The 113,120-nt window shown below is 33.9% G+C and overlaps 8 protein-coding genes and 2 long non-coding RNA genes across 21 annotated transcripts; 2 read left to right on the forward strand and 8 right to left on the reverse strand.

Moving 5' to 3' along the window:
- Positions 1-12,371: 12,371 nt before the first annotated feature.
- Positions 12,372-15,810, reverse strand: LOC122282672 (heavy metal-associated isoprenylated plant protein 39-like). Of its 3 annotated transcripts, none has more exons than XM_043094643.1 (3): positions 15,575-15,810; positions 13,250-13,325; positions 12,372-12,807 (listed from the first exon to the last, which is right to left on the reverse strand). In XM_043094643.1, the coding sequence occupies exons 1-3, from the start codon at positions 15,575-15,577 to the stop codon at positions 12,536-12,538; spliced, it is 351 nt and encodes a 116-aa protein (XP_042950577.1). In that variant the 5' UTR covers positions 15,578-15,810; the 3' UTR covers positions 12,372-12,535. The 3 variants fall into 3 exon arrangements, with proteins under 3 accessions (XP_042950577.1, XP_042950575.1, XP_042950574.1); XM_043094641.1 differs by lacking the exon at positions 15,575-15,810 and adding an exon at positions 13,645-13,866; XM_043094640.1 differs by lacking the exon at positions 15,575-15,810 and adding an exon at positions 13,514-13,540.
- LOC122282443 (monodehydroascorbate reductase, chloroplastic/mitochondrial-like) lies at positions 15,619-20,446 on the reverse strand. The gene is made up of 5 exons (XM_043094396.1): positions 20,339-20,446; positions 19,968-20,036; positions 19,619-19,701; positions 19,436-19,520; positions 15,619-15,771 (listed from the first exon to the last, which is right to left on the reverse strand). The coding sequence occupies exons 1-5, from the start codon at positions 20,444-20,446 to the stop codon at positions 15,619-15,621; spliced, it is 498 nt and encodes a 165-aa protein (XP_042950330.1).
- A 50-nt stretch (positions 20,447-20,496) lies between these two features.
- LOC122282673 lies at positions 20,497-21,021 on the reverse strand. Its single transcript, XR_006230440.1, has 3 exons — positions 20,904-21,021; positions 20,678-20,806; positions 20,497-20,586 (listed from the first exon to the last, which is right to left on the reverse strand). It is a non-coding gene; the product is annotated as an uncharacterized LOC122282673 (long non-coding RNA).
- A 4,623-nt stretch (positions 21,022-25,644) lies between these two features.
- On the reverse strand, positions 25,645-27,474 carry LOC122282908 (protein ROH1). The gene has a single exon (XM_043094972.1). It carries the CDS (start codon positions 27,290-27,292, stop codon positions 26,123-26,125), a length of 1,170 nt encoding a protein of 389 aa, XP_042950906.1. The 5' UTR covers positions 27,293-27,474; the 3' UTR covers positions 25,645-26,122.
- A 21,458-nt stretch (positions 27,475-48,932) lies between these two features.
- On the forward strand, positions 48,933-60,645 carry LOC122282444. Its single transcript, XM_043094397.1, has 7 exons — positions 48,933-49,128; positions 49,274-49,403; positions 50,123-50,819; positions 57,730-57,778; positions 57,875-58,154; positions 58,281-58,413; positions 60,342-60,645. The coding sequence occupies exons 1-7, from the start codon at positions 48,996-48,998 to the stop codon at positions 60,417-60,419; spliced, it is 1,500 nt and encodes a 499-aa protein (XP_042950331.1). The 5' UTR covers positions 48,933-48,995; the 3' UTR covers positions 60,420-60,645.
- Positions 60,646-62,234: 1,589 nt separating this feature from the next.
- Positions 62,235-65,229, reverse strand: LOC122281541 (heat shock protein 83-like). Its single transcript, XM_043093113.1, has 4 exons — positions 64,871-65,229; positions 64,600-64,741; positions 64,204-64,484; positions 62,235-63,895 (listed from the first exon to the last, which is right to left on the reverse strand). Exons 1-4 carry the CDS (start codon positions 65,006-65,008, stop codon positions 62,348-62,350), a joined length of 2,109 nt encoding a protein of 702 aa, XP_042949047.1. The 5' UTR covers positions 65,009-65,229; the 3' UTR covers positions 62,235-62,347.
- A 7,307-nt stretch (positions 65,230-72,536) lies between these two features.
- LOC122281544 (mitogen-activated protein kinase homolog MMK2-like) lies at positions 72,537-77,349 on the forward strand. The gene is made up of 6 exons (XM_043093119.1): positions 72,537-73,024; positions 73,899-74,028; positions 74,654-74,791; positions 74,925-75,257; positions 76,501-76,684; positions 76,796-77,349. The coding sequence occupies exons 1-6, from the start codon at positions 72,843-72,845 to the stop codon at positions 76,966-76,968; spliced, it is 1,140 nt and encodes a 379-aa protein (XP_042949053.1). The 5' UTR covers positions 72,537-72,842; the 3' UTR covers positions 76,969-77,349.
- A 208-nt stretch (positions 77,350-77,557) lies between these two features.
- Positions 77,558-81,496, reverse strand: LOC122281543 (probable polygalacturonase). 3 transcript variants are annotated; one of them, XM_043093117.1, is made up of 6 exons: positions 81,214-81,496; positions 80,273-80,608; positions 79,265-79,385; positions 78,962-79,136; positions 78,661-78,731; positions 77,558-78,396 (listed from the first exon to the last, which is right to left on the reverse strand). In XM_043093117.1, exons 2-6 carry the CDS (start codon positions 80,603-80,605, stop codon positions 77,687-77,689), a joined length of 1,410 nt encoding a protein of 469 aa, XP_042949051.1. In that variant the 5' UTR covers positions 80,606-80,608; positions 81,214-81,496; the 3' UTR covers positions 77,558-77,686. The 3 variants fall into 3 exon arrangements, with proteins under 3 accessions (XP_042949051.1, XP_042949052.1, XP_042949049.1); XM_043093118.1 differs by lacking the exon at positions 81,214-81,496 and adding an exon at positions 80,727-80,912; XM_043093115.1 differs by lacking the exon at positions 81,214-81,496 and having other exon boundaries at positions 80,273-80,719.
- Positions 81,497-90,087: 8,591 nt separating this feature from the next.
- Positions 90,088-90,924, reverse strand: LOC122280805 (protein SPIRAL1-like 5). Its single transcript, XM_043091839.1, has 2 exons — positions 90,617-90,924; positions 90,088-90,510 (listed from the first exon to the last, which is right to left on the reverse strand). Exons 1-2 carry the CDS (start codon positions 90,851-90,853, stop codon positions 90,436-90,438), a joined length of 312 nt encoding a protein of 103 aa, XP_042947773.1. The 5' UTR covers positions 90,854-90,924; the 3' UTR covers positions 90,088-90,435.
- A 9,551-nt stretch (positions 90,925-100,475) lies between these two features.
- On the reverse strand, positions 100,476-105,923 carry LOC122280435. 8 transcript variants are annotated; one of them, XR_006229909.1, is made up of 10 exons: positions 105,701-105,922; positions 105,482-105,594; positions 104,688-104,717; positions 103,563-103,792; positions 102,830-102,885; positions 102,503-102,589; positions 102,115-102,153; positions 101,841-101,926; positions 101,632-101,759; positions 100,476-100,905 (listed from the first exon to the last, which is right to left on the reverse strand). It is a non-coding gene; the product is annotated as an uncharacterized LOC122280435 (long non-coding RNA). The 8 variants fall into 8 exon arrangements; XR_006229908.1 differs by having other exon boundaries at positions 101,632-101,926; positions 102,503-102,644; positions 102,750-102,885; positions 105,701-105,923; XR_006229907.1 differs by having other exon boundaries at positions 101,632-101,926; positions 102,736-102,885; positions 105,701-105,923.
- Positions 105,924-113,120: the final 7,197 nt, after the last annotated feature.

Here is a 113,120-nt window from a genome sequence, read left to right on the forward strand (position 1 = left end):
ATAGTGTAATTTTTCAGTTTTTTAATCTTAAATATTAAAAAAATGCAGATTTGGTGCATTTCTTCGATAGATCTCGCAGTCTACCTTGTAATTTATTCAAGTAAATTACCGAAAATAGAAAAAGTAAACTAACGGGGGAAACCAATCCTAGAGATTGACTAAATATACATGTAGTTAAATAGTAAATATTACAAAATAAGTTAATAATTGTTTCCATATTTTTGTAGCCAAGAATCAATAAGAGACTTGTGGCTTAACAACAATGGATAGTGTTGACTTATCATTCCCCCGCAAGATTGATTGGCTATTTAGGATACCAATCTTGGTCTGATGTGTAAGAAAGTGAAGACAAGGTAGCGGCTTAGTAAGAGAATCGGCAAGTTAGTCAGAGGTATGAACATAAGAAACACGTAGGCGACTTGTTGCAACTTGATCCCGAACAAATTGGAAGTCGATAGCAATGTGCTTCATACGAGAATGAAAGACTGGGTTGGCATAAACATATGTAACACTCACGTTGTCACAATAGATGTCTAGAGCAGGGGAGATAGGCACACGCAACTCTTGAAGAAAATTCATTACCCAATTGACTTCATCTACAATAGAAGCAATGGTCCGGTATTTTGCCTCGGTGGAAGAGTGGGTGACGGTCTTTTACTTTTTAGAACTCCAAGAGATGGGATTTACACCAAGAAAAATGACATAGGCAAAGGTTGAAGTCTGATCATTAGGATCACATGCCCAATTGACATATGCAAATGCATGAAGGCTTTGAGGAGAGTTCTTGCGAAGCATTATGCCATAATCAAGAGTCCCAACGAGATAACAAAGCAATTGTTTAACACTGGACTAATGAAATGTGGAAGGACAATGCATGAACTGAGATAGCTTGTTGATGACAAAGGAAACATTAGAATAAGTCAAGGAGAGATATTGTAAGGACCCAAGAGTTTGGCGATAAAAGGTAGCATCAGTCGGTGGAGAACCATCAAACAATTTAAAAGCTTCAGTAGTAGCAAGAGGTGTAGAAATAGGCTTGGCATCAACCATGGGAACACGATCCAAGAGGTCTCTTATATATTTCATCTAAGATAAAAACAAACCATTATAGGTAAAGTGAGCCTTAACCCCAAGAAACTACGAAAAATTACCAAGATCCTTTAGAGAGAATCGTTGGGCAAGAATAGTGATAAAGGCAGTCACATGAGCAGTGGAGGATTTAGTGATGACGATGTCATCAACATAAACAATAGATAAAGAACTGAAGTGGGAGAGTGGAGCATAAACAATGAGGTATCCGAATGAGAGTTGGTGAAGCCTTCGGAGATAAGAAAATTACGAAGTTTATGGTACCAAGCACGAGGGGCTTGCCAAAGCCCATATATAGCCTTTCGTAATCTACAGACATGATTGGGAAGGTCGAGATGGGCAAAGCCAGGGGTTGGTCCATGAATACTTCATCAAATAAAGAGCCTTGCAAGAATGCATTATTCACGTCAAGTTGGCGGAGAGGCCAACTATTAGTCATAGCAAGAGCAAGTAATAACTGAAGAGTTGCATGTTTGACAATAGGGCTGTAGGTTTCAGAAAAATCAACCCCAGATCGTTGATGAAAACCTTTAATTGCTAAGTGAGCTTTATAACAAGCTATTGATCCATTAGGATTCCTCTTAATTCTATAAACCCACTTGCACCCAATAACATTTTGTGTAGGGGTTCGTGGAACGAGAGACCATGTTTGATTGGAAAGTAAGGCATTGTATTCATCACTCTTGGATTGATGCATGATGTTGTTGGGCCTGTTTAAAGGTTAAGGGTTCACTGTTTGGAGAGACGGTGGTGTTGTGAAGATCAAGTAGGCGTTTTGGCTTTGTAATGTTAGGCGTTTTGGCTTTGTAATGTTATTACGTAGCCTGAGGTTCAGCTATGATGGGAGAAGAGTGAGAGGATATAGGAGATGAGACACTTACCTATGAAGGATTGGATGCATTATGAGATGGAGGCGTGGAGGAGGAGCCTAAGGATGAGGTATCCTGGTTCAGAGAATTAGACCTGCTAGAAGAAGACTTACCATGCGAATTAGAATGATATCTATGAAGGGGAGAATACACATTCTTGGCTTGAAGAGTAGAAGAGAGAGGCAGATAGGAGATATTTTGAGTACCCAAAATTAAGAGTGAAGAATTAGGAGTGATATCAAAAGAAGATACAAGAGTAGAAAATTTGGAAGATTCATGAATTGGTTTGGATAACCAAGTGTCTAAGGAAGGCAAGATGAAGGGCGACTCAGTATGAGAAATTTTATTATGGAAAAGGAAGGTATTTTCCACAATAACCAAATGTCTAGAGGTGAAGAGTTTATTTGGGGAAGGATCAAGGCAGAGATAGGCATGATGTGGAATTGAGTAGCCAACAAATACACAGGGACATGATCGTGGTTCGAGTTTGTGAGAGGAGTAGGGTCTTAACCATAGGAAACAAAGACAACCAAATATTTTAAGGATAAATAATTGGATGTCTGCTTAAAGAGATGAAAGAAAGGAGATTTACTATGTGTGACCAGATATGACATTCGGTTGATGAGATAAACTACAACTTGAAATGCTAAGGACTAATATTTGAGCGAAATATAAGCATGATGAAGCAAAGTTAAAGCAGTTTCAACAACATGACGATGTTCACGCTCAGCTATGCCATCATGTTCAGGATTATGAGAAGGAGATTTGAGATGATGAATTCTAACCCAAAGAAAGGAAATGACCGACACTAGGCCACTTCCATATGTATAAACTGCTTGGATCATTGTAGAAAAATAATGCTCAACAAGAGATTTAAACTGTTCAAACACTGAAGTAACAGCAGATTTATTTTTGATTGGATAAAGTCATGTGTATTTTGTAAAGTAATCTGCAAAGATAACGTAATAGCGAAAATTATCAAAAGAAATGAGAGGAGTAGGTCTCCAAACATCCATAAAAAGAATTACTAGAGGTCTAGAACAAGTTAATGAAGCAATGCCAAATGGAAGTTTGTGGCTTTTATTACATAAACATGCATTGCAAGAATTAGAAAAAGAGCTAGACTTAGATAAAGGTAGTTTATGAGAAGTAATAACTTGATGGAGGATTTTTGAGGACTGGGTGACCAAGACGATTGTGCTAGAAGCTAATGGTTGGAGAGGGAGGATTTGACCTAGTTGTCATGAGCGCCGAGTATTGTGGTGAAGAAGATGGTCTAGTTATTGAAGTTGGCCACTTATACACGTTTCCTCTACTCCGACCTCGCACCAAGATGCCCCTATGTTTAGATCGTTCACAAGAAAGAAATCAGGAAAAAATTCAATAGAGGTGTTATTGTGAGAACAAAATTGAGAAACAGAAAGAAAATTCTTCTTGATATTAGGTTCACACAAAACATTATTAAGTTTGAAAGTGGAATCACAAGATTTAAGAGTAGTAAATCCTATATAAGTGATAGGGACATCATTACCATTTCCAACCACGATATCTTCATTACCACCATACTCAGAGTGAATAGAGAGGTTCTGCAAGTCCAAGGTGATGTGATGAGAGGCCTCAGAGTCAACTATCTGACTCGACTGATTATCCGCAGTCTTATGAATTGTGAAGTTGGCTTATGACCAAGTGGAAGGTGAGGGACGTGATCGGCATACTGATAAAGGGTTAGAATTGCATAATTAAGTTGTTTAAATGAGTAATTTATTTTATCAAATAAGGATTGAGCACTTAATTATGCATCGAATTCTAATATTGAATGTTAAATTTATTGGTGATAATATTTTGCACATCAAAGTCTCATATTTGCTCTTGAAATACTTAAACTATAATATCGTTTCATTTATATATTGTAGGGCATTTATGGAAGGAAAGAAAGAATGGGACCTATGAGGAAATAGAAGAATTAATTATGGTTTTGTGAAACCTCATCTAATAGGAATCAATTGCACATCACGCTGGAGGCAACACGTTGGAGAAGGGGGGCTTCATCATTTTTTTTTTTATAGCTTTGCTTTATTTCTTTCGGGGGCAGACAGATGGTGATTTGGGTAGCCTTTTAGCATTTTATTGTTTTGGGTTCCAGACCTAGAGGTCTTCTTACTGAAGGCGGCTGGTTTTTGTCTTTCACATTTTTATGTTTTTGCTTTTTCGTTGGAGACCTTCAGCAGGAGTAGAGTAGTCTTTATTATTATTATTTTTCTTCTCTTTTCGTTTGGACGCAGGGCAGCTGGTTTTGGCTTTTACTTTCACTTTCTTTTTCCTTTAGCTCTAGCAATAGAGTAGGTTGGAGCTTTATTTTCTTTCTTTTTTGTTTAGTAGGGGGCGGCTGGCTTTTGGGCACTTGACTTTCAACTTGTTTTTTGTTCGGGCGCAGCAGAGGAGGAGGAGTTCTCAGCTTTACTTTTTTTTTTTTTTTTTTTTTTTTTCGTTCCAGACAGTTTTTTTTTTTCTTTTGGGTAGCTGGTTATTTCGTTGCAGAACTGGGCAGCTTATTTTATTTTTTTTTCTTCTTCTTGTTGTTTCGTTTTCGTTCAGCCGATATTTATTTATTGTATTTTTTTTTTTTTGGCATTTGATTATTTGCTGCACAGTAGCTTCTTCTCTATTTTATTTCTTTTGGTTACCATTATTTTTCTTACATTTATTTTCATAGAGTAACTTGAAATGTTAGGATTTATCATTTTAGAGCATTTTACTAATTTAGAGATGATAGGCTAGATTTTGGACTTGGGATTCAATGAGTAACCTATGATTGATTTGGTGTGGATTTTCTTTAATGTTATGTAATTTCAATGATTAACTTGGTAGATGATATTTCAGTTTACATTTAGAAATGATCGAAATTTTTTGTTCTTGGTTTAGATTAGTTGTAGACGTAAAGGCACAATTAATACTTGAACAAGTAACAAGACTTTGATGGTTTTCTTTCACTTTTTTATAATTGTTATATAATCTGTCAAGTAGTTTTATTAGACCAAGAATTATTGTTCATTGTTATATTATCCGACCATGACTTCTAGGGATAAGATCATGGTTGAGAGAATGTGAAAAGAGAAGTAAATCCATCTCCAAATCAATGGGTGAAAATTGTATCCCAAGTGTTTGTTTTATTGTTTTTTACAAGTTTAATTCATTTGCTACACATTTTCTCTAAACTTCTTAGTTTTGGTAATTTTAGAAACATAAATTCACATTTATTTTCATCTTTCATAATCGATACATTTTTTTTTACACAAAGGAAATCTCACGAACGCTTTGATAACTCTTTGTTCTTGTGGAATACAATCCTGGACTTATCCTTGTATTACTTTGACAGCTTCTATGCTTGGAAGACAAAATTATAAACTGATCACATACTTTGGCAGCATGACCAGGCGTATCACATAATTGACAAACAACTCGAAGTTGATTCTCGTTGAAGGTAGGCTGCCAATTCTGATTTGATTGGTTGGATGAGAATCCTTGAGTGTATGAGTTGTTGGAAGAATTTTGGTTTCCACGGTTTCCATAAGAATTTTTTTGTAATTAATTATTGTTGTCCTCGTGGTAGCCATTGTTATTTCCTCTGTATTTTGACTTTTTTTTAGAGATATTGGAGTTTCAATTTCTGCCCTTCTTGTTGTTTTGCTTATGTGAATATTGAGCAATGATAGAGGAGTCTTCTTTCATCGAGTCTAAGTGCTTGAGACTAGTTTCATAGTCTAGAAGCCTTTCGACTAATTTTTCAAAGGAGATGAGTGACTCTCTTGCATGTAAGGCAGCTTTAAGCTCTTGGTAGTCATTGGTGAGACTATTAAGCATATGAACTACTATTTCCCCATCACTCAAATCATGCCCAATCATAGCAAGGTCATCAATAATAGTTTTACCGGATTGCATAAACTCATAAATGCATTTTACTTCTCAATTAACCTTAGTGAGAAAGTCGATGAGACCAACCATATGAGTATTGGATTTGTTGGCGTAGGTAGTTTTGAGTTTGTGCCAAGCATCCTCAGCATTTTTACACTAAGACAATTGGCCCTGTTGGTCCAATGACAGCCATTTGGATGGCAAGGAGCAGTAGTCGATCTTGACGAATCCAAGCTTTGTACTCTGGATCATCGGCTGGTGGGCATGGATGAGTCCCATCTAGGACTCCCATGAGATTATACCCAAGGAGAAGGTTTGACTTCTGCAAGCTCCACATTGAATAGTTTCCTCCTTTGGACAATTTTTTAGGAATAAGTGTGGTTCTGTTAATCGAGACAACGTGAGAAAGGGAAGGGGATGGAGAAAAATTTGCACTACTGAACATAACCATGACTTCACTTGGTTCAGTCATGGCCGAAGAACGAAACGAGATGAAGAAAGAGACTAGGGCTCTGATACCATAAAGAGACAGTATGAATGAATGTAATTATGATTCTTTTAGTCTGAATAGTACAAGGCTTTATACAAGTAAATTACTGACAACAGAAAAGGAAACTAATGGGGGAAACTAATCCTAGAGATTGACTAAATATACACATACTTGAATTGTGAATATTACACAGTAATTACAAGATAAATAAAGGATTGTTTCCATATATTTGTAGCCAAGAATCATTGAGAGAATTGTGGCTTAATGTAAGGAACAATGGATGGTGTTGACCCGTCATTCCCATGCAAGATTGACTTGTCGTTTAGTATACCAATCTTGGTCTGATGAGTAAGAAAGTGAAGACAAAGCAATGGCTTAGTAAGATACTCAACAAGTTGGTCAGAAGTATGAACATGAGAAACATGTAAGCGACCTGTAGCAACTTGATCTCAAACAAAATAGAAGTCAAAAGAGATGTGCTTTATACAAGAATGAAAGACTGGGAAGGCATAAACATACATAGCACTTGCTCGATCTCCCATCTTGCAAGATTTCACTGTTGTTCCATGGTTCACTACCTTTAATCAGTAGGATATAGTTCAAGGTAGGTGAATACCACTCCGAAGGTCTGGTCGTCTTGGTAGTCTGTGAGTAGCAGTTGTAGGTGTAGACATCCCTAGATCACCAGATGTTGTATCCTTGTTTGTCACGCCTTTGATTCGCATCGTGGTCTTAGGAACCTTCCTCAAGCTTACCGATTCTTGAGAAACTGCAAAACTGACTTCCTTTTGCTTCTTTATCCTAACATTCATGTGACCAAGCCTGTTTTACATCAAATTTTTATTTCCTTGTAGATCACTAAACCCTGATATCTAATACAAAGTATCTATTCTCTTACCACAAGTCAATACCATCGCACCCTTTGTGACCTTCCACACACCTCCTGAAAACACAACTAAATGCCCATTATCGTCAAGCAATCTCACAAAGATTAGGTTTTTCTTTAGCTTTGGAACATGTATTACTTGCTACAAAGTCCACATATTCCTGTTTGGGAGTTTAATGTGCATATCTTCCACTGCATCCAATGCTTCACCAGCAGCCATATACATGTTACCAAAATACCAGCAATGTAGTTTTGCATGATCTCTCGATATGAAGTGGTATGGAATAAAACCCCTGAATCCAACATCCAATCATCAACTGGACTATGTACTACCAGAGATAAAACATCCTTTATTTCTTCGGTCACCACGTTTGTAGCATTGTCCTCAGTTTTATGTAGATTCCAGTAGTTTATTGCCCAGATCTCGGCTTGCTGCTGCCCCTATTTCTGGACATTGACTTGCCATGTCCCCTACCTCAATTGTCAATGTTTAGGGCAGAACCCAAACCTGAGAACCCGTCAGAATCTCTTTTGTTCACCTCCTCAGTAAGGATCAGATCTTGAATGTCGTTGTACTTCACCTTCATCTTACATGCAGAATTACTCACAACCATTCTTATGGTCTCCCAACTATTCGACAATAATGCTAACAGGGTCAATACTCGAATCTCATCACCAAACTCAATCTCAACTAACGATAATTGATTTGTGATAATGTTGAAATCATTCAAGTGTTGGGCAACCGACGTACCTTCTGCCATCTTGAGGTTGAATAGTTTTTTCATCATATGCATATTGTTATTCATAGATGACTTTTTATATATACCAGACAAAGCCATCATGAGATTCGTTGTAGTGCTTTTTTTAATAATGTTGTGCACCACTAATCTTAATAGGGTCAGTCGAATAAATCTCAGGAACTGTCGATCTAACAAGTTCCAATTCGTATCGTTCATGCTATCTGGCTTCTTTCTTAACAAAGGAAGATGGAGCCTCTTCCCATAGAGCTAATCCTTGATCTGCATCCTCCAATACCGAAGTCCATGCTGTTGAACTTCATGATCCCAATCTTCACTTCGTCTCCATCCATAATTCTTCGTTGAACCCGAGCCTAAAACTTTGACACTAATTGTTGCGAAAAACACCCAAGAACACACTAACGATGCAACAAGTACCAAACAATGAGAAAATAAACAATAAACAATCACACGACACTGAATGTATTTGGTTTGACAACGTGCCTATGTCCACGGAGCTACAGAAGATTTATTCAGTGGGAAGATGAAATACAAAGTGAGTTATAAGAGTTCCTTTCTCCTCACAATCACTACTCTCTCTAGTAAACTTCTCGTCCGATGTTCGCTCGAGCCTCGAGCATCGTGAGCGAACTCTCTGTCCAATATTTGCTTAAGCTATTTGTCAACCAAACTCTCTGGATACAGTTCACTCAAGTGCTATATTGAGCACAAGTCAAACAACCTCTCGACTTGGCATTTCCTCATCTCACAAACCAGACTCCACAATCCAACATACTGAGGATTAATTCTTTTTATTTTATTTTATTGTAATGCAAGATAATTCATTGACTTAAAAGAGAAAAACTCTAGTTCCAAACATATTACAAACATAAGGGTGGGTCTTTCCCACTATAAAACTGTAAAAGACAAGGAGGCATTGAAATAAGGGGTATGGCCCCATAAACTGAGTCGTCATTCTTGTTTTGCTTTCTGCAATCTGTGGGTCATATTGTACGCCATCATAGGGTAAAATGGTGTAGGAAATGTGTGGTCTTCTCGTGTGTCCAATGATGCAGCTCCAGGAGCAGATAAACAAACCATGGCACTGAACATGACGATAGGCATGGCTTAACCAAGACTATGATGGATTTACTTGCTAGTGTTTCTGGTTTTCTTTTTTTTAAAGTAATGCAGGAGAGATTCATTTTTCTATAACATTTCATCTAAAGAAAGAAGGTACAGACACTCAGACAGTGAAGTTTCTAGGTCTTTGTATCTATTAATTCAGGCAATTAAAGTAGGCCTCATCTACGCTATTGTCTGCTTGTTCTAGATGTTGACAGACTTTGACTTGGGCTGAGGTTTTGGTGGGTATTAGGTTCTAATCTTGCCAATCAACAAAAACAAAATATAAAGAATTTAATTTCCTTTCAATTAGGGTTTTCTTCTTTTAAAAAAATATCAGGGTGTGCTGGGATGTAGAATTAAGAGGAAATGTGAAATCGATTGCTTTCAAAGCTTGGGCCTACCATCACCATATGTTATATGTTATTAGATGATATTTATCTAAGTATGATCCTGTCTTTCTATATATATATATATATATATTGTAATAATCATGCATAATATTAATAAAAAGATAAAAGATATGAAATGAGGAATGGATAATCCCAATGAACACTCCATTATTACAAATACCGTACATGTAAAGAAAAAAAATATGATGAGGATTTTGTTGTCACAGTTAGAAATCGCAACCAATTACAATGCATCTTTTTATTTATTTATATGATCATATATTTAAACCTTCTGTTCAAATGTTGACATGCATGACGATTTATCAAATAGACTTTGTCCAGTTTGAATATATATAAAAAGTATTTTATCTCATTTCATCAGTATAATTTTATTTTAATTTTTATATAAAATGTAATAAATAGTTTAAATTTTTTAAATTTTAAAATAATAATAATATTAAAATATAATATTTTATTTAATTTTCAACTCAATTATTATCTTCGTGCACAAACTAGACTTGATTTGGTGGGTTGACTCCAGGGTCAAGTTAATATGTCCCATGCTGTTATTTTCTGGGAAAGTTCTCTTTTTTCTTTTTTTTATTTTTTATTTTTTTCCCCGAAAAAATCCCCTCCAGAGATTTCCTTCCCATGTTGCCGGGAGAATTTCTGTTCCACATACCAATTTTCAAGTCATTGGATAACTGCTTTCATGGAGCGTCTTTCTATTTTGTTTTTATTTCTGCCTCCCAGAGAATTTCCATACCGCATAACATTTATTACAAGTTCCAACGGTCGGCCTATCGAAGTTCCGAAAAAATAAAAAGGCCAGTAATTTTAGAAGTACACAGAATATCTTGTCCATATAGCCAAAAAAAAAATAATAATAATTACAAGTATAATTATGTATTAATATGTGCACTAATTTATTATGATTGGATAAAAAGTAAATTTTATTGAAAACAATACTAATTTAAAATTTAAGTATGAAGGAATCAGTATTGATACGCAGATTAGTACGCGATTTTGCTTATATGTAGCAAAACTCATAAAAAAAAAAAAAAAACTCATTCTGTACATTAAAGCCTGTTTGGAATTGCAATAGAAATCTTAAAAAATGTTTAAACAGTTTAAAAATTCTTTAATAAAAAAAAATAGGTTGTTTAGGTATTATGTATTTAAACACTTTTAATCTCAAATAAGTTAAACAGTACTTTTGAAAAAAAAAACATTAAACGTACTTTTTCGAATAATGCGGAACATAATTTGAATTTTTAAAAAACTGTCATTGGACGAAAATACCTATACAATTTTAAGTTATATTTTCTACTATAATCCTAAACATGACTCTGGAATTAAGGTGAAAAATATAGTTTATAACTTTAGGGCTTATAACATATAATTGAAATAATAAATCCTACTATTAAAAAATTATTTACTATTTAGTAACTATATCTTTAGAACACTTTCAAACATATTACGTTTGTTTGAAAATAAATTTAAAAAAAAAAACTTTATGAGGTAGAAATTATGATTATTTAAATTTTTAAAAATTATGATCATATTTTTAAAATTTGCAATTATCTTAAAATTATATGAGCATTTACGTTTATTGATAATCTTTTTAAAATTCGAATTGTATTTCGTATTATCCGTAAAAGCACACTTGAAAAAAAACAATATGTACTTTTTAGTTTATTTAAGATTAAAAGTATTTTAATATGTAATGTTTAAACAATTTAATTTTTTCCATTAAAGAGTTTTTAAAAGCTTTTAAACATCTTTTAAGATACTTACGACAACTCCAAACAGCCCTAAGTCTATGATATATAATCATTCGCAACTTGCAAATATATATTACTACAGAGTATTGGTTGTTTGGTTCCTTTACGCCAATAACCACTTTACTAATCTCGTCATTTATTGGTTAATCAATCAATTAATAGTTTCTGTCAGGCTATCAGCATCATCATCCTGTCTATCAGGCTTGAAATACTTGCTTTCAGTTCCTTCAAAAGAGCCAATTTTTTTCTGACATTCTCCTGTACTGCTTTTAGTTCTTTGAAATATTGGGTTAATCAAGGTTCCTGAGTTGGGATCATAATAAAATCTATATATATATATATATATAATAAAAAATTAATAATTAAAAAAAAAATGGTGAAAAGGATCAAGTACTAACAAGAGATCTCTTTAAATCCAATTCCATTTATTCATTTTTCCCTGGAGTCTGTAGGTAACCCCACTATCCCACTTTCTCCTGTAGTCCTCAGCAAAGTTTTGAAATCCGTTCTGGAGATCATTCCGGTCGAGACACTGGAACAAAATATTTCGATACCGGTACGTTTCGGTATACCGTTTCGGGATTAATTATATATTATATATAAATATTTATATGTATATATAAACTAACAATTAATCAAATAAATACATATATATATATAAGTGTGTGATATGTATATGTGTATATATATAGAAGAATTAAAGATTTATAAAATGAATATATATTGAAAAAAATCATAAACTTGAGTTAAGACACAAAAATAAAGGAAAAAAAATTTAAGAATATACAGATTATTAAAAGTAACAATATTTCTAGTGCACGGAAAGAGGTATTTGAATTCTAAAAGTACAATTTTATTCATTATTTTTCAACTTATTTACAAGAGAGTTTTTTTTTTTTTTTTTTTGGGACCGGAATTACTATTCTGGCCGGAATACCGGAATTCCGGTCGGAATTGACCGGAACGGCCGGAATTTGACCGGAACGGCCGGAATATGACCCGGAATGGAATAGACACCTATCCGGTTCCGGCACGAAAAATTCCGGCCATTCCGACCGGAACGGAACGATTTTTAAAACCTTCGTCCTCAGCATTGAATTTCAATGACATTCCCCTCATAAATTTTGTACTGTTTGAGGAATGTTTTACAATTGAGAGCCTGCATAATACAATAAAACTCAAATCATACAGATTTCCGTTTCATCACCAAAGCATTCAAACTCTCACAGCCGTTTCCCTCAAACCTCACAATCAGCAGATGACACAGTTATTTGGATAGGGATCTGGCACGTAATAGTATTCGACCGTGTGATGAGGATTAGGTCCTTTATCATCCTTCTTATCATCTTTCTTCTTATCATCTTTCTTCCCATCATCTTTCTTCTCCTCTTTTGCAGGCCCAACTGTCAAAATTTCTGTGAGACGCCAAATTTTTCTCACTTTTTTAACAACACACACTGGGTCTACCTCCCCAATAACTGTCAGCTTTTTATCCTTCATGTTCATTTCAATCGAATCAATACCTGCAAATGTTGTTGAACAGAGCAGAAGGAGATGACCATTAGTAAAATAAATTGAGACATTCCTCCCCCACCCCTTTACCACCTGAGGTAAAACAAATCACCATATAAAATGGATAATCCAAAATAAATAAATTAGTAACTTGATACAGAACTAGAAGTCCTCATCATGTAGGAAATAGATATTCCTTACATCAAATTATTACAGAAAAATGCGATTGATTGCCCCAATGATAGTGGATATAGGCAGGAAAAAGAATAGAAATAAAATGAAATCATCTGAATCACATAAGTCCGATTATTCGATTCAACCTAATTCCAATGGTTCAGTCCACTCTGAACTTCAAAAAAAAAAAAGGAATTATGAAACGGAAATAACACAATCAATATGGTTCCTTGTCTTTTGCTAAAACAGAGGTAGTGGTAAAACGGTTTAAGTCAATACCTGTGAGGGTGGAAACTGCACTCATGGCCTTCTTTTTCTCCTTGTCATCGTGCAAGTCCAGCTTCAACACAACTTTCTGCAACCACAAAATATATATTATATTTCAGGGATTTGAGACAAAGAAAGAAGACCATGATCAAACAGAAACAGTTAAAATATCTGCATAAACAGAGAAGATCATCCCAAGTTTGCTAAGTTTCAAGAGCCATGACAAGAACAATGAAGGAAATGATGGAAGGAAACAATGAATTCTGGAATAACAACAGCAAACCACATCAAGAATTCTACTGTATAAGAACTGCCGTGCAAACTTATTTTATCAAAGTCTTGGAAACAGCCTAGATGTTAGCTAAGCCAATAGAATATCAGATTGGCATGGAATTAGGAAACCTCACCTTCATTTCCTGGGTCCAAAGTTCTGACAAGGACTTGATTTAACTAATCAGATATTAAATTTACGATACAAAGACAGGCAGAGATTATACAAGAAGAAGAAGAAGAAGAAGAAGGAGCAGAGAGAGAGAGAAAATCTCAAGACTTTCTTTTCGTTGAACAAGTATTGGAGGATGAAAGCACCTCAAATATTTTAACTAGGTAGGCCTGATACTGATGTAGCACCAAAACAATTCTAATAATTACAAGGTGAGATAGAGTAGCCAATGCCTTGTTCAATAAGGAACCAATCGGTCTTGGACACGAAGTCTTGGTCGTCGAAAGTTAACGTATAATGCCGTGTTGTACTCTCAAGAAACAAAGAGCAAGATGAATTTAATTTTACAGCCTTCTTTAAAAATAAAAAAAAAATACAGAGCAACCCTACCTCCCCTTCACTCTCCTCCGTAATGTGCGAATTGAGACTGTTTGCATATCTAAGCGTACGAAACATTCTTGAAGGGTGTAAAATATGAGCTAATTAAGAGTATACCCGATAAAAAGGGTCGTTTAATGTTCTTTTTTCCTCTGTTTCTTTTTTTCTTTTTTCTCGTCCATGCCTTGTTTAACAAGGCAAAGAAATGATTAATTGTGTTTCGTTCCGTATATATTACGCGTTTGGCCAGTAAGTCAATGAGTACCCAAGCATAGTGAATAAATTTCACACAACCAGCTTAGATGTGTAACTAGTAGCAATACATGCCAACCTTGAATTTGCATACATTTTCTAAGACCTTTTTTTTTTTTTTTTCTAAACTCAACAAGGAGTTGAAAACCCATACGTTAATAATGCCAACATTTTAATTTTCATTTAACTGAGGTGCTTTTGTGCCGGCAATTTATACATCAATCATTAACTCTATGATTTCATAACTGCATATATAATTGTGTGTATTTTGGGTGGTAAAGCAAAGTAAAGCAACCTGCTCCAACCATTTCCTTACAGTCTCCATCACTTGATAATTCAAAGACGGGGGGCGTTAATTAAGCTTGAAATAGATTGTCTTTATATCCTGTCCCATATGTGACAGAGAGTCCTCACTTATAACGCTTCTTTCTATCTGTGGGATCCTACCTTATTCAATATGCTGATAACGTCTTACACGTGGCTTGGGACACAAATACGATAGGCCTTTTTCTTCTTCTTCTTCTTTTTTAAGCAACATATGCTACGATAGGCCTTTTTCATGAGAAGTAACGTGGATGTCAGTTTTGTTTTATTTTAAAACTAAGTTAAAAAGACATCAAAAAGGAAACCCAAAGAGAAAAGACATTAGTTTTTTAAGGTGTAGCCTACAACAGCAGAGAGTTTTAAAAAATAATAAGAGCACTTTCATCTGATGGGCAAGTAGAAACTCCCATATTTGAACAACTTTTAATTAAGGTCAGCTACGTCTGTATATGGTTGGCGTCTGTTTCATATTTTATATGTTCATAAACTTGCACCGCCTCTGGTAGTGTCACTAATATAATGTCTTCTGAAAATGAAGTTTTTGGATTGGTGGCTTTGGACAATTTTTTCAATGCCGGCCTTGCTCAAAACCTAGACACATGAATTGAAAATGGCCACAAGTTTTCTAGTCATGACGATCTCAATTCTTAGAATTGCACGTCACTTTTTTTGTTTTTTAGCCTATGCATATGTCACTTTGTACTAGACTGACTGCTTAGCACTGCTGCCAAACAATAATTGACTCTCCGAGGCAATAAGAAATTTGGTGCCCCGGGCCGCAGGGGGCAGGGGGTGCGCCGGGGCAGGGGGCAGGGGGTGGTGAGTTTCATGTTCAATATCTCTCGATAGTTTTGGTCGTAATGTCTGGATTAACATGTTTTTCCTACTACTAATCTGTAATTATTTTAATATGAAAGCATACAATTACGATCCAATCTTACCATTTGTCCTGTTGAGCTTGGATCGCAGGGGACTATTAAGGCAGCTAACGCATCTCCTCAAAAGGAATCCCGCAATGAAATTCAGGAAGCATCTGGACGCTCTCTACACCAGCAGAATTGATACTAGTGGTCCCAAGTTTGTTTAGAAATTCACAATGGAATTCTGTGTAAATGAAATCCACTTTCATTTGAGTAGTCTGTATAAATAAGTCCAAGGTGACCGATATACTTGTAAAAATATTGTGGCATAGAAATATGTCTTTCAGATCTTTCCTCAAACATCTACTCTGCATATCCATTCTTTTCCTCATCAATAGAGAATGTTATTAAAAAAAATCCTATATAGAAACGTAACAAAGATAGATTCCTCGACTTTATATTTTAACTGAGTCAACTTAAGAGTTTTAAGTTAATGATTCGAGTGACTATAATTTCAATAATCCGGGAAACTGATATGGTCTACTAGAAGTCAGAAAGGCCTGTTAGGCTCAGGCATATTGCTTGTCTTAATAATCACCATATTCCTCCTGAGTATAATCAATAAAATTTACGAGATTGTTCACTTTAAAATATGTATTTTTTAAAATTTAAAATGTTTTCTATTTTGTTGTACTAGCTACTCTACCATCCACGGTATTTTAAATTTGGGGATTAGAAGTTTCCTCGGAACTGTTGCTTTCAAGAAGAACACCTTTCAGTTTACCTGTGAACTAAGAATATACCAATCGTCTTTTGTCAATAGCAGATAAATAAACACATATACGCATGCAGAGAAAGAGGCAGACAGTTAGACATTCGAACGAATTATAGTACCATAATCAATCCAGAAAGTAGCTATCTTGAGATCAAGATTTCCAATTTCAATTGCCTCTCCAACTGTTCAAGGAAAAAATATTAATTAATGCCTGGTATCAGAGAATACCTAACACTTGAGGTTACCGTTATCCCAATAAAATTGCAACCATATTTTTCTTGGGCTACCTTCATACTCCAATACCCTTGATTAAAAATATGGAGATAATCCTACCTGGAAATAATAAGCGACATGAATCAACAAATAAGATGATTTGGAAGGGAGAAAAGGACACTGATAACAAACAATGTTATGTCGTGGAAATTAAGTCCAAGAAAGGACACTGCGACATACATGTGAGTTTGGGCGCTTAATAGTAATGCTGTAATGCAATGCTGTGCTGATCAACGAGGATGATCCACACATTCAACTTGTGCTGTACGGTCATACATCTGTTCGTTAACCACATGTATTTTCAGATTTAAGTAAGATCCTTGCAGCATAATTTGAGGGGGAAAAAATATATATATCTTTAGTGGGAAAGCTACAACGTCTCCAAATGCAAAAATTGCAGGAATACTAGTCCAGAAATGGCCATCAACCTGAGATCTAATATGGCAAACATATCATGTCTAATGTAGTGTGCTTTATATATTTATTGACCTAAGCTTACTGACTGAGTTGCTGTTGTAGACGAACTTATTATCATGACCTGTGAAAAAAAAATAATAAGACTATTTTGATTGTGTAAGCTTGGAAACACATTATTAGAGTTCCAATTGTGCTGTATGGTCATACATCTGTTCGTTAACCACATGTATTTCAGATTTAAGTAAGATCCTTGCAGCATAATTTGAGGGGCAAAAATATATATATATATATCTGTAGTGGGAAAGCTACAACGTCTCCAAATGCAAAAATTGCAGGAATACTAGTCCAGAAATGGCCATCAACCTGAGATCTAATATGGCAAACATATCATGTCTAATGTAGTGTGCTTTTATATATTTATTGACCTAAGCTTACCGACTGAGTTGCTGTTGTAGACGAACTTATTATCGTGACCTGGGAAAAAAAAAAGAAGAAGAAGACTATTTTGATGATGTAAGCTTGGAAACACATTATTAGAGTTCCGATTGCCAAAAGTAGTTCAAGTCAAATCTTCATTGATTTTCACTGCTTAAGACTACTTTACAATTAGGCTCACCTGTATTCCACCCACAATGGTGTTTAAGCCCACCCTTCCAAAAGGACTGACAGCTGGTTTTGCACCAATGACAATAATTACCCACAAAAGGTGAAAAGCATTTTTTATTTCATCAACTTCTCAATCTTGCGCTCTTATGTTTCCAAAAAGCCAGAGCAAATTTCATTTTCATGAAATTATAAAATGTGGGGTGCATGATGGGAAAACTTGTGAAATGAGTAAAATATAATTCATAAGCATTACCGTGTCTTCTGCTTCTACGGTAGATCCGTCCTCCAGTTTGAAAGTAGCTACAAGTCCATCAGAACCAGCTTCTCTAAGTTCTTAATGGAGACACCTTGGTAAACAAGTAGACAAGACATAAAGTCTCTTTTTATGGCTATAATCAAAAGCAGCTACTCACTAGATAAACACATAATACCAATTTTACACAAATGATTTGTGTGTGTGTGTGTGTGTGAGAGAGAGAGAGAGAGAGAGAGAGAGAGAGAGCAAGAATTTGACACCATTCTCCTGATAGAGTTCATCATATCTCGAGGCTAGAGAAGGAGTAAATAGTCTTTGCAAGAGATAATTGTCTGGGAATATGATCTTTATATTTTAAAAGAAAAAGTAAGAGTTATCACCATGTTAAAAGAATAAATAGCCTTTGCTTTGTTCAACAACACATGAAGAATACAAGTAAAACCGAGATGGATGGGTGAAATAGAGGCTCTACTGAAATGTCATGTCATCAAGTTCTCCCATCATATAAAAGAAAACATTTCACAAGGTGCTCATCGGATGAAAGATACTTTACTATATACCACTGAGCGATCCAAACCAATACCGGCACAAAAATTGAGGATCTTCAGAACGAGAAAACAGAACTTTAGAAAGTGCATTTGAGAAAATAATCCAAAATGCTAGAGTTGCCAGGTGCTGTCTGAGCAGAGGCTTAGATACATCAAACAACAATTATGCCCAGCAAATATGAATATAAATGATAATAAGTGGTGAAAGTCCCCACGTTTTCCACCATCATCAACTAAGTCCATCCCTACCTATCATAGAATCAACAGATTGGACAGCATGCAAGTTTCCAACCAACAGCTGCAGCAGCAACCTTCATTCCCTTTCCTAAAAATTAAAATGGGAAGTTCATATAAAACAAGGAATAAGCAGATTCTAACAATAATGCAATCCTTAACAACTATGCAGTCCACAATATTAGGGATTAAGCCAGGATTTATGTAGAGGGGGAGGCTGAAGGATATATAAAAATTTGTAGGTAACCAAAATTCAAAGTTACTTAAAAGCATGCAAAAGTATATAGAAAGTTTCAAGCTCGAATATAGAATAAAAAATAAAAATATTTAGTATTCAAATTGATCTCAATGTTCTCTCTACGAAAAAGGTCAGTAATTATCACATTCCTTCCCAATAAGCATGTGTATGATTTATTCATATTTATGATTAAAAAATTCACATCTAATATTTTTTTTACAAAAATCTCTGATGAAATAATGAAAATGTCAGAATTTTGAATAAAATGTCTGAAAATTTATGAATTTTAGCCTGTGAAAGCTCGGTATGCTCCACATATCATTACAAGAGTTGACATCTGAAAATTCAACTATTTCTACAGCTGATTGATTCACTCCTCTGAGTAATTGTCGTAGAAGGCTTTTGAGATGATAAAAATTTGAAAGAAAATAAGTATGTTTCATTCTGGATTAAAAAAAAAGATGGCATCTCTGTGGTATCATTTATAGAAGTTTCTGAATTTTTAATTTTCAGACTTCCACGCAAATGTTTAAATATAATACCAAAACAAAACCAGAAGAAAGGTGATTAAAAAAAGGAATGAACAAGAATTTACCAATGATGGTACTGGTGAATCAGCAACTGCATCATCCCGGATATAGTTGACCCCAGTTAGGTTTCCTCCAAATTTCTCTGAAAATCTGGAAAAATTAGTCAAGAATGAAACTTGGTTTGAACCATTTACATGCATAAACTAAAAGCATTGTAATTAGTCGGTAATTCAAAATTTCAAAAGTACCTTGACTTTGAGGCCGTGGATCCTGTGGCTGCTATAATTGATCCATATTTAAGCAGCCTGCCTGAATTGGTCGTGAATGTTTGCTTCTCAATATCGACATTTGTTACAAGACCTTCATAAAACATCCAAGAGGAAAAGAGAAAAGCTTTGAAAATTACAGATAGCATGCCACAACATAAATTATGAATTTGCACCTCAAAATAAATTGGAAAAGCTCCTGTTTCTGCCTAAGCTCTATCTTCCAAATTTCCACGATTATGTGAAAGTTCATGCATGAGTTTTTTCCCTTAATTCTTAGAAAAGTTCAATAACATTATACATAGTTCAGTGTAACAGTTCTGAAGAATACCTCTATCCCTTTCTCTTTATACCAATCTGTTTGTCTTTCCCCACCAGGTACAACACAGGTATGGAATCCCTACATTTAACATTCAAAAGAAGAATATTTCCTAATCATTACCGACGTTAACAAAAAAATCATCTTTTTATTATATATGCTATTTCAAGCTCAATATATCAAAAGTGAACTACGCATGTACTAGGCTGAAGTATTTCCATGATATTGAGAATATGCGTGATGCATTGAGCTGTTCGAGTCCAAAAACAGTATGATTAACCCACCGGTTAAGCCTTAGAAGAATTAAACAAAAACTCCGAATAAGAATTTCGGAGCATTGGGCATATTAAGAAGTGCAATGAGAAGTAAATAATAATCCTCACAGCTAATCGCGGTGGCTTCTTATCTAGAGTAAACGAGTAAGCTTCCGTTAAAGTTGGCCGCTCATAAGGCGCCGATGGCTGCGAAACGGACAAGCCAAGAGCTTTCATATTATCATTTGCACTCAGTGGCCAAGCAAATAAATCTAAAATGGAGGCAGACTCGCCTCTTTAGACAAAATACAGAGTCGTCCATAGGCCATGCCGTGTTCGACGGAAAGTACGACTCGCGTATCAAGCCGCATTGCAACCTCCAACAATCACAATTCACAAATCTAGTAAAACCATATTTGATAAGACTCTATTTCTAACCTCAACTCAAATTAATAAATCACAACTCACTGATCAATCCGAACGAAGAAGGCCGGAGAGAAGGATTAAGAGCAACACATTGAGGGCATCATAGTGATATCCCGTGCTTCGGTGGCAACGAGTTGGATATGGACGCCATTAATCTACGAACTGAAGCTCCTTAAAAAAATTCGGAAACAAACCGTATAATTAAGAACTTAATAACCAAGAAGAATAATAAATGCATTAGAGCGGAGGCGTTGAGCTAAGTTTGAACCTGAAGACATAGGAGTCGGAGCTTTATCTGTTGCGTGAGATTGCTACCGTGCAAGAAATAGTCGCGGGGGGGGGGGGGGAAACAATGCTGAGATACGGGGATTCTGAATTTGTTCATTGCGTTTTGTTGTTCGAGCAGGTCGTTAGGGCCCACGGGCTCTTCGGAACTGACGCAACGTGTCGTCCATACCGGCAGCCCCTGAATACGACAACGTTTTACAATTTCCATGTCTCTTTCGGGTAAAACTGTAAATGTCTCAATCCTTATACGTCACACATTACACTTGCGTATTCATATGAATTCCGACAGCTTTTGTCCGGATTAGATCTGGGTATAAAGTTGCAGGTCTGTTTGGGTGATACGTGTTTCTACACAACAATTTGATTCTCGAAGATCTGACGTGCTTCGAATCAAATTGTTGTCTCCCATATTCATTCCCAACCTCATCTCAAGCTCTCCTGCAGTCCTCTACTGTGCATTAGTAGTATTGAAGCTTAGCTTGTAGTTGCGACAAAATATTGGAAATTGGTGATTGTGCAACGTTTTTTTATAGCTTCTCTTCTTCCCATGCCACCTTCTTTTTCATCAAAAGTTACATTTGAATAGTTAAAAAGACTTTTAAAAAAAAAAAAATCTTAAAAAAGTGTTTAAAATATGTTTTTAAAAAATTTAAGTATTAAATATGATATCCCAATTTTTTTTAAAAAGTTCTACAAAAATCTTTTTAAAAGTTTTAAAAAGACATTTAAATAAAAAACACAAAAAACAAAAAAATAATAAACCTGAATTTCCAAGTTTACATCCGGTTATTGTTTAGATTTTTTCAAATTTATCCGATTCGGTCCAGTTTTTAAAATCTAAATATGAATATGGTTATGATTGGGTATCTAGATCCGAATCTGTGTCCGGTTCTACATCCCTATTTCGTTAGACAAAAGATGTGATAATAGAAGCATTTGCTTTTTACCTTGTGCAGTGCATTAGGATGGAAAATTGAAGTTGTTAAGAATACGATTTGGACAGTGAATTGAGACGAAATAAAATAAAAATTAAAAATTAAATAAAATATTATTAGAATGTTAATTTTTAATTTTAATTTTATTTTTAAATTAAAAAATTAAATTATTTATTATATTTTATATAAGAGTTTAAAAAATTATAATAATTAAATAAGATAAAATAGATGAGTTGAAAGTCCCTTTCAATCTAGCCAGACATGGAATGAAAAACAATAGATGAATTGTTTCTATATTCTAAATTTGTTCATCCTCTATCGTATGCGATGATGTGTCATATTTCTATGTATTATTTTCTATCAACAACTTAAAATAACATCCATTTAAAATCTGTCTGCATCACTAAAAGTGATTGAAGATTACAAATATTAAGATAGGAAAAAATATTTCTCCAATTATTAACAAAATAATCAAATTTTTCTCGATAATCTTAATTCTTATTATCATCTCGCCTGCGATACAAATTCTTTTTTGTTCAATGTAACTTCTAGAAGAAGTACTCAATTCCGTCATTGAGTTTTTTACTTTTTGCCTATCAAAATAGTTAGTCTATTAATCCCTTGATAATAACCTTAATGATACATTATGAGTAATATTATGTATAATTATAGATTATGTAAATACTGTATATTCATTTTAAAAAATAATAAAATTTATTATTAAAAAACTAATTTTTTATGTGAATCCGAGATTTACATATTTAAAAAAAAAAAACGCAATACTTGCTCATATTTAAGGATCATTTATTAGAAGGAAAATTTTATACACTATATTACTATCTCACTTTCATTCTATTAAGTAAGATGTGTCATATTTATCATTATTAAATAATTATTTATTGCATACTTCTTTATCATTCAATAATAATGAATGTATCATATTTTATTTAGTGTAATAAAAATAAGATGAGGGTAATGAAAGTAGGTGATAAAAATAGGATGCTTCTTTATCAAAACGTTTGAATATTAAAGGTGCTGTACCCCATCTATTTATAAGGGATACTAACCATGGAACATCAAGGCCGAAGGAATAGCTATAAAACGTGCTTACACATACGCTCGTTTGAAATTAGATATAAGATGGGATGGTTTTATATAAAAGTTAAAAATAAATACAAATCACATCAAGGGTTAGAACTTAATTAAAACGATTCAACAGAGATTCTATGGTTTGAAATAAAGTTTGAAATATGCTATTAATGATGGTCACATTGATAATTCTTAAAAATAATATTGGAGATGATTACTTAATTTAAAAGGTCATAATCTTAAGCATGGTTATCCATTTGAAATTACTTTTACCATTTTATATAATTTTTTTTAATTGAGAGTTGAAAAAAACAATTTTACTGTTTACAATAGACATTGAATGAAAAGATGCAATTTTTTTTATGCATTAATCTACTTAAATGAAATAATATATATGATTGCTCTTAAAGATCATTAAATTTTCCTCCAAAAATTTGGTTAGTATCAAAATTTTGAATACTGTTTTGATGACTATTTTGGTTAAGATACTGGAATTAAATATTTTAATTTTGATACCGTTTTGGGATAGTTTATATATAGATAAATTAATTATATATGTATAAATTATATTTCAAAATAACATTAATATAAGTCTTGAAAAGTTAAAACACATATTTATAAAACTCAATAATATTTCGAAGTTCTCAATCCAAATATTTAAACAAATAATCACTCATCTTCATCATGAAAATGAGAGTAGGAATTTAATTTTCAATTCTCGAGAAAATAGGATTAAAAAAAGTTAAAAAAATAGTATTCAAATGTGAAATTTAAAAAACTACATTAATCTTAGCCGATACACCGAAACCGGCTGGTATTAACCGGAACGCTCGAATATAACCAATATTTAACCCAATACAAAATAAATACATTTCCTATACCGATTATTGTCCTGACACGGTAAAATATCATCCGTGATATAGTACAATATTCAAAACCTTGGTTTGTATGACAAATATACTACATTTTTTTGGTCATTCTAATTATGAGCCACATAAGTAGTTCTAACGATTTTAAGAAGGCAGCTGCTAATCTACCTCTCACTTTGTTTTCTGGTACAAATGTATGTGTTTTTTTAAACATTTAAAAAAAAAAAGAAACATATGCACTTTTATACCAGGGATAAAATCATAAAGTGAGAGGCAAACTAACATTTTTTTTTTCTAAAAAAAAAAAAAAATTATCCATCCTACAAAAAATATGCGATTAAAAATTGGATAATAGGTGCACACCAAATGTACATCCTAAATATCTACACTAGTATAAATAAATTTTTTTCTTTTTCTTTAAGCATTTTTAAATAGAAAAATATTAAATGTATTTAAAAAGGATAGAAAAAAAAAAACTTACTTATCTACGTGCCAGTTATTAATAAGCTACAAAATATAACAAAAAACTTACTTATCCACATGTCAGATATTAATAAGCTAAAAATTATGAAATTTGAATTTAAAAAGAAAACTATATAATTAATCTTGTAAGTAAAAGTATAAGTATATGAAACACTACTATTTTAAATATTCTTAACCATTAAGAAAAATTTATATATAACATTTAATATTATAAAATTTATATATTACATGTATCTCTCCTAATTATATCAGTATAAATAAAAAATATATATTTGTAACCCTGTTTATTAATACATTAAATCTACGTTAAAGCTTATTGACTAATACAAAAAGATATTTATATCCTACTTTTTAGAGTTTTTATATGCAGCAGCCCTATATTTTGAGAGGAAAAAATAAAAATAAAAAATAAAAAATAAAAGCATATGTGAAATGTAAAGCTCCTGATTATAATTTTTCATAATTATATGAAATTTAAATCCAATACCTTTATTTAACTATTTATTATTAGCCAAGCACGAGATAAACTCTTAAATTATTTAAGAGTGAATAGTTAATGGCATATCGATGGGTAAAGATAGAAGTGGCATGACACTGTATTATATAGCATTTTTTTTTTCTTAGTAAGATAACTCTCTAAACTATGATTTAATCATTATATTTTGAATAGGAAGTCAAACTAAACAGAAGAAATTGACTGAGAAATCTGAAACATCATTAAACATGTTCGATCCCTTCTTGAAGAAGCAAATAGCAGCTGGATATGGAGCCTTCAGAGTTCTGAAGCCCATGACCTGGCTGGCTCGGGGCTCCCTGTGCATGTAAAGCACCGCCCTGTTGCATTTCCTCCCCTGGAGGTAGATCTGTCATGGAAATACAAGAACACAGGTCCCCATAATTTTTGTAAGACATCTTGTTTCATTAATAAAGTTCTCTTCTTGAAAAAAAGTGTCACAAAAGTGGGAGAAGGATGGGCGAAATAAGAGGAGTAAAGAGCACTCAGATAATCAGAGTCCAAATAGTCAAAAAGGTCTTTAATCTGACATAATGATTCACGCACTTCAAGTTCAAACTGACAATAGGTCACTAATTCGATTACTATCGACATACTTTATTCTGGTCAGAAAGTTAATGGAATATGAAAACCCCTGAATTCACCTAGCAATTTGCATGTCCATTGCTCTTTGGTAAAATATGAACCAAACGTCCCCATTAAGTCTCAGAAACCATGACACTCAATTTCTTAGTTCTTACTTTCAATGGAAATGCAATTATGCAACAAAAACAGACCCCCAATTCCAAGTTAGGGATACTGCCAACCCTTGGCTTTGCAACAAAACAAAAATACCTTCAGAAACAAAACTAATTGTTACTTCCTTACGTATTAAAAAATTCTGGGCTATTAACATGCAAATAAGCCAACAATTCCCAACACAGAAGGAACCTATCATTCTGCTCTGCCCTTCGATTACAAAGTAAAATTAACTTTAATTGCCTATGTACAGTTCTCTTGAGCCAAATAAGCTTCTGTACCAAAGAAAAAACAAAACAGACTACCTGCATAAAACTAAAAAAAACAGGGTAGATTTCGCATTAAGCCATGCGCACTTCACCACAATTTTGGTAATTGGCTGAAGCTACACTCTTCCAAAAAGGACTCCTGTACTGATCACTGGTTCAAATTCCCCCCTGTTCATTGGCCAAGACCACACACGACAATCTGCCATGAATAAATTGAACCTGGGATCAACAAAACTACCTAAAAAGTTACGAACTTCAGGGGTTTCAGGGGCCTCGGTACCCCTCCCTGGTGTATGTCATTTTTACATTGTGGGCGCAGACACTTTCCCAACTTGGTCCAGCACATTGAGAACCTCTGTCCTGCTCCTCACAAGCCTATGAAATACCTCTCTGATTTGTTGCTGCAAAGGCACCAAACCCTCCTCCATCTTCTTGCAAGTATCGGCCAATTCAGACACCTGCGAAGCCATCTCGTCCAAGCGCGCCGCCTCCGCAGGGAAATGAAACGAGTCGGCGAATTCGATCAGCGACTGACCCAACCTCTCCAACTTCTGCGTCTCCTCCAGCAGCCCAGCCAAGCGGGTTTTCTCCTTCTTCTTTTTCCACTCCTCCGCAATCTTCTCTTGCAGAGCGACCATAGACTGGGCCCAACCCAGTTGCCGCGGCACCGGGAAATGGGTCGACAAGCCGTTCCTCTCCTGGCAAGGTATTGCCGCCACCAGAGCCCACATCACAAACAACGTGACCGTGCTCATTATGTAAACTGGGGAGGCCAGACCGGATGATTCCGCGCCACGCGGCGCCACCAGGTTGGCCGACATGGCCTGGATTTGCTTCGCGGCGGACCAGCCCTTCGCCATGTTCCACGACAAGGATCGGAATTGCCCGGCCGCGGCTCGGTCCTTGTTCGTAGCACCTCTGCGCCCGAAGGACCAGGCTCGCTCCGCTGACTTGTGGTTGCTTCCCTCCTTTTCCTCGAGCGTCAGCATCAGAGAATTCAGGGCCTTCTTGGCACGGCGAACCTGTCCATCACCGATCGGTCTCTGTTCGAAAGCCGAGACAGCGATCTCGGCAAGCTTCTGGTAGTGTCTGACCGATTCGACACCGTGCGAGACCGCATTGCAAACATCGAGTGCCTTCACCACGCGGTCGAGGAACTCCGGGACAAGGCGATCGAGTGGGGGCTTGGAAACCTGTGAAGGATCTCGACCCATTATAAGGACGGCTTTGAACTCGGCCTCGCAGCAAAGGAACACGTCGACGAGCTTGCGGAGCCAAGAGACTGATAGCAGGGAATCGGCGGCCTCGTCAGAGCTGGATGATAAAAGATCAGAGAAGCGGTCGGCCACGTATTTCTGAAAAAGCTCGAGGTCCTCGAGCTCCTGCTCGTGGTTTCCGTCCATCGATACCACCTGGTTCCGGCGGATACTGATTCGGTTCAGAAAAGAACCCTGATTGTCCGTTGCACGCATTGTCGATCGTGAAGATTTTAGTGTAGAACGGTCCCAAATACAACGATTTACTACATATATTGTTGAGCAAAACAGAGAGAAATAGGGGAGGCAGAAGAGCAGGAAAATTGGAGAAAGCGAAGAAGGAGGAGAAGTTAGAAAAAGGAGATGCTTTGAGGATAAAAGGTTCTGGTGTGTAATGAGTATATATAATATAAAATTATTGAGCGAAATAAATGGTCATGGCTTCTCGGGGACGAGACCGTTTCTTCTGCGGTTTTGTGGACGCTGACTCGGCACTTCTTCCCAAATTAACCTTCCTTTTAGCTCTTGCTATTTTTTTTTTTTGTTTTTTTTTTTTTGAGTAGCTCTAGTCGAAATAACAAAAATGATAAATAAAAAAAAAGTACAACAAAAATTAAATGCGCGAAAACCACCTACACACAAAAAAAATGAGAAAATTTATTTATTATTTTATAATATGATATTAGATGATGAATTCGTAAGTAAAATATAATAAATAATATATAATAAATAATTTTTAATCATCTAATATCATATCATGAGATAATAAGAATATAATAAGAATTAAGATGATAAATAACATTACTAAAAAATAAAACTGTTTTATTTTAAGATGCCATTAGATTGGAAAATACTCTTATTTTATCTCATTTTATTATTATAATTTTTTTAAATTCTTACACAAAATATAATAAACAACTCAAATTTTTTAAATTTTAAAATAATAATAATATTAAAAAATAATATTATAATAATATTTTATTTAACTTTCAATTTTCATCTAAATCTATCTCATTTTATTTCATTATTATTCATAAATTATCTAAAATCACTTCAGTATCAAAAAGTAACCTTAGTACTACTGTTATCCATTTCTTCTCACTAACTTTATGGTAATTGTTTAAATTCAAAGATGATATAAGAAGATTATAAACGAAAGATGAAAGTCGGATAGAATATTATTATAATATTATTTTAATATTATTATTATTTTAAAATTTAAAAAAATTAAATTGAGATTTAAAAAAATTGAATTATTTATTATATTTTATATGATAATTTGAAAAAATTATAATAATGAGATGAAATGAGATAAGATAAAACACTTTTCAAATCTAAACGAGAAATATGAAATAGTTTCAAATTCTCGACTTTATTCATATTCTACATTTTCATGTTTTTATTTTTTCAAAGCTTCATGTTATTTATTTATATTTTGTCGTATCTTGTTCATATACTTATGGAATAAAATTTAATTTTTTTTTCCAAAAATTTATTCAGCAAAAAAATTTACAAGTAAATTTAAAAATTAATACTTTTATTTTAAATTTTAAATTCCTTTAATAAATTTTGATTATAAAAAATTACATTATATGACATCCGAGACACGTGAAATTTCATGTAACGAATAGGCATGATGTTACCATAGATGAAGAAGATAATAATAATAATAATAATAATAATAATAATGCAATACTGATAAAATGGCATTTCTCTCAAATTTTAATATCAATCTCTTCCAAAAATAAGGAATGGCATTTACGTGGTTTGCGTAAAGGTGAGGGGGCTTTATTCAGCTCAGCAGAACGGAATAGTTGATCGAGGCGTTGGACGCGTAGTTCTGAGGAAGATAAAAAGAGGTCCCACAACCGGTCCGGTCCATTTCAGATTTTTTATTTATAAAGAAGAAGAAAAAAGAAAAGAAAAGTTAAAAAGGGCAGCGGAGGGACCCGTTTTGACGGGGTCATGGAGCGGGCCTCTTCTCGATTCGCTACGAGACCTACATTTCGGTTGCTCCTTCACTGCCCAGTGCCCTGCCCAGCCCATCCCATCCCATCCCAGCCCCACTACTACAAGTCTTAGCTCCCTACTTCGTCCACCTCACTCATCATGGGACCCTTCTGCTCTGTTGGCATTGGAAAATCCATATTTCTGAATATTATCATAGATTTTTTTTTAATAATTAAAAAAAGACTTCACAGTGTCAACCGATCTCATATACGCATGCACCCAAATACACATCAAAATCAGAGGAAATAATTCTTGTGGACAAGCATTTTCAGCATGAATTTTTAAAGTTCTTTTGCTGTCAAGAGCTCATGTACCCATTTTCCATCTACTTACCATCACAAACAATCAAATGAGATTTACTTTGCCGGCCTAACAGTATGGACGATGAGTATCTCTCTCTCTCTCTCTCTCTCTCTCTCTCTCTATATATATATATAAAGAAGATTAAAGAAGTAGTGTTTAATCCATATCAATGGAGCTTGCTATCTTTAATATTGGCATAAAATGGGAGCTAAGCAAACAAAAGAGAGGTGGTTAAATCAGTTGTCCACTTGACCCCTATTCTCAATAAATAATACTATATATAGTTGTAAGTGCGTAAGTATTGTATAATCGTTTTAAAAAAGATTGAAGTTTATTATTAAAAAATTAATTTTTTATACAAATTTCATATTTACACAACTCTACGATTAGAAATATCATTTCTTATTCTCAATACATCTTACAATTAGGTTTAATCCAACTTTAATTATTATCCATTTATAATCTTTGAAAGACAATTGGTCGATGGGTTTGATCCAGCTTTCTTTATTAGTCATATGGATCCAAAGTTAATTGTACTACTTTTTAAGCGTAATGGAGGACCCTGGACATGGATGGGCAGTTGCTTGATTAAAGTTCAAGCAAACTGTTCTGCCAAATGGTTAATGACGATTAATACCTCCGTACTGATTTCATCGACTATTAACTCGGGACCAACAACTTGTATCGCTCTGCAATTCTAACTATCCATTCAAGGACAAAATGGGATTAGTTGAGAAAAAACAAAACTTTCACTGTGTGATGTTTTGACACATTTCATGTGTCACATATATAAAGAGTACAAGTAGTTTAGTTGTTAACCTATGTTGGTAAAGTATGGAAAGACGATATATTATATTGGATAAGGAAAATGCTTAGGCCACCGAGAATGGTGCCGCAAAAACTGACCTACACTAGTTTTTTACTTAATAGTAAAGAAGGTATTTTTTAATGAGTTTATTAATTTTTTTTAAATGTTTAAAAGGAGTTAAAAAAATGTTTTAAAAAAGTACAATTTGTACTATCAATACAATATTGATGGGGTCAGCATTATGGACTGGTTGTTCATCCGGGCTGGATGGTCCGGAATCATACCGGATTCTGGATTCGGTTTTCGGCCCGGGTCAAATCCGAGCCGGCATCCGGATTTGAAAAACTGGATTAATCTGGTACGGGTACCGGATTTTAAATCCGGATCCGAGTTTAAAACCCGGTACCCGGGTTTTATAAACCAAAAACAAAAAACCCTACTTCTAGTTCTAGCGCCGCCCACACCCCCTTCTGATTTCCCTCTCTCTCGGCCTCGCTGAAACATGCCCAAGCAGTTCTCAACTTCGACCCTGAAACGGCTCAACCCTTTGGCGAACATGATGAAGACATGCAGCAACAAACTTTCGCTAACTCCTCGTCTTTCTCGATTCAGCTTCACCCACGAGACTTTCTACTCAAGACCTCATATAAAGACTACAAGAGCCTCGTTTTTTCTCGACTCGAGCGCGACTCGGCCCGAGTCAGATCGCTCACCACCAAGCTCCAGGTATCCCTTGACGGCGTGAGTGAGTCGGATCTTGAACCCATGAAGATGGAGCTTCGCCTTGAGGACCTGTCCACTCCGATCGTGTCCGGGACGAGCCAGGGTAGCGGCTTGTACTTCTCGCGCGTGGGTGTGGGAAGCCCGCCCAAGCCCTTCTACATGGTCCTCGACACCGATAGTGACATCAACTGGCTCCAATGCCAGCCCTGTTCGAACTACTACCAGCAATCCGATCCGATATTCAACCCGAGCTCATCTTCCTCCTACAAGACCCTCCCCTGCATCTCCCAGCAAGTATTGCTTGTTTATGCCAAGAAAGAAGTATTGCTTGTTAATTAAAATTTTATTTGATGAATGCAGTTTCAGTTTTTAACTTAACAAGGTAGTTTTTATTGCTGATATTTTTTCCTTCAAGAAGGGATTCTTATATTGGATTTTTGGTAAACATATTTTCAACAAAAAAAAAAATAATAACATAAAGGTTACAGTATTAAAAAAAAAAAAAGAAAACCCCGGTTTTGATCCGGAACCCAGATTTCCAGATTGTAAAAACTCGGATTAATTCGGGTTTTAGACCGGATCATAACCCGGATATGACTGGGCTGGAACTCGGTCCGGATTTTGAATCCGGATTCCGGCCCTGGTATACTCGGATACCCAGTCCGAAACCCAGTCGAACACCCCTAATTTATGGTGGCCCTAGCATTGTTCATTAGATAATGATTTATATAGTATTAGGGTGTGCAAAGTCCTTTTGAAGAAAATGGAGTGCACTTGATACCAACATTTAAAAAAAAAATAGCATTGATTCTAGAAAAGTTATAGAAGATTAATCTTAGTTATAATTTCCCTATGCATTTAGTAAAGTTATACATAATGTCTGTTTTTGGTCTGTAAAAGTAGACCCCACATAAAACGTGTAAAAGAAACTATTTTTTTATTAGTGGTACTTACTTTTTTATAAAGAGCTTGTATAAAACTTGTCTATTTAAAAATTGTATCTAGCATTACTCTTTCGTAAATATATGATCAGTATTTGATGATGGGTATGATCTTTAGGCTTTAATAACGAGTGAGTCTAATTTCTAGGGTTCATTTGCTTGAATTTTATGTAGTTACTAGTGATGAGTCATGTACCCATCTATATGCCAGACTATTCTATGCTAGCTTGTGAGTACTGGCCTGTGGGATATTTCATTTGCAGCCAATCGACAAGTACTATACATAAATCAACAAGCATGGCAGCTTCTTAATTGATCAGCACGATCTGAGACATGCCAAACACTACTTGACTAATTGTTCAAAACCATTCTTGCATCTGATCTGCCTGGAGTCAACTCTGCCTCAGCCAGTTAATTATATAACTATGAAGAAGTTTAAACAGACAGTACTACATCTGCAACCAGTTTTGTCATGCATTAAAAACATTTTTATTTGTAAGTAGGAGTGTGGCTATATTGGCGGATATCTTGACAACAATATTGGCATGTTGCAGATATGTACAAAAGCGGCAAATATTTTGGGAGTCAGACATCAAACCAGGTGGCATGTCATGGAGGTTCGATCTCCCCAGCCGTAACCTGCCGTCATGTTCTTGGAGTGCTTCACATGTCCTAGTCCTCCTCATTCCTAAAGCTTCAATCTACATGGGCTTGGCTTTCTTGGATAATAGTGTTTTGGGCCTTAATGGATCTAATACTAATTTATCATGGGCTTTCCCTCCTCCCAAACCCAAATAAGCAACCATCTCCAGCCTCTCTTGCACTCCCTCTCAATAAGCGGGGCTTTTAAACGCGCCGTAATCAATTCAATTGGCAATGTTATATAGGTTATCTAAGCGTCATGTACGGTTGGATTTATTATTAAGAAATTAATTAATTAATTTTTTTTTAATTTAGATCTTATATTTATTTATTTTTTAAAAAGATGTACATGGCATTTACGTATTTTATAACTACAAATATCATCTCTCCAATTCAATCGGTAGAAAAATGTCATTGATCTCTTATTTTCTCTTGTCCCAAGTAATAAAATTTAAATTCATGGCATCTATTTTAGAGTGGTTTATGCAACATGTAGAGGTCTCTGATCTTTATTTTAAAGAGAATTGGTGTAGTTCTACATAAACTCATTTTTATTATGTAACTAATTACGGCAATATAGCTGATGCCAATTTGGATTCTTGGATCAGCAAAATAAGCTTAATGCATTCATCACATCGAATTCATGAGAACTGTATATGAATTATATCATACCAAACCTATTTTGTATTACCATTTATGCTGACTGGCCTAAGTGGAATCGAGATTATAGACTTCCATTGAAGGAAAAGATGTAGATGGTCCCTATAAGAGTGACCAACAAAGAAGGAAAGATATAGTAAGTGTGAATGGTGGATGAATAATGTTTTTGTCCACTAATTTTTTTTTTCCAATTTTGCCCCAAGTTTTATGAGGAAATGTCATTTTGTTTTCTTGCGCCTTTTTCTATGCCGCCTATCTTCTAGATCTTTCTACATTCCATTCTCTATCACCTATCTTCCTTATCTCTTTTATACTTATTCTATTCTAACTTTGCACCCACTATCTCCTACATTTTCTGTCTCTTCATTTCCTACTCTCACCTTTCCACATAATCCTTTCGTCAGTTAGCAATTCATTATGTTTCCTTCATCTTCCGTTTTTTCATTTTCTACTCTCACCTTTCCATAGAATCCTTCCGTCATTTTGCAATTCATTCACCTCCTCAATCTCGGCATTTGCTGGGTATGCTTTCTTTCACCTCTCTATCATTGAAGGATGTGTTTGAATATGCATGTGCATTAGAGAAAATGCACTCTGACACAGATTACCTTTGAAATTGTTCAACTTTATCAAAAAACTTATACCCATATAGACAAAACCTACACAAATCCAAACAAACAAACCAACACAAATCATACCCATTTAGTAAATAAGCCCCTTCAAGTTTCTATAATTTGTGACATGTCTACAACTAAAGAAGATAAAAAAATTTCATCACATCATTACAAAAATGACCACTCAAATTTGTAAAAAAATAAACACAATCAAAAAGGAAATCAGAAAGGAAATCATAGAGGTGGGGGTTCTTCTTCGTGGACGACAGTTGACTTGTGTACATCACCAAACAATGCCGTTTAGGTAGGGGGCTGGGCTTTGTTTCTTTTCGGTAGGTTGCATGGGTTGGGCTTAGAGCATCTCCATCCTAGTCTGCATCCCTCTTCTATCCCCATAATTTAGGAAAATTTATGGGGTTTTTCACAAAAACCCATCCCCATCCCAATCCCCATTTTGCGGTTAGGGTTTACATTTGTACAGTGATTCCCAATTTTTACAAATTCACTGTACATCCCCATTGGTGCCAAATCTCATTTGGTTTTCCCTTCCTCCCGCGTCTTTTTTTCTCTTGCTAGGAATGGCTAGCCCTTCCCTCGCTATCATCACCATCGATTGCAGCTCTCCATCAGCAATTTTTGTAAGTGAAAATGTAAAATCGTATGTTTCTCTCTTCCCTCATTTTCTTCTTTTTTTCTTTTCCTTTCTATTTCCGTCTCTGTTTCTCTTTTCCCATTTTTCTTCCTCCCGACACCATGAGAGATCTCTTCCCATAGCCAACGAGATCAATCTTTGAGCAAATAAAAACAGAGGGTTGTGATTGTTTATTTTTGAGGATTTGGTGTGTTGGATTTTTGGTTTTGAGGAGAATTTGGTGGATTTGGTTCGTTGGATTTTTGGCCTTTACATGGATATTTCTCTCAATTACATTAAAGATTTTGGGCATTTTTTCAATTTATTGTTTTTGCTCAATCATTGCTCTGATATTCAGTTGGATGAGGAATTGTCGAATCAATTTTTTGGAAATTTTTGCGTCTCAATCCTTGCTCTGATATTCGGTTGTTGTTGGTATTTTTTTGTGCATTTTCGAATGGTACATCTCGTAGCTGCTTGTGGGATTTAGTTTTCTTGCAATTACAGTTGGTTTATGCCTTTTATTTGCTTCTGCTTATTGAGTGGCTGAAAGCACAAATTAGCTGATGAACTTGTGTAAATATTCACATTTCATTTGAGAGCCTCTTGAAAGATAAAGCAATTTTTCTTGTTAACAGTTTGGTTCTAGTGAGAATTTAATTATTTGAGAGAAAAATTGTATGTGTGCAAGTTTGTAGATGCTACTAGGAGATAATAAGGCTTCTTCTAGGTTAGTTGACGCACAGGAAAGGGAAATTTGCTTAGTGTGTGGAGCTTGAACTGAATTAGGCGTGTTATAGTTTTGAGGACGGAACCTATTTGGAGTTCTTTAGTGGAGCTCTATTAAGTAATTAACCACATACATTTGATCATGCTTAATGCATTTTGCATTTCACTAAACTGTTGTTTCTTATCTCTACTCCATACTATTTTTAAAGTTGTTTGAATGTTTGGAAATTGGGATTTATGGTTAAACTTCGTCAACACCTTGATGACAATGAGAGTTTTGGGACCTTAATCTTGGTATTTGTGTATCGTGTTGATCCTCATGCCTCACTAGCCCATTGTTTATGCTAAAGATGTTCTGCTCATACGATTGATTATGGTTTTTTTTAATTTTTTGTTGCATGCTGTGAGACCAAAATGCCACTTCTATAGTATTAGATTATCAACTTGACAACTTATATTTGGAAATGCTAATTCATCAATACTTTCTTCCGTTGGACAGCTTCAATAGACTTTAATGGGCTTAACTTTCATGATTGTGTTATATCTTTATCTCATTCTTGTGTTGTCATGAATTGTAAACTTTTCATGAATGCTGCTGAAAACCAGTCATTTTGCTGCTAATTTCCTTTAGATCTCAAGTTCATGTTTGGATTTTGACTGGGTTTGGTTTGGTTTGCATGTTTCATCTGGAACTACTACTTAAATCAATGTGAGCAATGTATATTTGTTACAGTGCATCAAATTTGATCATAGAATTGTTTTGTAACTTTCCATTCATTGTTATCTTCTGATTTTTTTTAGATTATTTTTAAAATGTTTAACTTTATGAATTACGTGGTTTAAACACCACCATTTTGAAAATGTAAGAAAATGCTTTGTTGTTTCAGACAATGTTAATTTTAGTAGTCACTAAAATGCCTTGAGTTTTTTTATAGCATTGTGGTTGGAACTATATGTTTTAGTTTGTATGAGGTAAAAATACTATGAAAGACTTGGATCTTTGTTTTCATATCTTCAGTAAAAAATTATTGTTGTTGGATTATTTAATTATTTGTTTATGTATGGTTAATATAATTCAGTGGCCTAGAATCAAATGAAGTAGTATGTTTTGCTTGAATTGGTATAATTAGATGAAATAATTTAATTATAAATTAAGATATGAACAGTAGAACTTCAAAATATGATAAAAATAAATAAATAAATTCAGTTAATTAATATTTGTTCAATTTTGTTGGGTTATTTGCAGTGTTTCTTATATTTTGAGGAATGAGAGCTGTTATTAGACTGTGATGATGGTGTTATAGTGTAGGTTAATTTACAAGTGTTAATGAGGACCCATCGATATGGTGGGGTAATCCTCATCTGGATGGCCATATTGCAGTTTGTAGGACTTTTCACAACAGGCAATCGGGATTCGGATGATGGTTTTGCAGTCATTCGATATTAGGCTCATTACTTACGCATGTTGTCAATATTTACACCATTTTGAACTCCATTTATTTATACATTCAATATAAAAGCACTGGATGGGAATGGTTTTATTAATATTATTGTGATTTGTATGATGTTTGGTTGTTGTTTTGTGTGAATATGTGAATTAGTTAGTTCTGTTACATTGCCAAGTGTTGTGTCATTGTTGAGAAGTAATTTGTAAATAAACCTCCTTGCCTTTGATGATGACAAAGCCTGTTTAGGGATGCAGGAAATTTATCGTCATTTCCTCAATGTGTAAGTAACTCGGACGGCCAACAAGTAGTAGTAACCAATTGTTGCAACCATGAGTAGGTGGTCAAATTTTAAATATTTCACCATTCGGTTCCTAAATCGGTGATGGATAAACCTCAAACATTATAGTTACGTGTCTAACATGTCAATGCTTTTTTAGAGATGGATTCACAAGACCCCAGACATATGTACTTTACCAACCTTTTAAGTTAAGATACTCAACTCGACCAAAATTAAGGTAGGCAAAATGGAAACTCTCCTATGACTGTTGAGGACTCTCTACCCCTACCACCTAACGATCCATTCAGCATTAGGAAATCAGTCAGGGGTGCGAACTTCACCCCCGAAAAAGGCGTTAGGAATTGTAGCATTAATGCTGTCCAAGAACAAACTAAAAACATTCCCAACTTTAGAAAAAAAATATTTGAGTACTTCCAGCAGTTTAAAAAACCTACAAATGAGCAGACAATAAAGTCTTTAATACATCGGTAGTCGGTTATTCAAAAGGCGACAAACAAATTTTGTGCGAAACTATCCCAAGTTGAAGGGTTGAATCAAAGTGACATGACCGAGCAAAGCAAGATAGAATATCCATACTCTTACTTGTTTTATGAATCATTAATTTTTGTTTACATTGGTTTAACATAAAGTTATTTGTTTAAATACAAGTTTGACAAGGCCAAGGTTATGTACCAATCGCTAGAGAAATCCTCCTTCCAGTTCGAGCATTGTTGACACCTGTTGAAGGACAAACCTAAATAGATTTGGCATTCCACAAAGGAGGATCCAAAGCAAAGGAAGACGATGTCCCTGTCCTCAACCCTGACTCGATGTTCGAGAGTTTCTTTAGATTCAGTCTTTGATCTCGAGGTGGATAATGTGGTAGATAATGTGATGGATAATGACGTGATCGAATTGGACCGACCAATGGGAAGGGAAGTTGATAAAAGAAAATGAAAGGCCCATGACAGGCAAGCAGAGAAAAATTTTGAGTTCAGGAAGATGAAATATACGCTTTTGGAGGAGTCACGTGCTTAAGAGAAAGAGTTTTATTGACTCAATGCAGAGAAGATGGAATATGACAAAGAAAAAAAGGACAAAAAATTATGTCTCGGGGACGAAAGACTAAGGTTGGAGGCCACAAAGATAGAAAATGACAAGGAAAAAGAGTTAAATAGAATCCGTCAAGAGGACGAAAGACTGAGGTTGGAGGTGGAGAAAGTAGAGCTTGCCAAGAAGGAAGCAGATTAGTGCATTATGATGATGGACGCGAGTGTCATGCCAGAAATGCAGCGATCATATTTCTAGCAACTGTAAAAGGAAATCATGGCGAGACGCAATGCTGCAGCAGATTTGGATTGATTAAATTTATTTTTGTAAAAAGTTTATTTCTTTATTTTATATTTTAGACAATGATGGATGAGTATATTATTGATACTAAACACTAGAATTTTTTGTTTGTGGTGTAAATTGATATTTTGAAACAATGAAATTGGCCATTACAATTTCAGCAACTATTACAAATTACGTCAAATATAGTCACTACTAACATGAAGGAAATACAAATGAAAATTATATTAACTCAAACATAATCACTACTAACATGAAGGAAATACCATACTATAATGCGACATGTTTATTGTTGGGAATATAATAGCCATTGATATTTAATTAGATCTATTTTGAGCTGATGATGTGCCGAATTGTGTCTAATATGATGATGACGCTGGATGAAATCCATAAACTCAGTCGTATGATTGCGCAATAGTTCCGAGACTTCATCATCAAGTTGATCATATTCAATATTCGGACCTTCACTATCATCACGCTCGTCTTCAATGATCATATTATGTAGAATAACATACGCTTTCATTATATTTGTTAATTCATTTACTTTGAACATTCGGGAAAGTCCATGAATGATTGCAAATCGTTATTGAAGTACTCCGAATGCACACTCGGCATCTTTTCTTACAAATTCTTGTACTTCTACAAAATTTTTCTTCTTATTCCTTTATGGTGATGGAATCGTCTTCACAAAAGTTTACAACTTGAGATAAATACTATCCGCAAGGTAATACCCTATAATGTAGTCGTTGCTATTGATTGTGTAATTGATTGGAGAAACATGCCCTTGGGCAAGTTCCGTAAAAATAAAAGATTCCTCTAACACATTAATGTCGTTATGTGAACCGATCATACCAAGAAATGCATGCCATATCCAGAGATCATATAAAGCAACTGCTTCTAAAATAATAGTCGGTTCACAAATGTGGCCTGATTACATATATTTCCAGGCTACAGGACAATTTTTTCACTTCCAATCCACACAATCAATGCTTCCCAACATTCCTAGGAATCCCCATTGTTCATCAACCGCAAACAATCGAGTAATATCATTGGCATTTGGAGACCGCAAATATTCATATGAAAAGACGCTTACTATTGTCTTAGTGAATTTTTTTAGGCTCTTCATTACTGTGCTTTCATCAATATGTATGTATTCATCCATAAAATCTCCAGTAACCTCATATGCCAACATTATAAATGCTGCAGTTATGTTTTACATAGAAGATAAATCGAGTATTTTGGCATTATCTCTTCTCTGGATGAAGTACGGCTCGTAAGACTCTACCTTATTTAGAATACGAAGAAATAGGGGATGGCTTATTTGAAATCTCTTTCGAAATAGATTCGAGAAATATACTGAAATTTCTGCGAAATAGGCACTCATGCCATTGAATATGATCACGCCGAATAAACTTACTGCATTGGCGATTGCCATGATGCCTCGATGACTGTCTATCCGCCTCGTCATTAAGAACTACATCTAACTCATCTTCAGAAGATAAGTATGTGAGTCATTTGCAAAAAAAGATACAAGCCATTTGATGAAGGGAGTGGAAGAACAGGAGAAACTGTTGAATTTCAATTCTTTAGATCAAATGAGACTTGAATTTGTAAAAATGTGAATTCTAGCAAAATGCGTATTTATAGAGAAAAAAATTACCGTTATATATAAGATAAACAAATTACTGTTTGAGAGAAGACAAAAAAAGTTACCGTTGAAGAAAATACAAAAAATATTACCGTTGGAGGTAGGAGTTCAAAATGTTACTGTTAGATAAAGTTTTCAATAGAATAGAGATAAGGGTGGGGAATGAGATGCATGAGGTTTTTAGAAAATGAATAAAATTTAGAAAAAAATTTTAAGAAATATAATTTTTAGTTAAATTATAGGAAATTTTATAGGAATCCGGATAAGATGCTCTTAAGTTTTTTACTTCTAGGTTTTGCATTTCAACAATAAACTACCTCAGATGTTAACCTGTCTAATACTTTTATCACAATTTTCATTATAAAAACAAATTGCAAAAATAAATTCTATTATAAATTTCATAAAAATTATTATAATATTTCCATATTTTAAATATATATATTATGTCCTTATATTGTAGTATTATAGGTATATCATGTTTAAATAAAAAGTTGTCTAATATTTTAGAATCATCATTAAATTCTACAAATTTGACAAAAAGAATTTAAAATATTGACATTTTTATATTTTCGATCATTGTACATGACTTTTACATGCCGATCACATGTAGATATATAAATAAATGTTGTCAGGAAGAAAAATCAGGATGAATGAATTTATTAGTTCTTATTAATTTTTTCTTACATTTTTTTTGTTTATTGTATAGTCCAGTTGGTTACCTAATTTCTACCTTCTTGCAGTCTATATTTTGTCAAAAAGAAAAATCAGATTTGATATTTTCACTCCATCTTCAAGTTTTATAAAAATATATTAGCTTTTGATATGTTAGATTATAGTTTACATTAAACATTTCATAAATAGATCCTAGGGTTTTAACCCCTACGGCCGAAACAATGCCATTTAGGCAGGGGCTAGGCTTTGTTTCTTTTAACTGGGCTTTCACACGGATTAGGCCTCAGTTTTTATTCTCATGACCTTAGTCACATATAAAATATTGTGACACAGGTTTCAGGAAAGGAATGGATTGTACATTTTGGTGTGGAAATAGGTCAATTTTAAAAATAGCAACATAAGAAATTTAAATTCCTATCTATCCATCCAGTGACTGAAACAACAACACGAGTTCTAGATGTATATATTTTCATCAAACTGCAAAAAGAACATTTGTTCACTTAAAAATATTTTGTACATCGAATGAGTCAATCCTTCTATGATTACAAGCTATCGAGAGTGGTGTTGTTCTTTGTAGACAATAAACAGAACACAGACCTGAGAGAAGAGACTGTATTTTAGTGACGGAGAGCGAGAGGGAGAGACTTTAGAGTTTTCTGAGACGGCTCCAGATGAAGTGCCTAAATACAGAGAGAAGAGAGAAGAGATTAGAACTATTTCAAATTAGATCTACATGAATAGATGGAAATGTTTTATAAAACCTAAAAATATACCAAAAAGTTTGAAAAAAATCTCACCTTTCCAAAGATTCATCATTGTTCTTGTTCAAATAATGAATTGATCAATTACTTGTGCACAGAAAGAAATCAACATGGACAACCACGCCAGAACAAGCTAAACGTGCTCTTCACCAATCCTATAAATTAAGCAACATAATAAACGTTCAAAGTTTCTTTTTGTTCAATTTTTCACAGTTGTAATTATATACCTAAATATAAAGTTGACTTATATGTATAGTCCATATTTTTTTCTTCACTTTTTATTATGTTTTGTTTAAATTTATTTTCTCACCTTCCCATTTATTATTTTTTATTATTTTTATTTTTTTTATCTTATTTTTATCAACTATGTGTACGTGCATCATACATTGCCCTTACTAGTATATATATATGGGTGGTGCTAGTGTGCTGCCCAATTTTGACTGCTAGACGTGTCCACTAGTATAAAATTTTTTTTGACATATTTAAATATTTAAAAAAAAATAAAAAACACACCAATACATTAAAGATTATAGATTTTTTTTAAAAAAAAATTTAAACACATAAACGATAAAAATGAAAAGAAACACTTAAACGGTTGTACTAACAATTTTCATAGATGCGAGAGGGCTAGCAGTAAAAACATATTCAATTGGGCAGTCCAGCTATTATCCGATAGTGGTGTCATCTTAGAGTAGTGCTATATCCCTCGAGGGATGTAGCTTGAGAACCCATCGAATCAGGCAAAATAAAAAATTTATTTATTTATTTATTTATATTCTTAAATATTTTTTAAAAAATAAAAAAATTTACAATATCATTAAAAAATATTTTCTTAATTACTAAGTAAAAAAAAAAAATCATTGATTCAAAATACAAATTCAGGACCCAAATCCAGATCCCAAAGCATTTCTGGTCATCTTATTAGACAAGACAACAAAAAAATAAAAATTTAAAAAAGAAGAAGAAATGTTTGTATTTTATCCGCATTATAATTCGTCAATTGTCTTTTTCCTTCGGCTCCTCGAGATTCTGGTTTGTCCAAGAAAAAGATGTCTGAGGCTACGTTTGGTTACCAAACTCATCTCATCTTTATAAAAATTCGTCATTGTTCTTGTTCAGATAATGAATTGATCAACTACTTGTGCACATAAAGAAATCAGCATGGACAACCATGCCATAACAAGCTAAACGTGCTCTTTGCCAATCCTATGAATCAAGCAATATCATAAACGTTCAAAATCTCTTTTTGTTAAATTTTTTACTGTTATAATTATACATCTAAATATAAAGTTGACTTATATGTAGAATCCATATTTTTTTTCTTCACTTTTTATTATGTTTTGTTTAAATTTATTTTCTCACCTTCCCATTTATTATTTATTATTTATTATCTTATTTTTATCAACTATGCACACGTGTAGCACGCTGCCCTTACTATATATGGGTGGTGCTAGTATGCTATCCAGTTTTGATCGCTAGGCGTGCCTACTAGTACAAATTTCTCTTTTTATTTATTATTATTTTTTATATTTTTTGACATATTTAAGTATTTTTAAAAAATAAAAAACACACCAATACATTAAAATTCACTTCCATAATTATTAATTAAAGAAGAAAATTTAAACGATCAAAATGAAAAGAAAACTTGAATGGGCATACTAACATTTTTTCGATGCGAGCGGGCCAGCGGCAAAAACATTCTCAATTGGGCAGTCCAGCTATTATCCGATAGTGGTGTCATCTTAGAGAAGTGCTACATCCCCCGAGGGATGTAGCTCGAGAACCCATCGGATAAGGCAAAAAAAAATATATATTTTTTTAAAATTTTTATTCATTTTTTATATTCTTAAATATTTTTAAAAAAATAAAAAAATTTCAGCACATCACTAAAAAAATACTTTCTTAATTATTAAGTAAAAAAAAGTATTTGAAAAACAAATTCGGGTCCCAAAGCATTTCTGGTCATCTTATTGGATGAGATAACAAAAATAAATAAAAATTAAAAAAAAAGGAAGAAATGTTTGTATTTTATCCATATTATAATTCTTTGATTGTCTTATTCCTCCGGCTCTTTGAGATTCCTGTCTGTACAAGAAAAGGATGTCCCATATTGCGTTTGGTTATCAAATTTATCTCATCTAATCATTATAATTTTCTCAATTTTTAATACAAAATATAATAAACAATTCAACTTTTTTAAATATTAAAATAATAATAATATTTTATTTAATTTTAATTTTTATCTAAACTCAATTCACTATCCAAATCGATCCTCGAATCTTTCCACTGTAAAATTCCACCACTTGTGATGTCATTCGTCCTCATCACGTGTCTTCTAGTATGTGTGATATATATATTTTATATTTCTTTTTTTGGGAGGGGGAATGGAAGTCCACTTGGAGGACCACAAAATTTAAGAGATTATGGTATGGTAGGGACATTTCATCCATGACTTAATAACTTAACCAACCATGCTTTTTAAATGGAAAGTCCCATCATTTTATTTTCACTAATTATACTTTAAAAAAAAAATTTCCCTAATGGTAGGCCCAAACTCCACTCCCATTGCTCCACCTTAAAGCTAACTATAAGAATATATCATCATTTCTCTCTTCTCTCTTCGTTTCATCCTAAAGGTCCCTTTTTCTTATTTTTTTATTTATTTTATTTATAAGTTTCAAAGTTTTAGAGCTTGCGATCCATCCAAGCAAAAATCACTTCCTATCCTCACATCCAATGTGGTATATGATTCACATCAATCAACAAGACCCCGTTGCTTTCACTTAATCGCGACATCTCTTTCTACTTCTTTTTTTCTTCCACACACATATACCTAAATATATTAATTAATCGATCCATCTACGTACGTATTCATACAAATTAATTAATTATTGAAAACTGATCTGTTGAGTTCTCTGCTACTTTAATTGACTAACCCCTTGATTAGATGGGGACTTTGCTTGTGTCTTTAACTTGCTTTGCGTAAATTAATTTATTCACGACAAACTTCAACTTCAACTTCAACTACTGCTCTTAATTCATACGTACGTACGTAGTCATGAGGTAATCAGTAATCATAGCACACTTTAATTCATTAGATCAAGCCGATGATTTCTAAGTGATTTTAATTTAATTATTAGTTTATTTAAAATGTAAGTAATTAATATATATATATATTTATAAATATATAATATCCATAGATATTATTTGTTGGGCTCATGACGTGGTGATGCAGCTGATCATCGGGATCAGTATATCAAACCTTGTGATGATGTTTGACACCAGAATATTTTAATTGGTATGCCGACAGTGGCCAGATGACACTGATGATACTAATCAATTAATTATAAGCTGATTATCAGTCGAAATGATACTTTTTCATCCAATTACTGGTGAAAGATAAATACAATTAATGGGTGATTAAACTCATTAAATTATTAATTTATTTATTTTGATGAGTGGCCCAAGTCATGATCAAGCAGATCGATCTAGACATGATCTGTACAGAGAGATGAACTGATGATCAAGTCATGATCTGTACAGAGAGATGAACTGATGATCATGATTGCCTCTGGTACTTTTAATTTAATTATATATATTTTATTATTATCTCTAATGATTATAATTAGATAACTAAAAAATAATAAATAGTTATTTGAAAAATGATTAAAGTAAAATTAAGGATGAATGATCATGATGAATAGATAACATGAATGCTCTAATCTAAATTATAATTAAGTAGTACTGCTGGCCAAAAAATTTAGTTCTCAATGCTCTAATCTTCTTTAGCTCTCTGAATGTGATCGTTTCTTTATGGATAGGAATAAATCTCAATGTAAAAGGCATGTGGAAAACGAGACGATCTATATGATTAATTTCTAAGTTATTACACGTTTGCATGTATGGTCTTTTCAGCATGAAACAAGAAGTAATTCGTTGGATCGCATGACATGCATGCATGCATCTATATAATATTAGCATGATATATCATGTCATGTCATGTAAACGTTATTTTTATATATACAGAAAATATAATATATATATATATATATATATGTACGACTCCTTGTAAATTAAGCGAACATATATGTAATAATTAATTATCTTAAAAACTTATAATTATTATAAGAGTATTTAAATTGTCATGTCGCAGCAGCACTAGCAAAAACAGTTTCTCAGTCATTCTCATGCACGTCTTGAGGCAGCCGATATATTCTTTTGGAAGCCATGATTTGGATTCATAATCATCTACGTGATACGATCGTCACCATTTCGATCTTCTAAATAATGATAAATCAATTGAATGAAGACACAAATATATATAAGTAAGTATCAAGAAAAATCGAAATTTAAGTAAGTTTCGTTTTCATGTCTGCAGGTGTCCCCTAACTAAATGAGACGACTATCTGATCTTGTGGTTATAATCAATCGGCCATTCCCAGCTAGCTAGTTAGCTTAAACGAACAGTAAACTTATCCCAACCACATATATTATACGCCTTTTAATTGGTGGAAATATTTAAGTTTCGGATTTTCAAGAAGCCTAAAAACTTGATTAATTTCTTTTGATAAATATATTTTTTTTCTAAAACAGGAATGTGTGTGGGTTTTGATCCCAAATTTATTATTTAAAAAATCAAGTTATATATCATCAGATTATTAGACTCTCGACTACTTTTATTAAATATTACATGCACATAGATAGATAAAATCGGGGAGATCTGGCAGCTTGTCATGTTAAAAGTTAAAACAAAAAGCCCATTAATGGAGCTCAAATAATATTATAAGTACCTGTTCATACTAATTAATTAAGAAAAGGTTGTGCAATTAATGAAGATTTTTGGCATATTGTTTGACAACATGAAAACATTGATGATCATGAGTTTGATAGATCAAGGTGATATATATAATTATATGAATAAAGAATACGGTCGGTCCCTGAAGAAGCCCCCGCCCAGCTAGAACACGTACGCGCGTACAGCTAGAACTAGTGATCGATCAGAAAGATCAACTTTTGGACCACAGTGCACGTACCCAAATTAATTCATATAAGTGCGATCCCAGTGCTACTACAAATTAAATCACGAATCAGTCCGATTATTACATGTAAACTGTAAAAGTGATTGATATCAGGCTATAAAGTAGTACTTGATCTACAACGCGTTTTAACAAGGGCCATTCATTCCTGATCATGATATCTCGAACTATATATATATATACGTATACTCTTGATTGATATGTGAAAGAGTAAACTTATACGTACGTACTCTTATACACTAAACCCAAGCAAAAATCAAAGGAAACACACAAAGCTGATCTAGTGCCTGAGTTTTACAATTGTAATTGGTAATCTTGCATGAGGTGCATGAGGTCATTAATTTTAGGGCTTGTTTATGATCATGTCTCTAAAGAAATATACCAAATTTGAGTTAACAATCCTTGTAAATGATAATAAAAAAAAAAAAAAAAAAAAATTGAAGACAAAGAAGCTGGCCTTATAAGTTAGGGTGCCAATGAATGCGTCATCTAGATTTCTGGGGAGTTGTCGTAGCGCCATGATCGGCTCTGCCCGTAGGACCTGATCAAAGGTATATTTTGATTATTTTCCCCATTTTTGAGGGACCACCCCGGCCCCCTCTCTCTAAGTAAAAAGTCCCTTGGTTTAGGCACCACGTACATAGAACAGTGATAAATGATCATAATCCTAATTCAGAGCATATATACATTTCATACACAATGAGGGGAACTGCTCACCAAATGATCCATTTCAATCACAACATATATAACTCTATGTCAATCATTCGCAATGATCTGCAACGCTAGCGCACTTTCATAGAAAATTCAGTATCTTTAATTGGCTAGGTTTTTGATCCTATATATATGTCTTTTCAATATCTTGCAAAAACAAATATGAATGGTTTGGTTGTATTAATTATCATATCTTCAACAGTTTTTTAGTGTTAGATTGAATATAACATCATGAGAAAGTCGACCAACACAAACATGTACCTTTCTTAATATATATAAATCTGCAAATTTAGAAAAACAAAGTGTGTGTCTGTGTATGTATATCTTAATTGTAAAAGAAGAAGAAGAAGAAGAAGAAGAAGGAAGAAGAAGAATAGTTTGGTTGTATTTCTCATATCTTCAACAGTACAAGTTGTATAGTGTTTGATTGAATATAACATCGGAAAGTCAGCCAACACACACACACCTTTGTTAATAATGTTAAGAATGATTCGGAAAAATACTAGAACATAAACACTTTGATTTTAATGGTGCTATATGAATTTTTCTATATAGTGTTATATGAATTTTTCACCTAGGCCGTGATATATATGTGTTTGCACATTAAAAGTGGAAATGAAAATCTTTTGGTACATTAATTGGTGATCATGATCATGCATCGAACACCGTCTAATTAATACAAGAAAATTATTTTGTTGTGGCCAGTTATTTCTTATAAAAATGATTATTTTATTTTAAAATAAGTCTGTTTTAATCACAAATAGTCATTTTCATCGCATATAATCTATCACAAATGATCATTTTTATTGTAGTGATATATGGTTCAAAGTCTTAGTACTATTTGATTAATCAAATTAGGATGATTATTTATTTCCTTTTTGTTTGTATAAATATGTCATCAGCACATTTATATTCATTTGTATAAATTAGGATGATTTAATGTGATATATTAAATTATAATTTTTTTTTTTTAATTTTAAAGTAGATTTAAGATACCATGTTAAGTCATGTTTATTAAATGTAATTTTTTTAAATAAATTTATCTCTCTTTTATTTTTTAACACAATCAAACGGTATTTAGGCATCATATATCCACAATCATCATTAATAATTCTTATCCTTAATTAAACTGCCATTTAATACAAAACCATTGTTTCATCCAATGCATGCATGTTTCCTAAGATCTCGTTTAGATAGTGAAAATAGTTCATCTTATCTTATCTCATATTATTATTACAATTTTTTTAAATTTCTACACAATATATAATAAATAATTTAAATTTTTAAATTTAAAAATAATAATAATAAAAAAAATAATATTCTATTTAAATTTTAATTTTTATCTAAATTTATCTTTATCTCAACCGACTAAACCAACACCTTGGAGCTGTATCATGTATTGATGAGAAAAATCACCGAAACTTTTAGTGCTCATGTATCATGTATTGATGAGAAAAGTAAAACAGAGAGAGAAAGAAAAAGTCATTTTCTAATTTCGATCTATAGTAAAACGTGTCGAGAGTTCAATGGATCGAGTGTTTGGATATGATAACTGGTTTCAGAAAGAGAGACACAGGAAATCAAGGAAGCGATCTAGATAGAGAGAGATATATAATTGGAGAAAAGATATTTGCAACCAGCCGGCACAGATTTTGAACTACGTGATTGGTTCCGTAATACTACAAATGTACGTAGAAAACGGTAGTGACGCCGGGAAGGAAGTTGATGATATGTCGTTTTAGGGTTAGATGGAGCTCGGGTCACTTAAATGGATCCTATCCGGTTGTAAATGTTCGGCTGGGGTTGTACTTCCTTCCTCCTACATTTAAAGTGGGAGAGAGAGTGGGAGGCCCCAACTCAGCTTGCACAGCCATTTCAACTGTAATCCCCATTACACAAAACAAACTCCAGGAAATTTAAGCAAATAAGGTATCCGCAGCTAGCTAGCTGTAATAATGGGTCACCATTCTTGCTGTAACCAACAGAAGGTTAAGAGAGGACTTTGGTCTCCAGAGGAAGACGAAAAGCTCATCAGATACATCACCACCCATGGCTATGGCTGCTGGAGTGAAGTTCCCGAGAAAGCTGGTCATCTTCATCATCCTCTCTCTCTCTCTCACGCACAATCACAAACACACTCTCACAGAGACACCCAAAGCTAGCCCCTGTTAATTACCTTATGATGATTATATTAATTGAAGTGCTTATATGTGATATATATAGCATTTTTCAGGGCTGCAAAGGTGTGGTAAGAGCTGCAGATTGAGATGGATTAATTATTTGAGGCCTGATATCAGAAGAGGGAGGTTTACTCCTGAGGAGGAGAAGTTAATCATCAGCCTTCATGGAGTTGTAGGAAACAGGTTTAACTGATTCTATGATCTCATACTTAATTTCCCCCATTTTTTTTTCTTTTAGTTTTATTACTTGTAATTTCTTTAACTTTCTGATTTTTCCATTTTTATGGTTTTGCACTCATCATGAACCTGGTTCTGCGCTCGTGAATGCGTAAAACTTAAATGTTCTCCTAGCTAGCGGCCTGCTTCGTCTTTTTCTTAAAAATGGTGTGAAGGGGGGTGTCATGGATACAACTTGACTCAAAATGGCCGGACCTCAAACTTTGTATCATATAAAAACAGACTTGCATACGAAGTCTTTGAACTAAATGTCTTAAATTGACAACCTCAAGCAATTTTACTGTTTATAGAGTAGTTCGTATATATATAGCTATTGCCACACCTACATTTTAGGAGTCGTTAAGACGGCAATTTCATCGGTTGAAATTGAAGTTTTCAGTCAACATTACATGTTAATGCACTGTATTCTTTCAACTCCACCTTTTTTAAGTGGTTTCCTTTTTATCTTTCTTTAAAAGCGTACGTGTTAATATTTGAATCTTCAAACATTGATTTTGCAACCCAAAACACTCTTGCACTGTGCTAATTCCCCTAATCGTTTTCACTCATCTTTCTACTCAATATTTATATATTATTTTTTTTTTTTTTGTAAATATTTTTAAAATTTTGTTAGCTCTAGTACTCTTTTCGATTGTATTCTGATATGCATATTTTTGGAATTGTAGGTGGGCTCATATAGCAAGTCACTTGCCCGGAAGAACAGATAATGAGATAAAGAACTACTGGAATTCATGGATAAAGAAAAAGATACGAAAACCTTCTGCCTCTCCCACCACCACCACCAGTACTACTAATACCATCGAGCACTCTCAAATGGGTTACAATTCGAGCCACCTAGATTTGGTGAATCAAGACTTGCCGCCAAGGCCGCCGGTTCATGAAACCCTTTTTTCTTCTTCATGTCCCTTATTCATGTTCGACACTAGTTCACTTGATGGAACTCCAGAAAATAGCGTACGATCGGAGTATTTTCAAGATGCGGTGGGTTTCAACCCTGAAACATGGAATCATGCGAACCAACATCAAGTTCAAGTTCAAGTTCAAGCTCAAGCTCTCCAGGCTCCGGCGACTTTTACGACCGGCATGGATACAAATTACTTGCCACCTTTGATAGAGGCCATGGAAAACATTGTGCCCAGCCTTGAAGTACAATCCTGTAGCATGGATGATCAGGATCAAGGAGAGTTAGGGTTGGAATGCTTGCAGAGGCAAGAGTTGAACGAATGGGTTGAATCCCAGCAACAATGTTCGAACTTTCTTTTCTGGGATTCTTGTGAAGGACCACTCGGTGGGGAAGGAATCGCACCAGCTTCCTCAAATGTGGGAACAGCTAATACGATGCCTGCTTTTCCTTCGTCTCTATGAGATAGTGAAGTGATTGTGAACACTCTCGCCCCCCCATTCTCTCTTTTCTCCCTATGTCCCTCTCATTAGGAAGGTAGAGCTTTCAAATTATCCAGGCTTTTCAAACAGTTTGTTCTTTTGCTTTTGTCGGTGAGATTGTGAATTGTGAGTAAGGTAACCTTATAAGAATATTGCATGCAATCAATGTTTATAATTTGGTGTATGGAAATGGAAGAGGAAAGAATAAAGGCATTATTGCAACGAACTTCATGAATGTTTGATGACGACGATGAGATATTTACTTCCCTTTGTTCCTGATAATTAGCTATGTCATACTGTTGAATGATTAATTTTGACTTTTGCCTCTTCATTTTGCCTTTTTGCCACGATGTTGATAAATCATTGATTCCTTTTAATTGGCCCTTGGTATCTATCTAGTGCCGTTCTTAAATAGTTGAAATTATAAAAAAGAGGATATATATATATATATATATATATAAATATTATTTGTATTAAATTAAAAATAAGTGGTAAGTTCACTTTATATGGTTCCAAATATATAAATCAATATTAGATTTTTAATTAGGTTGGAGTACTAGTACTACTAGAATCTCAATATATTATATGATGATCATCACTCTTATTAATTTAGATCAACTTCTCACGATGTTGTTTATTTTCTAGCACTTCATGTCGGTCGAAGTCTTAACCATTTGGCCGAAAGTTTCTCATGCCCTTTCCATACTCTAGCTCTATGTACATGACTTATTCATAGATGCTTCGAAAGGGAAAAAAACAAACAGAAAAACCAAAAACTACAAAAGGAAAAAGTATAGCAATTTATTATGTGTGGGATCGACAAGGAATATTTGGGTGCAATTTCTCTACGAATTTTGTTTAATTACCTAAAGAAAAGCACTTGGTTGGGAGCTTGCTAAAACGTTTTAAAAACATTTCTAAAACTTTTAGAGTGTCATTTCATTGATCATGACTAAACGTATATGTAACACTACAGCGATGGAAATGTTATATATATGATCTAACATTAATATATATATATATATGTATATATATAGATTATAATTGAATGGGATTGTGAAAGAAATTAACAACTGTCAATGGAGGCAGAATACACGACACACGACACAGTATGGTGGGGCATATAAATTAAGTTTGTAAAACAGATTAAGATCATAGCTTCTTGCACAGCATACCAAGACAAAATATTATCTTAATTCTGCTGAATTGTACATGATGTGTAGCACTTGATACTAGTGTTGGGAGGTCTTGGACCTCTCTCAACCCCAAAATCTAGTTTAAGAGATAAGATTTTTCTTCACATTTTTAAACTAATCACCAGCCCCTTCCGCAACTAATGTTGATCAATTCCAACAATCTCTCCCTCACACATCGGACTCTAAGTCGAAGCAGCGGACTCTAAGTCGAAGCAGCGACAACCTATTTCTTCCGTAGACTGTTGGGCCTAAATTAAATTATTGGTGAATCAGGGTTTTGATACTATGTGAAATCATAATTTATTCTAAAAGCTTAAGCTAATGGGATTGAAGATGTAAATTTTATTATTTATTTATATTTTAACACTCCCCCTCACGAGTCATGTGCATGTGGGTTAGATTCTCTCTCAGTGGGTGGCCAAACACGTGGAATATTTAATTAAATGGGAGTAGAGTTTTAACTTAGGACCTTTGATCTGTTATCATGTGAAATCACTACTTATCTAAAAAAACTTAAACTAATGAAAATAAATAGATTTTATTATTTATTTTATATCTTAAGATTAAGTACGTATTAGCATGTGGAATCAATTATCTTTATCAACTTATATAAGTGAGAAATGAATAAAATTTCATGAATCTAAAACAAAACCCGCCAGCTGATCTATCTAGCTAGCTCCATATATAGCTATTTCAATGGACTCGATCGATCATAGTACTTCTTATAATTAAGTCCTTAGATGGCTATGTAAATAGAAAAAGAAAATAATTTGTGCAAGTCTTGAAGTGTAAATTTAGAACACGCAAGCGCGCCTTTCTTTTGGCTAGGACTGATCACTAAGAATATTATGAATTTGTACGCATCTCCAAGTCTCTAGTGCAAAAATCACATCTTAGTTTGGACTTGTCCCGCATGGTATAACATTCATATAATATGGGTACCCAGCTTCCAACATTGATATGGATGATTGATGCAAACGACAAATTAACCATGCAGTTTGTAGTACTAGATCAAGTACTACGTACATATCTACGGCCATAAGTAGTCTAGGGCAATATTATTTTATTATCTTAGTCGATATATAGTTATATATAATATGTTGTCCAATTTTATTAATCTGTTTATATTTAGGATATTTCTCCAATCCGATTCTGGCCATGTTAATCACTTAAATTTAAGGGCAGGTTTGTGGAGTGAGATGTGATTATAAGAATTTTGTAAATAGTAGTGAGATTGTTTGAATTGAGTAATTTTTTAGTTTTGCTAAATAAGAGAAAAAAAATTGAATAAAAAATATTATGAAGTTAAAATATTGTAAGAATATAGTTTTATAATATGATTTTTATTTAGAGATTTGAAAAAGCTGATTTTTTTTTTTTTTTTATTAATTGAAAGTTTGAAAAAGTTGTTATAATTAGTTTAAAAATTTTGTATTTAAATTATATTTAGAAATAAGATAGGATGAGATGAAATAAGATTATATGATAATTTTGTGTTTCATATGAAGTCACAAACCGGCCCTAAAAGTAACACCAACCGGTATATATAGTTGAGATGATAAGACTGATCAAATTGAAAAATAATATTTCTCTTTTCTCGTAATGATAAAAACTTGACTCTGGTTTTACACCAAAAGTCAATTCATTTTTGTATCGCTTCAATATTAATGCATTATTTTAATATCAAAGATGGATTAATATTATTCTCTTTTGAAAGTTTCTTTATATTCATTATATCTTCGATCATCATCATCTTTTGACGTCGTATCAAATAATTTGTAAAATATTTGTAAAGCTGATCTTAATGATGATGATAAACAAAACTTAAACAATAATCAAATCAAAGTTTCCCGAATGAATATTATTCTTGTTAATGTAAAAGTTGTCATTTGATTAGATAAACCAATCGAGCTCTTAATGATCAAATATGAATGAAGATTAATTACCTGATCATCCTCTCATACGAAACGATCGATTAATTAGGAAATGATTATTAATATCTAATCATGACGATTATCTGTGACATATATATATATATTTATATATTTATATATAACTTGATGATCTGATCGGCACTAGTACTCATGATCAGTTGAACTTTTCTTCTGTTTTAAGCAATAGGGTACAATTTCAGAATCCAGATCGAAGAATATTTTGATCTCATTCTCATCATGAAATCATATATATATATATATATATATATATATATATTATATATGCATGCATGCGTACTCCACTGAAAACCTTTTCATAGGAAACTTCCTCCTCATCTTTCCAAAAACTTTCACCAAAAAACTGATTTATTACGCAAAGTGGCCAAGCTTTTGCAGCTTGTTGCTTCTAATTTAATCGTAGTAAGAATTTATTTTTTATTTAAATCAACTCCTACGACAAAAATTGTAAAAACTCATGCAACTTGGATGACTCTAATTATTATTCTTTTGCCTAATTCGTACGATATATAGCCAAATCATATATAATTAACAATGATTCATATATGTTATATATGATCTATATAAGCAATGATTCATATATATATATATAACATCAAATTGGCCTGCTTATGATATATATAGATACGACTGGAAGCGACTTAGACAAAAAATGTACGAAGAATTATATTTATCATTTATAATTTTAATTATCTTCTCGACATTTTTTAATATAGTATTAAATTATTGACCCAAAACATAAAAATAATCTTTAATTATTAAATTAGTAATACTACTCATCATATCAATTCTCATTATTTTATGATGTGACATTAAATGATTCGAAACCATTTATTATATTTCAGTTATGTACCTAGCTATCATCTAATACTACATGATCATGAGATGATGAGAGGATGATGAGAAAATAGATAATGAATATATTTTTTCTTATTAAATGTCAGGACAGTGCATGGTATTACTTATAATATATAGATATATTTCCAGCCAATATAGCTAGCTGGCCGGGCAATCCCAAAAGCTGATGACTCTAGCTCAATACTTGCATGACGTTTCTTTCTTCGATTTTGGAATAAAATGATCGTTCTTGATGGACGCCGGACCGCCGGTCACGGTGGAGAAAGCCAAAAAAAAAAAAAAAAAAATTAGTACCATGCATGTTATATAATATTTGTCAATCGAACCTGAAGAGCTACTGTAGCTTAAATGTTGAGTACTTAAAAGGTTTAAATTCTTCTCAAAAGATGCCATTATAAGTTGCCGTTTTTAATTATTATTAATTATTTTTAGAGTAATTTAAGTTATTCTCAAGTTCTATACACTACCCCAAAAAACTAGTTGAACCAGATCGGATCAATGGGTTCGGTGGGTTTGTAATCAATCCAATGTGGTACTATTGGTTCTTAAAAATTGAAATCAATTCTAAACTAGTGCAGTACCGATTTTCATATTTTAAAAATTGGTTTAAATCGAATCGGACAGGTAAATATATTTTTAATTTTCTATATTATATAATTTTTATATTAATATGTATATTATATACTAAATTTCTAATTAATATAACATGGAATTCTAATCTTATTATTTAAGTCTATTAATCTTATAACATAAAATTAAATACTAATATAATTAGACACTAATTATACTATTTTGATATTATTATTCAAGTTATTTCTTACAAATAAGTTAGACACTACTTATACTATACTAGTATAATTGAATATTAAAGAATTAGTAATTGTTAATGATAAATACTAAATTCTTACAATTAGTTTTAGTATTAAAAAATTATAATATTAAACTTATAATGTTAAAAAAATTATAATATGTAAACTGGAAAATCAAACCAGACTGGACCGAAATTGGAAGAATCAAAAGTTTTAATTTTGGTGATGAATTAGTCTGTATCATTTTTTAAATTTCCAAAACTAATATATACCAATTTGATTACAAAATTTCTCTAAAATCTCACCAGTTACACCTCTAACTAATATATCACTTGAATGATAAGACTCCATTTGTAAAATTTAAATTTTAAAACAATTTTCTAAATCAAATTATGCATATAAATACTTTACTAAATGTGCTTTACACACCAATTTGACAATATATATTTATTTTTATCAGGGGTGAAAACCGACCCATTCGGCATGGTTTTTGAGTAAAACCGACGCCGACCAACAAGACAAAATAGGGAAGAGCAACCAACTGTAACAGTCGATGGAGAGGAGGAAAACTAGCAGTATCGACTTTGGCGGTTGTCTGGCAGTTCATAGTCGGTTCTCGGTTTCCTTATCAGCGCTGGTCGTCTGAGAGAGTAGAGAGAGAGAGTTACAAAGGAGAGAGAGGATGAGAAACTGAAGTGAATTGCGGAGAAGAAGAAGCGAAGGAAGAAGAAGATGTAATAATCTAACAATGCCGTTTGGTTTTAAATCCAACGGTATCATTCTATTCATTTTTTTTCGATATTTCATAGATAAAATAATGTTCCACTAAAGAAGAAGACGAAGAAATGAATGAAGAAGGCGATATAATAATCAAATGATGCCGTTTAGTTTTAAATCTAATGACGTCATTCTACTTTTTTTTTTTTTTTTTTTTTTTTTTTTTTTTTTTTCCGGTATCTCATAGATAAAATGACATCGTTTGGTTTAATACCAAACAACGTCGTTTAGCTGTGTTTAAACACAACTTCAGGTTGGCCAATTCAGTGGTTTGAGCAGGCCTCAAATCGCGACCAAATCGACATTCGTCAGTTTTGTTTAATGCTACCACCCGCTGATCGATTCCCTACCGGTTCCAGCCTTTAGCAGTCGGTCTTTGTCGATCACGACAGATTTTTCTATTTTTTGTACACCCCTAATTTTTATCATCAATTTCGCAATATCATATCCTGACATTAAATAAATAATATTGGTATTTTTTTTGAAGAATAATATTGGTAATTTAATGCTATATTTGTTGATATCGATATCTATATCATGTACAGCACAGCATAGTCAGATTTCTTCATTCTGGCATATTCCACCTGAAAACTTTTATGATTTCAAATATGATGCTAAATAGGCTAAACGCCATCCAAAGTTTCAGTTTTTATCAAACGCCACGTAGAAATTATTAATCCATGGGCCTTCTATTAATATTTCTGCCCTTTGGTATTTCTATACCCATGTATTTTGGGTCACATAAGTGGATCGCTGAGGCCCAAAACGAAGCCCAAAACTGGTTTCAATGGGCTATAAAATCTACGCCTACTACACAAAATCTAGGGTTTACTGCAGCAAGCGATTTAAGAGTGCTGGGAGAGACAGAGCTCTTCTAGGTTCCATCTGTTGCCGTCGCTTCCTCAGCCCCTTCGCTCGCAACCATGGTACCTCTCTCTGTCTCTTTGAAATAGTTCGTTTTCTGTGTATTCTGTTATGTTTTATTTATTGAGAATCCATAGGATATGGAAAAGAATATTAAAATCTTATCTACCTCTATCGTTTGGTTAAGCTAATGGCTCATTAGGGTTTCAGTTATCTCCGGATCTATGCAGTCGAGAAAAAATATATAGAGCCTTGGAATTTCTTTTGGGTTTCGTTTTCCGCAGTTTCTTGTAGACAATCATGCATAGGTGTTCCTCTTGTATATCTCCCTTGAAATTGGGCTATGCCCACTTTTCTCATTAATAAAGTTCTTTGCTGATTAACAAACGGATAATAAATCCGTGTCTGACTCTTGTAATCATTGCCTATCCAGATCATTCCAGAGAAGAACCGACGTGAGATCTCCAAGTACCTCTTCCAAGGTCTCTCTCTCGGTTCCGCCTATACATACATACAAATATATTTGTAGGTTTTTATTGAACTTAGTTTTTGAATTTGTGGTAAAATTTTACATTCAGAGGGAGTTTGCTTTGCAAAGAAGGACTACAATCTTGCGAAGCACCCGGAGATCGATGTGCCAAACCTGCAAGTTATAAAGCTAATGCAAAGCTTCAAGTCCAAGGAGTACGTGCGCGAGACCTTTGCTTGGATGCACTACTACTGGTACCTCACCAACGACGGTATTGAGTTCCTCAGGACTTATCTCAACCTTCCTTCGGAAATTGTCCCTGCCACTTTGAAGAAACAGGCCAGGCCCGCTGGTAGACCCTTTGGTGGCCCACCTGGTGATCGTCCCCGGTGAGTTGCTCTTGTCTTGCTATTTTGGTCACCCATATTTTACGGTTTTGTTGTTAATATGCTATTGAGAATTTTTTTATTAGCTGAAAAAGTGATTGTGCTTTCCTGTTGGTGCTTGTGAATCAGTGGTCCTCCTCGTTTCGAGGGAGAACGGAGATTTGGTGGTGACCGAGATGGGTACCGTGGTGGTCCCCGCGGACAAGGTGGTGACTTTGGTGACAAGGGTGGAGCACCAGCTGACTACAGACCTAGTTTTGGGGTAATTACCGTTCATGCATTCTCTTGATATATATTATGTTTTTTCTTTGAACTTTTATTCCTACATATGCTATTGGGCGCCGACTGTTTCTTCTGCATGGTTCCTTTCATTGTTCATTGTATGAAGTTTGCGAGTCTCTTGTTTGGGGTGTTGTAATATATCATTTTTACTATCTATTTTGGCCTCAAGTAGGCAGTTCTTCTAGCCCTTCTTCCCCAGTGGTTCAGTCCACAACCTCCCAACAGAGAGCTGCAGGCTCTAATCAGCTTTAATAAACAGCAGCAGAACTTGTTTAAACTCTGAATCACCAGAGATATGATAACCAACCTAATGACTGAAAATGTTATGTCATTTGTCTGAGGTTCCCCCTACCAATTTTTTCTCTACTTTGGTTCTGGAGTTATATTCATTAATAATCTTGGTTCTTTTGGTCAGTTGTCAACCAAATGGGATTCCTTTGTAGCTATGGGATGGTTTTGTTGTGGGTCTAGTTGTTTGCACAAGTTTCTTGCACCTGTTGGTTGTTATTATCTTGTTGAGTTAAGAAATGATGTTAGGGTCGCCATTAGAATTGGTCCAAAAAAACTAGACTTACTTGCACCAAGTTGATTGAAGGAAGGGAATGAAGGAAGGGAACAAGTGCATCAAGTTTTTCCACCGGGTGGAAAATTTGCATTGGAGGAGCAATGCCATCGAGACCACATTGTAAAGTATGATGAGCATTTGCATTCGGAAGATTTTTCTTGTAGACCAAGATTAGGACTTACCTTTGATGTTCTTGAGTCGCAAGAAGTACAATGGCTTGAGCGACCCTTCTAAGGGATGGAGTTTCGGAAGGTGGTAAGAAGGATAGTGGATGACAAAGCGCCCGGTTTGGAATTGCTTCTCTATGGTTTTTTTTCAAACTTGTTGGGAAGTGATTAAAGATGACATTATGAGTCTTTCATGAATTTCATGAAAATTGAAGGTTTGAAAAAGCCTCAATACAACTTTAATTGCTCTTATTCCCAAAAAAACTTGGTGCGGTATAGGTAAAAGATTATTGATCCATTAGCTTGGTGAGTGGGATGTACAAGATCATATCGAAGGTTTTGATGAATAGATTGAGCTTGGTGGTGGAGAAGTTAATATCTAAGCCTCAACAAGGCTTTGTTAGAGGTAGGCAAATTCTTTACTAGGTAGTTATTGCCAACAAATGTTTGGATGGTAGACTCAAGGGAAAGTCATGACTTTTATGCAAACTAGACATGGAAAAGGCTTATGACTGTCAATTGGAGCGTCTTGCTGTACATGTTCGAGCAATGTGGCTTTGGTTCGAAATGGTGTTCATGGATCAATCATTATATCTGAACTGCTTGTTTCTCTAAAATTGGTGGGTGAGGGAGAGAGAGAGAGAGAGAGGGGGGGGGGGGGGGCTTTGGAAGTACATAAGAAGAGGATAGGATACATGCTCTAAAAATACCCACTTTGAGGTGGATGATGGATTCAAGATCAAATTTTGGCATGACATATGGCGGGGCGATGGTGCAATCAAAGAAGTTTATCTAGAAATCTGTGGCACAACAAGAATGAAAGAAGCCTCGATTGTGAACCTTTTACTTATATCCAATGGTGCTTCTGAATAGAATGTCACTTCATTAGAAATGCACATGATTGAAATGTCGACACAATATCAGAGTTTTATAATCTCACATACCCGACTGCATGAGAGGGGAAGTAGTTGACAAGATTTTCTGGCATCACTGAAAGGGAATCAGAGTCGGCTCCTTATATCAAGTCATGAACACATACAACAAACCCTATTGATTTATTTGGACAATCAAATTATATTTTGGCATCACTGTGATGAAAGAATGTATTAATAACATGAGCTGATTATTATCGTCTTTTGTACACTATTAATTTTATTTGCTGCTCTAAACTTGCAGGGTCCTGGGGAAAGGCCTGGCTTTGGTCGTGGAGCTGGTGGTTTTGGTGGGGGCGCAGCTAGCTCAAATCTTGCTTGAAGAGTAATCATTCGTTCCTTGCAAGGTTTTTGAAATTTCGGATTTTAAGCAGAATGGATAAAAATTGCAGCTTATGGGAGTTCTGTTTTTGTTTCTCTAGCGTTAAAGAATATTTAATTGTTGGATTAGATATAGCTATTATTTGATCTTGCAATTTTACGAATTGTGTTTGAACAAACTGTTCTTTCTCGAGCATTATCTATATTATCAAATGATTTTTGTGCAATTTGAACAATCTATATTGCCACTAGATTTGTCTATAATCTCTGGGACACATTTGTGCGTCATCGCATATATTGCCAGTATGATTGTGGGATGTTTTCCTGGTCTAATTGGACGCGATACCCGAACATCAATGGCGTTAAGGGGGGAAAAGAGAGTTCCACGAAAGTGCCGCAGTTATGAAATAGATCGTAATGAGAAAAAACCTGATGAAGAAAAACTGAAAAAAGCACGCCCTGGTTAAGCACATAAAACATTGAATGCCAGTGGTGTTACCTCCAGCAATTCAATTGTCAGCTCTGTAAAGGTAGTGTATTGAGTTTAATTATTGGACACTGAAAACAATTTGGGGTTGTTCATTTTGTGCATACGAGTAACCCCGATTTGGTATGGCCTAGTAATTAACGTAAGATTGGGAGGATTAGACAGTGATTTGAGATGAGATAAAAGTTATTTTAATATTATTATTATTTTAAAATTAAAAAAATTATAATAATAAAAAAAAATAGATGAGATGAATTAAAATACAAACAACGTCAAACGAAAAGTAAAAACACACTTGTTCACCATTATAACAATATATCCACAAAGACGAAGCCCGATGTTGAAAACGAAGGACAGACTCCAAGACAACAAATTCCGAAACCCGCTAATGGCATACGTGTTCGTTTGCAGTAGCCTTCGTATCTTCAACTACTGAATGACATCCATTCAAAGTTTACGATATCATTTGTCCAAAGTTTTAAATATCGTACTGTACAGGTTGAAATGATTGAAATTTATTGTGCCAGAACAATAATTGGCACGAGGGAAGTCTATATTTCGTACCAAGTCAAATATAGACAATTTCAATGCATTTCGGTCAAACCGGTTTTCGATATTTCGCTCCGTATGTAAATTTTGGTCTGGTATGTAAAACACAGTTGCATAGCGATTTTGTAATTAAAGTTATTGACAATTCTTTTCCATAAAATTGAACTCAAAATGAAGGGTTTTTTCAGTTTTTACTTTTCAACGTCACGTTAGACGCGATAAAAAGCCTGTGTTGAGTCTTTTCACACTAAAAGCATACACAAAATATTTTTTATGTATCATTATTTTTCAAAATTAACCGAACAAAATTTAAATAAATTTTAATAAAGTAGATAATGTTGAAGAATAAATTTCATATTATCTATTGACAAGTTTTTAGATATGTTTATAAGTAATGTGTAAATCTCTTTTATTAAATCGATTTTATGATATGAATTAGACTCATGAATTTTTTAGAATAAATAGAAGTCCACACTACTTATCTCGTGATAAGAATCAGAAAAAATACTAATCTGTACGTGAAAAAGGGTATTGAGAAATAAATCTTATATTATCTGTAGACAAGATCTTAAATATATTTATAAATAATATACAAATCTCTCTTATTAAATCAATTTTATGATATTATTTAGGCTTATAAATTTCTTTAGATAATATTAACATCCACACACCCGCATGCAAGATTTTATAGGAGTCCCTTAAATATAAGACTAAGGCCCTTTGGACTTTCCTTTAATTTTAATAATATATAAAATAATAATCTATAGTTTTAATAATTAATTTTAAAATATAATATATATAATTAATTTTATTGATATAGACTATATCAAAACGGTACTGATATGTAAATATTTAGTTTAAGCGTCTCGATATTTAAAACTCTGCATCTCTCCTCAATCAACATCCTCCATCTTGCTCTCCTCGTTGCCGTCCTCCTCCAAAGATGGCACATCAGCATCATCTCCACTGGTCTCGTCCGCATCAATTCTCAAACCCAGCTTCAGCATCGTGTGAATTCTTGCAGCGAATGTGTTGGGGTCATCGAGACTGAACCCGGAAGTCAAAAGCGCTGTGTCGTAGAGCAGCAGCACCAAATCCCTTACCGTTTCATCATTCTTATCAACTTCCGCCCTTTTCCTCAACTCCTTCATAATGCCATTATCTGGGTTAATCTCCATTGTCTTCTTGCTAGACATGTATGAACTCATACTGTTGTCTCTCAGAGCCTGTGCTCTCATAATCCTCTCCATGTTAGCCGTCCATCCATATTCCCCAGTGACCAAGCAGCAGGGTGAATCAACAATCCTGTCAGACACCACCACTTTCTCCACCTTTTCCCGAAGAATGTCTTTGATTATCTTGCACAGATTCTCAAATGAAGACTTCTTTTCCTCCCTTTTCTTCTTTTCTTCCTCCGAGTCATCCTCCAGCTTGAGTCCTTCCTTTGTGACGGAGACAAGCTTCTTCCCTTCGTACTCTTTCAATTGCCCAACAGCGTACTCATCAATGGCGTCAACCATGAAGATGACCTCATAACCCTTCTTCTTCAGCCTCTCTAGGAAGAGTGAATTCACCACAGCTGTCTTGCTCTCACCCGTTAAGTAATAGATCTCTTTCTGCCCCTCCTTCATCCTCGTCACATAGTCCTTTAAGCAGGTCATTTCATCACCACTTTTGGTGGAGTAGTATCTCAGCAACTCAGCCAACTTAGCCCTGTTCTGGCTGTCCTCGTGGATACCCAACTTCATATTCTTAGAGAAAGCGTCGTAAAACTTGGCATAGTCCTCCTTATTCTCAGCGATCTCGTTGAACATCTCAATGCACTTCTTCACCAGGTTTTTCTTGATCACTTTGAGAATCTTGTTCTGTTGCAGCGTTTCACGAGAAATGTTGAGTGGAAGATCATCGGAGTCCACCACACCCTTCATAAAGCTGAGATACCCAGGAATGAGTTCCTCACAATTGTCCATTATAAACACCCTCCGGACATAGAGCTTGATGTTGTTCAGCTTCTTCCTCGTGTCAAACAGATCGAATGGAGCTCTCCTCGGCACGAAAAGGATGGCCTTGAACTCGAGCTGCCCTTCCACAGAGAAGTGGTTCACAGCAAGGTGATCCTCCCAGTCATTGGTGAGGCTCTTGTAGAAGGATGCATATTCCTCTTTGGTGATTTCCTCAGGCTTTCGGAGCCAAATTGGTTTCTGCTTATTGATGAGTTGCCACTCGTTTCTTACCTCCTTGACCTTTTTCTTAGACTTCTTTTCTTTCTCTTCGTCAACCTCTTCAACGTCACCATCCTCTTCCTTCTTGGTTTCCTCATCTTCATCATCGCTGACCTCTTTCTCGGCTGCCTTCTCCGTCCAGAGGTAGATGGGGTAGCTGATAAACTCAGAGTGCTTCTTCACAAGGTCCTTCAATTTCCTCTCCTCCAAGAACTCCAACTGCAACGTCAATTAAGAGCACATCCAACTTAATACCACGTACGACCCAATATCTAGAATTTTTACTTATTCATAGAAATACAGCAAAATCTTGGCTTCATTTTTCCAGGTGACGGGACCATTCACAAAACTATCCGTGGGAAAAGAAACGAAAATTTGTACTTGAAAAACCTCTCTAAAATCTTCATAATTAGGTTGCCAACTCCGACATGGTATTAACCACAAGAGACTGATCGGTATAAGATTAACATGGAAGACTAGTATAAGATCACTGGATCCACTGGCTATGGAAGGTTTCTCAATCTCACCTGGTCTTCCTTGAGCAAGAGAGTGATCTTGGTTCCTCTACCCAAGGGCTTGCCATTAACATCCGTGGTGACAGTGAAAGACCCACCAGCCTGAGACTCCCAGATGTACTGCTCATAGTCATTGTGCTTGGTTGTCACAATAACCTTCTCAGCCACAAGGTAAGACGAGTAGAACCCAACACCGAACTGCCCAATCATACTCACGTCGGTCCCGGCCTGCAACGCTTCCATGAACTCCTTGGTTCCTGATCTCGCAATTGTCCCCAAGTTGTTCACAATTCTAGCCAAACAAAATCGTCATTGGTTGGATCAATCATAACCCATTTTATATCTGAAAAGAAAATGATAAAAACAAAACAGAGTAAAGGAAAATTGCTTCTGCTTTTGTTTATGTACCTGCTTTGTTCATGCCGATACCACTATCGATGATTGAAAGGGTCTTGTTGGCTTTGTCGGGAATAATCTTGATGAAAAGCTCGGGTTGAGCATCAAGCTTACTCTTGTTCTTCAAGCTCTCAAATCTAATCTTATCCAATGCCTACAAAAATAAAAAATAAAAATAAACCCAAATTCAAAACACTCAGTCTCAACCACACAAAACCCAGAAGCAATTACATACTAGGATGATCATAGATAGAACTACACGAGTGTGTGTGCGAGTACGTACATCAGAGGCATTGCTGATGAGCTCACGAAGGAAAATCTCCTTGTTGCTATAGAAGGTGTTGACGATGAGGCTCAGAAGCTGGTTGATCTCCGCCTGGAAAGCGAAGGTCTCGGTCTCTACCATCAGAACGTCAGCCATTGCAGAGTTGCAGTTAAATGCGAATTAACGACCAAACACAGAGAGCAAGGGAGAAATTTAGCCGATGAATCCGTGATCCTAGGAATTTTTCTTTGATCAGGGAGGAAAATTTTTTCATGGACGTCGAATCAGGAAGGAGGAGGAGGGTGAAGCTATTTATTTTACGCAAGAGGGATCACTGGGAGGAATTAGAGGAGGTTTCTGGTGCCTTCTTCCTTACCCCCGGCAAAGTAACGCACTAATCGAATCGAATTTCGCGCCTCGCGGGCTCTTGACGCTTCTTTCGTATTTACTCCTTTGCCCTTTAGCCATTTGGTTTAACAAGATGATGGATATGTTTTGTGATGTTGGTCGAGTTTTAAAAGATTGTGAATCTTATCAAATTATGCGACATCACACATGAATCTTATATTATAAAATATATATTATTATTAAATAGATTTGAAGTATCATAGATCGCGTAATCCTTCAACTTATATGTTACATTGGAAATTTTTAGTCAATATTATATGTTCTAGTATATATTTTCATTTTTAATTTTAAGCCTAAACTGATTCACATAATATCAAGCATGAATACAATAAATCAATAGATTAACAACATATCAGAACTTACAAACTACATCCACCACGAGACTGCCCACAATAAAATCTGGAAGTTCATGCCACCATTAAAGAGTATCATCCACAAAACGTGCAGGATGAGCTAAAAGATGGGTTACGTTATTTCTATGCCTACCAATATGAAGAACCTCAAAGGAGAGGAAAGTAGATAGCAGTATTTTAATTTCTTAAAACAAATGACTACAACTGTTCAAGTAATCCCCTTGAGCAAATAGCCTCTACCACAACAATACCACAACAAGTGAATCACCTTCAAGAATCAAATGAGATATGCATAGATGAGAAACTAATTGTAAGCCTCTTAAAGCAGTAAGGGTTTCGATATCTTCCACCTCATAAATACCCAACTCTCTTCTAAGTATTGCCATGACCATACACCATTTTTCATCTCGTAATACGACACCCATCCGATAAGAATATGTAGAATTAAACACACTCCTAACAATATTCAGTTTTAAGGTCTCACATGTTGGAAAATACCAACGCAGGCCATTAAGATCCTTTTGATTTAAGTTAATAAGATATAAACTCTAAAAACAAAATTAGTGGGTGGCTACTAGTGGTCTGTAGCCACCTCCGATACCAGGGATTGGCAAAACCATCCAGATTTGACACTAGCTTAACTAGAACTGATCGGATATTCAGGTTATAGTGACTTCAACACATTTGTGTACTATTGAAATAGAGAGAGTTCTAGAGAATTGTATTATTGTGTATTTCTCAAACTATACAAAAGAGGCCTATACATAGTTGAATATGGCCGAAGTAAATAAGGAAATACAACTAATAGGAAAGATTCTAACCTAGCATAATTACAAGAAATTATGGATATGATCTAATATTCTAGAGATATTCTAAGATACAAATACATAAACTAACATTCCTCCCTCAAACTTTTGGTGGTGAAGTTAACTGGAGTTTAGAAACAAGATCACCAAGTTGACTAGGTGGATGTGATTTCGTAAAAATGTTAGCAAGATTATTTTCAGAAGAAACTAAATGTAACTAGAGGACACCTTGCTGAAGATGATGGTGGATGAAGTGACAATTAATCTCAATATGTTTGGTACACTCATGAAAGACATCATCGTGCGCAATCTAGATGGCACTACGATTATCACAATGAAGAGGAGAACTTAGAGATTGAGGAACACCCATATCTATCAGAAGCCAGCATAACGACAAAAGTTCAGATGTTGTATCAGCAAGGGCACGATACTCAGCCTCAGTGCTAGAACAAGCAACAACGGACTGTTTCTTACCACACTATGAAATCAAAAAAGTACCAAGTAAAAAATAATAACCAGTGGTGGAGCGACGATCAGTAGGATCACCAGCCCAATTTGCATCAAAATAAACCTATAGCTCCAGAGAGGAGTGAGATGAGAAGTGTAGACCATGAAACATAGTACCCATGATGTAGCATAAAATTTGAAGAACCGCAGCAAAATGGGTAGATCGAGGTGCACTCATAAATTGACTGACCAAACAAACAACATATGAAATGTCAGGCCTGGTGACAGTAAGATAAATGAGACTGCCAATTAACTGTCGATAAAGTGTTGCATCTGCAAGTGGGGAATCGTTAGTGGCTGGAAGCTTAGTATTATACTCAAGGGGACTAGTGGCTAATTTGCTATCTGTCAACCCAGTTTTGGAAAGTAAATTAGAGGCATATTTGGCTTGAGTAAGATAATAACCATCCTAATTTGAAGTAACTTCAAGTTCGAGGAAGTGGTTAAGATGTTCCAAATCTTTCATCTCAAAATTTTGACTAAGAATTTTGAAAATCTCGAATACCAGCAATATCATCACCAATAATAGTCATATCATCTACGTAAAAAAGAAAAATGATAGTACCTGCTCCAATAATGCGAAGAAAGAGTGCAGAATCATATGGGCTAGAAAGAAAACTTTGTTGAGAAACTATTGACTGAAATTTCTCAAACCAAGCTCGAGGAACTTGTTTGAGCCCATAAAGTGCGTGTTGAAGACGACAAACATTATGTGGAGGATGCTGATAGCCAGGTGGAGGCTACATGTAAACTTTTTCAGTAAGATCACCATTAAGGAGGGCATTTTTAACATCAATTTGAAAAATTTTCCAACGCCGGATAGCAGCAACTGCAAGCAAAGATCTAGCAGAGATAAGTCTAGCAATAGGAGCAAAAGTCTCCTCATAGTCAATCCCGTACTCTTGGGTGAACCCCTTTGCAACAAGTAGACCTTGTAGCATTCAACTGATCTATCTACTTGAGTCTTGATTTTATAAATCCACGTACAGCCCACTACAGCTTTACCATGAGGCAAGTCCACCAAATCCCAAAGTATGTGTCATTCAATTCATCAAACATAGATTGCTACTAGAGAGGGTCAGTACAAGCCTTACGATAATTATGAGGTTTATGGAAGGTGGCAAGGACAGAGAAACAATGATAATCACAAAGATGAGTATGAAGAACACTTACCAGACTGAAATGACGAGGTTCAGGGAATGGAGAAGACTAAGGAATGGGTGGTGTGGCAGGTGGTCCATCAAACGCATCAACCAGATTGGGTGTAGCAATAGAAGAACGGTCCAAGGAGCTCGGAATCTTTGCAGAAAAGTCATAAAATAGAGCAATAAATGGATCAGTGAATATGAGTGAGTGAGTAGATAAGGAAGGGGAGAATGGGGATATACTAGTAAATGGTTTGTGTTCCCAAAACTCCACATGACGAGAGACTCGAAGACGTTTGGAGATAGGATCGTAACAACGATAACCTTTATGAGTTAAGCCATAAACAAGAAAATAGCATAACCTAGAACAAGGTTTAAGTTCAGTCCATTCATGAGAAGAAAGAGTAACAAAACAGACAACCAAAAATGCGAAATAAGGAATAGTTAGGAATCATACCATAGAGAAGCTAATAAGGAGATTTGTTGTGAAGTGTAAGTGAGGATACCTGATTGATTGTATATATAGTAGTAAGAGCAGCTTCACCCCAAAACTTTTCAAGTAAAGAAGTAGAAAGTAAAAGAGCTCTTACAGTATCAACGATATGACGATGTTTTCATTCTGCACGACCATTTTGTTGAGAGGTATAGGGACAAGAATGATGTGATAGTGTGCCTTGTTGATTCAGGAACTCAAGGAGAGTTTTGTCATTGTATTCCATGGCATTATTTGAATGAAAAATTTTAATGGCACGATAAAATTGAGTTTGGACCATTTTGTGAAAAGTTTGGTAAACACAAACAAGCTCAGATCGATGTTGTAACAAGTATAGCCATATATAATGAGAATAATCATAGGCAAAGATAACAAAATAATGAGATCCCCCCTCAGTAGGAGTGGGTGAAGGACCTTGGATATTAGAGTGAATCAAATCAAAAGATTAACTTATATTAAAAGGAAAATGAGTTTGTTTTCAAGTTGGCAGTAGACACAATCAAAAGACTCAAACTTTATAGAACTTTACTGACCTTGGGAGGCCAAAAGATGAACACAAGGTATAGAGGTATGACCCATTCGAGAATTCTGTAAATGGGAAGAGATGGCAAGAGCAACAATGGAGCAAGACAGATGGGATGGAAGTTATAAAGAAGCGAGCTTGAACAGATGTCCAATCTTACGGCCTATCCCAATAAGTTGACTTGTTTGTGGATCCTGCACATCAACACTAGCATTAAAAAAGGTAAGCTTAAGACCTAATTTACAAAGTTGACCAGCTGAAAAAAGATTTAAGGATAAGTTGGGAATAAGATAGGTGTTGTCAACAGATAAGGTGGGAGAGAAAATGGACCCAATTTGACTAACAGATAAATGAGAACCATCAACAGTATAGATGATAGGATTGGGTGACAAAGTAGATTTTTGTGAAAAAATTGTGGAATCAGAAGTCATGTGATTATAACATGCAGAATAAAAAAACTAAGGAGATGTGCCTGAGGTGACAGACAAAGCACTAGAAGACTAGGATAAAACCTGATGAATTAATGCCTCAATGTCAGCAGCAGTGAGAGGAGTGGATACTGAAGAAGGCTCAGTAGCAGACTTGAGCAGAAGGAGCAGTTGGAGCCACTACAACAACTTGCAACAAGGGTGCCCAAGACTGATTTTTGTTTTGCAATTTTTGACATTCCGTAATAAATTGACCCAGATGTTTGCAATATTTGCAGAAGACAGTCTTTGAGGACTAAGAAGGAAAACTGCTCGAGGTTGGAGAAGACCCAAATGTAGTCTTAGGGATGGGTAGCAACAACTGAATCTTGAGTTTGTATCTGCATGGTGGAATGACAATTCTCTTCAAAAATAAGTTTAGCAACTACAGTTTCAAGAGTGGGAAGAGGTGTGCGATGCAAAAGAGAGGCTCGAGTATATTCAAAATCCTCACGAAGTGCCATCATAAAATGCATAAACTTAAGACGATCACCGTAGGTGGCAAACAACTCAATGTTGTCAGAACATTTGAGTTGGGGATCTACAGCGGACTGCTGTTCCCAAAGATTATTAACTTGAGAATAGAAATCAACAATGGACTGACCTGATTTCTAACGCATTTGATAAAGCTTAGTTTCAAGCTGAAACTACAACAAAGCATCATTAGTGCAATTGTAGTGTTTAGCAAGAAAATCCCAAGCAATTTTAGCATTACCAAGCTTGGGAAGCAGGCTATGACTGGATGGAACAAAAGTATTGATAAACCAAGACAATATTTTATAATGAATACTATGTCAATTTTCATGCCGGCAGGCAAACACATCAACACTTTCACCATCTTGTTGCTTAGGTGCAAGAATTTATTTATATCTTAGAATATCTCTAGAATATTAGATCATATCCATAATTTCTTGTAATTATGCTAGGTTAGAATCTTTCCGATTAGTTGTATTTTTTTATTTACTTTGACCATATTCAACTATATATAGACCTCCTTTATATAGTTTGAAAAATACATAATAATACAATTCTCTAGAACTCTCTCTATTTCAACATGGTATCACAGCCATTCGTCAAAGTTTTTATATTTCTTTCTGTCCATGCACGGCCTTTTTCTGGTGTTTTCTCATTCCAATATCAATGGGCTTTCCTTTTGCACTTGACATTAGTCTTATCACCAATTTTCGGTGGTTTATCACTCTGTTTTCCTTAAATCCGATCCTGAGAGAAGTCCTGAGAATTTTATCAACGTTATTGTGTCAACCACATCTTGCTCTGCTGCCACATGGTCCCCCCCATGCTGCTCAGTAATTCTGCACGTCGATCCATGCACCCCACGTGCCCAACCTATCCATTAGCTTCCCAACCTCATTCCGCCCATTCGAGCACAGCCCAGTCCAAGTAAGCCAAGCCTTCCAAGCCCTACTGTCTTTATTTTTCACTTGTACCCTGTCCACATCCACCCAATCCAACCCCAGCCCGTTGACCTGTTGACTGTCAAACCTTTGACCGTTGATCCCAAAAAAATAAAAAATAAAAAACCTCCAGCAATATGCCTCACTCTTTTTCCAACCTTGACAACATTATTCTTCCTATTCATAATATTTTAGATGCCTCTAATTATAATATGTGAGTCTAAAATATAGAAGTTTTTCTTCAAGATTGAAAATTGTAGCACTATATTTTTAGAGATATGCTAAGATACAAATATATACACTAATATGTACAAACCTTCGTTATGTTAACCTATGTTTTCCTCAAATTTCAAGCTCATAGACATGTGAGCCCGACCAACGTTATGAGCCATTGTCCAGCTACCAATCGCTTGCCACAAACTGCCCATAAAAAACGACGCCTGGCACCGAAAGGCCTCTCTAAAACACAAAAGAAAAAGTAGCCAAAAATCCCGTGACTGCAACCCCCAACTCCAGAAAAAGGGTCAAGCTTGCTCCCATCCCATGAACTATGCTCGTTTACTTCTAGATCACTGTATAGGCATGTTTGGAAACTCTCTTTCCATGTATATAAATGTACGTAAAACGTTTATTTTCATTCTTTGGCTGCTCTGTTTTACCCTCGGAAAAGCAGAGACTTCTTCCTGCTCTACTGTGAAGGATGACACGCTTCCAAACAGAAGTAGATGTCAAAGAAACTTTATAGAAAAGGGCATGGAATGATGGAAATAGTGATTCAAATCTCAAAACACAATATTGATGATGAGAAATGCAGTTGTCAATGGGATATTGGAGGGGAGAACTGGTCATATATATTTGCTTGGATTAAAATATAATAGGTGTTAACAAGTTGTGGCCTGGGGAAAATATGTCAAAGTTAATTGAGAGAGACTGGTAATATATTATATAAATTGTGGAGATAAAGAATATGTAAAAGTTTGATCTAAGAAGTAAGAACTGTATGAGAGTCAAAAAAGGAAATGTGAACATGCATAGCGTGGATTACATTCTTCTTCCTCTTCCTCATATTGAAATGGTAACGTATCCAACAAACTAATTATAATTATTATTATTATTTGTTATTTACACCTTTCAAAACACGAGCTTTGTGATTTGGTTGCTGTCTACGTATGTAAACTCAAGACCTTAAACATGGTGGACCACTTTCGTTCATACTAATTTGTTAAAATTAATATATAATCATATTGATAAGTGGCATAAAAGTAAACTTGGAAACTGAAGTAATTTTATATAATTTATGAAATCTACTTTGGTTAAATTAATGTATTAATTTTTGTGTAATATTTAAAAATATGAGCCATTCTACTATTCTCTGGACAACACACCACACTTATTTTTTATTTTTTTTCTTGTTAAATTAGTAGTATTTATTTATTTATTATTATTATATATATATATATATATATATTATACATTTGATAAATAAAAAAAATAAAAAATGATATATGATGGAGATGAGTGGAATTTTTCTAAAATAATTGAATAGCTAAAAAATCTTCTCGATGATACGCTGATTAGAATAGGTCCCTCTAGTATCTACGGTCAACGGATTCACGCGTCCATACTTTATAGAGATGGGGACGATATATTTATTGGAAACATTATATTTGAAAATGTCTCCTTCAGTTCACGGATTTTCAAACCATTTTCAGATGAAAAGCGTTGGGAAAGAGGAACTTTGCATTTATGCACTGCATTCACACTTTGTCAAATTTTAGCCACCAAATACCGCTTTTGGGTGTTTGAAGAAGAGAAATAAAAGGAGTTACAGAGGAGCCAGTTTCATTTGTGGGTGCGAACTTTGAACTTTGGCATGGCTACCAAGGAGTCAAGCTCTGGCGCTGCTGGTGCTTCAACGGGCGGTACAATCAAAAGGGTGCTCACGCATGGTGGTCGATACGTTCAATACAATGTGTACGGGAACTTGTTCGAGGTCTCCGCAAAGTACGTGCCTCCCATTCGTCCAATCGGTAGAGGCGCTTATGGTATTGTCTGGTAAGACTTTCGACTGAATCTTGATTCGAGTTTTTGTTTTCGTTTTTTTTTTTTTTTTTTTTTTGGGGGGGGCGTTACCTTTATTTTCTATCTGGGGTGGGTGAGGTTCAAGGTTGATATAATGTAGATTGATGTGCTCGTGTAAAACTTTTGCTTTCATTTTAAGGAGGTTTAAGTGGAATTTATGAAATATATATATATATACATACACATACATACATGTATGCATACATGTATGAATATGCGTGCGTGCGTGCGTGGGTAGCATTGAGTAGAACTTTGCCTGGTTCAAGGTAGCAAACACAGCGCTTGTTGTGCACGTATACTTTTATTGTAATTACGATGCAAATATGTTCTAATCTCTCGCTCTCGCTGATGTTCACAGTTCTCTCAGTTGACACTCGTGATTTTAGTGGACATTCATGTATTATTCAAGCTTATGTTGTTGCGAAGATGATTTAATATATTCTCTTAAAGTCAAGTATTGCTATGATGTATATCTCCTATTAGAGGACAGAAAAAGCATGGATTTTACTAACTCAGTAACCCAATATTGCGTGATTTACATTTTGTATTTTGTCGGTACCGACCTTGCGTGTCTTGATCTAATTTTGTTGGTAGTTACTAGTCCATATTGTTGGATTCTATGCTTATTCCTTAGATATGTTTCTCTTTTCTGTTATTTGCTACTTGGAAATAGGAACTTTGGCAAATGTGGCTTCCATGCCCTCCTCCCACTCGCCATGTGTTTTCTAGAATATCCTAGTCTAATGCTCAGCTTAAGAAGCTTCAAAAGAAAGGGATTGTTCATTTACTTGACGAGTTCTATGTTTGATTAAGGCATCGCTCGATAACAAAAGTTCTCTTTGTCCAGTGCTGCTGTGAATTCAGACACACATCAGGAGGTTGCCATAAAGAAGATTGGTAATGCATTTGACAACATAATAGATGCCAAGCGGACATTGAGAGAAATCAAGCTTCTTAGCCACATGAACCATGAAAATGTAAGTATGGTTACCTTCATGATTACTAAACTCTTTATCTTTATGATTCTGGAAATGCATTTAGGACATGGAATAGTTCCTAAGCCATCTATTGTCATCGTCTAAGGTCATGCCTATGGGAAAAATGGCATAGAAGGTGTTGTAAATGCTATACTAAGTATCCCATGTTCAAAGTCGGAAGTCCTTTCAATGAATTAGCAAATACATTTTACACAGATGCCTTAGCTAACCTTTTTATCATGCTCATTCTTGCTAAGATCTCATGGAGGTTTGTAATACTTGATTAAACAGTCTTTTTGACATAAAAAGGTGGCCTAACTGCAACTCAACGAACTAGGCGGTGTAGAGAAATAGCCTACCTCATACGTGAGGTTATTGTATTGATTTATAGAGGAGTTTACAAATGTCAACTATGAGTACATACAGCTGCGTTACCATCTATACAATTAGCTATACAATGAAAGTAAATATTACAGGATCAATTATGCAGAATCATGGTAGCAACTATGGTAGTCAATATTATAGAATTATTGCCTTGTCAGGTAGCTTCACCAATAAGACAAAAAAAAAGTATATTTTAGTTTGATGTATGTGGAATTATTCGTCGGCTTTTCCTCTTTCCCAGGTTATTTCCATCAAGGATGTCATACGACCACCAAAAAAGGAGGCCTTCAATGATGTGTACATTGTATATGAACTAATGGACATTGACCTTCATCAGATTATTCGTTCTGACCAACCACTTAATGATGATCATTGTCAGGTTTGGCACCAACAAACTGCTTGGGACTTGATACCTCATTGTTTTCTTTGCACAATCCAAACTCTTTCATTTCAGTACCTTGCTTGGCCTTGAAAAATGTGAATGGAATTTATACATCATGAAAATTTTGCAGTACTTCTTATACCAGCTGTTACGAGGACTGAAATACGTACACTCAGCCAATGTTCTGCACCGTGATCTCAAGCCAAGTAATTTGCTTCTCAATGCTAATTGTGACCTTAAAATTGGAGACTTTGGATTGGCAAGGACAACTTCTGAAACGGACTTTATGACCGAGTATGTTGTCACCCGTTGGTACCGAGCGCCAGAATTGCTTCTTAATTGTTCAGAGTACACTGCTGCTATTGATGTATGGTCAGTTGGTTGCATACTCGGTGAAATTGTGACTAGAGAACCTTTGTTCCCTGGGAAAGACTATGTTCACCAGCTGAGGCTAATTACAGAGGTATGGTTTTTTGGTCTTCAGTGTGAGTTGATATCCGCTAAAGCTCCAGTATTATTAATTGATTCCGGTGTTTTACTTGATTAATTATGATATTTCTCATCATAATTGATAGAGTAATACTCAACCAGAGAGGACCAATTTGGTCCAGATGTATAGACCCCCCTTCCTTTCTTTAATGAGTTAATTCTGATGTATATCGCTCTCCCCTCTCTCTCCCTCTCTGTGAGATTCTCACTCTGGTCATGCAGTGTTTAATCACTTCCATATTCTTTTTCCTTCCTAAATAAACACACAGTGGACTTGATTTTGCTGGATGGGATAACCACCATCTTGAAGTGGAGGCACCTGGTCATACCTGATTTATAATGTGCTCACAAATACTATGATTCCTCCAAACTAGAACCCGAGGCCATCAGTCTCTGCCCATTCTTTAACTCTCTTTTTCTCTTTTTTGTTTTTGTGTTTTTTTTTTTTTTTTTTTTTAAATCACCCCTAATATGATTAATACCAGGTGATAGAGGCAGTCTCTCTGTCACTTGACTTGTGAACATGCTTTATAGTTTGATGTATTGCAATCACTTTGATCTTGGGTGCCACCTCGATGCATTGTTTGCATCTGATTGGGCCTGGCTCTGGTTTTGAAGGTTGTGTATATATATTGTCTTGCGTACTGCCTAGAATCCCCTTAGGCCTCATTCGGTTACACAGATGAAATGAGATGAGAAATCTGTGAATAGTAGTGATATAATTTGTGAATGGTAGTAAAATAGTTTGAGTTAAGATTTTTATGGCATTTTGGAAAAGGAGAGAGAAAAGGTTGAATAAAAAATTATAAAGTTAAAAAGAGGGTTAGAATATAATTTTTTAATATTATTTTTGTTTTGAGATTTGAAAAGGTTGAATTGTTTTTTGTGTTTTGTTTGGAAGTTTGGGAAAGTCGTAATGATTAGGTAATGATTAGATGAAAAAGTTGAAAATTTGAAATTGAAAAATGTTTGTGTTTGAATGGTATTTGGACGTTGAGATGAGATGGGATGAAATGTTTGCGAAGCCAAACCATTAATCTCATCCTCACTCTAAGAAATTATAAAATATTTTGGAACATCCTTTTTGGGTAAGTAAAGCTTTTAACAAGAATAGAGGAGAAGACATCCTATAAAGAAAAACTTCTCTATATTTTGATGATTGTAAGATTTAACATTGTACATATGCTGAGTATTTTTTTTTTCTTTCTTTCTTTAAGTTACTGGGATCACCTGACAATGCTAGCCTTGGATTTCTCCGAAGTGATAATGCTCGAAGATATGTTAGGCAGCTTCCACAATACCGGAAGCAACAGTTTTCTTCTAGATTCCCTAGAATGTCTCCTGGGGCTTTGGATCTGCTAGAAAAAATGCTTGTCTTTGATCCCAACAAACGCATTACAGGTACAATAAACAAGTTCAGTTTTGACAGAGTGCAACTCTACCTTTTGACTATGTTTCAAATCTTTCAGTTTTCCCAAAGGTATGATATTATGCTTCTGAATCTGTTTGCAGTTGAAGAGGCACTTTGTCACCCGTACATGTCATCTCTTCATGATATCAACGATGAGCCTGTCTGCCCTAGGCCGTTCAGTTTTGATTTTGAGCAACCATCTTGTACTGAAGAACACATCAAAGAGCTCATCTGGAGGGAATCAGTCAAATTCAACCCTGACCCAACCCATTAGGAGAATGCTTTGCACATTCAGTGGAGATGTAGTAAGGAAAAAAATTGCTCCCTCAAAATAGGGTATAATTTTATCTCATTTGCTGGAGTGGATACAATAGCATCAGAGATACAAGGAACTGTAACACATTTTGTCTAAGGGAACTGGGGTCCCTCAGAAATCAGGAAAAACCCCAAGCGGACTGTGCACTTGGTTCCTATATGAGCTGTTGGATCTGGAAAGCGAAGTTGAAGCCAGTTTGATAGGAAAAAAGAAAAAAGAACAAATGTTGGAGCTTTTTCTCATGAATGTTAGGACAGGGTTTGGTACAAAAAATATGGATGCTGTATTCCATGGAGCTGAATAATATGAAGATGTTTCTGTGTGCCTGTGTTGCTTAAATCTTGCAAATGATATTTTGCAGTCGTAATACTAGTGCTATTATTGCTTCAACCTTAAGATTCTATGCTCTCGCTCAACAAAGTTTATACATAGAACTGACGATTACCAAATTTGGTGCAAGATACATTTGACATGTATTTTCAGGATTAAAAAGAAACCTACGCTTTAGATTAGTATTTTTTGTATGGATGTATGAGAACGGTATGCATTTTTCACCATCGAAACAGCTAATTTCATTGGTCAGATTGGTTTAATAAGTGCCAACCCTGAACAAGGATGGCATATTTAATTTCACACAGGAGCTTAAGTTCCTATGTATAGAAGCAATAATGCAGTGTCACAGATACTTCCTCTTGTAAGTACAAATTTGAGCTTGAACATTATCGATTGGAAGGCTGTCTTCTGGGAAATTACATGCTGTCATCTTCTCCTGGCCTTGGTCTGGCAACAAATCACAAGGTCGTGGGACCACACCACTCGAAATCCCAGCAATATCTGTACAGTTCCATGGTACCTTCTTTGCTTTCTTTGCCAGTTCAATTGTAACATTTGATATGCAAATTCCAGTAAATGGATCACCGGAAATTCCCTCTAATTTAGCTGCCATTGTTACATTCTCCGCGACAACGTCATGATAATTAATGTTCTGGATCACAGGAAGTGCATTAGGATCATAGTTATCATCTGCATGCGACCCATAATTCCCTGTCATCCAAAAGGCCCATTTCATGGTTTTCATGGTCATCCCCCTTACATATATGTCTTTTACAAAGCCACCTCTTCCTACTGCAGTTTTGATCCTTACTCCTGACTCTGAATTGATGGCTACAATGTCTTCGGCCCTTACATCTTGGATCCCGCCGGACATCTCGCTTCCTAGTGCAATCACAGCACTGTCAGGAGAAATGCATGTGAGCCGTCTAATTACCAGCTGCTTGGTGGGCATTCCATAAGCAATACCATACTCATCCCAACCGCTCTTAACAGCTACACAATCATCCCCAGATACAATGTAACAGTCCTCTATTCGGGTATTTGTACAGGAATCTGGACGAAACAAATAAAAAATCAAGTCCTTATCATGATAATCACAATTACATTCTGCATTCTCACTCTAATTTGTTTTATTCTGATCATTTGGGGAAAATATCTCTCTTTTAGCTTCATCTGGTTAGAAACTTGAAAATACTTGTATTACTTTCTGGAGCATGCTTGTATGTACATTTAAGTCTGTATTGTTGCTAAACTGTACCTACATTATCTAGCATGCTTCCTTCAACCAGTAATCAATATGTACATTCACATTCTTACCTGGGTTGATCCCGTCAGTATTTGGAGATGTCACTGGTGCAAGAATGGTCAGGCCTTGAACAAGGACATTGCTGCATTGCATTGTCTTATACTGATCAACAATCTTAAAACAAAAAGGAAGAAATTTTTTGTGCTAGATCGTGTCATCAAAGAAATTTCATAGACATACTGAATAAGGAAGTATGATAATAACATATAGGTCTACCTAGCCAGAGACACGGGAAAAAAAAAAAAAAAAAGGAAGAAGAAGAAGAAGAAGCAAAACCGATGCAAGTTTTACGCTGATAGAAAGGAGGAGAACCTGCTGTAAACAGGATGGACGTTCCATGATGGAGAATTTATCAAAGTGAGATGGGATATTTGGACATTCTCAGAGTACATTATCTCAATAAGGTACGGACGGGTGTACTTCAGGTCTCCTTTGCGAAACTTCTCCCACCAGAGACCACCTTGACCATCAATAGTGCCATTGTCCCCTGGTACAAAAATGGACCTCATTTGCTCACAGTCATGATTTCATAATTTTAATTTCATAGTAGTTTTTTTTTTTTTTTTTTTCTAAGCAGTTATCATTCTGTTACAAATAACTATCCCTGATACATACCTGTTAGTACAACATCAGTGAGGTTGGTTCCATAGATAAGACTGATGAACCTTCCACCAGTTGTATCCCTTCCTCGACCATAGGATGGCAGAGGTTCAATCACTGACCATTCACTCTCATCCTAATCCAGTTGTGAAAATATAAATGAAAAAAAAAAAAAAAAAATCAGCCCTTTTGAAATAAATAAATTCACCTAATTCTGATATCTTAAGCTCTTAAGAATTAATTCAGTTTCTGTTCATGATCTCAATCAGTCAACCACCGAGGGACAAAAAGAAAAGCCAATGAGGGTATAAGCAGCCAAAAGCAGATGTTTTATGAGCATTGAAACTTTGGAGTTATGGGTGATTTTTCAAGTAATTAGAATTGGCTTTTTCTACAGTTTTTAATCGCTTTTCGTACTACAACCTATACTGAAAATAAGTACCAAAGTTTTACTTGCCATATTTGCTTTAGGTTTTTCATCTCAAATCGACTTTTTGGTGGGGGCAGGCTCTAGTTCGGCCTGGACAGCGAATCTGTTACGCCCGTGACTGAGTTCGTTTTCCCGCTAGGCCTCTCTAGTTTTGTTAACACCAAGCAAAATGAACTTTTCCAAGTTTGGCCCACAACCTTCTACCACTAAAATGACTTGGATGTCGGGTGAACCATCCGATTTAATGGTTTACCTATGTGGCCCTGGCATTGGAGCACAAGGACACCGGCTTTCTCCAGTTCCTAATGTTTCGCATGGTTGCCCTGCCATTTGAGCATGTGAACTCTAGCAGACTTGCTCTGGTTTACTGAACATTTCATTGCTCCCCTAAGTGATGGTGTTATGTTCCAATTTGTATGAATTCTGTTTTTTTTTTTGGGCCTAGCAAAAAAATGAAATTTGCATGCCAAACTCATTTCTAAAACATTCCTATATAACCTCATAAATTTTACAATTAGGATTAATTCTGTTTCAAGCATCTCCCTAAAGAGAAAGATTCATTTAACCCACAAGAAGTCTTGGGAGGAACTAACCTGGGAAGCAAGAAGAACAGCATCTTTGTGGAGGTATAGTGTGAAATGGCTGGTTGTGAGATTGAAGCTCCCAGTCAGCCATTTTCCTGGAGGAACAAAGAGCTGTGAGCCACCGTCCGATGCATACTGCCCAAGATGATCGATGGCAGCCTGAAAAGCCTTGGTGTTCGATGTAGTTCCGTCACCAACCCCTCCAAAGTCCGTCAATGATGCAGAGTGAGTTCTGCAACTCATTGCCGGGTACTCAAAGTATTCATAAACCTGAGCTGTTCGGCTTTCAACACCAGTTGTGCCAAGTAAAACCACAAGAGCCAGTACTAATACAACCTCCATTACCTGTGAGAATATCAAAGGGGAAGAAGAGAAAGTTCTTTATGGGATTTACTTGACAATACAAAGAGAGAACCGTAAAATGGGAGAGCAAGAGAGGATATGAAAAGAGATATATATGCACCTAAATATGGGGATGGATGATGTAGGTGGGTTTCTGGTTTGTTGCAGAGACAGTGAGCGTATATATATATTTATAAAATTAATGTTACATTTGTAGTAGGTGAATTTCGTTATAATTTTTTTAAACCTTTTTAAGCCATTGTTCGATCTCAAAGTGGATGGAAAAAGAAGGGAAAATTATAAATATAAAACCAAGAGGTTGGTGAGGATGCCATCATACATATATTCTGTAATTTCTCTTTATGCTTAAGAAAACAGGGAAAATACATCACGCATGTTGTCTTTGAAAGACATCTAAAAGACGTTTTGAAAACGGTAATAAACCATCACAGAGAAGATGCAAAGCAAACAGACTTAAGGACATTTGAGTTTGAAGAAATTATTTAACAAAGTTTACAAGCAAATTGTAAAGATCAAGCACAAGCAACCGTCTATTTTAATTCATTTCTGATACGTACGAAAAAAGAAAAAGGAAGTGGGATTGTGACCTCAAGATGGGGCTTCCAAGCAACGCACGTAGGTGTATTTTCACCACCAAGAATAAAATGAGAACTACGGAAAAGCTTATCCACAACACCACCACAGCCTGTGAGAGCTATAAAATCATGGAAAGTAAACCCCACGTCTTGTACGTCGAGAGGCTTAAAACGTCTATGCCTGCTTCATTCATAGTCAGTTCTCACAAACCGTTTCTTCCGTGCCTTTTGTTTGTGTCGACGATCCCTCATCCCCGGAAATTGTGTCAATTGGAAAACCATTCAACGTAACTGTCCTCTTTTCGATGAAATCAACGTCCTTTAAACTTTTGTCTGAATTCATAGTATTTATTATTTATTTAGTGTCGTTTTAAATATTTATATATATAATCAACAATAAAACTTTATCCATATTGTTCATTGCAGGTAAGAGTTCAATGAGATCAGTTACGTTGCTAACTAGATGGCTTCCATCATTTTCATCGTCCTCAACAGGATGGCTATCATGCGTACATGCATTATCTACAATCTTCTTTACGAAAAGGGAAATCCTTTTCTCCATAAACGCATATATCATGCTTTTCTAATTTTATCAATTTTTATATTTTATTTTTGTAATAAAATTATTCATTAATATTATTGAATTTTAATATAAATGAAAGAGAACAAAATTATTTGAGGAGTACAAATACATTACCAATTCATTACTTAATTATATTGTAAAAATACTTTTTCATTAAAAAAATAATGTTAGATATAGTCTTAAATTATGTAAATATCACATGCATTTCTTTTAAAAAAGAATAAAAATTATTATTAAAAAATTAATTTTTTATATATAAATAACATATTTACTCACAAAAATTAATATATATCATTTATATGTTTTGACTGTAAATATTATTTATTTTATAAAATGAATGGTAATATCCCCATTTAGTTCTTAGTTTGTGGAATAGAATGAGGTGGGAATAGAGTGGGTGGGGGCGCCACACAGTAGTACTCAGGCGTCAGGGTAGGTTGTCAGAACATGTGTGTATGTATGTGTGGTCATGTGGCATTTGCAACCCGTGACCAATATTCTTTTATCTCACACCAACAGGCTGTTGGCAACAGCGAATCCCTTCACGGACGTGGAGGGAAAGAGAAAGCATAGACAAGGTGATGATCACAAGATGCACATACTGTCACCACCCAACTATTCTTGTCACTCTGTTTCATATTCGAGTACACGTGGTTATCACTAATTATTAAGAAAAATATTTTATTCATAAAAAAAATTATAAAAAAATAATTTTAAAAACTAATAGGGTTAGATATAGTTTATCAAATTATAAAATTATTTTTATTATAAAATAAATCTAATAAATTAAATAAAATTACATCAATTTATGAAATTATTTTTATATAATTTATTTATGGAGGTAACAGAATTCAATTCTTAAACCTTAAACCCCACACCCAGAGACAGACCCAAAACATGATAGATATATAAAAATGATGATTTCAAATAATAGGGTCACACTAAGGACTAGTAAGGCATATATTTATGGGGACAACGTTTAGTATATTCATTAATTAATATATGAGGATCATTACCCAAGCTAGTGCATCGTGGATTGGATTCTGTTCAATCTCTCTAGTGCATTCCACGAATCCCACTTTTACTTTTTGCTCGATCGTGATGATCATCTATAAATTAGCTTGTGTATATGAATTTCATAAATAAATATATATGAGTCTTTATACGTTTACCCGGGAGGGTTTTACGGAAAATTAACGAGAAAGTATAATTTTTATATTGTTTATAGAAAAATTATATTTATAGTTTTAGAATGTACAGTTCCAACATATTTCTTTTGAAAAAAATTAGTAAATCTAAAAACTACATAAAAATTTTATTTTTAAATGATGGCTATCACTTTTTTTTTTAATAAAAATATACAAAAATTACACAATTCAAAATTATATATAGCATTACTCTTATTTATATCTCTATATCATTTTTATTATCGCAAATAAATTAGTCGTAAACTTACACAATTTGTAGAAATAGTCATTTAAATGCCTAAATGAATGCATGCATGCATGTTGTCCTCTCTCTCAAGTAAGTTGGAATACCAACATGATGAAGAGTCGACGCAGCTCTTGGCTCAAAGATCGATAATTTCAATACTGCTCATCATTTCCACCCTATTAGCCTGTCAAATGTTTGTTATAAAATAATTGCAAAAATTCTTACTAATAGGTTCAAAGTGATTCTCACAAGTATTATTTCTCTTTACCAAATAGCTTTTGTTTCTAGACAATTAATTTAAGAAAACACAATCTTAGCTCAAGAAATTTTTCATTCTTTGAAGAAAAAAATAGGTAAGAAATGACTTATGACTATTAAAATTGATATAGAAAAAGCCTTTGATTATATGAAATGGTCCTTTCCACTCTCTATTTTCAACCACCTAAGCTTCAATCAAAACTGGATCAATCGGATAAAAGAATACATTTCCAACTGTATCCTACTCCATAATCATCAATGGATCCCCTACTGGTTTTACACATCCATCTTGTGGCATTAGACAAAGAGACCCATTATCTTCCTTCCTTTTTATAATGGGCAGTGAAGTACTCTCAAGATTGATCCTTAGAGAAGAGAGTAACAATTCAAGCGAGGGAATCAACTTTTCAAGAGGAGGTCCAACTCTTTCACAACTCCTTTTCATTGATGACCTCATCCTTTTTGGGACAACCTTTGCTCATAACGCTCAATCCTTTGCAAAATGCCTAAACACATACACCTCCTGGTCTGGTTAGAGAATCAATTTTGATATCTTTTGTGCATTTTAGCAGTAATACATCCAACAGCACCATATGAGAAATCAAAGGGTCCTCGAACCTAAAAATTGCCCCTCCCAAACTTAGATATTTAGGACTCACTCTCTTTATTGGGGCTGACAAAAAAGGCTTATTTAAGGAAACCGTTGATAAAATCCAAATAAGGCTACAACGTTGGAAAACAAAAATTCTTTCTCAGGCTAGGAGAACTACCTTGATCAGAACTATAACTTGCATCATCCCCTCTTACACCATGGCCATAATGTGAATGCCAAACACAATCACAAACCATTTGGACAAGCTCTTTCACAAATTTTGGTGGGGTACAGTCAACTCCAATCCTCACAAGTTTACCTCTAAGTCTTGGAAATTTATTTGCATGCCAAAATCACTAGGTGGGCTGGTCTAAAAAAACTCTATTTGCAATAATTAAGGCTAGTATGTGTCTTCAAATCAATAATGGAACCACTACAAGTGTTTGGATTGACCCCTGGGTCCCTAGCCTCCCTACACTCAGACCTCTTCCTAATCCAATTAACCCAACCTGTGAGCCTGACATGAAAGTAGTAGAACTAACATTGGACGAACCTAGAAGACAGAACACCCTCATTCTTCAGGCTCTTTTTACCATTGAATCGGTAAATTCCATTCTCAAAATCTCACTCAGCTCATTCAACTACTTCTCCATATCTGATAAAGTAAATTGGCTGCATCACTCCTCTAGGAACTTCTTTGTAAAATCAGCATATGACGCTCTGATTAAACCCCAAATCTCACGTCAAATGCAAGAGATTAATAAAACCTGCAAAAACCTTTGGAAGCTTAAGATTCAAGACAGACTAAAATATTTTCTATGGAAGGTTATGCATCAAATTCTTCCTACTAGATCCCTTCTAAAAAGATTGATTCCCTTGAGTAAAGACCATGTCCTTTGTCCATTGTGCAACTTAGAAGAAGAGGGCCAATCCCATTTGCTTTTCAATTGTTCTTTCTCTAGAATTTTGTGGAGACAATCTAGATGGCCCATAAATATTACAAACTTTGCAAGCTAATCGATTTCAGTCTGGATCTCAATCATTCTTAACCCATCAACTGGACTTCAAATCCCTAATGAGGATACTTGTTCCTTTCAAATCTTTGTCATCCTAATTATGGATAATCTATGGTTCCTCATAAAACAAATCATTCATAATGCAAATTATCCCACTCCAAACTAGTTTGTGTCAAAAGTCTCCCAACTTTTCTCCGAGCATAGCAGAGCTTGGATCATTAATTATTCTCAACAAGATCCTAAACGGTAGGTCATTCCACAAGGATTCCACTCACTTTCATTACATGTAGCAGTCAAGAAAAATGGAAGCACAATAGCAACCATATGCAGAACTCACCAAGCTATCCCATACATATTTCATCCACAATACAAATCCAAATGTTGGAGAAGTAGCTACTGCACTATTGGCAGTCCAAGAGGTGGCAAACAAAGGAACAAAAAAAAATCATTATCGAATGAGACTCCAAACAGGTTATCCAAGCCATTACCAAATCAAATGCACTAACAAATTGGAAAATGAAGACAATTACAAGAGATATACAATAGTTGCTTCCTAACTTTGAAGAATGGAGAATGAAGAAAATTTATCAATCTCAAAATTGATATGCGCACAACATCACACAATTGGCAGCTTCCAATCACTTATATGGAAGCATTCCCCTTATTTGTATCCTTGATTGTGTACTTCCATAGTGACAAGGATCCTCCTACTAATTTTGCATAATCTTGGACTCTATTGTACTAGTGTAGTTTTTCTATCATGAATACTTACCGCAAAAAAAAAAAAAAAAAAAAAAAAAAAAAAAGAGGGTGGAATACCTTGTGAGCTATTTTGTAATTAATAAATAGAACCAGGAATCGATGTTAGTGAATATACTTTTACATTATTTTCTTTTATGTTTGTATGGAAGGAAAACCTGATCACAGGTTTTGTCCAAGGGAAGAGAGTGACATAGAGTTATTAATTACACAGTGTATCAACGTAACTCTACCCATCAATAATCATAACTTATAAACTTTTTAATTATCTCTAAAAAATAAAATTAAAAAGGTTATGTTTGGATAATGAGGTGATTTCAGATGATCTGTGAATAGTAATAAAATAATAATAAAATATTAAATGATAATAAAATAATCAAAGACAGCCTAAACCAACCTGAATTGAGGAAACCTAAATACTACAATGAGAGCTAAGACATTACGCTGATATTTGATTTGTGACTTAGATAAGACATTATAGTGATGAAAGATAATTTGTTATGTCTAATTAGAACTTGGGAAATGGTTATAAAGTTTTGGTCCCAATATCTTTACTTAGGCTCAGCCCAATTCCTATTAACGAACTTGCAGCCCATTCCCTTAAATTCCTTGGGCTCTGCATTCTGCAACCCACTTTTTGTCGTTTTCCTTAAGCTGGAGGAGGTTTGAGACATATGCCACCTCATTACGATTACTGTATTGCCGAGTTAAAAAAACAAAAAAACTGGTCTTTTTAGTTTTTACGCTGAGCTGGCGGGAAGGACACTTCATTAATTTTTTCTAGAAAATTGATATAGTTGCCATTATATTACAATTAAATATTTAAAATGTTCTTTTCTTTTGAAATACTGTGTTGAATTAGCATAAAAATATATATATTTTTTAAAATAAATGTTAGTCTTTTTTAAGTTGTATTAATTAATTTGAGTTTTTTTTTTTTTTCCCTATCGTTGTCCCATCTTCTAATTAATGATATTCTTATAGCAATTTCTTATTATTTATGCTACAAATTAAGCATTTCACAGTGTGGAGATCGAAGCGCAAGCTGCACAAATAAAAATCTGTAACGATATGTGCCTGCAGTAGTACTACTACTGCATGCATGGCCATGATGATCTATAGCAATATAGCTCTTTTGTTGTTTGGCAATATAGCTCCCAAGCTGATGATGATCTATAGCATTTATTGCGAAAATTACTGCTACTCAAATCTTAATTTAATTGACTGATCAGGCAATTAAGCATCATCATCATGAGTGAGTGAATGCAGCTATAAGGCATGCGGATCGAAGTTAATATATAAACAACAAACTAGGGTTTTTTTTTTTTTTTCTTTTTTAAGTTATAAGTCGTTTAGAGAGGCCGTATGTGTTTATATATAGGAAAAATCTATTTGTCATCCTCACACTTCATACATTATACTTATTTTAATTTTTTTTTCATTTTTTTCTATAATAAATATGTAGTGTGTGGATGATAAATAAAATAATTTAATTAGTTTAATAAGAATAAAATAAAATAAAAAATTAAAAAAATAAAAAATAATATTTTAATATATAAAATGTGTGATGTAGAATGATGTGTAGCATTTCTCTTTTATATATATATATATATTATGGTACTTTCTGATCTTGGCGTGCTTTCCGATTTCTTTTCTTTTTCTTTTTCATTTCAATAAACCATTTAAGATCATCAACATCTACATATATGTTCTAGGCTCCACAGCATGACAGCTAGCCCCAAACCCACCTGTTCATAGCCAATTAATTAGGAAGTTCTTTCATGCATGCATGTGTCCCTAATTATTAACCTAATTAACTTCTCGCTTTTTTTTGCATCATTAAATTAAATAAGGAAAACAGCTCATGATATAATGAACGCATAATATATATATATATATATATATATCATGTGCTAGCCACTTAACAGCAGATGTTAACACTTCAACTAGTTATAAGAACGCTGCGCGCAGCTAGCTAGCTAGGCATGTGTAAACATGCATGGTGTAATCGACATTCTTCGAGGAAATTAAGACTACTCTTTCCCCAAACTAAACTGCATTAATCACTTTAATTATATATGTATGCATATATATATATATTCATATCCAGTGAAAACAAAAAATTTAGATTACTGTTGACGATTGTTGTCCATGACACATAAAGACTCCAACATTTGATTAAAGATGTAAAAATACTAGCTTCAGAAAGCCATGTTATATATAAGGATTAATGTACGTAATGTAGAGTATAAATCAGGCTTAAATACTGGACATGATTATCTAAAAGGGAGATTGACATGTATCAATTGGAAAAGATGCAATATGCATGATGATTTAAATGCGTCATTTATAAAAGGTACGGTTCATCATTTCATACATTGGAAAAGATATATATAGTAAGTACACTAGCTCATTGATTTGAAATGTTTACTAATTCCAAATTAAGGATGGAACCTCAGAAAAAGATGAAACCTTCAAATCAGATGGGAAATTGGCATCCTTTAATGAAGTATATACAAAGTAAAATAGAAAAGCTGGCTGTTCAATCAAATCCTTGATAATCTTCCAACACTTCCCCTATCAAGTCAAAACAAAATTTGTTTTAATTTGCGTAGTTATCTTCAGTTGATGTTATCCACAGTTTTGCGGCAATATGTTGTCTGTATCCTGGAGGAAGTTCCCTAGCTAGGAATTCTAAGCAGAAACCTTCATTTATAGTCATGGGGCCAAATATATATCATGTCAAATCTGGGTTGTCTTTGATTTACTAAAATCTGATATCCAAATCCTCACTAAAACTACTCTTTCAAACCACTGTTGCCTGATCAAAAAAGATATGAAACACTTGTATATAACAAATCGTGCATACAAACAGTTCAATTCCATTGTATCATGGCGCCATTGATTTCCATCCAGTATATATATATATATGCAGATCAGTACTGTAGAATATATATGAGTATTCTTAATTGGAAATATGATTGCACAACCTACAACATATGATCAGTGATGAGCACAAAGACGTGAAAGAGTTTTCCATGAGGTTTGTTGTTATGCCAGTTGCTCTTTATAACTTTGAAGTCAAAATGGCATGCAGCTCATGAAGCAGAGAAATCCGTCGTATATATGAAACACATGATGATGAATGATAAATAGTAGACTAGGTCAATATCAATATATATAGATATATATATATATATATATATATAAAGTAAGGGCATCGGGATTTTCATTTCAAAAATGCAGCTAGCTAGCACGATCTCTATTGCATGAAAAGAAATATTTCCTTTTCTTTTTCTTAAACACAGATTAATCATATATGTTACCGTCTGCAGTACTCAATTAATCATAACTTGTATGAATTTCATGAATCATATATATAGACTGGTGATTGTGAACTCAATAACCAAGATATAGAGAATACAAACAAACTTTTTCTCTCCAAATTGTTGGAAGACTTTAGCAATTTTTCCCGTATAACCTCATGGTAATTTGTCGTCCGATGATCATAATCTGTGTATTGTATATTAGTGCATTTCCATCATCGGTGTATATATATATATATAATTCATGATCAGTAGCTAATTATCGGTTCCTAACGCTTATTATAAGCCTATATATGCGACTTATTTCCATGTCAAGTCTTGAATTTCTTTACTAAACAATAGAGAAAGGATATATAGAATGAGAAAAGGGACCAGATGAAACCTCCAGACTCAGCTCTAACATCATAAGTAGTTCTTATTGTATGCCAAAGAAAAAGGTCCAAAAAAGCAGGAATTGAGTACTCTAGCTAGCTCCCATGGAAGTACTATTAATTGTGAATTGTTTCTATGACCATATTATATGCAAGATAAACAAACGACTCACTGGATGCAAATAAAAATCGTATAGAAATAGTAACTTAATCTTCCTTCTCTTATATTAATTAAGGAAGTGAGAAGAGACAGTAAACTGTGCGTATGTTAATTAATAATACATGCTGTTTGGCATGCATCATGAGTACTCATGAGACAAATCCATAGATTAATCTCGTTGGGGATTATTTTATAAATCTCAAGTACTCTTTAGTGACTCTTAAATAAACAATATCAGGGATACAGGAACAGAAAAAAGAGTTAAACTAATATAAATCTGTATCTGGAAAGAGCTATCACTTAATAAACAATATTAGGGATAGCAGGAACAGAAAAAAGAGTTAATTAATATAAATCTGTATCTGGAAAGAGCTATCAACATGAAACTAAAATGGAAAGCTCACTTTATTGTTTCCAAATATGGACACGAACCTGATGATCAGCAAACTTCAGTATATAGATTTTCATTAAAATATATGGGAATTCACACACTTATATACTAACTTCCTTCTTATTAAATCAAGCACACTACTTCCATATATATTGGCTGACCTATCTGCAAATCATTACACACCGTACGTCTGTAAGAAAATCAAACACCATACACAAATCAGGAACCTTGCAAATCCAACCCTTCTTTGGAACTGAATCCTTTATTGTACATAATATTCAAAACCCAGAAAAGAGCTACTCCAGATTCCATAATAGAGCTGCTAGAGTTCGGAGAGAGGAATATTACTTATCTCCAAACAAGTAACCGAGAGATGAATCCCCGCCTGGAACGGATTTGACTTTTGTTGACGGACGATCCTGATCAAGTATAGTAGTGTTTTGCAGCATATATGTGAAAAAGATCTATGTCAGATCATAAGGTGCAAATGCGTGTACATCAAACATATATATGAAAGCAACTTACAGTTATGAAGTTTCCTGTGTTTTGGCCTTGAGCTCGGGGATAGTTGTTTGACACTTTTTCTTTCTCTGTAGGAGAACGAGCGTCGGGAGGCTTCTGATCCGTACTGTTGGTATCGATACCATATGGAGGTGGGTCGACTGTCCGGGTGGGAGGAGAAGCGCTCGGTTTCTCATCATGAGAGCCAAACAGATAGCCCAGGGAACTTTGCCCGCCACCATAGCTTCCACCTCTACTCATGGCTTCCTCTTAAGATCTGTTAATCAAAGTAAATTAATTACGAATTTAGGAGAAGGGGAATAAGCTGGGAAGAGAACCCTAATATATATAGACAGCGTACTCATTTTGAAGATTGTATGTATGTCTCTGTACATGTATGTATGTTGTGTGTATATATGCATTGCTGATCATGATGATGCGCTTTTCAAGTGGTCTTTATGCCCATCATGAAATAGTGAGACCAAACTTGAGGATGACGATGATGATGCATGCACAAATTTAATTAACTATCCCTCATTGCCTTGGACTAACTATATACGACTGTAGGTACATTGATGTTACAGTCATATATGCCATTTAATGGTAAATCTTGAGATCGATGATGCTTTTGTCATGAGGACGAAAGTCACAGTCATAACCACGAAGAATCGTACTGGATTAATCCATGAAATTGCATCAGTATCTCCTTGGTCTGATCAATATCCTTGGATATATATAAATTACTCTACGATAGTTTTAACTCTTCATTTAAGCAGCAGTCTTAATTTGCAACACGCGGCCGCCCTCATGGCCAGATCGAAATGTAAATCCAGGGAAGGTTTCACAGCTGTAGTTCCCGATCCTTAATTCTACATAAATATAGAACAAAAGCTAGAAAGACTACTTCATTAATTTCACTTTCTAAAGCTATATATGGAGGATTTGACAACTATTTAGCAGTGTTTAATGAATACTCAAGATCTAAGAACATGCATTTCATGTTTTTAATTATTATGTATATGATATACTTTTCAACCGTCTATCTAACTAGCGGCCAGCTAGCTGTGGCATCATGTAATCAGATGTGTACATGTCATGAACGACTCTACAACCTTATGGAGTGGACAGAACATGAGTTGGTCGAATGTCAAAATCAAAGTGGTGGGCTCCGGCCTCAGCCTTACCGAGCAAACCATAATTTAGGATTAGTGGTGTTTGATTCCATAATGTTGCAAGCAGTCAACGGTAATTAACCATAGTTAGTTGGATAAAGATTTCCTAGCCCGACCGTAGTTTGTTCCTCTTTTCTTCATTTTTCCTTAAAAAGATTATAATTAACTAGCTTATAAATGATTCGTAAGTTGGGTCTATTTTCCTTGCCATTGTGACATCGACGACAGGATTTGGCACAAAAGTGACAGTCTAATCAAGCCATTTTGAACTCATCGTACAGTTATTATGACATCTCACCATAAAAAAGTACAAGAAATTCACTTGTACTGTAAGTGATGTAGATGAATATGACTGTCATGTATCGATCACGACAGGCTTGGGCCTCAATCCCACTATTTTAAGAGCTAAAGCAGTGTTTAAATGGGGTTAAATCAAGATAATGGGTAACTGTTTAAGAGGAAATTAATTAATACAAAAGCGCAAATTATAACTTGGTTGGCTCTGGTGTTATTGGACCCATTCATGACTTGTATATTCCTCTCTCAAAGTACTACTACTGTAGATCAAGGAAGGAAACACCGCTGTATTTTATATATATAATAATATTATTAGCGATCATATATATATATATATAAATATATAGAAATAGCTCCATCGGTCGGTTCCAAGAATCTTGCCCTTCAAACTAATTCAACGGCATTTGCAGTACTTGAAAAAATTTATTAGTCTAATTAATCTCATAAAATCGATTCAATAAAAAAGAATTATTCATTTTTTATAAATATGTCTAAAATCTTATTTACAAGTAATATGAGATTATTTCTGATCAATAGTATTGATGTTGCTGGATTAGACTAAGGAATATTATTGATGGAGGCTGAATATTGGAATTAGAATGAATGAGAAAATGTGACCAAGAATTGATTTTCAATTAATATTGGATTAATGTATGCTTACCGGCCTCTAGCAGCTAGTTAGGCCCTTGATCACGTATATTAATGTCGAGTAATGATCAATTAAGAATTTTTTTTTTTTATTTGTTTACACTGACCATGTAAGGTTTGGATTACAATAATATGCATGCATGCTTGAGAAAACGGTCATGATAATTTAATGTTGAACGACAAGCTATATAACATGTGTAAATATTCATGGTTAAATGTATAAATATAATAATCTTTGTGCCTAGATCGTAGGAAAATTTAATGTAGAACCTCTAGGTCCCACAAAGTTGGCAGAGAATATATGTAGTTTTCATCAAATGTCGAGGGTTGATGAGGAATTCATATAGTGCCCGTATGTCTGAAGCTTCAGTACTAAGCGATCATGGAGAAAATATGATGATGGCTGTACGTGGTCCTCAAAACTCAAAGGGACTACACATATTGAGTACTATTAAGCAGTGCTGCATCGTTAGGACACTGAAAAGATCAAACCGGGGGCTGGCCTAGCTGCTAGAGCTGATTACCTTGAGATGGCAGTAAACAGCCAATCAATATTCCTAAAGTCTTCTTCTTCTTCTTCTTTTTTGGTTGAATTTTTCCACCCAAAATAGTTAGTATCGGTACTTTTGCAACGATCAGTCATAGTTTATACTTTTCTTTTTCCCCTTCTTTCTTTCTTTTCCTCCTCCTCTTCTTCTTTTTCTAAGCATGCAAGAAAGCTTCATTTAAAGTGAAAAAGATGATACATGAAAAGGATGAAGAGGGGATGGAGTTTCCCAACAAAACATCACAAAACAATAATAACATTGCAAAGTGGTAAAAAAAAAGAAACCGATTTTTTAGATCAATTTCTTGGTTCCCATCCATATCCTACAAAGAAGACGCCGTCTTATAAGACAAAAATAAGTTGTTTGTTGAAAAATACGAACAATGGACCCACTGCTGGTGGCGGTGGAATCTTCACTGAAAGCAGTGAATGTAGCGAGTGCAATGTCATTTGTTGTCTTGAGATGATTTTTAAAGAGATCCACAATCCATTTTTCAAGATTACCAGTAGGGAAAACGATAACATAATGAAAAACACGACATCGGATGGTCTGATCTTCGGCCAGTCATCTATGTTCCCACACTTCTATGATGGTGCATGGCAGTCATAGTTTATACTACTTGATCCCATATACATCCTTTTTTTTATACAATTTTAAGAAGTTATAAGATCAGCAATTGCGTGATCCTTATATACATATATATATATTGAGAAATATTACCTGTCATCTCTATATATTACATATTATCATGTGATTTACCATTTTTTTTTTATTTAAACACACATATTTACACATCAATATGTGTATTTAATAAATAGAATAACGAAAGTGAAAAATCGCATGTTGATGTGTATTGTAAGGGATTATGAATTTATGATAAGTAAAATTTTTCTATATATCCCAATCTCTTATAGATATCGAAAGGCGCTTATTTCTTTACTTTGATATAATTTTGTCATATTGAAAAAAGAATCCCATCACTTATGATAATGGTACTTTAGCAAAAAACTAGATTTTCTTCATTACTAACTATATATATATATATCTTACATATCATGTATTGCACTGTAGCTTTATTATTCGGTATCATGTGGTACGTATACGCAATTAACTCAAATAAGACAGTTGGCAATTTAATTTGTTCTTAATTTTATTTCTTTAACTGCCATGCATGCACAAACATGTAATTTCACCAATTGTCTATAATATAAAATCATTAAAGGTACGTAATGAGAATAACATTATCTCATAAATATATATATATATATATATATTATGTAATATGTGATCAGGAGACCTTTAAGCTTCCGAATTTGTTGGTTAGGGAAAGATTATATGACTACACGATCAAGCGAAGTTGCATGTTTTAAAAATTATTTCCAAACTTAGTATGTTAAGAAAAAGCTAATGATCACATGATTTCACAAGAGCAAAGTAATACATTCTTCGTGGAGTTCAATATTCCATGTTTGGGTTTGAGTTGGGAGGTTAATAATTAAAGTGTTTTTAATAGCCTAAAAGTTGATCTTCTAAAAAAGTACCAAAAAGTGTTTTAAGCATTTAAATTTATTTTTCTAAAAGGTATTAAATATAAAAGAGTCCGTGACTTAGATGGTATGAGACTCCACCTTCATAAGAAAGGTCTTGAGTTCAATCTCTCTCTCCAAATCTCCTAATATCATAAAAAATAAATAAATAAAAGAAGATAATCACCATGGTGGACACCAATTGAGTTCTTTTAATATCGAAATTGAAATTCTAACAATTTTACTTTTAAGTATAAGGATATAATTGTAACTTTAACTTTCTTAATGTGTCATAACGGATTATAACGTGTCATAACATGTTAACCGTTATTAATCCGTTAAGCAATCGTGTCTTAACGGGTCAACCCGTTAAGACTAAACCATAACCCGCTTTTATTGTGTCGTGTTCGCGTTGGATTAACGAATCGTGTAACATATTGTCACCCCTAACTTTAAGTGCATGTTTACTAAATAGTAAAATAACCTTTTAATTATTTATAACTAATTTTGATTGCAAATAGTCTTTTAATTGCAATAAATTAGTCACAAAAATTCAATTTTCTTGTAGTAATATATAAAGTTTTATTTCCTACTACAATGACAAATAGATAACATTATCTTGTTCACTTTTAAAAGCTGATCTTATTTTATTTTATCTTATATTAATCATTATAATTTTTTAAATTTTTATATAAAATAAAATAAGTAATTTAATTTTTAATAATATTTTATTTAATTTTTAATTTTAATTTTAATTTATTTTACCTTACCTTATCTAATTTTTCCGAACGTGTGGACAGCCTTGCAAGTTTTAGATCAGAAAAAGAAAAAGGTTTTGAGATAGGAATCTGGAATCAAAGCAATCTCTATGCCTTTTTCAGAAAACCAATAATGCCACAGCAAAAGATATGGCCATATCTGATCATGCGTTCTGTAAAATGGAATGTACGTTTCTGATACTCCCAGAAAACACCTGACATGATCAGTTGATTATAACCACATATGCTTCGATTTCAATTATTGAGGCCGATCGAAGATCACTGCACATGATGATCTAAAACGCAGTTTCATTTATTTGCATATATATATATATATATATTAAGAAAAATTATAAAATAACTACTCATTTATAATTTTTTTACAATCTTTTAAAAAAATAATATTATTTTATATATTTATTTTGATTTTGATTTTGATTTGATGTGTTTAAAATTTAAATAAATATTATTTTATTAATAAATTGAAAATAAATTATAAGTGAATTGTAAGACTATCATCATCCATATATTAATGGAGAGAAGGATAGGTGGAAATGTGTGTGTGTATATATATATATATAAAAAAGAAAAGCTGCAAGAGACCACATGCGGCATGCATGCAATGCCAAGCAAAAGACCACGAGCTAGATAACCACATGACATACTCGATTTGGCAAGTGCGGCAATAATATGACACGTACCCCTGATGATCATCTGGATTATCGACAACAAGATAGCTTAAATCTTAGCCACCACAAGCGATGGGTCTTCCATTGGTCCAGCATTATCATGTCTTTGTTTGAATATATTTTTGCCAACTAATTAAAGCAATTAGTTAGCATGTTGTTGTTGTTGTTGGTATGTCCATCGATCTAATTATTTTGATGGCAATAATGATTCCATCTAACAACGAACATCTAATTATAATAATAATGCTACACATTTTTTTCTCCAAAAAATATCTGAATCCATCAGATTAATTACAAGTGATCAGGCTAGCTTGGAATACCATGCCCATGAGTCATGATCTTTTACTGCAATAATATTTGATCGATCCTATTCCGTCGAGTTCTTCGAACTGATGATTTATAAGTGTGAGAAATCAATGGGATCATGTGTTTGAAAATTGAAATATAGCCATTGACCTAGGCAGGATATCTATATAGAACTGAAAAAGGAAGTAGAGATGATGATGATGATAGGAATCGCATCGAGAAACAAAATAGATTGGTGTGATGTTTGATGCGCCCTCTTTGGTGTACATGATTCCTATAAAAGTAGAAGATTGGACCCAGATCAATATCGATTGTTCTACATGTGTGTTTGTGTGTGTGTGTGTATGTATATATATATATATATGGTAGATCGATGGAGCATTTCTCCTTATTACAATAAATCTATTCAATTGTAGCAGTTATTTTTTGTAAAAATAATTATTTTTTATTAAAATAAATATATTCTTATCGTAAATAATCATTTTCGTCTTATATAATTCATCACAAATAGTTATTTTTCTTATAGTATCTTATATATATATATATATTTTATACAAGGGGGTGGGGAGTTTCGAATTCAAATTTTCTATTTAGAGAACCAAATCATATACCATTAGGCTATCAGGCTCTAGGCGTAATATCAGCTTATATATAACTACATGGGTTTTGATAGCCACGTTCACTTTCACAAAACTTTTCATGTCATTTTATCTCATCTAATCATTATAAATTTATTAAATTTTCATATAAAATAAAATAAACAATTCAACTTTTTTAAATCTTAAAATAAAAATAATATTAAAATAATATTTTATTTAACTTTTAACTTTTTTCTTAACTGGTCTCATCTCATCTCATATGCGTAAATAAAGGAGATCATCTTCCCTCCTCTAATCCTTATCTCCATGCAATAGTTTTAAATTAAAAGGGTAAAAAAAGAAGAAAATAATTAGAGACAGACAAGTTGCAACTTACACCGAATGGCGAAAAGATGGATGGAAGCAAATCATTCAATCATGATTGTAAGAATGGAACATTTTTTTTTTTCTAAGCAAGATTGCATACCATTAAAGAAATAATACAAGTTACATAGGATGGGCTTTTCCACTATTAATATATAGAATACCAATAGAAATAATATCTAAATGAATGCTACCAAACATAAAGTTTGTAGCGGCCTATTGCACTACTGAGTGCGAGAATCGATTCTTTTTTTGAAGCTCCAGTTTTTGTGTGATCGCAATGAGTTTGCAATGTAATTTGAAATTGGAGTAATTTGCCAAACTGCATCCTCTCCATTGATGGAAGAAATGAAAAACTCGGAGTCCCCCACTAATTGGATGAATGGGTAATTAATGTGTTCTACCATTTTAAGGGCCATCTTTGCCCCTAAAGCTTTTGCTATCACCGGAGTAGTAGTAGAATTTTCCTCAGTTCATATTTTAATAACCTCCACTTCCGTACTTTTACTTATTGCTGAAATTGAAAAAAACGAGTTTCTAACAGCTGCATTAAAGGATATACAAATATTGTTTTGGAGTGGTTTTTCCCATATTTTTTCAACTGAAACATTTTGCTTTTCTTGCCATAATTTCTCAGCAGCATCAAACGTTTTGTTTTGTAAGAATGGAACATGGTTTTGTATAAAACTATGGTTTTTGGGGCTACCAATTAGTTTTTTTAATATTTTATCGGAGTTTGTATTGATCATGTATTTTAACATGCATTCAGTAGTACTGTCTACACACCTACGTACGTACCCATGTTATCTGTATTATAGACATGCAAGTATGGTCCATTTAATACCCATAATGACATTGATACGACAATTATTAAATGAATCAATATCTATTATATCACTAATATTATACCGACTACTTAAAATTTATACCGACTAATATTATAACTATTGGGCCATAAGTCGGGACCAATCAAATTAGCATTTCTTGGAGCGTTTTAGAAAAGGAAAATGCCACTCTTGATGCGGTACCGATTATTCTTATCGATTGTCATTTTTTTGTTTAATAATTAAGAAAATATTTTTTAATGAATTTATAATTTTTTTAAAAAGTAATTAAGAAGTTTAAAAAATGTTTGAAAAAAAAAATTACCTATTCGGTGATTAGGGTGAGAAAGGCCAATGAGAATCCTCGATAATTATAACAGCCTCTCGAGAAAAAAGTTTACTTATCATCCCTACACCGTACACTTGTTAAGAGAAAAGAAATAAAAAAATAAAAAATAAAAGTAGATGTATGTGTAAAGATGATGAATAAAATTTTTCTTTCACATTGTGAAATTATCACTTATCTTAAAAATTTAAACTAATAAAAAAAGAATTATTTATATTATATTCTTAATACAAATAAATTATTAATTGGGTGACAAATAGGCAAAAAGGATGAGTGATTCCCATGAGGATTATAGGCACAGCTAACTTGAGTTGAGATTCATTAACCCTGTGAGGTGGGATATCGGGAGCAACGGCCCGTCGTGTAACGCAAAATTATACATCTTGGACTCTGAACATCTCTCTTTTGGAAACTGCTGTCTTGTTGGGTTGGAAAGTGTCCTTGGACTGACACAACTCCACTTAAGACGCTATCAGTATGGATCCCAAAATTTTAGCAGGACAATGTCACCTGAGATAAATTTAACCAAAACAGATTTAAGTTGACATGGTTTAGGATCCCTTGAACTTAAGGCCCATATCAATAAGAGTGTTATTTGACATTACAACATGTCAATTATTAATACGGTGAAAAGGTTATTGAATTTAAAAAAGAAAAAGAAAAAAAACCTAATAAAATGAGTCGTGTATATAAAATTTTAAGTATTTATAACACTTGTCTTAAAAACATAATATATAAATGATTATACGTGTATCATTACTCTTCAAATATAGGATTGTACTGATCAACTCACTCCTCCTGAGAGGGTCAACATCTACGCACTTAAATGGTAAGAACCACCCGTGCTAGGCCACCACCCTCTCAAATGGGGGGTGGGTTGGCCTGCAAACCCTCTCTTGAAATGGAAGTAAAACCACCTTCACCTTTTACATTATAGTGAACATGAGTTATGAGAAATGTCATTCAATTTTAAAGTTTTTTTTATTATAAAATAAATATAATATATTAAGTCAAGTCATAAACTTTTTTTTTTTTTTTTGTGATATTTATATATAAACCTAAGAAAATGATAGTATGTTTTATGGTTTTGCTCCCTCATTTTTTATTGTATTTTTTTTCTTAATAATTGGGTAATTAGTATATTTTTTCAGAATATTTAAAAAATTAAAAAATATATATATAATTTGCGTTAGGGACACGCCCAACGCTGGGCGGCACAGTTGTAAAATCCATCAAGATGTGTTATTTTTTGTTTAAATTCATTTTGTTATTGTAATAATAAATTTTTAGAATTAAGCAAAAGGATTTGGTAGAAGCCTCGAAACTTTGAGGAGATCCAACCCAGTCGACATCTGGAAACTAAACTCCAGATTACCTGTGAAGATCTTTGCGGATGTATTTTCACTTACGTTTGGTTCCGGATTTTATTTTTGTTTTCCTTTCACAGATCAGCGTCACAAACAGCAGCAGCACATGCTCGCCCACTTTATATATACTAGTAGAATAAACGTCCTTTGGACGTTTGCCTAGTTTAGGCAAAATTTTTATGGTAATTATATGCATCTCAAAATAAGCTAATATACACATCAATCTTAGTAATATAGATTTTACAATAAAACAAAATAATCATGTATGTTACTATGGATCTCAAAATAAAGAAATATATGCATGCATTATAATAATATGCATTAAAATAAACTGATTGTATATTCAGACTATTAATGTCAAATAAGATCATATATGCATAAACTATGCATCTCAAAATAAGCTAATATACACATCAATCATAGTAATGTAGATGGCAAAATAAAACAAAAGAATATATGCATGCATTACAATAATATACCTGAAGAAAATCACCCTGGGTATATTTGTTTAGCACAATATACTACATCAATAATACTATAAAATACTTATTATGCGTTCACCATATAGTAAACATAGTATTATTTTCTCTACATGTGATACATAATTCGATTCCGGGAGGAAAAATCAAATCTCAAAGAGTAACTGATAATAAAACCCAACCAGAATTTTAAGTTCAATAAAAATTTATGTACTTTAAATTAAAACAATCATCTTATATGGGAAAACAGGAACAGCATAAATGCCGGCCCACGATTAATCTGTTCCTGATTTTGCAAAGTATTCAAGTTTGGTGCAAGTGCAGGGTACATGACTGGGAACATCTGAAAATCACCATTTGGGGAAGCTGGAAAACCAGAAAATACTGGAACCTGAGAATAACAAAACTACAAAGTGATTAAGACACAAGCTGAAAAAAAGCCACAATCAAAAAAGCATGAAGAAACATATATGCAGAACAAGTGTTTCAAACACGGCAAACACACATTCATAAAAATATTTTCCATTGAATATTCATTCAAAAATAAAGAGCTTCTGCATGCCCACTCAACAATAGTTTCTTTATATGTAAAACAATTTATACTGAAATAAGTGTAGATGTTCATTTAAGATATCATAGGCCCGTGGATTCTATAGTCTACAATTTAATAAACCTTTTTTTTATAAGTAAAAGGAAAACAATTTAACAAACTTTAAAAGCCTTTTGTATGGCTGCCCGGAGTTTTCATCAAATGGGACATAAAGAACCAAAACCTCCACTCAAGTGATATTAATTCAACTATATGGCCCCGATTCTTTGGTTTCTGAAAATTTTCAAATCCCAATGCAGCAAAAAACATAAAAAATAATAAATAAATAAATAAATATTTGTTTTCTTTCCATTTTATCAGACCAATACCGGTCAATTTATAACTACAGCGATTAGTGATGCTGAACTGCAACATACATATACCAATATACCATCAAACTTAACTTGCTGTTTTTAAGGATATTTGTAAATTCTATTCTTTCAATTCAACATAATCCTGATTATATCTAAACAAAAGCCATTTTTAATCTTTTGAAGACATGCAAGAGTCACAAGCAACCGAGCATACCTATGATTAGTCAGGGGGATAACGATATAAAGTTTCCCAGAATCCAGGTCATCTTCAAGACTGTGTGTCTCAAGAGCAGCCGTCCATACTTCTCCATCATGCCACACAACGGCATCAATGACAGGCCCCTCGTCAAACATAGAAACATCACAACTTAGTAACAAAAGAAACTTAGCAAATATAAAAACAAAAAGATACCACGGACTTACTTCTGCCCGCTTTCGTAGAATATCAATTCTGTTTTGGAGGTCTTCGGGGCCCTTTTTAGGTTTGTATCTTCCACTTTAGTGTGTTTCTAGAAAAATAATATCATGATAAGTTATATTGCAAATCCTAATTAGCTCAAAAAAATAAAATCCACAAAAATCTAAACCTCAATCAAGCAGAGTAATAAAAAAGCCATTAGGTTTTGCTAAGCAAACAAATGAAACACTAGTTATGATAAACAAATACATAAAAAACAAGGCACGGAATTGAAATTACCGAGATCTTTGAGCCAATCGGAGTCATATTCTTCTTCCTCTGCAAACAAAAATACAGAACATATCATCAAATCCATAAAGAAAATAATACATAAATTAAAAAACGTCGAGAGAGAGAGAGAGAGAGAGAGAGAGAGAGAGAGAGAGAGAGAGAGAGAGAGTTTGGGCACAACATTTAACATAAAATATCCTTATAATAATACAAATAAAATGAGGTGAGATAGATGTAAGTAAAATTTTTAATTATGTACTTGCATTGACCAGGCAATAGTTCAAGGTTTGCTTTCCCCACATGGTCAATTACATGAAGCATAAAATTTTAAAAAAAAAGTCTCTTATATGAAGCATTGGTTAAATCAATCATAAGATTTAGTGCAGAGATAACTTACAGAACGTGCTAGAATGCCCCCAAAAAGGATAATCCCGGCAATAAGAGAAGAACAGGTGGCATAATACAGCTTAAGGTTTGCTGAACTCTGCAGGCAATATATTGATGATCAACATCTTGAAGGAGAACATAGCTCTAATTGTCTATAAATCAGGAAAAAAATTTTAAAAAATGAGGTAAAATAGGTTGAGTTGAACAAAAACATAATTTAAATTTATTGGAAAATGTCTTCACCATAAGAATGTTACCCTATGCGAAAAAGCGCACCAAAGGAGGCAAAAATGGAATGAATGATGGAAAATTAGGAAGTTCATTCTCTTGTGCTTACTTTAAAATCCCAAGTTCTGCACTTTTAATCCTCTGTTGTATTCTCAGCCTTCCAACCTATGAATTGTAGAAGGATTTCAATAGAAATTAAACCTCTTTGGATAACAATGAAAGTAGAAAACATGAAATCTATTCTCAGTCATTATTTGGACTTTATCGAGCATAATAAATAGGATGCTGCATTGTGTTAATTATGGTTGAAAAGGTGGAGCTAAACATGGAGCTAGATATATCAAGCTAAGACTTAACAAACAACAGTTAAGACTTCCCCCCGAGCAGAAGGGTATGACAGACAACAAATAAACGTATTATACAATGAAATAGCCTGATCACACAATACAGACAAGTGGTAGTAAACGTAAATGTTAAGGCAGGCTAGAGAGCGGGGGAAGGGATAATAAACAGGCCTTTGGACATCTAAAGAGAGATGAATCTCAGAACGACAAAAAATGAAAATGAATAAATAGGACGTTTGGAAAGGCCGAATCAAAGACTAAGACAATCAATCTTAGGTAAATAAGAATGATGTGTGTCAACTTAATACAATTTTTGGAAATACGACGCAGATTCAATGCAGGTCAAAATCCCCGGTATCCAATAAAACATGAAAATATTATGCAAATTCAGTGAAGCACTTTCCTAGATCTTTATCTGCTAAACACGTGTGGGTGTGGCTGAAGCCAAAGAAGCTGGAGAGGCATCTGAGAGGGCAAGGTTTTGGTGGCAACTCTTACCGGATTTTGTTTGGAGGCTTGAAGGACAGCTCTCGGGTGATAAATGAAGCCACATCTATGCCAATGAACTTCACCCATGATATAGCACCACGCACCTTTCCCTTCTTCCATCAAAGTTTGAAGAGTTATGGTATGTATCTCTCTATACTACTCTCACCCATTTTGCCTTGTAATGATAATGTTTTTCTCTCTCAACTGTAATTAATTTCTGCACAACACTATTTTAGTACCTGTTGTATGTGAAGAAACAGATTACATCATCAATTGCAACTGAAATGCAATATTTGCTATCTTTCTGCTTTAAGTGATGACTTTTCAGGGTATCCTTGTAATAATTATATATTATGGGGTGCAATTGAATAAACGTTAAATATAATAAAAATACAGGTAAGAACTTCTTTATATGGGTAGGCACGACACCAGTGGTGAGCATTATGAACCCAGAACAATTAAAAGATATACTCTCCAAGATGCAAATGCATCTATGCAGCACCAGATAGCTATAACAGTCAACTTACAAGGTTTACTTGCAGTCAACTTACAATATTCTCCATTAACCTTTTGCTACTAACAGAAAATGACAAAGATCTCTTTAGTTCCAAGTCAAGATGGAGCATGCGCCTGATGACTATGGTGATAAGTCAATGCAGAGAGCGAGAGGCTGGTTTAGTTTTCTTAATTTTACAAGTCAGGGTATTTTTGCAATTTTTAGATTTCTACCTAGAGCTGTCATTTTCATCCATAGGTATTACCATGCAATTAAGTTTCAAATTTATTCATCAAAAAATTTTTAGATTTAAAAGTTCTTTACTTTGGTGTTAATAGTTAAATCAAATTCATATTAGGTTTGAATGTTAGTTGCATACATGTATATGTACACACAGTTCCTTCTTTTGATAGGTAAACTAACTCACACACATCTATCCCCATGTAGTTGATATATCAGGTCTTAGATTGAATAAATCCGTAATATAAAAGCTTTCTAATAAAAACTAAATAAATAGCAAACTAACACAAAAAAGAAACAAGCCTATCTATAAAGAAATGGCTATTGTACCATGCCAAGTTCATCTGCTCTATTCTGTAACAGTTAAAATTCCACTTAATAAATACAGACTTGCTTACCATAGTAGGTTCCTGGCTTCCATTTATACCCTGCAAAAGTATTTTTCCTATCAATTCTTTAAAAATTGTGAAAATAAATTTATTGATATCTAAGATATGTAAGTATAGGTGTGCAAGTGAGTTTGTACATATGTAAGTATACGGTGCACATGGGTGTACATTGTGAGTGTGTTCACCATTAATCAATTACCAACAGCTGATAGCGGCAAGCATTTAAAAAAAAAATATATAGTTTGAAGGATGACTGAGCTCCTCTCCAATTAGTTTTAATACAGGACAACTATTATATTTGGTATGTGCTTGGGAAGATATCAAATGTATAAAAAATAAGAGAATGTAGAAACTAAATGACTGCCAAAACTAATCTGTTTTACATGTGTTGAACTACATTCGTGAATATCTAAGAAATGCCAAAAGCAAATCTCTGTCTAACATCTAGGCGAATCATGAAACCATTCCGCTAAATTAAGCTTAAAATGTGATGAAATTGAGAAACCAAATAACATATCCAAACAAGAAAAAAGAAACTAAGCCTGATATTCCATCTAGAGAAGTTGAAGGCTAGTTTAATATTTCCTTTCTCCTCTCCCCGTCATTTCTAAGCCTTTACGTCTACCCAGGACAAACTATGTTGGATCGAATAGATTTCTTAAACAGTACACAAGGAACAGGAATATTATCCAAGAAACTTGCTACTGTGCGAAATTGAGAGGTCAAACAACCATTCAAGCTTATGTGTCAAACCAGTAAGCCTTGGGAGAGGGATAGAGAGTATCCGTTGGAGTCTCACTCACCTCCTCCATATGCAAGAAAATTTTGTTCCGACGACTGAATAGAATCTTGGATCTCCTGCAATTCCATTGCAACAAAGTCTTGCTCTGTTTCCGGCCCTTCTATTATACAGAATCTGAATCCAAGGACAAAGCGGATCAAAGTAATCAATCAATATATTTTTCCCAAACCCATAAAAATATGCATCTCGAGCAATGAGGGAGAAAAAAAATAGAGAGTACCCGTACTGGAGTGCACTGGACTGGGGATATATTTTGCCCAAACCAATTTGTTCTATGCCCAAGCTTTGGTAATGGAGTGCACTGGACTGAGGAGTTAGAATATTGGGGTATATTTTTGTTTTGTCATTTTACGAGAAGAGGCGAGGTTGTGGCGGTGAAGAGGAATAAACGGAGAGAGAGGGGTTTGTGAGAAATGGGTGGGAGCGTCGGCGCTTAAGAAGTAAAAAGATCGTAAATGTAAAAAGAATAAAATGATAGTCGGCAAAAGAAAAAAATAAAAGCAAACCAACGAAATTTTGAATTACAGCTAAGGGTAAAATTGAAAAAAAAAATTTAGATAAAAATACTGTAGCATCAGGATTCCCACTTTATATAGAAACTAGGAAACACAACGTCCTTTGGACGTTTGCCTAGTAGGGATTATAAATTTGGGTGTTAATCAAAAAAAATGATAAAAAAAAAATTATATAACTTTTGACATTATGTTAATAAAATAAATATTAATAAAAAGAAATCTAAGAATTTTTGTTGGACCAAAAAATCATAAGTGTTAAATGTTGTGGAGATATGCAATAGAAGTTTAAAGTATTCTGATTAGACAACTTGGCATATTGTTTTGTAGAGTATGACAAGTACTACTACAATATTGGTATATAAATTTTTATAGATATCCGTTTGAGTTTTTTTTTTAAACACGTAAAAAAAAATTTTAAAAACTCAACATTGGAAATATATATAATGGCACAAACCATAATACATTTTGACACTTCTAACTATCTCCAATAATAAAAAATACACTTCTGATACTATAGTAAATAATAATACTAACTATGTAGTTAGACTAAAACCTATACGATTAATGGATTCGTGAAAACTTATGGAGTTTTCACGAGGTTCCTAAAGGTAATAGAAATTTCACAATTGAATTTCTAGCGGGCTATTACAATCTCCCCTCCTAAAAAAAAAAATTCGTCCTCGAAATCGAAGTAAGTAAGAATAACAAATTACGGAATAGGTGTTGCTTACCAACCTGTTGTCTATTCCGTATATATCTACTTTTGAGATTATGTCATTTTTTTAACTCTCTTACTTTAACCAACAATTATATTATACTTCTTTCCACAAGGTTGGCCAAGTTGTATCGACATATTCTCCAAACCTAAACTTCAACTAAATAATCTTCCAAAACTTTTTCTTAGAAAAACATAGTCAGTATTCTTTAAGTGTTATTGTAAATACCATAGTTAGTAGAGAATTTATCAAAATTAAGCCGTTAACCTCTCTCTCTCTCTCTCTCTCTGTCTCTCTCTCTCTCTCTCTTAACAAAAGCGGTGGCCCTCTGTTTTAGACCAAACAACTCTGATCCGCGTGATTTTTATAGGTTTTCTGTAGTTGTCAGGAGCCGCATAGCTACGACACTACTTTGTTCTTCTGTAATTGTCAGGCACCGCAGCTATGATACTACATTGCTCTTGTCTCTTGTAGAGAAATGATTCACGAGAGGTGATTCGTCATAATTTTCTCTATAAAAGAATTATTCAGTTCATCTTCTTTCTCATCTCATCTTCTTCACTTTTCTGAAATTAATATGCATTCTTACTCTGCAATCTCTTTCTGCTTACTCACTTTGCAATGGCTCAACAATCTTCTCATTGCCAAAACATGAGGTATTCTGCACCTCGTTCCCTAGTTGTTTCTGCTTCTTCCGTAGGTGCTATTATGCAATCAAATAATGATCTGACTAATAAGTCAGAAAATGAACTTATCTACGAGCTTGTGAGTCTCGGTACTCAATACTCATCAGCCATTGTCGCATATTCTCAGAGACTGCAATCCAGGACTGGTGGGGTTGACAAACTCCACGAGAGTATTTCTCTGCTTCAGAGGCTTCTTATGGAATCCAACATGAAGATAGAAGCAGTAAAGCGAGAGAACAGAGATTTAAAATCTTTGCTTAAGTCTTCTTTTCGAGTGGCTACTCCTTTAGATAGGAGAGGCATGCAGATTTTTGAAGAGCAAGAACGTTTAAAGATTGAGGCAAAGAGCCTCAAATTTCTGTAATTTTGCTTTATGATAATAAAATAATATTTCACAAATATTCATATTTGTGTTTCTATCTTCTGGTATATGTTTTATGTACTCCATTTTATTTCTTTTAGGGATTTTCATATATATGACATGATCCAATGACTCATATAAATATGCATTTAATCATGCATATCCAAACTCTCGGTTAGATCATTGAAAAAGTAAAATATAGGTTAGAAAATAACCACACAAAGCACATTGTGAGTAAACAATTCTAAACTTCTAAATATCCAGAACAATATAATACCAAAACCAAACGTAACTACCATATTGAAATTAATAACCCAACAATAAAATCCAACAAATTCATGGGTCATTACACGTCCAATTCCACAAATTCCTTTACATACAAGTTAATATCCTATTTATGTATATAATTATAACAGAGTTTAAAAGTAAAGAAGCAAACTTAAAGTTTATATACAAGATAGTGTCCCATTTAAGTATATAATTATACATATATGAACTATACATACCTGTCACTGTTTTATTTAAAGGTATAATAATAAAAGTGATAAGTTTAACAAAAAGATATTTAGAGTATCTATAGCGTAGTTTAATTTATAGATTCGACAGAGAGAACATTGAGCTTGTTCTGTCGTAATTGTCCATACTGATTCATCTCTGCACGCAAGTGTATAATCCATTCTTTTTCTAAAATTGCACTTGCAATGTTTGCTAAATATGGTAGGTGTTCCTGTAATAATGAAAAAATATAGAACATAATGTAATACGTTTTTTTGAATAAATTTATAAAGAGATTTATTACCTCGCCTGTGTGCTCTAATAGATGAACTGCTGTAGAATTCAGAATTTCTTCTGCCACCAATCCAAAGGCAACAACTGCTATGCATCCTGTGTCATCTTCTATTTCCAAATATACTCGAGAACTATAATTAATGAGAATATCATTATTGCATACTTTTTATAATTATTATTTTATATTTATTATGTAAAAAATGATAATTTAAAGTATTGAAATAAATTTTTTACCGTGGGTGTCCGATGCTCATATTTTTGCAATTGTAACACGAGAACTTTTCATTATAATCATATCCAGTCGCTTTATTGCAGTTGACACAGGACATATAGTAGAACGGCTGATGCAAATCGAGTAATAAAAATTTTGCTTTAACTGTGAATGTTGATTTCTGCATTAAAAATGAAAAAATAAATTTCTAATATGAATGTAGCAATAAAGTGAATTTAAATAGAAAGAAATAATTTAGTTTTAAAAAAGAAAGTTATACCGTCATTGCCTCTGTAGAATCTAAAATTTCAACAATTTCAGAAATTTTTGTTATTTTCTGCATGGCATTGCTTGAACTCGATCCTATTGATGTATTGAAACCCTTGGCAATGATTTCTTCTAGTAATGCATCATTTTGGGTTGCCCTAAAAAATTATATTAATAATTAAAACAATGTATGTAGTAAAAAAAGTTACATTAATAATTAAAACGATGGTTGTAATAAAAAAAACAATAATATGTGTTAAAATTATACGATATTATTTTATAATGAATGAAACAATAAATAATTTAGATTTTATAAAATTAATTATTGAAATAATTTTTTAAAAAAGACAATTTACCATGTACGTAACGAAACCGCAGCTGGTAAAAGAGGATCGATGGTAAACACGCTTGTCACTTGTGATGATAAGGATAGACCTGTATTATAAATATGTGTTAGCAAATATATAAATACATGATAAATAATTAACAAAAGTATTATTTTGAATGAAAAGTACCTTCATAAGAACCAACTTTAATTCGCATTCCAAGAATTATTGGTTTTGTTGCAATGATGTTTGAAATTTGTTGACATTCGTCATGAACAAATCGAGCCCACATTGTTAAAGTTAAAGGCTTCAGGCTATACAAATTAGAAATAGAATTAAGTTTGTAATAATAAAAAATATTATAATGCGTTAAATAAAAAATGCTATAAATGTAATTAGAGATGTATTTAAACCTCTCATCAATAAGTTGTATATCTTGAACTGTTGCCTTTCCATTAACAGTGTTGACTTCTCTAGGTGGCATCATTTGGATTGCAATAGCTAAAATCTCTATTTCACCAAAATATTTTTTGTTAGTTCATAATGAAACAAAAGCATATAAATATATCTAATAATTATTTATATAGTTATTACCTATTTCAGAATCTGTATCCTTATAAGCATCAAGCTCATTAAAAGGGATGATATTGTACTCTGGAGCCTTTAGCACTGGTTCGTCATCTTCAACATTTTCAATAATTGTTCTCGAATTGATGATCCATTGATATTCATGCGATTCGATTTTGTGTCTTGGATCTATTGCTTTGACATATGCATTGCCTATATAATAAGATTGAAAAAGCTGCAATGTATCATCGCGCAGATCGATATCTTTACCAAATATGACTGCTTGTAAACGATTTCCCTGTAAAAAAAAATTGAAGAATTAATCAATTGGATTTAAAGAACTAAATATTTATATATCAATAGTAAATACAATATAATAAATACAATAAGAAAACATGTTTATAGATTGAAATGTATAAAATATAATAAATACAAAATGATTCATACCTGAGGATCTATCAATGTGAGGTTCTGATATTTTGTTATTGAGTTTCGTGCAATCCTTTTTGGAGATTTTTCTGCAACGAGCATTTTTACTTTCCAGTTTTTGGTAACTGGAATAATGTCTTTGATTGATGCATAGACGGTTCGCATGTTTGCTGTTTTTACAAATTAGAAGATAGAGAAGTATTATTATATATATTATAAATTGTATAATATAATTAAAAAAAACAATAGAATGTATAAATGATAACAACATTTGAAAAACATTAACTGAGCAGACTAAAGAATATATTAAATATGACTATTTATATAGCATTATAATGAGTTTGTTATTTTCAAAAAATCTTTATACACAATATTTTTTGTACAATTTTTTTCATAGTTATCAATTGTAGTTGGTCTTATAAGAATTTTTACTGAATTGGCAGTTTTGGCTCTTGATAATGCTACATATAATTGTCCATGAGAAAATACTGGTTCAGGTAAATATATTCCGACAGAATTTAATGTTTGTCCTTGTGATTTATTTATTGTCATTGCAAAACTTAATTTGATGGGAAATTGTGTGCGTTTAAATGGAAAACCATTATTTTCATTTATATCTGGTAAGAATGGAATTCTGGGTATAAAAACTCTTTTCCCTTTGTGATGACCAACTGAAATTTTTGCATCAATAACATTACGATTAAAATTACAACAAATCAATCGTGTACCATTGCATAAACCTTCTGAAGGATTTATATTTCTAAGCAACATGATGGGACAATTCTTTTTAAGCAATAATTCATGTGGTGGCAATCCACTTGGTGTTAAAGTGTTTAAAAAATCTTCGATTACACCTTGTTCAGATGTATCAATTGTTTCATCGAAACTATAATATCGCACCATATCACCTGGAAATTTTTCAATGATTATAGCATTTATTTCATCAACTGAGTGATTTTTTGGTGTTAATATAGCTCGATTTGTCATTTCAATTAAATTGTTTGAATAATTTGATATGTCTTCAAAAATAGCTTCTAATAAACAATTTAAAGAGTCAGCATCATTGTTATATTGAATAAGCATTTCTGCTGGAATTTTGATCATATCTTTAACAGTAATTGGTTCATTACCATTACCAACTTCAATTAAATAACGACAAAAATCAGGATCCAATCTAGATCTCATATTTTCTATTAATTTAATTTTGGTTAAAGAAGACCATAAATGAGAGCGGACTAAGCTTGCATCAATTTGTTGTTCTTTTGTACTTTTTTGAATTACAGGTAATACTTGACGAAAATCTCCGCCAAAAACAATAACTTTTCCACCGAAAGGAAGGTTTGTATCATTTATATCTTGTAACATCTTATCCACTGCCTCTATAGAATATTTTCCACACATAGGTGCTTCGTCCCATATAATTAATTTTGCAAGACGCAATAATTTAGCAAGATTTCCTTGTTTGCTAACATTGCATGTACTATTTTTTTCTATATTTAATGGAATTTTAAAGCGTGAATGTGCTGTTCGGCCTCCAGGTAAAATTGATGCAGCAACACCAGATGATGCAGTTGCAAGTGCTATCATATGTTTTGATCTAATTTCAGCAAGAAGTGTTTTGTATAGAAATGTTTTTCCAGTGCCAGCAGGACCATCAATGAAAAATGCAGCAGATTTGTTGAGAAGTAAAGTTTCGAGAATTAATTCATATGCGTGTTTTTGTTCAGAATTTAAATGATTTGATGCAAGCAGATCTTCTTGTGGAATTGTAACAGTTAATTCATCATCAATTTCTTGATGTCTAAATTCTTCATCGTCAGAGAATATATCAATTGGAGCAAGATGATACATATTTATATTCTTTCCCATTGATTCAAGCGTAAAAGAGATGTTTTGTAGTACCATTTTTTTAATATTTTTTGTTGTTGTATTTGTTGAATAAAAATCTTTAGACATTTCTTTTTCAAATCGTTCCCAAAGTTCTTTTGGATTTGTAGGATTACAATATACTAAAATTGTTGCAAAAAGACGTCTTAAACTATTTGGCATTCGGTATAAACAAGCTTCTTCTAAACATTCTTCTAAACTACTATCTTTGTTGAATAGACCATGTAAATTAGCTGCTTCACGAAATGTGGGCACAACAATACCATTAATTGTTTTTAAATCTTCAAATGATTTTGGCCCTCTAATGTGGTTCAGTAATATTCGCAAGTAATATCTTTCACCTTCAATTGGATTTGCACTAACAATTCGCCCTATAACATTTCCTTTCTTTCTTGGAGTCCAAATTTTATATTGTTGATTCCAAACGAATTTTTCAGGAAATTCTTTGTACAATAAATTGTGTGCATTTTGATCAATTTGATTTGTTAAAAAGAATTCAGTTAACATTGATTTTGTTGACAAATCTGAATTTAAAATGCTGTTTAAATTTTCTTGTGCACGAAAAGCTACTAAATGTTGATTTTCAAGGTGTAGATGTAAACTATAAACTGATGGATACATTTCGTTAAGTGCAAAACCATATATTCTCCATGTAGCTTCGGGTGGTGTAATCCATCTACCTGATTGAAATTGTTCAATTTCATCAATTTGTTGATTATTTTCGTCGTTGATTAAATTGAAAGCGATACGATCATGTCCTTTGTAAATATATTTATACAAATATTTGACAGCTTTAATTGTAGAACAAATTTCAACATTTATATGACAATTAAATTTTGAAAGAAGATATGGATTATATGGTACAACCCAACGATTATCTAAATTT

Source organism: Carya illinoinensis, chromosome 11 (assembly GCF_018687715.1).
Source record: "Carya illinoinensis cultivar Pawnee chromosome 11, C.illinoinensisPawnee_v1, whole genome shotgun sequence".
In the NCBI taxonomy this organism is placed as follows: domain Eukaryota; kingdom Viridiplantae; phylum Streptophyta; class Magnoliopsida; order Fagales; family Juglandaceae; genus Carya; species Carya illinoinensis.

Coding starts and splice junctions, on each gene's coding strand:
- LOC122281543 (XM_043093117.1), bottom strand. CDS start 80,605: ATGGAGGTTGTATTAGTACTGGCTCTTGTGGTTTTACTTGGCACAACT. Junction 79,137..79,264: donor CACTGATGTTGTACTAACAG/GTATGTATCAGG, acceptor TTTTTGTACCAG/GGGACAATGGCACTATTGAT. Junction 78,732..78,961: donor GTCCATCCTGTTTACAGCAG/GTTCTCCTCCTT, acceptor AATGCAATGCAG/CAATGTCCTTGTTCAAGGCC.
- LOC122282444 (XM_043094397.1), top strand. CDS start 48,996: ATGGGTCACCATTCTTGCTGTAACCAACAGAAGGTTAAGAGAGGACTT. Junction 49,129..49,273: donor TGAAGTTCCCGAGAAAGCTG/GTCATCTTCATC, acceptor AGCATTTTTCAG/GGCTGCAAAGGTGTGGTAAG. Junction 50,820..57,729: donor CTGCTTTTCCTTCGTCTCTA/TGAGATAGTGAA, acceptor TTGCCTATCCAG/ATCATTCCAGAGAAGAACCG.
- LOC122282672 (XM_043094640.1), bottom strand. Junction 12,808..13,249: donor TGCAGTTTCCACCCTCACAG/GTATTGACTTAA, acceptor CAACATTTGCAG/GTATTGATTCGATTGAAATG.
- LOC122282908 (XM_043094972.1), bottom strand. CDS start 27,292: ATGCGTGCAACGGACAATCAGGGTTCTTTTCTGAACCGAATCAGTATC.
- LOC122280805 (XM_043091839.1), bottom strand. CDS start 90,853: ATGAGTAGAGGTGGAAGCTATGGTGGCGGGCAAAGTTCCCTGGGCTAT. Junction 90,511..90,616: donor ACACAGGAAACTTCATAACT/GTAAGTTGCTTT, acceptor ATACTTGATCAG/GATCGTCCGTCAACAAAAGT.
- LOC122282443 (XM_043094396.1), bottom strand. CDS start 20,446: ATGAAAGCTCTTGGCTTGTCCGTTTCGCAGCCATCGGCGCCTTATGAG. Junction 19,702..19,967: donor ATAAAGAGAAAGGGATAGAG/GTATTCTTCAGA, acceptor GATATTGAGAAG/CAAACATTCACGACCAATTC. Junction 19,521..19,618: donor TCCACGGCCTCAAAGTCAAG/GTACTTTTGAAA, acceptor TAATTTTTCCAG/ATTTTCAGAGAAATTTGGAG.
- LOC122281541 (XM_043093113.1), bottom strand. CDS start 65,008: ATGGCTGACGTTCTGATGGTAGAGACCGAGACCTTCGCTTTCCAGGCG. Junction 64,742..64,870: donor TCATCAGCAATGCCTCTGAT/GTACGTACTCGC, acceptor TTATTTTTGTAG/GCATTGGATAAGATTAGATT. Junction 64,485..64,599: donor TATCGGCATGAACAAAGCAG/GTACATAAACAA, acceptor TTTGTTTGGCTA/GAATTGTGAACAACTTGGGG.
- LOC122281544 (XM_043093119.1), top strand. CDS start 72,843: ATGGCTACCAAGGAGTCAAGCTCTGGCGCTGCTGGTGCTTCAACGGGC. Junction 73,025..73,898: donor GGCGCTTATGGTATTGTCTG/GTAAGACTTTCG, acceptor CTCTTTGTCCAG/TGCTGCTGTGAATTCAGACA. Junction 76,685..76,795: donor TCCCAACAAACGCATTACAG/GTACAATAAACA, acceptor ATCTGTTTGCAG/TTGAAGAGGCACTTTGTCAC.